The sequence below is a fragment of the Medicago sativa genome, chromosome 2 (genome assembly GCF_051527215.1).
Source record: "Medicago sativa cultivar Bolivia chromosome 2, Bolivia_mono, whole genome shotgun sequence".
NCBI lineage: Eukaryota > Viridiplantae > Streptophyta > Magnoliopsida > Fabales > Fabaceae > Medicago > Medicago sativa.
In genome coordinates this window covers 12,014,240-12,158,418 of record NC_140750.1, presented here as the reverse complement: position 1 = coordinate 12,158,418, position 144,179 = coordinate 12,014,240, and the positions used below count along the sequence as shown (strand labels likewise).

The 144,179-nt window shown below is 32.8% G+C and overlaps 9 protein-coding genes, 2 long non-coding RNA genes and 2 pseudogenes across 77 annotated transcripts; 1 reads left to right on the top strand and 12 right to left on the bottom strand.

Annotated features, from left to right (window-relative positions):
- Positions 1-4,235: 4,235 nt before the first annotated feature.
- LOC146944595 (nuclear transcription factor Y subunit C-3 pseudogene) lies at positions 4,236-6,142 on the top strand (annotated as a pseudogene). Its single transcript, XR_015028145.1, has 2 exons — positions 4,236-4,337; positions 5,192-6,142. The product of XR_015028145.1 is annotated as a nuclear transcription factor Y subunit C-3 pseudogene (transcript).
- A 3,495-nt stretch (positions 6,143-9,637) lies between these two features.
- On the bottom strand, positions 9,638-20,721 carry SS3 (starch synthase 3). The gene is made up of 15 exons (XM_085742966.1): positions 20,387-20,721; positions 19,018-20,244; positions 18,209-18,423; positions 16,945-17,215; positions 16,238-16,413; positions 14,501-14,608; positions 13,983-14,092; positions 13,209-13,314; positions 12,475-12,645; positions 12,231-12,359; positions 11,519-11,701; positions 10,758-10,892; positions 10,546-10,657; positions 10,293-10,416; positions 9,638-10,132 (listed from the first exon to the last, which is right to left on the bottom strand). The coding sequence occupies exons 1-15, from the start codon at positions 20,508-20,510 to the stop codon at positions 9,997-9,999; spliced, it is 3,327 nt and encodes a 1,108-aa protein (XP_085599092.1). The 5' UTR covers positions 20,511-20,721; the 3' UTR covers positions 9,638-9,996.
- A 20,733-nt stretch (positions 20,722-41,454) lies between these two features.
- On the bottom strand, positions 41,455-42,994 carry LOC146944593 (ATP synthase gamma chain, chloroplastic). The gene has a single exon (XM_085742965.1). It carries the CDS (start codon positions 42,913-42,915, stop codon positions 41,791-41,793), a length of 1,125 nt encoding a protein of 374 aa, XP_085599091.1. The 5' UTR covers positions 42,916-42,994; the 3' UTR covers positions 41,455-41,790.
- Positions 41,455-56,412, bottom strand: LOC146944592 (uncharacterized). Its single transcript, XM_085742964.1, has 11 exons — positions 56,292-56,412; positions 56,090-56,175; positions 54,289-55,713; positions 53,645-53,963; positions 52,629-52,713; positions 51,354-51,410; positions 49,981-50,040; positions 49,674-49,895; positions 47,707-49,185; positions 46,458-46,535; positions 41,455-44,739 (listed from the first exon to the last, which is right to left on the bottom strand). Exons 2-11 carry the CDS (start codon positions 56,103-56,105, stop codon positions 44,374-44,376), a joined length of 4,107 nt encoding a protein of 1,368 aa, XP_085599090.1. The 5' UTR covers positions 56,106-56,175; positions 56,292-56,412; the 3' UTR covers positions 41,455-44,373.
- Positions 56,413-59,905: 3,493 nt separating this feature from the next.
- LOC146944591 (uncharacterized) lies at positions 59,906-68,280 on the bottom strand. Of its 8 annotated transcripts, none has more exons than XM_085742960.1 (5): positions 68,148-68,259; positions 62,530-62,580; positions 62,084-62,227; positions 61,172-61,227; positions 59,906-60,356 (listed from the first exon to the last, which is right to left on the bottom strand). In XM_085742960.1, the coding sequence occupies exons 2-5, from the start codon at positions 62,573-62,575 to the stop codon at positions 60,108-60,110; spliced, it is 495 nt and encodes a 164-aa protein (XP_085599086.1). In that variant the 5' UTR covers positions 62,576-62,580; positions 68,148-68,259; the 3' UTR covers positions 59,906-60,107. The 8 variants fall into 8 exon arrangements, with proteins under 8 accessions (XP_085599086.1, XP_085599085.1, XP_085599082.1 ...); XM_085742959.1 differs by lacking the exon at positions 68,148-68,259 and adding an exon at positions 63,284-64,424 and having other exon boundaries at positions 62,530-62,583; XM_085742956.1 differs by lacking the exons at positions 59,906-60,356; positions 61,172-61,227; positions 62,084-62,227; positions 62,530-62,580 and adding exons at positions 64,816-65,247; positions 66,135-66,190; positions 66,815-66,955; positions 67,577-67,634 and having other exon boundaries at positions 68,148-68,280.
- Positions 68,281-78,713: 10,433 nt separating this feature from the next.
- LOC146944590 (uncharacterized) lies at positions 78,714-82,467 on the bottom strand. Its single transcript, XM_085742955.1, has 5 exons — positions 82,314-82,467; positions 81,197-81,243; positions 80,208-80,346; positions 79,668-79,744; positions 78,714-79,077 (listed from the first exon to the last, which is right to left on the bottom strand). The coding sequence occupies exons 2-5, from the start codon at positions 81,236-81,238 to the stop codon at positions 78,829-78,831; spliced, it is 507 nt and encodes a 168-aa protein (XP_085599081.1). The 5' UTR covers positions 81,239-81,243; positions 82,314-82,467; the 3' UTR covers positions 78,714-78,828.
- A 14,988-nt stretch (positions 82,468-97,455) lies between these two features.
- Positions 97,456-99,438, bottom strand: LOC146944589 (uncharacterized). 6 transcript variants are annotated; one of them, XM_085742949.1, is made up of 4 exons: positions 99,382-99,438; positions 98,787-98,925; positions 98,601-98,677; positions 97,456-97,863 (listed from the first exon to the last, which is right to left on the bottom strand). In XM_085742949.1, the coding sequence occupies exons 1-4, from the start codon at positions 99,421-99,423 to the stop codon at positions 97,612-97,614; spliced, it is 510 nt and encodes a 169-aa protein (XP_085599075.1). In that variant the 5' UTR covers positions 99,424-99,438; the 3' UTR covers positions 97,456-97,611. The 6 variants fall into 6 exon arrangements, with proteins under 6 accessions (XP_085599075.1, XP_085599076.1, XP_085599077.1 ...); XM_085742950.1 differs by having other exon boundaries at positions 97,456-97,860; positions 99,382-99,431; XM_085742951.1 differs by having other exon boundaries at positions 98,601-98,674; positions 99,382-99,431.
- Positions 99,439-101,006: 1,568 nt separating this feature from the next.
- On the bottom strand, positions 101,007-104,119 carry LOC146944588 (putative inactive receptor kinase At2g26730). The gene is made up of 2 exons (XM_085742947.1): positions 102,666-104,119; positions 101,007-101,996 (listed from the first exon to the last, which is right to left on the bottom strand). Exons 1-2 carry the CDS (start codon positions 103,975-103,977, stop codon positions 101,455-101,457), a joined length of 1,854 nt encoding a protein of 617 aa, XP_085599073.1. The 5' UTR covers positions 103,978-104,119; the 3' UTR covers positions 101,007-101,454.
- Positions 104,120-104,488: 369 nt separating this feature from the next.
- On the bottom strand, positions 104,489-113,832 carry LOC146944587 (Cyclophilin-like peptidyl-prolyl cis-trans isomerase family protein). Its single transcript, XM_085742948.1, has 10 exons — positions 113,531-113,832; positions 113,170-113,348; positions 112,302-112,400; positions 112,053-112,165; positions 111,808-111,949; positions 110,831-111,053; positions 109,222-109,267; positions 107,698-107,893; positions 105,372-105,512; positions 104,489-105,078 (listed from the first exon to the last, which is right to left on the bottom strand). The coding sequence occupies exons 1-10, from the start codon at positions 113,748-113,750 to the stop codon at positions 104,938-104,940; spliced, it is 1,500 nt and encodes a 499-aa protein (XP_085599074.1). The 5' UTR covers positions 113,751-113,832; the 3' UTR covers positions 104,489-104,937.
- Positions 113,833-116,456: 2,624 nt separating this feature from the next.
- LOC146944586 (uncharacterized) lies at positions 116,457-119,218 on the bottom strand. 4 transcript variants are annotated; one of them, XR_015026017.1, is made up of 5 exons: positions 118,928-119,218; positions 118,319-118,397; positions 117,504-117,981; positions 117,173-117,325; positions 116,457-116,756 (listed from the first exon to the last, which is right to left on the bottom strand). It is a non-coding gene; the product is annotated as an uncharacterized LOC146944586 (long non-coding RNA). The 4 variants fall into 4 exon arrangements; XR_015026016.1 differs by having other exon boundaries at positions 117,504-117,976; XR_015026019.1 differs by having other exon boundaries at positions 117,504-117,927.
- A 497-nt stretch (positions 119,219-119,715) lies between these two features.
- Positions 119,716-129,900, bottom strand: LOC146944585 (auxin efflux carrier component 4-like). Of its 50 annotated transcripts, none has more exons than XM_085742943.1 (18): positions 129,775-129,900; positions 129,283-129,308; positions 128,960-129,012; positions 127,330-127,571; positions 127,016-127,096; positions 126,837-126,943; positions 126,177-126,210; positions 125,442-126,008; positions 125,136-125,197; positions 124,832-124,946; positions 124,272-124,325; positions 124,128-124,179; positions 123,734-123,883; positions 123,402-123,639; positions 122,205-122,299; positions 121,903-122,060; positions 121,600-121,783; positions 119,716-120,116 (listed from the first exon to the last, which is right to left on the bottom strand). In XM_085742943.1, exons 4-7 carry the CDS (start codon positions 127,395-127,397, stop codon positions 126,203-126,205), a joined length of 264 nt encoding a protein of 87 aa, XP_085599069.1. In that variant the 5' UTR covers positions 127,398-127,571; positions 128,960-129,012; positions 129,283-129,308; positions 129,775-129,900; the 3' UTR covers positions 119,716-120,116; positions 121,600-121,783; positions 121,903-122,060; positions 122,205-122,299; positions 123,402-123,639; positions 123,734-123,883; positions 124,128-124,179; positions 124,272-124,325; positions 124,832-124,946; positions 125,136-125,197; positions 125,442-126,008; positions 126,177-126,202. The 50 variants fall into 50 exon arrangements, 6 of the variants coding, with proteins under 6 accessions (XP_085599069.1, XP_085599071.1, XP_085599067.1 ...); XM_085742945.1 differs by having other exon boundaries at positions 121,986-122,060; positions 123,402-123,580; XM_085742941.1 differs by having other exon boundaries at positions 125,970-126,008.
- Positions 129,901-131,819: 1,919 nt separating this feature from the next.
- LOC146944584 (uncharacterized) lies at positions 131,820-132,916 on the bottom strand. Its single transcript, XR_015025971.1, has 3 exons — positions 132,791-132,916; positions 132,614-132,706; positions 131,820-132,520 (listed from the first exon to the last, which is right to left on the bottom strand). It is a non-coding gene; the product is annotated as an uncharacterized LOC146944584 (long non-coding RNA).
- A 76-nt stretch (positions 132,917-132,992) lies between these two features.
- LOC146944583 (protein FAR1-RELATED SEQUENCE 5-like) lies at positions 132,993-135,471 on the bottom strand (annotated as a pseudogene). Its single transcript, XR_015028144.1, has 2 exons — positions 135,357-135,471; positions 132,993-135,132 (listed from the first exon to the last, which is right to left on the bottom strand). The product of XR_015028144.1 is annotated as a protein FAR1-RELATED SEQUENCE 5-like (transcript).
- Positions 135,472-144,179: the final 8,708 nt, after the last annotated feature.

Genomic DNA, 144,179 nt, shown 5'->3' with positions numbered 1-144,179 from the left:
TAACTTGATTATAAGTAACATATCAACAATTTTTTTGTACGAACCTTCCAGCTCTTAAGGAAAAGGGACCCTATTATAATCAATCGGGAGTAAAGTAAAGTCTAATAAAAAATTGTATGGAAGGGTATGATATTTACATTCTTTTGTGTGGTCTATCTGGAGGACTCATAGCGATTTTATCTTCTCGAGAATGGTGATCTCTAAGCATCAACTGGTGGATATGATTAAATTCACCTTGTGGAAGTGGTTTTTAGGTCAACATTTTAGTCATTCCTACTCCTAATATGGAAGTGAAATAGAACATGTTCTTTTGCAACGATAGAGACTTGCGGGGGTGATTGTATGGGGAGTTATGTCTTTGGGTGAACTTGCATTGCATTTCCCTTGCTCGGTTGGGTAGGGTTCTTCTTGGTTTTATGGTGTCAAGAGTTTTTATTGGGTAGGGTATCAAGAGCTTTTTATGTTTTTGCTTGGAGTTGGTTGGTTGGTTTTTGTTGTTTCTGTTTCCCACAATTTTTATCCGTCCTGAGTACAACTTGTGCATCTTTTTATTTAGACTAAAAAAAATTATTGCTTACCACTATTTGAAACCACTATGAAATCAAGGATAATTTTGTAAATATCAATCAAAGTTACTGTACATTAGAGTGTAAATTAAGGTGAATATTTATAAGTGTAAGTAAATTCTTCTTTTTCATGAGCCAACCTACTTCTAGTAATATTCATAATCAATCATAAAACATTTCCATCGTTAAAAAAAAAATCATAGCAATTTTGATTAAAAAATAGAAACGATTCATAGAAATTGAATCAAAAAATTCTTGAATATAACTTGCCTTAGAAATTAATTAGGGAATTAGGCTAATGTTGAATTCTTTTTTCCAGAATAAAAATAAAAATAAAGAAGTGGTTTGGGTATCGTTTCAGATTTATTTTTTGGCGGTTGGTGTTGTTTTATGATGTTCTTTACGGTTATTTTCAAGAAGAGTTTTTTTTTTTTTTTTTGTGAGGAAATTTTCAGAAAGAGGTCGTGATGGATTTTTTTTTTTTTTTTTATAGTTTTACAACACTGTCATTTATTTTTAACTAACTTAAAACTAGTGGCAAATGGGTTTTTTTTTATCCAAATAAAAAGTACACACTTGTTGATTTATACCTGCATGTTTTAAAAATTATAAATTGACTCCTAATTTAAATTTTTAAATTTGGATAAAAAAATTTAAAATTTTAAAATTGCCAAAAAAAAATTTGAAGCAAGAAATTTATTGCATGTCATTAGCTAAAATGTGTCAAATACATGAAGGTGCATCATCTATAATATGCGAGTTAGGATTTAATGGTGGCCGCCCTTCATGTGTCGACTTTTATTGTCCATGTGGGATAACCTACAACGGTCATCCATTCCATGAAGACGAGGATGAAGCGCTGCATGAAGACATACCTTTGAGTGAGTTTAGGCATTAGACATTTATTTATCTTTTTTAGTTTCTTTGAATTTAGCAGATAGTTGGTCGTGTGGCTATCGTTTTGTTACTACTGAGTCATTTGTATTTTATTTAAAGTGAGTTTTTTTGGATAATATTATGTGTTAATACTTAGTTATTACATTTTATATAATAATATGTGTTACATTATGTTCTACTTTGTCATATTACGTTTAGAAAAGGTCGACACAAGTTCAACAACCTCCAAAATCATGTGCATCCTTGGTTCGAATTATATAATCGGAAACAATATTTTATTTGAAACCTGTCAATCAGTGGCGGAGCTAGAAATTTTGAATAGTGGGGACAATATATATATATATATATATATATATATATATATATATATATAAATTTGTAGCAGGGTCATCTTAAATAATTTGGAAACCCTATTCTAATTTTGTAGCAGGGTCATCTTAAACAATTTAGATGCCAATGTACAATACTAATTTAGAGGTTGATACCGATTTGGAGTACTCATTTTGGGCTTTAAATGTGTGATGTGTTTTCACTAAAATATTTGAAATTTATATTTGAAATTTATCAAAACTATGAATATGTCTTCAAATGTTTCTTTTGGTATACATTGTATAGACCAAATTGAAGTGAAAAGTATATTTAAAGATTAAGTTAATTAACTAAAGACACATTTAAAAATCAAAATGATTAACAAAAAACAAAGTTTGTTTTTGTAATTTTAATAAAAAGATTGATAACCCATTTTGATTCAAAACCTCTTAAGTTTTTCCATATTATATAATTAAATTATTATCATATATTAATTATTAAGGAAAATGAAACCAACATAAAAGAAGATGTGCAGAGCACGTTTTTGTTTAATAGGTTTCATAAGGTTGATAAACTTTTTTTTAGTTAATAATATAATAAATAAATAAAAAGTCATGCTAACAAATGTCATCGAGGCGCTAGTTAAACAATTAAAAATGGAAAGGAAATACAAAGTTAGCATTAAAAGGAATACTTTTTCAAGTTTTAAAAAGTAAAGTACACCATTTCTAAAATATTATTTTCTTTTATAATTTTTAAACTAGTATCCGGGGCACTAGTTAACATTTTCTATAAATAAATAATATACATATTAGTGTATGTGTATATGTAATATGCATGAAACTATTAACCTAGTGGGGGCACAAGCCCACATAGAGGTATATGTGCCTCCGCTACTGCTGTCAATATCCTAATGTCCAAACTCTTTAAAAGCTTGTGTATTAGGGGTTTGACACGTTGTAGGTTGTGTAATCTGAATCAGTCAAATACTGTATTTTTTTGTTCGTCTACGGTGCAATGACAATTTATCTGGTGAAAAAAAAGATCATATGAAAAGGTTAATTCTTAAAAAATTCATAATGCACAGTTATTATTTATACGTAAAAATGCATAATTAATTATTTATGTTGGTTATTTTAAACTCGCTGCTCAATAAAGGGTATATGACTACCTCAGAAAAAAGGGTATATGATTCTTTCCAGTAAAAAAAGGTAAATGATGAATCGAGAAAAATAGGTATTTTGATCCCCTACAACATTTGTATGGTGCACCAGTGGTGGAGACCCTTAGATTTAGTGAGAAAATATATCTTTCTAGTTTCTAGATATAATGGTCCTCACTTCTACAACTGTTACACCATGCAGTTGTCGTAGAGAATACATGTCTAGAAAAAGAGAAATGAGACTGGCAAAAGTTAAGGCCAAAGAAATAAGACACGGTTTGAGAGGGATTATTAGAACACCGTTTAGTCTTTGATTTATGGTGAAGTACATGCATATGAATCCAAGTTTGAAACCATGTGAGTGGTTAAACAAAACTGAAGAAATCTTCAAACCAACGATCAACTTTAAGAAACTTCACCAAGAAAGGTTGTTGTAAAAATGGAAGTATGCTCGTTATTCGCTCCGCATAATACGGGGTGTCAACTTTTTTACCCACTTTCCCTCCGTACAATCCGGCGTATTGTTTAATTCTTTTGTTTTGTTAGTAATGTATCTTGTTACATATATTTTATAAATGTGAATAATAATAAATATAGTCCATAAAATATATGATAGACAAAATTACACAATTCGTTCTTTAACTTAATTTCTTGTAACACTTTCGTCTTTATCTTTTTTTTCTTCCCTATTTAGTCCTTTATGTTATAAAATGGAAATATCTTATCAATTTTTATGAGATTTTTTCAATGAAATCTGATTTTCTAGATTTGTATGATGAAGATTTGGGTTTGTTTATGATTTTGATGAATTTTTTTGGAAGTTTTTTTTTATTTTTTTATAAAAAAGGATAAATATGTTGACATTTTATAACATAAGGGACTAAATCGGGACAAAAAAAAGATAAAGAACAAAAATGTTACCTAAAATTATGTAAAGGGATGAATTTTGTAATTTTTCCTATATAAAAATAATAAGTAGACCCTAAAATATATGAAATTTATCAATTTAGTTCCTTTTTATATAATCTTATTCTTTTGCTACAACTTGATTATAAGCAACAATATCAACAATTTTTTTATACGAACCTTCCAGCTCTTAAGGAAAAGGGACCCTATTATAATCAATCTGGAGTAAAGTAAAGTCTAATAAAAAATTGTTTCACTCACTCAGATTCTCACAAACGATTCTACTATAGTTAGTTCATTAATACTTGAGTTAAATTACTTGGTTATAAACCTTTTATTGGGAATAAAATTGTCACATTAGTACTATAAATATATCTTCTCAAGGAACCAATCTCACCCATATTTCTTATGTGTCCATAGTTATCTCTCTCTTCTTCACTTAAGTATTTTTCTTAAGTTTCGAACTAAAATCTCAGTCTCTCCATTGCGAAGTTGAGGTATATATATCTTCTTCTCAAACGTGTGTCTTCTTCTTGGTTATAATTACATGTACATAAATTAACTTCATACCATATACATATTTACTTTTTTTTTTTTGTTGAGAGAATATACATATTTACTTATTAGTTAGATTTTTTTCATACTGACCTACATAGGATCTCATACATGTTGTATCATGGACAACCAAAAGCATTTGAGTGAGTGTTTTGATATGTTAATATAATTAACGCAACTTTATAATTGTTTTTAATCCTCAAATTTTGAATCGGGTTTCTTTTTAACAATTCCACTAATGGTGTTTACACATTTTGGCCGATTGAATTTTAATAGTGGCACATATGACTTCCTTTTTTTCTAAGATTAATTTTTTTATTATATATGGTCCAATATATTGAAGATCTACTGTAGTTTTAAAAATGGGTCTCAACCTACCGAATTAATCAAGTTGAATTACCAATATGTTCGTCAGTTGATTTCAATCTAGTAAAATTGAAGTTTGGTTGAATAGAATTTTTCGAATTGAATTGAAGTTGAAACAATTCGAATGCAGTTCAATCTGTTTTATTTTTTACATTTATTTCTTTTTTTAAAACCATTTTTATCTTGAATAAAAAATATTTTCTTTGTACAAAAAAATGTGTTACTTTGTTTATGCGTCATCTAGTTCAATTATCACACATCGATTTAGTTAAACAACGACTTAGAGATATGATTGGGTCGATTTCAACTCCTCTTTTCAAAACATTTCTATATACTAACAGTTTCCTTGCAATATTTTAATTTTCTTTTCAAGAATGCTTTGATTTTTCTTCTTTTGCATCTAAATGATCAAAGAATCTATATTTTGTAGTTCATAACAACAATATGGATCAAAAGACACAAGTGAACCCAGAGGAAAAAAGGAATGATACACCAACACAAAATCAATCAAACCAAATAGTATCAGTGCCTCGCCCTTTGTTTCACACTGCAAGTGCTTCTGCCTTTTCATCATACCTGAGTAGAGTTCAACTCCATGAAATCTCTCACCGACAACAAAAACAACAAGAATTGCAGAAAAAACTTGGCACCTTCTGGGCAAAACAAAATGAAGAAGTTCAGAAGACTGTTGATTTCAAAAGTAATGGCTTGCCATTAGCAAGGATTAAGAAGATCATGAAAACAGAAGAAGGAGTGAGTATGATATCAGCTGAGGCACCTATTCTGTTTGCTAAGGCATGTGAAATGTTTATTATGGAGCTAGCAACAAGGTCATGGGCTAATACAGAGGTGAACAAAAGAAAGACACTTCAAAAGAGTGACATTGCATCTGCTGTCTCAAGTAATGAAGTGTTTGATTTCCTAGTTGATATTGTCCCTAGGGAAAAAACAATGGAGCGTGACATATTTATGGGTATACCAAGAAGAGAAAGTGTCCCAATAGGGAATGTTCCTTATTATCTGCCTATGTCTGTTCATGTGCCACCTCAGTATGTTGCAGGTCCATCATATGGTCCTCCAAGAATGCTTATGGGAAGACATCTTCCCAATCAACCTCCTTACAACGGGCATCCATCACACCCTTTTGCAAATCAAATGTTTCCAACCCCAAAGAAAGAAAACGACCCTTCTACTGATTTGCCAAATTCAGAAGATTAAGCACTTAGTATTTACTGCATTAAAGCAGTATAGTAGTTACCTTGCATCCATGTTTATCTTTAAATAAAAGTACCCATGCATATTTATGTTTCTTTCATATTAAGTTGATGTAACCGTCTTATGTAAAATATAAATATAATAAAACTACTAAATTATTTTTCAACATCATCAATTTAGAAGAAAACTATTTAAGATAGATTTATAATTTGTTTTTATTTATTTTTTTAGCTTGTGAATATGAGTACATTAATCTGAAAAAAAAAATTGATAACAAGACTCGTAAATGCATGAAAGCAACTTTTATTCTTGTGGCTTCTTAGAAAGAAAAAAAACTGCACCCACTTGAAAGTACACTTCCAAGAAGAAAACATGATTGTTCCTTGTAGATTTATCCATCCTAAATACATGCTGGGAGTATGAAAATAAGCTCCTAAATACATTAGAACGAATTATAAATAGGATAATGCATAATTAATGATATATGTTGGTCATTAAAAATTAGCTAATCAACAAGGGTAGATGAAGAAAGGAAAAAAAAAAAGTGTTTTTATCTCCTACAATAGTTATAGAGTATTACTTTTCCCACCCTATAGGATTCTCGCGCGCCTTGCGTTTTTTTTTTCAAAAATGCCCTTGTGCAGTTCGGATTTTAAAATCCGGATTCATGTTTACTATTTCGGATTTTATAATCTGGACAATTCTTATGTATAATCAGTCATCAGACTCTCTCACATTTAAGCAGTTTTGAGTTTTGCTTTTAAAAACAACAAAAAAAACTAAGTAAAAAAATGTTAAAAACCTGTCAAATAAAATCTTAAAAATACCACCAAAAAATTCTAAAAATCAAATAAAACTAGTGCAGATTTTTTCGGATTTTTCTGAGAATATGAATAATTAAAAAAAATGAAAAATGGGTCTAAACGATGGAATTTTGGATTTTTAGGGGCGGAGTCCCGTAAGAAGTGTCTTCTACGGAAGTCATGGTCCTTGATTTTTTTTTTGATTTTTTGGAGAAGTTTCAGAGCAATCCGATCAAGTAGCCCGAAAACCCGATTTTTGACTAAGAACATGTAACAATGACCCAAAACAAAAGGATAAGAGTTAGGAAGATTAATATTGTCCCTAAAATGGCTATACATGTTACAAACATGTTTAACATTTGTGCTGATACAGTTCGGATTATATAATCCGAACTGTTTTACCTTGAAAAAGGGTGTTTAGGGGTTTCCGGATTATGTAATCCGGAAACATCTTGTAACGCGCCCTATTTTTGAAGTTTCCGGATTACAAAATCCGGAAAAATCCGTAACTCCATTTTTCTCCCTATAACAAAAGAAAACACCATTTCAGATTATGAAATCCGAAAACCTAAAGGGCATTTTTGGAAGAAAAAAAACGTAGGGCACGCGAGAATCCTATAGGGTGGAAAATGTAATACTCATAGTTATATGGTGCAGAAGTTGTGGACTTCCCTTACATTTATTGAAATAGACTTTCTCTTTTTAGATCTAATGGTCCTCATCGTTACAACTATTGCACCATCCAGCTGTTGTATAGAATACATGTCAAGAAAAAAGATAAATGACGTTGGCAAACGCTAACACCGAAGAAAGAAGACACAACTTGAGTGAGCAAAAATAAGTATGGTGAAGCACATGCAAATGAATCCAAGTTTGAGACCATGTGGGAGGTTAAAGAATATCAAAGAAAACTTAAAAATAATGATCAACTTTATAGAACTTTACTAAGAGAGGTCGTTGTAAAAATGGAAGTATGCTCATTATTCGCTCCGTACAATGCGGCATGTCATTCACCTTTTGCCCGCTTTCACTCCGTATAATCCGACGTATTGTGTAATTTTTCTTTGTTATTAATTATGTATTTCATGATATATATTTTATAAATGAGAATAATAATAAATATAGTCCTTTCGTCAAAAAAATAAATAAATATAGTCCATAAATTTTATAAAAATAATAAGTAGTCTTAAATTATATGTAATCTTCCAATTTAGTTCATAAAGAATACACATAATGTGTAAATTATTTCGTCTCTAACACCTTAATAGCATGGACTCAATTGACAAATTTTATAAACTTTAGTGACTATTTATTATATTTACACACTTAAGAGATTAAATTGAAGAGAGTGGTATCCTAAAGATTAAATTGACAATTTATTTAAAAAGAGTTATTGAAATTATTTGTTTCAAAATAAATGTCATTTATATTTTTCGATGTAGAATTCATTATTATTTTTTCCAATTTGGTCATCTAAAAAATACTATATACAACTCAAAGCATTATATTTCGGTTTGGATTTATGATGGTAGAAAACATAAAAAAATAATAAATAAGGTTAGTTTAGTAAAAAATCATGTCTTTAAACAATTGTATTTTTTTAAGGGATAAAACAATTGTATTGTATTTCTCAATTTATGCACAAAAAACCCTTAAACGACACTTATTTTAAAATAGAGAAGTACATCAATCTTTCACACTAGAAATTACATGAACAACACACAATAATTCAACACCTGCACCTTTTTTTAAAAAAAATATATATTTTTTCCCTCTACATGGAAACAGTTCAACTCCAAGAATTTTCTCACAATCACCAACAAGGAAAAACAGCAAGATCTGCAAACAAAAACAAAAAAAACTTGGCACCTTCTAGGCAAATCAAATTGAAAAAATTGAGGAGACTGTTGATTTCAAAACTCATTGTTTTCTCACAATCATCACACCCTTTTTGCAAATCAAACGTCTCCAATCCCAAAACAAGAAAATGACCATTCTACTGATTTGCCAAATTTAGAGGATTAAGCACATAGTATTTACTACATTCATCCATGTTCATCTTTAAATAAAAAGTACATGTATAATTGTATATGCTTATCTTTCTTTTATATCAAACTAATGTAATCGTTTTATATAAATAAATATAATAAAACTGTGACATTGTTTTCCAACATCAATTTGAAAGACAACTATTTAAGGTAGATTTGTAATTTGTTTTATTTATTATTGGCTGGTAAATATGAGTACACTGATCTGGAGAAAATCAATAGAAGGACTCATAAATGCAAGAGAACAACTTAAAAACGGTCCAACATTAGAAAGTACACCTACTCGAAGAAAACACAATTTTTGTTTGTTTAGGTGTACCTTTCCTTTTAGATTTATCAATCCAAAATACATGTGAGGAGTAAGAAATTACAAAATATAACATAGGATTATGGCAACCATACTCCCTCATTAGCCAATATATTGTGTATGAAATACAAACCTTTGTTTTATTAGATAAGATATATGGTAATGAAGTCAATTATTATGTTTGAATCACACTAAACTAGGGTCTAAATTATGAATGTATATCCTCTCAATTTTCTCTGTAAATACCTTCGTGGCTTTTACTCTCCATCACTATTTTAATGACATTAAATTTTATGAAAATGCTATTTTTGAGAGGAACCCTTTTTCAGCCGCCACCGCTGCGGTGTATCCCCGCTTGTTACCTCTCGCTGTGTTGCTTTTTCTGCCCACGACGCTGGTAGAGTCTCATGCAAACAAAAATATTCGCCAAAAATGGCCATACAAGTGCATATACTAGTTTATTTGCTGCACAACAATGTTGAAAAGCTAGAACCAAAACTTGATTTGGATAAAATGTCGCCAACATTCCTCTTATCACCAAATTTATTCAAACTGTTGATTATTACATTTTTATGAACATATTATTTTATTTGAAATTCTTTTATCATCTGTTTGCTTCTCTTCTCTTGTTCAACAATCTCATCAAAGCTCAATCTCTCAGCATATATACTAAAGCTATGAAATGCTTACCTACATTATTGCGTGCCGATAAAATAATGAACAAGAGGCTGGTCTCTACAAATGATGTCACCTTGCTGTGATCTTTTCACTAGGATTCACTATGTGCACTAACTATGCTTTAGGCTAAAGCTGTACAAAGGGGATGAATCTTAATTTGCATGGCTTCCCGCTCATTAAAATCTCATTCCAACTTGCGTGCTGCATGGTAAAGCTCCAAATAGTCGAGAGCAGGCCGGTTCCAAGACCAGTCTTGCTCCATTACCGTCTTGCATAATGTGTTGAACCACTCACGGCCATCATACCATGCAGATATTGCCCTGAAAAAGTCCATAATAAGAATCTTGCATTCAGACATATTAAAGATTCGGAAAGATTCATGATCTAATGTTGGTCCTATTGCATTTTCTTCTTAATTTTTGGATATTATTGGTACATTGGGGTATATAATGTTGTCTCGTCATGTGGTACATTACTAACCTATTAAGAGCATAATCAACACCTCCTGCATCAGCTCCATCAAAACTGAATCCATTTGGCTCAACACCTTGAGATTGCGCTCTATCCTTATCATGATCAACGTCAAACACCGTATCATAAAGTCCTGCAAAATTATATCAACATGAAAAAGTACATGGTTAATGATTAACGAGGTGTACTAGTCTGGTTAAAAAATTTAACAACACCAGTTAAATGAATTATATTTGTGGCTCAAAATAAAGTATGTACAAACCTCCAGTTTTTCGAACAATAGGTATTGAACCATATCTCATTGCTGTGAGTTGAGTGAGTCCACATGGCTCAAAGATTGAAGGAACAAGAATGAAATCGGCACCAGCATATATCTGGAATAAAACAAATCTAATGAGTTAGTAGCGCCGTATTGAGTAGTACTTACAGATAATAGATAAAATGTTATTGAAGGTGTTTTTGTTCCTAAATTACCAAGTGGGAAAGAGGTTCATCATATGAAAGGCAAAGTCTTGCCCTATCACAATAATGAGAGGAGTGCAATTGATTGGCCAAATGCACAAAATCATTTTGGATGCGGGGATCAGGAGCTGAACCAAGTAATACAACCTGCATTCAAAACATTTTGCAGTCAAGACACATCCTTCAACGCAACATTTGTAAACAATTTAAATTGAAAATTGAACAGGAGAAATTTAAAAAAATATTAAATGCCTTAATTTGACATTTATCGTTGGCTTATAATAAATATCAAATAGCAACAAATCAGGCATAAAATTTTCATTTGAAATGTATATAGGGAGGAGGTGGGTTCCAAGTCTAAGATATCACACATCTGATACAGCTACTTCTATTAAACCACTTGACTTAAAAACTGAAACTGACAAGTGCCCGCCAAAAACTTAATGCATATCTCCAACACAAGGGTGGTGATGGGATTCAGTTCAACACAACTTAGTCGAAGATTTAATACCGCACCAGTTGTCAAAGAACCACCTAGCCTAAAAGCCTACACTATGAAGTATCAAGTATAGCAACAAGAATGATTTTTATGATTATAATAAAAATAATAGTTGAAATATTTCAAATTTGTTCTACTAGTGTCCATATAATACGGAACGTTCTGTCATTATACAGAAGACAACTATGGCATTGTATGAGAATAAGCTTTGTTTTCTGTTGAACCCTGATAGGCATTGCTGGTGCAAACTGATGTAAAATAGAAAAAGGAATACCTGTCCACCACGTTCAAGAGTACGCCATATGGCATGTTTAATGAGATGGATCCCTTTTTGATGAGTCAATCGAGTAATAACTCCTACTAAAGGAAGATCGGCTGTTTTTAAACCAAGCTTTCGTTGCAAGGCTTCCTTGGAAGCTCTTTTTCCTTCAACAACATTTTCTGAAGTGTACGGTACCTGGGAAAATTTTATATGGGAGCTAGTTATAACCAAATCAATAGAAAAATATATATAACTTGTATATATGAAACTGCGTAGTGGTACTATTGATTCATTGCACTCAACTGCATACATAAATCCGTTCCATCTGTGCAATGAAGAGATCTAGTTTAAATTTTTCTATGTTAAACTGAGATGGGAAAAATGTGTGCAGTGGTGCCTTGTCACAAACATTCAAAAAGTTACAGAATAAAAGATGCAAGTATCTTCACCCTAATCAGTTACTTTATCTTAGGGGCATAGATAAAAGCTGATATAGGATGAAGCCAGTCATTATTCATTACTTAGTTTCAATTATTGGAGGTTAAAAGTGAAGATAAAACAGTTTGTCAGCATTGTTTTCCCACATGAGTTGTATAGCTTACGTAGGCATTGGATCTCAAGCAGTTACCATGTTGGGGCATGAATTTGATTACTATGTGCATGTCATTGACATCGTTGTTGTGTAAGAAAAGAAAAATAAAGATCTGGGCATATACCGACTTACAGGAATGAAGTTATCAGTATATGGGTCCCATATATCTGGGTCGATTCCGTTTATTATACCGTGAAACTTGTAAAGATAAGGAGCAATTGCGGAATTCCCAGCAACTTCCCTTGAATAAGTAGGGGAGACCTGCAAGCATGTATAACCAAAATGCATATATTCAATAATAGAAAATCATATGATAAAGATGCAAAAATCTCACTTGAATCTTTTCAAATTGCCGTTTAACATAAGCAGCACTTACAGTTGTAGCCTTGTCTGCAAATGCCATAGCTCTCGCAATTAAAGGGGCTCCGAATTCAAGGTTATGAACTGTGAAGACTGCTCGAGCCTTACTAAGACCATAATGTGTATACTGTTCTTTAAATAGCCATGCAACTGGAGCACTTGACCAGTCATGGCAGTGAATGATATCCTGTCCAAAGGTAAGAGAAAATTACAATAGATTCTTGGTGACAACTGATTAAATTCATACATTTTTTCTTCCAATAATGTGTGAACATATACATTGTCAAACCCATGGTCGCGTGCAAATTTATATGAATGTAATGTTAATTAAATCTGAATGAGAGATACACCAAGAGAGCTGATGACATGGAAAGGTGGTTTCTGATACGTCTATATTTAGAATGATATGCTTAAAGCAGTTTTTTCGCATGTAATGTTATGGATAGGATGTTTTGTCACAGTTAAACATATGTTTGCAGATATGCATAGATCAACATTGTAAAAATGAATAAAATATAAAATCAATCTAGTTAATGTGTACAAAATATGGACATTGTACCCCCAAAACAAATAGGGACAAAAATCCCTGTCTGTCTTTTCAACTTTCAGATAGAGAATATTGAGTTAGCACTTTAAGTTTCACCCATGTCAGAGAAAGGAAATGTATTGTGAAAGTTAATGAAACGCTTTTTTCAAAAATAACAAATAAAATAACAGCTGAATAACCACTAATCAAACTGTATTCCTTACAGGATTAAATCCATTTTGGAGTAGGAATTCGAGAGCGGCGTGACAAAAGAAACCAAATCTCTCTGCATCATTCGCACGACCATATACACAACCAACCCAAAAGAATCTGCACCAAAGAGTATTGATTTGTAAAGCATAGTTCAATTTATTAAGCATTTAAGTGTTTCAAGTAAAACACTTCTGGATTTGGTTTAAGTGTTTTAAGTAAAACACTTCTGGATTTGGTCTTAGAATTTGTGGTTGGGCCTAACACAACCCCACGAAACCGACTTGTGAGGTGAGGATTGCCCCCACTTATAAACACTTGTTCATGCCATCTCTCATCCAATGTGGGACTCTTGAGTAACATTTGGAAATAACAGATGAAAATAATCAATATGTAGATATAGTTTTAAAACATAATGCCAAACAAAAGTTCACAAAAATCAACTCAAACTACTGACTCGGTTGCACAATTAAACGTAATTTATACAACAAGAAAGACCAACTGATTGGTTTCAGACACAATTTGCTTCTATTTTGTTTCTTCAAATCTTGTTTCACATATAATTTATATACTATGGTTTGACATACAGAAAATATCTTTTTCACAACTTGTGCACTTATTAGTGGCGGACTAACCTAAAAGCTTACATGTTATCTCAACATGGTATTGCTCTAACCTAGAAAGTTGATGTGAATGAGGTTTTTTTTAAAAGGAAAATATGACACCATGACATAAAAGAAGCAATTATTTTTAGTTGTAAGGAAGAGATCAAGAACCAGAGCTTATACCCATTCTGAGGCTCCAAAAAGTAGACAGAGAGGCCTTCAACCTTTCCGTGCCATACTTTTATTTCAGTCCCACTCCAGAAATAGCTTTTGTGAAATTGAAAGTCCTTTACCTGCATCAGAAGTCATTTGGTCAACAGATAGGAATAACATTAACTAAAACAAAAACAAGAAATCTGCATTTTTCCCACAAAATGTTAAAGAAAATGCTCCACAACAGCCATTTATATCTTCTATGGGCCACTGAAGCAGGCACTCAACAGCCAAATATTAAAAAAAATCTCAACATGCCATGCATTTCCTGCAGACGCAAGTCAAACGATACTTGAATTTCCACCACTCTGATTATCCACAAGTTTCACATTGAAACTCAAACTATATTATTTTTTATAATTGCAACATCGTTGTATTCGATAGAGTTAGGAAAAGATTAGAAAATTCATGAATTAAGGAACATACATTAAATATCTAATGCAGGGTAGAGGATGAAATAGAGGTGTGAAAAAAAGAAAAAAGCTTACATTGCTAAGGTTCAAGCAGTCATACTTGGGAAGAATGATATCCACATTGTGATTTAAATCTTGAACTGCTCGGGATAGACTAGTAACAACATCACCAAGGCCTCCAACCTTTCAAAAATGAACACCATCAGAAACAGAAAAAAATGTTAAAATAACTCTCAAATGTTCTCTGCATTAATAATATAATAACAAGTATCAACCAGTTTGCGAACAAAAAAACGCCATAACAACTGGTGAAAGGAAACAACTGTCCTCTAGAAAAGCCCAGTTGTGACAATGCAATTTAATTATCTATATTTAAACAAACTTATATAGTAGGCCACCTATGATTTCGGTATTTAAAACACTTATTACGCAAGTTTTTTTGTGATAAAGAAACTTATTTCATTGTGAAACCTCCAAGTTTGTTTTCATATTCACAATGATGAAAATTGTTTTCATATTCCTATACAATCAAATGAGTTATGAAAATTGTTTTCATATTCCCAATGATGTTTGGGGTCCTAATGAAACGAGTACACTCTCCAACAAAAAATGGTTCATGACCTTTCCAGATGACCACAAAAAATGATGTTCTTGTTAAAGGAAAAATCTGATGCTAGTCAAGTTGTAAAGATGGAGCAGATGGTGAGGAAGCTGAATGACCTAACTATCACTATACATGATATTGTTTCTCCAGTAAATTAGTTTATGTCTTCAGCTACTGACACTCATTGAGAAACACTAATCCGCATTGTCAAGTATCTGAACAATGCTCTAGGAAAGGGAACTGTGTACCAAAATCATGGCCATGTGCAGGTGGATGCTCTTTTTATTCAGATTGTGCAGGATCTCCTGTGGACCAGAAGCCTACCACAAGATATTGTGCACTTTTGGGAGGTAATATGATACCCTAGAAAAGTAAGAAACAAGATATGGGGGCAGGATTTAGTATAAAAGCATAATACAGGGATATGGCTCAATCTACATGTGAAATTGTGATGGAATGCCATTTGGTGTTAAAACCAAGCTGTCGTACATATAACATCAGAATTCAGATCCAGTTTTTCATGAAAAAACAAACACATTGAAGTAGATTGTCACTTCATCCGCTAGTAGGTTCAACAAAAACTTATCTACTTTCAATGTTAGGACAAGTGACCAAATAGCGGATTTGTTTACAAATACATTAAAAGGAGTGCATAGTGATTTCATTTGTAGGAAGCTCGGTTTGATTAATCTATTCTCCGGCTTGAGGAGTGTTAAGAGTTGTTATATTAAGTTACTAGGGTTTTGGCTCACTCTCTTGGTGATCCCGTAACAGTATTCTCATATCTCCTCTCTTTCTACATGTATTATCTCTTACCTTTCTCTTTTGTTTTTCTTTCCTAAGTTGTAGCATACTGGTTAGTATTTTACTAATCAACTCTTCCTTTATATTCAATCATTGTATCTCTTCACAAAAATAAGAGAAGCAATTATTATCTTAACTAAGATTACACTCTTTTAATTTTGGCCTCCCTTTTTCTTCCTACTATCATTGAAAATAATTGGAGAGATTACAATAACAATGCAACAAACTTCTTAAAATAGAAATGTTAGCTTACATAACGAGTGTAACAAGAAATCACAGTGTAAGAAAAAAATGTGAATTGGAAATCTTAAAATAGGAGATCAACTATAGATAAGGTAACCTCTTTAAATTTTATGATTTCCTAGAGTAACCAATTTAATGCTCCATGCAATAGGTTAGCTTACCTTTGCAATTGGGGCCATTTCAACAGCAATATGAATGATATGCAAAGGAGGTTCCTTCACAATGCTTCCAAAAACAGGTATGTGGTAATCCATTCCAAATTTGTTATCAAAAACTCCACCATTTTCACTTTCAGAGAATACAAAGTCCATCATGTATGCATCCAGTGGAACTTTAACTGCACAAACATAAAATCATCAAGTTTCTTCAAGATTTCCTGGTTGGAACAACGTTATTGGACTTAGCATCAAGTTGAATAATGCCAAATTTACAAAAGAATAGTAAAATTGTCCGTCATGAAAAGCTATTTCTAATCTATTCTACACAAGCCATGGATATGAAATCTAAATTCAACCATAAGTGATATAGATAATAAACTCTGTGCAGTATTATTCATAATATTTGAGAATATGAACTATATCCAAGGTCGGCCTACAGCTTAGGACAGATGCTATTATTTTTTGTCTCCTTTAACACCAGTAATCTGCTAACCAGATTACCACATCATAAATGGTGATAACATCCGAAGTATTAACGTAATATGTTTGGAAGACAGATCATATTTTATAAATAATACCCTCTGATTAACATTTAAAAATAGAATAAAAAAATTTAACAACTAAAGGAACATCAATAACCTTGATATTGCTAATTGCCAGAATACTATGGTACAGTCATTTTTCAAGTGTAAACAAAAGAAGAGACTAACCTGATGTTTTGACGTGTGTGCCATTCTCTGCAGGCAACATTCTCTGAGGTGGCAATGGACCATTACGATGAGACCAACGATTAAATGAGCCTCTAAACCAAACTTCAGGTTTGCCATTCAGATTTGTATTTGAGGGGTTATAAAACACTGTCACTGTACTCCCTGCTTGAATATCAAGAGGCTCAGTGAAGACGATGTGCTTTTGAGATAGCAAAAATGCTTTCAACGTTTTTTCCTTTGTTTCGGCTTTCATTCGTGCTGTTTTTTCAGCCTACAGCATGAACAGAACCAAATAAACAAGATGAGTATTTAATAGCTTGAATATCTGTTAATCTTTTTTCTTCCTAATTAAGTGTGACAAATAAAATTTAGTCAAACAGTTAAAGGGATCATTCTAAAACACTGTCATGAAAAGAATTTCAACTATCAACCTAACCAAAGTAAAAAAGGTGAACTAATACGCGAACGATTATACATCATAAGAAGACCAAACCCCCAAGTTGGTCCAAAGTCACACTATAACATCCTTTAACTCACTTGACAAAGTTATATGTTGGTTGTCGACATGTGTCGTCACATTAGTCCTCCAGTAACTCTGGTCACCAAATTAATCTCCTCAAACATCTAAAACTTTACCGCTTTAGTCTTGCAAAGATACCAGTAAATAAGTCCCTCAAAGGTTTAATTCACAAAATTCATCATAAACGTGTCATTTTGTGTCACCACTTTATCCTCGACATGTGTTACCTAATTTGATGACAAAAATTTTTTATGACAAATTTTTTTTAAGGCTGATGCAGTGATGTTTCAAAGTTAAGAAACTAACTAGGCAACTAAAGTGTTTTGGACAACTTCTATAGTGAAATAACTTTGGAGGACCAACTTAAAGAGGGTTTTCTCTAAAAGACTACGCTACTACAATATTTCCGGTACATTAAGATGCACAAGAAAGAACACAAACAATTGAAAAATATTATTAGATTTTTATATGGAGCCAACTCATCCTTACAAAACCGACTTGTAAGGTGACTCTGTCACTCTTTATAAACTATTTTCAGGCCTTATCTGTTTTTCAATGTGGAACTTGGGTTTTTCCCAATACAATCTCTCACACTCAAAACAATTAGGCCTGGTGCATGGAAAGCACGGTAGGTAGCTTGAACATAAGCTTTGATACCATATTAGGTTCTTATATTTCAATGTTGAATTTGGGTTTCACCCAATAAATGCTACAACTTGGAAGTCATCAAAGGCAAGAACAAACCTTTGCATGTATAGCTTCCTCTCTCAACTTCCTCTCCTCCTGAAGTTTTTGGTATATAAGTTGCTCTTCCATAACCCAATATCGTGCGTCAGGTGTAGCCAAAGGGACAATGGCATGGAAATCTAGCTTATGGTTGTTATCATACACAACTGCATTTTGAGGTGGACCATCAGCAAAGACCCAATCCAGGACAAGAGCTTGGTCAGGTACAACAACTGCATAAAACATACAATAGATAAGAAAAAAAGTGTCGTATACGTCAAATTAGTCCAATAGAAAAGATCGAAGTTTTATCCGCCTTCTTGACTAGTATGCTTTTGCTGATAGTCAAACAGACATTGATCTGGAACTGCTTGAAGAGTTGATGAGGTCAGTTTAACCCTGGTCTACAAGAAAAACATTTATTGTTTCTTATAGGAAGTTCATCTCTTCCTCTCTCTATGAAATGCTAGCCAAACAAATGCACACACGGTACAAATCCACGGCAATGAGTAGCATGAAGTGAGAATTTAGAAATGGTTGTGTAACTCAATTTCAAAATTTCTCTTGTTATTTTAAATATAACGATGGATCCAAAACAGATATCACAGTCCCTAAAACCTGCAACCATTTAATGTTTAGACTAAATGATGGACATGGCAGATCTATCAAAACAGTTCTTCATTACAGGCTTTTCTGATGTATAATGTGCAAGTTATATCATGGTACATATTTTGTCTATTCATACACTTGTTAAATCAAGTAACAGATTAATTTTGAGGAAATGAATGAAAATCAAAGATAAAGAATAGCTGTGTAAAAGAGCATACCATCAGCATACCACCAAGCACCACCTTTCAAAACAGATTTGACAAGCCTTTCAACAATTGATAATCCATCCTTCCAATTGTTGTAGCCACCATGAATCCATATTTCCTTAGCATGCTCAAGAGGACCTGAGCTTCCATTATAATATAATCTGACCAAGTCCTTGCCTTTAAATTCACTAGGTTCAATATACCAAACACTATCATTAGATTTTACGGCATTTTTCATCAACTGCAGCACTGTTTCTTGCCTTCTTTCAACCTCCAACCTTGCCTGCAACCTATCCTCTTCCTTTGCAGCTTTGTCTGCTTCTATTCGCCTTTCTACTTCGGCCTGTCTTTCCCTTTCAGCTTGTTCCTTAGCAAGTTTTTCTAATTCTTTACGTTTCTCCTCAAGCAAAAATTCTTCAAATGCCAATGCGTCCATTCCACCATCAACTGGTATACAAAAATCTTTCTGGTCATTATTGTCATAAACACTTTGTCCATTGAAGAACACAAAGTCTAATTTATAGGCTTCTATAGGCACATACAGTTGGCAACTCCACCAATTATCCTTGAGATCTGTTTTATTCAATCTGATGGTAAAAGATTTCCACCTCCAATCATTAAATGCCCCTAATATCAAAATGTCTTCTTCATCTCTCAGTGTTGAAAGGTTCTTGTTAAGAAACACTTCTATATCTTGATCAGGTTTAACCACAGGAGGATATACAAACATCTGTTTCCCTCGCAAAAAGTTTTTGTCTGCAATCCTCTCTATTTCCTGCTTTCGCAAATTTTCTTCCAACTTCAACTTCAACATCCTAGAAGCTTCCTCATTTATTCTATCATCAGTAGCAGCACTTGCTTCCTCGGAATCTTTAACATACCCATCATCTCCAATGTAAGAAGGTCCCTCCTCATGTAGTTGATCATCGTCAACATCCTGCTCGCCCTGATTACTATCAACAACAACCAATGTCTCATCTGACAAAGACGTTTCGCTGAACTCTCGAGCAATTTCATTAGTTTTATCGACAATCGCATGTTTTTCATCGAGGGAAAACTCAACTTCTCCGTCTTTATCATCATCAACATTAACATCAAGTGTTTGTTCTCCCCCCTTTTTGATTCTAGCATTTTTCTTACTACTTGATCCAATAGATGATTTTGGAACAAAACCCTTTGGAGAAGACCCCTTTGACTTAGCAACTGAACCTTTCTTTTGTTGTCTTTTCCTAGAAAAATCTACAAAATTATAAATAAAAAAAACCCATTTCTAGAAAAATCAAATCATCTAAAACCCACAAATAAAAATCATAACTTTGATGGAAAAAAAAACAATGTAATTAAATTTATAAAACAAAAAATAAAAATAAGGGTAACTAACCTGAACTAGCATTAACACAAGAAAGTCTTGTACTTGGTTTGCACCATGAAGATGGGGTAAGGTTGAAACAACCGGTTCTGTTGGGGAACACAGTTTTGTAGCTAAACTGCAAAGAAATGTCCATGGTTTGATTGAATTTGAAACAAGGTTTGATTTTGTTAGCTGAACATTTGATAGAATGAATATGATAATGTTTTGTGTGAATCAGTGTAAGAAATCATAAAACAACGTTGTTGTGTTGTGTGGCGGTGGTGTTAGTGAAGAAAGGAGTGTGTTGATTAAAATGATGAGAATGTTGATTGGTTGGGGTGAATAGAATTGAAATGAAATCTGATGATGTTTGATATTTTGAGTGGCTACTAGTAAGAACCAGTGTCGTGTTTCTGTTTTCGATGTTTTGTCTCCGTCTATACTAACAAATAAAATACTGCCAACTTGAGACAGAAAATATAATTCTATATTGTTAACAGAGAAGAAGCACAATATTTCTCCCAGCTCAATCAGACATATCTTCTGTATATCATTAAGAAATGGAATATAATCACAAATAGTTATTTGAATGATATACTAGTAATTATGAATTATTAACGTTTAAAAATGAACAATTCTCTTATTGTATTGGATAAAATCAATGTATGTTTCACCGCTTTAAAGAAGACTTGCTTTTAAAGCATGAGACTCATGTTGAAAAGATAGTGTTTCTAGCACTACTCGTGTAAAAATTATTTACACTATTGGTGTATAACGAATAAATCAATAAACAGGTGATTGAACTCAATGTGTTACTAAGTTTCATTAAATGACAAATCGTTCGGAAAAATCTGAATTCAATTCTTAGGTGAAACAATTTTGTAGGCTATAATTACCTCACAAGTGAACTCATGATTACAAGGAGGAAAATCGGAGGGTTAACAAAAAAAATCAATAAACAAATATGATATTGTTTTGAGGTGGAACATTAGAAACAATGGTATGTCGAGATAAAAGTTTGAATCTTTATTTTTTGAATTCACTCAAAATATTAGATTACTACAAGAAATTATCTCATCCAAACCCACTTTTAATGAATTTCTCTCTAACTCTCTTTTTTGTGTCTTTTCTTTTTAGTGTTAGTCTTGAACCAAGTATCAATTGTAGAATGATCTATCAACTAAAGTGATCTTTCAAAAATTAGCTTTCTCTATCTCTCTTAATTATTTTTTCTCTTTCATCCAAATAATTTTATCGTAATATTGTCTCTTCAATACATTAAAATCGTCAAAATCTCAAAGTTAGAGAATCCAATTCTTTACAAGGGGAATGCCAAGTATTCTAAATTTACTTCTTCACCTATTACACATTCATATTGGCACCGAATCCCTCTAGTCTTCATATTAAGAGAAACTTATTAAGATTAAATTACTTCCTCACCATTACCCCTCTATTTGTTTAGTACTTGAGAGAAACTTATTAATAAAAAAGTCATAATATAAGGACTAAGACTTTTTTAAGTTTAGGATATAAATGCATTAATGCATGTTTTTACGTGAGTGAAATATATAATATACTTGAGTCTAAAGTTCTATAAAATAAAATGAAAAAGACATAATATATTACTAGAAGAATAGGTGAATTATTAGAAATTAGAATCCAAATAGCATAAACCAATGGATGATTGAACTGTACAATGGTTCGACTTTTGATCTGATAGAAGGGTGAGAAGCAATAATAAATTATTGACAAGAGTGAGAAAGGAAGGAAAAATTGTTGGAGAGTTTTGTGCTAAAATCTTCAATGAAATCATTAATATATGGACGTCTTAGTCACTACAAATTTTGAACTAAATTAATGAAAACACGAAGGTGAAATATTTAACACAACATTTTTCAATATCCTTCTTTTTATTGATTAAATTTCATTCGGACCCCGTGAGACAATGTATTGTTATATGCAGGGGCTGGGGTTCGAACCCCGGACACCCCACTTATTCACCGAATTCTAGCCACTAAACTACTTGACAAAAAAAAAATTGGCTAATTTGGTGGAATTTGTTCCAATCCACTATCAATTTATTTAAGAATTTAAAAATAAGAATGAAGGATGGATATCCCTATTTTGCCCTTTCAAAATTCTTTCATTGTGTTAAAATGATGTCCTTCTTTTGTAATCACAATGTCCTTCAGTTTTTCTTCTTTGATGTGATGAAAATCTTCTTTTTCAATTGTCATCAGAAATCAATTTTTTTATTAATCTTGTTTACTCCTTCCATTTTATGTTTCTATCTTTTTTGTCATTTCTTCCACTACATCTTTACTTTTTCATGTTTAATTCCATTATTGTATCAACAGAACATAAATGTCACGTTGTCACAAAAGTATCCGCTTAGTTTTTAATCTCATTTGACTATTTTGTGCTTGGGTCATTTAGAACGAACGGAATGCTCGGGTGTTTAGAAAAAATAGATCCTCGTTACAACAACTTCTAGATAAAACCAAGATTCAGTCTTTTTGGTTACTAAAAGCAAAGCGGCACAGTTAGGGATGGGAATAGGTCAGGCCGGCCTACAGGGGTCTACGGCCTAGCCTACGACAGGCTAGGTCAGGCCAGACTTTTTTCTTAAATAGAGAAGGCCTAGGCTTTTTTAAGCCTATTTAGCTTAAAAGGTCAGGCCACAGACCTCTCAAAAAGTCTCTTAAGCCTATTAGGCCCGCCTATTTATGTAATATGAATAATATTATTTATTATTATATTATATTTTGTACTTTGAATTAAAATATAAATATGTAAACTTTTTCAATAATTTAAGCTTTATTAGTATACATTAATTTTTTGCATATATAAATGTATTATTATAAATTAGAATACAACCTCGTGTTGATTATCAAAAGAGAGTTTAATCTAATTGAACTATTAGTTCGCTAGTCCATTTAAACTTAGATCACATTTCTTATTTAAAGATGTTCATAAGATATAGGCTTTTAAACAGACTAGCATGTCGTATCAGGCTTTCAGAAGGCTAGGCTCAGGCCTAAAAAGTAGGCCTATGACAGGCCGCAAGCCAGGCTTAGGCTTTAAAAAAATATGACAGACCAGGCTTAGGCCTTGCAAAGCCTAGCTCTGCCTAGCCTACTCCCATCCCTAGACACAGTCTTACTTTTAACTATCATTTGTGGTTTGTAACAGGGTTGTCTTTTTGGTTCTTTGTTACTACTATTCTCATACTAGACTCTTGATGTAACTTGTTTTTTTTTCTGGTTTTCAGGCACTCCTTCTGCTTGAAATTCCAGATCGGTGATTTATAATATTTCATTTTAGCTTCTTAAAAAAACATAAATGTCACGTAAATATTTTTCTCTTCTAATTTATCAACGATATCATCTTTTTATTTACTAACTAAAACAAATCATAAACAAGCAACAACAAAAAAAAACGAAGGAGAAATACACTGTTTTAGAAATACTATCAATTTTATCATAAAAAAAATGAAACAAATATTTATTTTTTATACAAAAAATATACATAAGAGAAATATTTATCACTGATAGATAAAATAAACACGAAATAAATATTTGACGTCGATGAATATGAAAAAAAATGCATATGTGTCGTTGATACATGAATGAAAACACAGACAAGTATTTGTCATCGATAATAAAAAAAAAATATGTAATAAATATTTGTCTTTGAAACATAAAATAAACTCGGAACACATATTTGTCACTGATGCGTAAAATAAATACAGGACAAATATTTGTCATTAATGAATATAAAAAAATACATATTTGTTGATTGATACATAAATGAAAACACGGGACAAATATTTGTCACTAATAATAAAAAAAAATACGAGACAAATATTTGTCATTGTTACATTGAATAAACATGAGAAAAATATTTATCACTCACACATAAAATAAACATGTGACAAATATTCGTCTTTGATGAATATAAAAAACACATATTTTTAAATGATACATGAATGAAAACATGAAGTATTTCTCATTGATAAAAAAGCACGAGAAAAATATTTATTCTTGATACGTAAAATGAACACGGGAAAAATATTTGTTACTGATAATAAAATAAACATGAAACAAATATTTATCATTGCAAAGTATAAAATAAAAACAAAGTAAATTTTAGTCGATGATAAATATAAAAAAAATAAGGGTTATTCAACTATTTCCTAGTTATATTGTCATTGTTTAATTTTTTCTAGATTTTTTAATTTAACATGAACTTTATTTTTAATGTCTATGGTATGGTCGGTAATATTCACAAACAATGTCTTAATATATTTTTATCTTTAATGTTAACTTTTTTTAATTTATTCCGAAACAAACGGAATACAATTTGATGCGTGGCTCGCTGCGTGATATATGTTGTATCACAGGTGTTTTGCTAGTTTAAACCAATAAAAAAAGAGTGTTGAAAAGTGTGTATTTTTTTTTAAAGAAGTGTTGAAAAGTGTGTATTGTTACCATGACTCTTAAGGGTTAGCTAAAATAATGTTGCTCTCTCTAGAGTTAATAATCGTTAACACTAATTATACTTTTTTCATGGAACACTACTTATACCTTTTTATAGAGTTGCCAAAAATATTTCAAGAAACAAATAAAAACTCACAATAAATGCCAATTAAACTAACAACTATAATTAAATTAAATGCTTAAATTTTGACAACCCACATTAGATTTTTTTTTAACCTAGTTGCAACGGTTACTTCTCTCACTCTGACTTTATATATTGCTCTACAATCAACAAACTACATACTCAAGGTCTTGCATCAACGAAATCAAGAATAAGAAAGATGTATCTATCTTGAGAGAAGCAAAGTCTTGAATCTGATTCGGTTGGAAGCTTCTCCCTCTTTCAAGATTTTTCTTTCACTCTCTCTTTTCATAAACCATACCATGCACATAGCAAACTTAAACCGCAAGCCATATTTCTCTCTCACTCTCGGTGTTCATAAACATAATGCACAACAAACTCAAACCGCATGCACCTCTCCCTCTTTTCAAAGTTAGAAACAACATTCCATATACAATCAAGAAATAAACTCATATTTTTCACTCTCTTCCTTTTCTCATTCTTTCTTTCCCACTCTCTCCCTCTCTCGTATAATCTTCTTTCTTATTTTTTATCTCATGGCCAATAAAAATGCTCTTGTGATGTCTTTGGATTATTGTCAAGAAGATAACAACATGGAGAAGTGGTTGAATGGTTGTGTTAGTGATGGAGAAGAAGTCATTAAAGTGTTAAAAACCAATTTCAACTAAAAATGCTCTTGTGATGTCTTTGGATTATTGTCAAGAAGATAACAACATGGAGAAGTGGTTGAATGGTTGTGTTAGTGATGGAGAAGAAGTCATTAAAGTGTTAAAAACCAATTTCAACTATAAAGAAGAAAATATTGAATTTATTCATGATAGGAAAGGACCGTTCAATGATGTTAGTGCAAAATACTTCCTTGAGAGACTTGATAAAATGGACGTAAATTCCAAATTGGGAGACAAGCTATTCGTCTACTTCAGTGGTCACGAAACCAACCCCATCGGTCTAGATCATTTCGGAGACAACGGTGGAGACAACGCCCTTCCAGAATCGCAATCATTAGTTTGCAGTTCAGCATACCTCGAAAATGGAGGAGTCATTAAAGGTAAATGTTTCTTCCACTTATCTTTGACATCTAATTTTCAAACATGTGTTGGGTGTATTATTGAAATGAAATTTGCATGACTGCTTTGAAAAGAACGTGGAGATGCAATTAATAGATGTTCTAATTTTGCAAAATTGAATATATATATATATATATATATATATATATATATATATATATATTCAGTTTTTTTTCTTTATCCTTTAAAATGTGCAACAAACTAGATGAGTATATCTATACTTACTTTTTTATTATTCCAAATATACATATAAACAACTTTTTCTTTAATAAAGGTTGTTGGTGTCATTGAAATAAATAATCATAGTTGGTTTGATTTGTTATAATTTGAAGCAAAAAACATTTATATTTTTACTTTTAATCTAAATCAAAATTTCATAAAAAAAACATCATTCAAAATTTTAAAACGTTAGCGTAATAAAAAGAGCAGAAAGACGGGACTGTGAGTGCCCGTCTTTTTCGCTCATGTATGATGATATTAGTATGACTATATGGACGACCTATCTAAACAAAGAAAAATGTCTCATTGTGTAAGAAACATTACAATAAACAACAACAACAACAATTATTTTTCCAAAAACTGATCAAGTTATAGTCTCAGTAAACAACTACATTATTTTTTTATATGGAATGAGCTAAAAAGTATATAAAAAAAACATAGATCCTTCTAGTAAACTAATCATTGCAACATTTAAAGTTGCTATGAATTGATTTAAAACATACTTGAATCAATTAACAAAAAAAATCATTTTAGAAACCTATTAAACATTGGCGAATGATTGTTTTATTAACTATATAAAAAACAAAAAATACAATTAATATATTATTGGTTTTAAATTTTTGAAGAAACTATGAATACTAGATAAATCATACACAATTTATTTTCTTTTGCAATCATGCATTTCAGTCACAAACAACAACACACACTACATGCACGAACCACCAATATATCTTGCAAATAATACATGTGTTTCTCATTCTTCATTTATTAAATATGATTATATATGTCATGTGTGTCTTGTGCGAGTATGTATTATAGGTGTTTCAAACTTACAATATTTAATTGTTATCATTTGTGTGTCAAAAAGAAAGTTGATACTATACTTTTAAAAAAATGTCATTTGATCTTATTTTATTACCATCTATATATCATTTGCATGCAACCTAATTAATTGTTCTCTCACACTCTCCTCTCTTATAATCTTTCTTCAACTAAACATCGTCAAGAAACAATACTTTTCTCGTATTGTTCAATCTTTCCCTCTCATGTTGTACTATTTCTTCAACCAAAATACCATAAACATGATCGAGAAACAATCTTCCACTATTGTTTCTCATTCTTTGTCTATCTTTCTCTCTTCTTATAATCTTTTATCAATCAAACAACACGAACATTATAGGGAAATAATATTTCACTCTTGTTTTTCACTATCTTCCTTTCTTCTTATAATATTTCATCAATTCAAACACTATCAAGAAATTTCAACTCTTATTTCCCTCTCTCTCACTCGTAATCTTTTAAATATTTTACCATTCTTAAAATATAGGGAGACACAGTATATTGGTCTAGCTAGCGCGTTCTTGGATGTCATACAAAAAACGGTGGAAAATCATTAAAACTTTTGAAAGAAATATAAAAAGTTCAGGTTAAACACAAAGAAATTGATGAATTCAAAATTTCATTCCCTTTACACTCCTATATAAATAAACCATATAGCCTTGAATATTCCAATCAGCTCAAACACAAACCAAACGAGAGATTATATAATATACCTAAAGTGAAAACTACTACACCAAAATCACCTTTTCGATCGATTTTCAGATTTTTTTTCTTCTCAATTCTGATTTTTTTCAAAAAAACTGTAACAAATGGATGAATAACTTTTAAAAGTGATTTCTTCATTTGTAAGAAATACCAGATAAAGATTAATTTTAATCGAAGCTCACACAAACTACATCAACACTTTAGATTAGACACACATCTTTTTATATACAATAACTTCTATTTTCTTAAAAAAGAGAATAACTTTGAGGATTAGTTGGAACGTAGCATTGATGATGTGAATGAAGTGATTAAAGTATTGAAGTAGTCTTACAACTAATGATAATAATCACATGCTACTTATTATTACGAGTAATAACTAAGAAGAATGAAAAAACTTTTACCTGTAAGGATCCCTCCACCGTCTCTACTGTATGCGGAACTACATGTTATTCCGTGTGGTTCTTAGTGGTCGTTGACGTGGTCGTTTCCTTGTGTGTTAGAGTAAACGAAAATCTCATCTCCTCGTATGGATGTACGGACCAGTTGTCTTAGTTTAGAAAAGATGTATAATGCACTAGTGTTATTTAGTGGACCTCGTTCATCATGAATACATTCAATGTCTTACTCCTTGTAATCGTAATTTATCTTCAACATCTTAATCACTTCCTTAGCATCATCAATGCCACATTCCAACCAATCCTGAAAAAGTCATCCTATTTTTATTGGTAAGTGAGAGGAATCAGAAAAGCCATTTTCCTGGGACCCCTTACAGTAGTTGGATGAGCATTTTCAACGGATAAACTTTCAGTTTCAATGGATACACTTACAGCAGCAGTAACACTTTCAACGGGTACACTTTCAGTTTCAGTTGCCATGAAAATCAAGAAAAATGATTGAAAAAGAGAGAGGGTGCAGAAGTAACTGTTGCAACTAGGTTAAAAAATAAAAGCTAATGTGAGCTGTCAAAATTTGAGCATTTAATTGCAACTGTTAGTTTAATTGGCATTTAATGTGAGCCTTTATCTGTTTCTTGAAATATTTTTTGCCAGTATCATATCTTATTATTATCGACTCTAAAGGTATAAGTAGTGTTCTCTGAAAAAAGTATAATTAGTGTTAACGAGTATGAATGAAGGTCATGTGTATGCACTATATGCTTGTGATATAAGATAACACAAAGTCATGAAAATCATTAACTCATTAAGTAACGAGTTTATTTTCTTAAGTTTAAAATTTATCCAAACAAAAACATAATTATAAAGATAATCCTAACATCATAATAAAGGCCAAAATTTGGAATGACATTAATTTTTTAATATATAGTTTGCATATATAACATTGTGACATAGTTGTATCAAATAAAGTTCCACATTCATATTTATCATTTTGCTAATAGCATTTACATGGATATGGACATAATCTATCGTACCAACACAAAAAGTGAATGCTAACAAAAACAAAATCAGAATATTTTTAAGTTTATATTTGTTGTCTAATTATCTAATTCTATAAAGATTACGAGTTGCAGCCTAACAAAACCATTCCTGATTGAATTAATCGCATATTTCTTGTTGCTTATATAATTTTTAAGGTAACACATATGGTTAATCGACGTTCAAATTGCAAATGTCTGAGTGTCATCTCATATTTTAAATGTCATCCCATTATTACATTCCATATCAATACTATCATTCTAATTATGTTCAAATATATTCATGATTTCTTTCTTTTTGTACACACAACTAGACAAATTAATTGTTGTTTAGATGGTTTACCAGTTGGAGTTTTATTTACATTGATCATTGATGGATGTTATGTTGGAGACATGGTTAATTGTTTGAAAAAACAGTTTGATGAAACTGTTAGTCGTGGTTTGACAGTTGTACTGTACACTTCAATTGTTCTACGACGACAATCAAGCGCTGAAGTTACCTTTTTTTATTTAAGGTATATTGGTCTTACCAAGTTGTTCTTGTATATCATACAAGAAAATAATGGGAAAATCACTAAAATTAATCTTTTGAAAGAACTATGTAAAGTTACGACCGAAAACAAAGAAATTAATGAAATGCGAAACATAATTCTCTTTGCTAACGATGAGTAATGCAAGTTGATGTTTGTTCGTGAAGAGAGATGGCCCTGACTATTCAATTTGTTGAGGTGTGCAAGATGGATTATATTGTACATGTTTGCTACACGTGTTTTTTATAGGTTGGTTTAGTTCTTCATCGTCAAGGGCACCATTACCGCAACATCAATGAGCTTAAAAATTCTTTTCAAAGCTCTCTTACATTTAGGCTTTAGAGTCCCAGTTTCTAGATCAAGTAAATGAGTCTTTTGATGAAGCACAACCAGTTGTGCTTCGTAGAAAACTTCAACAGCCTTCAAAAAGAAAATTATATAGAATCGTATGAAACTGTAATAAGATTTCAACAAAGTAGGAATCCGATTGAAATAGTATGAATGAAAGGTACATCTTGAGGCATAAATGGTGAAAAGTCATAGGAAGTTTGAATCTGGCTGAATTCATCTAGTATTGATCTCAACACCTCGCGTTGGTTCACCTTCTTGTCTTCAGTAGCAAATACAACTTACAACTAACTATTACGAAGGAGAATTCAGAAGTTCAAATACTTCTGTAAGCATTCATTCATTCTAAGATTAAGTTCTATTACTAACATCTGTATACAAACAATTTTCTATCTCTTTGATTTTATGTCTTCACTTAAGGGGGCGGGGGATTACAATTAAGTAATCTGTAAATCATAGAGGCGAGAGAGCTAAAATGTTCCTAGTCTTTCAAGTGTCTCAATCCCATCATGGCGAAAGCAAGGACAACTGTGTTAGCCTTCCGTAACTCTTCATCAATTCCATTACTATCCGCAAAATGGTTAACATTCATATTAACTTTTTTGTATTCTCTAATTACCAAGTAGAAAACATAAACATAAAAGAAAATAAAAAATATAAAAAATAAAACTAACATAATGATAAAAGCTCAACAACCAAACTGGTTTCAAACATCAACTCCAAATCATGAGAAAATAGATTACCTACCGATTTATTAATACAAAAACTAACATCAAATTCTAAAATCATAGCACAAACAAACTTTAATTCTCAGTTTCAAGGCTGTGAACAATTGAAAAAAAAAAATCTAAACAGTGCTTTAACCTAAACAAATTGTGCATCCATTATTAAAAATTCAAAACGTGTTAACTTTATACCCGGCAGAAGAGGTGTCGATGAGGGTGACTAGAACACCGTCAAGAAATTTATTGACAGGTAACTTGGCGGGAGGTAATATAGGAGCGACATTCTCGCAAAAGTCTTCGATGAAAGCGGTTCTGATGAGAGTGAATTTACCGGTTCTTTGTTCGTCGGCGACGACTATATAAACTCCTGTACGATCGGGCGAGATGAGTCTCACTCTCACCATTAACAATAAAGAGAAAACGAATGAGATGAGTCTCACTCTCGTCTTACACCATATTTGGTACTTTGATCACTCGCTTGAGTACCAACTCGTTTGATAGATGTATTGCACACTCCAACTGTTCCACGACGTCAAGCAAGAGTCGGAGTTATCTTTTTTGTTTTAAGTTCAAAATTTGAGTAATCTTTTAAGTAGTTTAGCACTCTAATCAAATGGGGAGACAAAGTATATTGGTCTAACTAACGTGTTCTTGTATGTCATACAAGAAAACAATGAGAAATTCACTCAAAGCAATCTTTTGAAAGAAGTATTCAGAGTTAAGACTAAACACAAAGAAATTGATGCAGTTTAAAACCTCATCCTCTCTGCAAATGTTGATCAATACAACATAATGTTTTTCCGTGAAGGGGTGGTGACCTTGACAATTCAATGTGTTGAGGTGTGTAAGATAGATTGTATTGACCATGTTTTCTACAAGTGTTTTTGTTTAGATAAAAATTATTTGATTTATATTTTTATTGATTGATTCAAGTTTTTGTTATGTTATGTTTAATATTAGGTTTTTATTGGTTTATGTTTTTATGATTTTGTGATCCAGAACATATTTAACCCTTCAAAATTTTCAATTTTTTTACTATAAACAACATTTGATATATACTACTTCTCAAAGTCATCGAAAAATAGTAATGGTAATCGAGCAACACTCTATATGCACAAACATCAAATAATATAACATTAATCGAGATACAATATTATAAACACGAATAAGTAAAATGTATAAAAAAATCATGGAAAATATATGTTACATAATTTATGTCAAATTCAATATGGTATGTCCTATACTTCAGTTTCATTATCTCAAGATATGTGTCGTTGTATGAAAAAACATTAGCGACTAATGAAGTTATAAAACAAAATTACAACAAATATATTAGCATAATAATATTAAAAAATATTGAAAATATATTGAGAAAAAAAAAGTTTGTTGGACCATGCAACGCGCACGTAAGTATGTGTTGCTTATAGTGTTAAGGAAAAAACAGTAATCTATCAAAACAAAAGAAAATATAATAATTATTTTTTCTATAAAATTGAAAAATACATGTTTAAAATTTGATATTAACACCAACTATTCTAAACACACAGGGTTAAAAATATGTGTAATCTTAGTTTATTATACATTGGTTGCTTCATTGTCTCGCCATATATGTGTTAAGGTATGAATTTATCAACACACATGCATAAACCCTCATATAGAGTTATAAATTAATAGATACATAAACATGAAGTGTATATATGGTCATATGGATCAATCACGCATCCATGGATGGGGGAGAGAGAGGATTTTCTATTCGGTATTTGCCTCATCTGCATCTATTATAACACAACATTTGTCGCACATGTCTGGTCACTCATTGCAATTCATATATTGATGTAGTATCAAAAGTAAGTATTTTTGTTATCGTCTCCACAGGGACTAGTGCGATATTCTAAGCCGTTCAACAATCGATGTCGTTATGAGCTAAGGGAGTGGTAATAAGTTTTGTTTCATAAACTAGAAAACTATGAAATTGTAAACAATATGAGAGTTAACAGGGAAATGATTATGCTGGGATTAAACTTCATCAACCTACTTATACGTATTCTCAGATTAGTGTTACGGATTCTAATTATCAATTGATATTATCACATATTGCTCGGCAACATCATTCGTGTCCAAATGATGTCGTGATTTCTATTGGGTCGTTCAATCGTCGATTTCCCAAACTATTAAACGATCCAATAGTCGATCGTATCATTGTATAGCTAATTTCCCAAGCTATTAAACGATACAAAAGCTTTGGGTTCCAATATTCAAAGTAATTATCAAAACCTAAATTCCATGTCTAGAACAAAAGCTTTGATAGAAGATTATTTTAACCTAGATTCAAAAGGTATCTTTCAATAACAATTCAAACCCATAAGATTGTAACGGAAAACAAGAATAACCTCAACATCATAAGATAATTAAAATCAAACAACATCATAATCAAAAGGAATACATACTAGTAGAGTTGATTACATTTAATCCCAACAAAAAGAGTCTAGCTACTCATTGTCATGGTAACCTTACAAGGAGAAAAGAAGAGATGGAATGGAAGCAAGCCATGATGTCTCAATGATCTTGTAAATCCCTTCAATCCTTGTGGTCCTTGCTCTTTAAGGGTCTCTCTGAGTTTCCCCTGTTTTTCCTCTCCTAAAAATGACCTAAGGTTTGATAATTATGTTTCTGAAATGAGAAGAAGAGCTTTTATACTTCTGCTGAAAAGTGCTTTCTCGCCAGGCAGGATTTTGTCGCTAGGGCGACATGAGCTTTCTTTGCCAGTGGGTTTCTGCCACGTCATCATCCACTTGCCCCAAACCGCCTTTTCTCGCCAGGCAGGACATTTGTCGCCATGGCGACATATGATCTTGGAAAACATGGGTTCTGGAATTTCATTCCTGCCATGGCCACAGTTTGTTGCTCGGGCGACATCTTGCCAGACAGGATTTTGTCGCCATAGCGACAGGTTTTGGTCAAACAGGTCAGAGGACCTGTAATTCTCACCATGCAGGAAATGTTGTGCCTGACGAGACATGATAGTTGCAGACTAAAATTTGTCGGTTGCTCATCTTTTTGTTTGTCTTTCATTAGTTCATGTCTCTATCACTCATTTCCTGCACAATTGGGTTAAGTAAGACACAAGGAGTATAAAAATGTATTTTCTCATTATTTCTTGGTTTTTCCTTGGATAACTTGTAAAACAAGTAACCAAAAGTGCTTAATATGAATCATGAAATTAACACTTTCTAGCACTTATCATATACGCGTCTATATTCGCACCAAAAATAATTCCAAAGTGAGTAGGGTCAATTTTGTTATCAATAAGGTTTTGTTTTGCTTAAAAGCTCTATTTTTTTGTCAAGTAATCTCTATCCATTTATGCCAAAAGTCTATTCCTTTAAATTATGTTACATTTATCCTTTACCAACATTTATTAAGAAATTAAATACAAGTAGGGGAGTAAAATGTACCGCAACTTATACAAACTTACAATGTTTAATTGTTGTTATCATTTGTGCGTCAAAAAGAAAATTTATGTTATCATTTCAAAAAATGTCCTTTGAACTTACTCCTTCACTCTCTCTGTAGCATATACATGCAACATTTTGAGTATTAATTGCTCTCTCAGACTCTCCTCTTTTATAATCTTTCCTTAACCGAACACCGTGAGAATTGTCAATAAGAAATCTTTCACTCTTATTTCTCAGTCTCTCCCTAACCTCCTATAATCTTTCGTCAACCCAAACACCATCAAGAAACAATCTTCTACTCATATTTCTCACTCTTTTTTCTCTCATCTTATAATATTTCCAAAACCCAGACACCCATAAACATTATCAAGAAACAATATCTTATTCTTATTTCTCACTCTCTCCCTCTCCTCCTATAATTTTTTGTCAACCCAATATGAGTAATGACTGTGGGTATTTTGTTGTGTGCTGGGACAGACCCAAGAATTTATAATAGTGGAGGCAATGCATATACATCATTAAATTTTACCTTTGAAAGTATAAATAAATATCATAATTTCTCTTTGCGATTTTCATATTCTAGAAATATTAAATTATTTTTTCATTTTCAATGCCAACAAAAATGACACTATCTATGTAACTAACTAAACAAACTTTTACCTATTTATCTTTCATGTGTTTTTGCATCAGATTGTTGATAATATATCATTAAAAAAATGTTTTGGTAGTTGCAATTTCTATGTGTAATATTAGAAATAACTTTAACAATAAATATTATTGTTGATTTTGGTGACTTTAATATACTTTAGATGAAAAAGAATGGTAGATCGATTAAAATAAATTATTTTGATGAGAGAGAATTATTGACTAGAAGTAAGATACAAAGTCATCAAAATTACTAAATTCAAAGTTACTTAAATAAAACCCATAAAATGTACGTAGTATTGAAACCTTAACATCGTGAGGGACAAGGCCTAGACACTCCATAGTTTAGGGTCGTCCCTGGTTGTGTGGGTGGTTTCAGTTGAGAATCATCATGTTAAAGGTTAGTGGGAAAAAATAGTAGTAGAAAAATGTGTTTTTTTCTCTGTCACTAAGGGGGATGTATTGGATTAGGATTCTAAGGGATTTTAAAAGACATTTTAATTATGAAAAAGTCTTGTGGTATTCAATCAAGACTCTTTGCAATTTAAAAAAAGTCTTGTGGTATTCAATCAAGATTCTTTGTCATTTTAAAAAAGTCTTGAGGTATTCAATCAAGATTTTTCATCACTTAAAAAAAGTCTCATGGTATTCAAAATCATTCAAATTTCAAAGGATTGTTTAATAAATTAGATTTTGATGGATTTTGTGAGATTGTCTAGTGAAATTTTAACAAAAAAAAGTCTTTCATGAAGACATAAGATTTCTTGGAATTGTTTTTCTTTAAAAGTTTTTACCATCTCTTTCTTATCCCTTCTTCCTTCTCTCTTCTCCCTTCCCTCTCTCCTCTGTTTTCTCCCTCCCTCTCTCTCTCTCTCTCTCTCTCTCTCTCTCTCTCTCTCTCTTGTCTCTCTCTCCCTTCTCTCTCTCTCTCTCTCTCCATTCTCTCTCTCTCTCCTCCCTCTATCTCCTCTATTTTCTCCCTTCTCTCCTTCCTCTCTTCCCCCTCTCTCTATCTCTTATAAAAAATAAAATAAAAAATAAGAGCATGTATTCAAAATATTATGATAGAGAGTGTGTTGTAATCATTTCTTTTTAACGAGTCTTTAAAATTCATAAAATCTTTTGAAATCTTATAAATCCATAAAATCCTTTAAAATCTTATGATGTAAATCCATTGAAATCCAAATTGAAAATCCTGATTGTCTTTTAAAATCATGAAAATCATTAAAATCCTACAAAATCTTTTAAAATCTTTGAGACTTTTTTAAGCAAAAATTGTCCTTCAAAATCCTAATCCAATACACCCCCCTAAGTGCAATGTATTTTATTAAATTAAATAGGAGATTGAGGTCTGACAATTAATTTTTGACAAAGGACACGACATGTTATATGTACATTGCAGTTTGGAGTAGGATGCAAGTATATAGGTTCGTCAAATTTTTACTTCCTCTTTTAGAAATGGATTTGTAATTAAAAGGTTGTATTAATTGAATCGTGTGACTAGTCTTTCAAATTCCTCTATACATGATGAGTATCACATGCGATGCATGCTTTAGGTTGTATATAAGAGCTATTAATATATACCTGTCTAAACATAATAAAGAGTAAGTTAGCAATTTAGACTCACTTGCTATTGACAAAAAATCATTTTATCCAGTTAACTATGTCCCATGCAAAGGATAAATTTGAAAATTTTATTTTATTTTTTAAACAAAATATAAGATACATATTTCCTTAAATTTTCTAAATTTGTGTCTATTTCATAAAAAAGAAAATGTTGGTTCTTTTGTTGAACTTTTGTCAATTTCATTTTTTTTTCCTCGGATAAAGTCATGAAGTTTAATAACTAAAAAAGTAATTACAAACCCGTGCATCCCCAGGGGTGTTTTTCTTTTTTTTTAGGCAAAATAGAAAATATATAATAAAAAGGAAAGAGTTACAAAGACTGGGGGGCATTTGACCTGACCCAGGAATAACCCAACTGGGAATACAACATGAAAGAACAGTCCAAAATGGATCGACTCTAATCTATTCTAACAAAAAAATCACTAATCACAAGCGCAACCCAGCGAACCCGCGTACGGGCGCGAAACCAGGTTACAAAAAAAGCATGAAAAGTGATAATCTGCTAAGAATAACTAGAGTATAAGAATGACAAATGAATTGACCGCCAACACGGTAACAAACCCAAGTGCCAACAGCTCCCTGATCAACAGCAAGCATAATGTGCCCTTTCGAGCAAAGCAACGCGTAAAGACTCAGATCGTGGGATGAGTCCAATACGTTAGTAACCAGACCCTTTCGGGTTAAACGAACCAGACCCTTTCGGGTTTATGAATCACAACTGACCCTTTCGGGTTTACGAATTAGCCACTGCAAAAAGGTCAAGCCAAACCCACCCAATCTAGGAACAACAAGCACAACACCAAACAAAAACAAACACGGTACAGAATCATACATAGCCACCACCGAATCTGAAGGACAACATCACGGCCACCGTCGCAAAACAACCGTCGGCAAGAGCAACCACAAACCACCCGATCCTTGCGACACGAACGATCCGGAAGCTCGTGAAGGAGGATTAATCGAAGAGAAAAGCGCTGCACACACCTCTAGTCTCCGGCATCGAAGCAGCCATGACCGCCACCACCATCAAACTCTGCTGAAGCAACCACCGATCTGACAAACAACACAGAAACAGAACCCGGCAACACAACACAACGACGAACAGAAACAACCACGAAAACAGCACAACACAACAGAGCCGGCAAAAGGAAACAAAAATCTCAGCACCACCGGCACCCATAACCGCTCAAGGGAAAGCAAAACGCGTCACCATTCCGTCAACGAGTGCGTCAGAAACAACAACCCACAGCGACCTAACCCACAGACCAGAGCGACGCTGGATCTGAACGGAGTCACCAAAACCTGTCGTAAAGCACAACAACCAGATGAAACGGACATCGCAGCAACCCAAGAAGCAGGCATGGACATAAGTGGCTGAGAAGATAGGCGGTGGGGATGGGAGAACCACCATCACACCGCCACCACCACCATCTACATCTTAAGGATCGGTGGTTTGGATTTAGAGGGAAGGCGGTTGGGTTTGTTTTGTTAGAGAGAGGTCAGAGAAAACTTTTTAGAGAGAGAGGCGGTTGGGTTTACTTTAGTGAAAACCACATCCCCAGGGGTCTAGGGTGTGATCAAACCTTATAATTGATTTACCAAAATAACAATCCTTATAATTGATTTACCAAAATAATGGTATCTTAAATGATTCAAACCTTTTTTTTTCCCCTTTTTGAATAGTAAATATAATAGTCTTTTTCTTTTTCTTGTATAACAATGGTAATTGGTCATACTTCTTTGTTGTTATTACCTACAAAATCAAAGTTGAATTAAAATACGGGAAATGCTAACCAATGTCTTCGGGCACTAGTTAAGGTATTATAAAAAGATATGTTTACTTTGTCAAAAAAATAAAAAAAGAAATATTTACCTTAGAAATGTTTACTTTTTAAAACTTGAAAAAGTGTTTTTTTTTTAATGCTAACTTTGTATTTTCTTTCTATTTTAAAGCAAAATTATCACTCACCATAATATATTAGGGTATAAACTTGCTAGTTGCTACCGCAAATACATGATCTAACATAGCCTTGAATGGGTTACTTGTATAATAAAATCTTTTTTTTTTTGGTACAGACTTGTATAATAAAATCTAACAATCGCAAATGTGATTTCATTGTGTCTGGTGTAATGATCCCCATGAAGATAGTTATCATATTCTGTTTCATTGCCCGACAGCGATTGAGGTCTGGCAAACAGCCAGTCTTTGGCATCTGATTTCCCCATCCGTATCACAGCACGACAATGCTCCTGATATTATTTTTAACTTGCTGCATCGATTGACTGCAGCACAAGTTGAAAAGCTAGTGTCTTTAATTTGGAGTATTTGGAAAGCAAGGAATCTTAAACTTTGGCAACAGGTGTCAGACTCGACAGTTACTATTCTGGAAAGAGCAAGACATTTGCTAGAAGGATGGAGGAGTGCTAATAGCAAGCAAATTCTTAATCCGAGTTCCTCTCACAATAATGTGAATGTTAATTTAAGATGGAGGAAACCGAGTAGCGGAAGATATAAATGCAATATTGATGCATCTTTCCCACACAATTCTAATAGAATTGGGCTTGGAATGTGCATTCGTGACTCTGATGGGAATCATATCCACTCTAAAACTATGTCTTTCACACCAGCTTGTTCTGTAGATGTTGGGGAAGCACTGGGTTTATATCATGCGATTCGGTGGATTCATGAACTTCAACTAACAAATGTTGATTTTGAGGTTGACTCTAAAAGGGTTGCGGATTATTTCAACAAGGGCCGGGGAGATGTCACCGAGTTTGGGTCTATTATGGATAGTAGTAGACATTTCTGTAACACTCACATAACAAACTCTCATGTCGAGTTTATTAGGAGGCAAGCAAATGAGGTTGCTCATACTTTAGCTAGGGTAGCCTCATCTAGTACTGGCTTCCAGATCTTTGATGATATTCCAACATGTATTGCTGATTTGATTCTTAATGAAATGATATAAGTTATTTTCTCTCAAAAAAAAAAATAATCTAAAAATATCGTTATAATGAGTACTTCATCTAATTATTGATGAACAATGAACAAGTTTCATATACGAGAAAGAGAAACCTCCTTTCACTTTTCTTCATATCAACTAAAAGTATAATAACATGATCTTCGATGTCTGTATTATATGATTTTCCATGCCCTCAATATACCTAGATAATTTATTAACATAAATTCATACTATAATAAGCCATAAGGTGAGATTGACAGGAACGAAAAGAACAAAAAAATCACACGTCTACAAAATGAAAGATGTAGATTTAAATGTTGCTTTGCATTGTTTAAACCATAGAGGTTGATGAAGAAGAAAAACAAAGGAAAAGGACATGACTCTCACCTATTATGTTGGGAAAGTAAAACTGAGAAGGAAAAATGCTATTTTTCACAAAGTGAACTGGTTGTGTTGCTCTCGGCACAGGGTGGTTGACCCGGAAATAGCAAGATGGAAAGAACAACACCGTGTGGGACTCTTGCTTGCAGGAAAGGTGAGGCGAAAATGGATTCGTCAACACTGGTGTTAAACACTCGCTGTAAATACGTCAACTCTCACGGGAAAGAACACGCGGTGTGGTGGGAGGGGCTTCGTTAGACACTCACGTCAAAGAATGGTCGACTACACGCTTGTGATAATATATACCGATTATAATGAGCGCTTCCTCTAGTTATTGACCATGGCAGATATACTGCAAATATTGCAAAGATGCATATGAACAGATTTCATATACATTTTGTACATAACAGCATCCTTGTGATACAATGCAATTTAGTGTTCCAATCTAAAGAAATTTTACCAAATGATAATTTGAAATGACACCCCCACCTTGAGTGAATAGTTATTAAATCCTAACTCTAATAATTCTCTTAAATTCTAACTCTAATAGTTCTCTTGGAACTATCTCAGCTGTATTTGCACCTCTCTGATCACAGAATTGAAGTCAAATAATTCTTTATCTCAACAGCTACTTTGAACCCTTCTTAATTTCAGTATAATAAACTTATGGCAAGTTAACTGTTTTACTATCATAGTCTATGAAGTTTCAAATACAAACTCTCAACCATCCTTTCTAATTTATTTTGGCCTTAGTGTTCTCTAGTATCCATTTTTCCTACAGCTCCATAGAATTTGTGAACGAAATACATTTCTGGTTTGGAATCAGGACAGAAAAGGACGTTGATTCAACCATGCATATCATCTTTGAAAATCATTAGAGCAATTTTAGCACTATTATGGTTTAGGTGCTAATTTCTGATGTCACACAGGAATATGGTAATGTACCAGCTTTTGGTAGTAAAGGGAAAGGAAATGAAGAGTAAATGAGAGAGATAGAGAGAGAGAGGAAATAACTATGTCAGGCTAACAAACTAACTTTCTTCCATATTTTTCCAGTGTATTAGCAATTCCCCAATTAGACAATCTAATCATAATAGAAATTGGCACATTCACTTCACCACACACTAACAAACTATGCCTCATCATCTAAGGGAGCTCATAGTCATTGGACTTGGTGTTTAAATATTTGGATCATAACAAATATGTAACGATTCTAAGGTGATTCCACATTACTACTACATAATTTGATCAATCAAAGGAACGTTCAACAACTTTTTCATCTGCTCATATAACTTCATTTCAAGGAAACACATGAACAGAATACCCTCAACTACTTACTTGCTAATCACTACCTACTATTATGTGTTACTGCATAAGACAGGAATTATGCATTATTATATCTAATTATTTAGATATATGAATATCTTTAAGAGTCATTATAGAGACAAAAATCAACATTTGTCTAAGTATCAAATCACAATTACCATATTGCAGACAACAATTTGTGACTCATTCATAGAAAATAGCAAGTGAAATTCCACATTTAGAATATCAGACCACAACCATTCCCATACAGAACAAATTAAAACAGAGAACTCTCTGAATATTATTTATACAGATATGTTATTACATTTATATATAACTCAGAAGGGAAAAAAACTGAACAAAAAGTGAGTCCACTTCATATTAAATTGCAGTTTTCCTAGTGCACAAAGTTTGCAGATTAGGAAAAGACAATAAAATTGTAACAATTGCATGCATAGCATAACAGTCTTATACATGCATAAGCATATTATATATAGAATGAAAAGGGCAATATCCATTATACCTACAAACGAATCCAACCATGGATGAGAGAATATACCATATAAATACACTCTATACCAAGGCATCAGCACCAGCAACAATTTCCAGGATTTCACCAGTGATCTTAGCTTGGCGTTGTCTATTATAAACCCTTGACAAATTCTTCTTCAACTCAATAGCATTATCACAAGCACTACTCATAGCACTCATTCTAGCAGCTAATTCACTAGCAAGTGATTCCTGCAAAGCCCTCAAGATTTGACTGTTCAAATAAAGTGGCAAAAGTGCATCAAGAATCTGAACAGGATCCTGCTCAAACTGCAAAATCGGCGAAAAATCAATCGTCTTAGACCTAACAGCATCTCTTTCAACAGTTAACTTTCCTTCTTTCGTTGTTAACCTGAAAAGCTCATCCTCAGCAGCATCAACACAGTTTCCATTAATATCACAGATTTCACCTTTTGGTGACAGTGGAAGCAAAGTATGGATTATAGGCTCTGATTTCACTAATGACACAAATTTAGTGTACAATAGTTCAACTTTATCAACTTCTTCACTAACAAAGAGGGAGAAAACATCATCAGCAATAGTTTGTGCTTCTTTAGCAGTAGGAAGGTTTCCACCTTCAAGAAACCTATCAACAGGTATATAAGGTCTACGAAGGAAATAAGAGTTACCCTTTTTACCAACACTGATAATAGTGTAATCAAGTCCAAGACCTTTCAACTCAGCAATCCTATTTTCAGCTTTTTTCAATATTGCATTGTTGAATCCACCACAGAGACCTCTATCACCAGTGCAAACAACAAGAGCAACTTTTTTCACTGGTCTAAGCTTAGTTAGAGGAGCTTCGATATCGTCGGTTTGAAGCTGTTCGTTGATGCTGTAAAGGACTTCAACTAGTGTCTGTGAGAAAGGTCTGCCATTAACAACAGCTTCTTGAGCTCTTCTGACTTTTGCAGCAGCCACAAGCTTCATTGCTTCAGTGATTTTCTGAGTGTTTTTGACAGAGTCAATACGGTTTCTAAGTTCTCTTAGACCACACTGAATTTGGGTTGGTCTTGAAGGAGTGCAAGAAGATGATGAGTTTTGTGAAGGAAGCTGAAAAGGGCTGAGAGCTGAACGGAAGGAGAGGTTAGATGCATCAGGTAATGAAGGTTTGGATGAGACCAACATGGTGATATTTGAGCAAGACATTGTTGCAATGATGAGGCTCTACAGAGTTTACAGCAGAGAAAGAGAGGGTGGTGTGTGTGGATTTGGTTGGTTAAATTATGAGTTGTTTTTTTAGTTTTGTGATGTCTTATCTTGTTCTAATGCTAATGTGTTGTGTGTGTTGTGTTTGGATTCTGTAATCTCTATTGGCATAGAAGGAATGAGTGGAGGGAATGAAAGGAAGTAGATGAGGTTTTGAGATAACGATTTTGGGTGTTGGAGAGAGTAAGAGTAGATTTCCATTTGTGGGTCCAATCTGATGTGGCTGTTGTGTTGTCTGAGGGTATATGCGGCTATATGAGTGGTGATTCCTTCTGAACTTGTTTGTTAGCTCAAACTTAACATCAAATTTGGACAATAAACTAGATACAGATACTAGTTAACATGGTTTAAATATGTTTTGTCAAAACAACATGGTTTAAATATGTAATTAACAACTTTCAGTTGATAATTAATGAATATAACAAGGAGTCATAATTAAATATTCATTCAGTAGAACACAATTAACTACAATTTTCAAGTGTTCAAATATAGATATATACATTACCTATCCAAATTGTGATTAAATATATGTGATATTCATTAAAATAACACAAGTTGTATTCAAATATACAAATTTAAGTTCTCTTGCAGGTTCCTTCAAAAAAAAAAAGTTCTCTTGCAGGTAATGATGCAAAGATATTTATAAGTTAAACACCTTATCGGTTAAAACGTTACAAGAGCTTAAAATAATATCATAGACATTCCCAACTTGATATTTCAGATACAATAAATGGTTAATGGGTGAATTAAATATTGGAGGTTCAGCCTGAACAAATATAATTACAGCAAAAGCTATGAGCAAAGATCCAATGGATAAGTTCTTGGCACTTCCTTGGACATTATTTGTTGGGAGGTCAAAATTAGTGGACGAAGTTCTGTACAATTGAATAATTCCACAAGGAACTAATTTTTTTTAAAAATGTTGTCCAGTGGACATGACCCAGTGAAGATCAATTTTGGCCATGACCTCTCAACATATTTACAAAGACAAAACACATCACTTGAACCCTTCCCAGTAACTATACAAATCTAAAGTTCAAATTATTCAGACTACCTTGAAAATATGAAGGAGCTCCATCAAAGGACAATGGGAAGGGGAAAAATTGTTGTCGATTTTCTTTATCCTGTAGCAACTGACCTCTGATTAACTGCCATCCAGCAATTGCAATAATATTAGATGATGGCGAATACGACGACGACGAACAACAACATCAGCAGCAACAAAAAGTCCAGTTAGTTCAGAATTTAGATGGTAGCATGGTGCATCAATCAAAAATCTTGATCACTACCATGTCATGAACTCAATAACATTGAATCCAATTTGCACACGACTTGCCAGAAAATTTCAATAAACTATCTTCACCATTACCATCATGGTTTGATTTTTTCAACGGTCAATCATTTATTTGTATTCAATTCGCTGCGACGCTTCCTGGGTTTTCGTGGTCTACACACACGAGGACCTATGCTTGGCGATTGTACAATGTCTTCGGAATGTCCCTCCCCCATGACTGCTTTACCAATTGAGAAGTTTTTGGACGCAGAATCTTCACCAGTTGTTACCTGCTGAAGCATAGCCTTTGATGGTACAAGATTTTTGAATCTACTTGAGTCTAAACTTAAGTCTAAACATAAGTCTAAACTGAGCCACGACGAATTACTTTTGTCATCCATTTCCTTACTAATCAAAGTCATATTTGGCATAGCATCAGTTGTAGGGAGACAAGAATCAAGTTGAATATCAGAATTGGCTCTTGGGACCTCCTAACAAAATAAAGTTAAAAGGAAGGTTATAATGGAAGGAAATATATTTTGCAAAACTGCTCAAGAGTATAAAATAGCATAAAAAGAAAAGGCTAAATTATACCAGAAGTCCTTTAAGTTAGTTAATTGTAATAAGTTGGTCCTTTAAGTTTTTTCCGTACCAATTAGGTCCTTTAAGTTATTTAACCGTAACAATTTAGGGGATTTCAGATCTTAAAAATGTAAGTTATTTGGGCCTAAAAGTTTCAATTAAATAACTTAAAGATCTAATGTTAAGAAAAATACTTAAAAGGACTAGCTTGTTACAATTAATTAACGACCTAAGTGGTACGAAATTTTTTTAAAGGACCAATTTGTTACAATCAAATAACTTAAAGGACCTCCAATGTGGGAGTTAAATGGTTCAAGACTATAAACATAGAGAAATAACCAACCACCACCTAGCATAAAGTTTAGTCAACAGAATAAGATATCTATTAAATCATGAGGCAAAAGTCGAAACTAGGAAGATTTTTCTAAGGAAGATGTAATTACATGTGTAAGTGCAAAAACTTGATTATCTGGGCATTTCTAGTCTAAGCATGGCTCAGAATTTAAAGCTGAGAACGGAGAGTTAAATGGTTCAAGACTATAAATCTATAAACGTAGAGAAATAACCAACAACCACCTAGCATAAAGTTTAGTCAACAGAATAAGATATCTATTAAAGCATGAGGCAAAAATCGAAACTAGAAAGATTTTTCTAAGGAAGATGTAATTACATGTATAAGTGTAAAAACTTAATTATCTGGGCATTTATAGTCTAAGCATGGATCAGAATTTAAAGCTGAGAACGTAACAAGGATAACATTATTTTCAAATGTCCTGCTCAAGTAAAGAATTATTATGTTGCCACTGACTGACTTATATACTAATTACCACCCAATTAAGGAATCACAACTCACAAGGGACAAACAAATAACACAGTCAAACGTGGAAAGATATGGAAAGGGCGGTCTCATAATAGATAATATCATATATGCCCTCTTATTGCAGGGCTAAAAAAAGTGTACTTTTTATGTTAAATAATTAAACTTGTTGAAGTTATGGGGTTTAGATGAAAAGTAATAACTGGATACTAACTTTATACAAAAGACTAAATATTATCCTTAATATATAGGGATACAAGTCTCCTCGTCCTAATTAATAAATAAATCATGATAAAACTAAGATATGGAAACCAGTCCTAAGAGATAATCTAAGAAACTTTGAGATAAGAAACTAATCCTAAGAGACAAACTAAGATATTTTAACATAATATCAATATATTAAAAGATATTTTATTTTCTTATAGACCAATAAAAACTATAAAGAGAAACTATTAAGAAAGATCTAAAGATTAATGAGTTGGATAGAAATATGATAGAATATTATGGCGTCGTTTGATCCATAAAGAAACGCAACATATCATTAAACATCTGATGAAAACCCACAATGAAAATTAATAATCGGTGGCTCAACATAAAATTTGGTTTACAAAAATATTCAGTTTTGCATTTGGAAGATTTATGTTGAAGAAAACATAAAAAAATCTATATCTATATAAGAGAAAAAATATACTATCTCTTACGATTATTGAAATTTGTAAAATGTATCTTCCCTCAATATTAAGTTTGTAATACACACACACAGACACAAACGATTAAAACAAAACTTAGTGAAAAAGATAAGGCAACTACCTCATTTGGAACCTCGGGAGCTTGTTCGCAGCCTGAACCATCCTCTTCCTCGGAATCAGACATCTCCTCACACTCAAACTAAAACAAAATTAAAATCAAGGTTATAAAGGAAGAAAAAAAAAATTAAAACTAAGAATACGAACCAGCACCAAAGAAGAATGAGGTGCTGAATGGTACACGACTATAAAGCAAAGAAAAATGAACAACCATCACCCAGCATAAAGGTTATTCAACAGAATAAGGTTGGCAGCAGATGGTCATGAACCAGAAGCAACAGAAACAAATAGTAAATAGATTGATGAAAAACATATGAATTAAAGCAATGGAGCAAAAGTTGAAATTAGAAAATTTCCAACTTTGCATAAAGGAAGCTGGATTTACATGTGTAACAAATGAATTATATGTGGGCCTTTTGAGTTTAAACATGGCATGGAAGAGCTGAGAACATCACAAGAATAACATGAATTCAAATTTGTCTGCTAAAGTAAAGAATTATCACGCTGGCATTGACAAACTGATATATTAATTACCATCCAATGTAGCATGCGTACAGGACAAACAAATAACAGCGTCAAACTTGGAAAGACATGGACAGGGCAGTCTCAATATAAGATGTATGCCATCTCATTGCAAGGCTCAAACAAAAAGTGCACTTACGAATAATGTTAAATAATTACTACCTCTGTTCCTTTTTAATTGTCACATTTTGACATTTTACACATGCCAAGACAATAAATAAATGTTGCTACTTTTGCTACAATAATTTATACTTTTACCATAATGACCTTGTTCATTTAATATCTTCTTTCATATACTTCTCTCTCCACAATAAATAACTAAGGGTAATAATGGTAAAACAACATTTAATGTTGCATTAAACTTTGAAAGTGACAGTTAAATTGAAACAAATTTTTTCTCCAAAAGTGACACTTAAAAAGGAACGGAGGGAGTAAACTCAAGACAAGAAAGTAAAGTTTTTATGGTAAGCAGAGAGGACCACATAGTAAAGTATATGCTGAAAACCGAATGAAAATTAAAAGTTCATGGTTCAACATAAAAACTAAATAAGAGAAGATTGAAGTTAAAAAAAAAAAAACTGTATTGTATAAGAGAAGATTTGTTATTTCTCCACATTATTGAAATTTGAAAGAATGTATTTCTCCTCAATATTGAAATTTGTAACATATATAGCACAAAGACACGCACGATTAAAATCTAAAACTAAATGCAAAAAAAATAAAGAACCTACCTTATTTTGAACCTCAGAAGCTTGTTCACATCCTGAACCATCTTCTCCCTCAGAATCAGCCATCTCCTCACACTCAAACTCAACATGTTCTTCAATATCTTCCTCTGAATCGCTTAACTCTTCTTGCTCCATCACTATCTCAGGATGAGACTGGTCACCAACATCATCATATCTGGTAATGTTATCATCAGGAACGACTAAAGGGGCACTTGAAGCAAGTTTGCAGCCGCTCGGTGAAGGAATTCTACTACCTTGCTGACAATATGGAGCATTCATTTCTGTTGCACGACTAGCTATGATTTGCTGAGACTCTATAGGAACTTGTTCCTTTAGCTGTCTACTTTTCATAGATTTCTCACTTTCTGATACAGAACTTAGATGAATCTCCAAGTCAAGTTCATTGGATTTGTCATAAAGACCAGAAGATATATTAGTTGTATCAGGCACAGCACTATTAACAAGTGGCACGGCCTGAATAGCATCCGACCCAGTTGGTGCTTGTGTATCATTAGATTTCTGCAGAAGTGGGTGAAAATCAATGCCTCCTAACCTTAATGAGGAATTCTTTGACTGCAATGACTTGTTAGCACTATCAACGTGCCCTTGTTGCTGTGAACTACTGAACAGACTCAGATTTAATTGCGGCTGTCTTCCTGAGAAGAAGCTGAAGGAACTAGAAGGATCAGAATTAAATTTAAATGGATAATAAGGTGTGTTACCCACTTCAGTGACCTGGAACAGAAGAGGATGCATTTGGAGATCAGCGTAAGTGGATTTCTCTGCCACAGTAGATCTGCCTTCAGCAGTTTCAGAACTTTCTAATTGAGAATGTACCCCACTGTCTTTTGGCATAGGTCTTGCACGTTTAGCACGATAATCAATTCCAATTTTCTCACCATGAGGAATTTGAGACGCAGAATTATCTTTTCTAACATCAGTAACACCATCTAGACAAGGATCAATCTTTGATGTTCCAGTCTCGAAACCTTTAAAAGCAGTCTGAGAAACTACACGAACAGATGGAGGAAGATTTACAGGAGGCAAGCCCGGTGCTAATTTTACTAAGTGAGCGCTATTTGGCCTCCGAGACCGATATGGCCGAAAACAGTACTTGGAGCTAGAGGTCGCACCCAAAAATGGGTTTTTAGGAATAGTTGCACTGGGAGCACCTTTCATGCCACTCCTAAAATCAGATGTAGAGTGAAAAGGCAGGGGAAGCTTAGATACGGATGGAAATGCGGGCTGATTACCATTCTGATGTTGAACATTTCCACTTAAACCATAGTTGCTAATTCCTCTATAAAGCTGACTATCTTGTGAAATTGAATCACGGCCAAGATTTACTTCTACAGATGCCGAGGAAATGTGTTCTGAATGATTAAGAGTAGACGTGTCTGGTCTCCAATCTGCCAGAAATGCCTGGTGGACATAAGGAACATCTGAATGATCCATGCCATCTGCAATTTCGGCCTCACAATCCTGCATTAAGTTCCAAAGAAAGCTCACAACAGTAAATCCAAAATCTGATAATTTCAATCCTTAAAAGCAAATATAAAAGCCCAGATGACCTATGCACTCAGACTAAGCCATGGGTTCATTGTCCGCTGCAATGATCGATGAACTAGCCAGTGCAAATGTGAACATGTGTCATATATATATATATATATATATATATATATATATATATATATATATATATATATATATATATATATATATGTACATTTACAAGCACACTAACATAAAATCGTGATGATTACAATTTGTTATATACTTATGCTGTATGAGCCAAGATTGCATAAAGGTAGACTAAATTGTATATTGTGCATTTGTATGTTATTTGTCCTAAGCCATTCTGGCAGTTAACAAAAACTACATTTAAGATGACTATACTGACATTTCATATGCAGGTAGAACCTGAGAGGTAAATTCAAATGCAGGTTTCTTAGCTTCAGACAGTAACAAACCTCTTTATCAGACCTAGGTTGCCCACATTCTGTCTCAGTAGCTTTCGACTTTCTTCTTTCAGACTCGTACAATCTCCGCTTCTCCTTTTTTCCTTCAGTTACCTTGTAAGACTTTTGAGTCCCAAGAGCAACTCGCCATTGGCGTGGAAGCAAGAATGGATCTCTGTGTGGAACAATATATTGCCATACTGACATCCAATCAGATTTATAATGCTTAAGTCCCTGTTAATTTTTTGTCACGCATTAGCAAACTTATATGCGATTTACTAGAAAATTTTCAAATCCAAATTGCTCTAGAATAAATTACCTCATCAATGCATGCTATCTCCTCTTCAGTCAATGGGGAGGTTTTCATTCTTCGAACTGCCTGTATGGAGAAAAAATCAGGTAAATAGTGTAATCAATTAATTAAATCTTATATTCAGTTCTGCAGTTCGTTTTATCTAGGTTCTTTTTAAATAAAAAACATCGAAGGACAAGCCTGTGTGACTTGAATATCAAATTAGCTGAGTTCAGACTTCTCAGATGTATATACTTTGGGTACATGATGCTCTATTTTGGCTTTAACTGTTGGTAATTGTTACTTAAAATGATCAATCATATAATACTATGAAAAATGAGCAAAAATTCAATTTGCTATTCAGCCAACTGGAATTCCAATTTGTAATTTTCCATCCATGATGATAAATACATCATTTGAGTGATACAAATTTGAAGTATTTAACCATAGATTTCTTTTCTGAAGCAAGTTGGTTTTGGATCTTGGTCTAGGTGTTAACATAATTGACTTTGTCCATGCTTTTTTATCTGTTTTCAGTTAGCTAAAAATTTTGATGGCAGTTCAGATTTTCAAAGAAGTTCACGTTGATTGTAGCTTATACTTAGTAATTCTCTTCTACGAAATAAATTGAAATTTCCTTCTTCAAGTTTAATCTCCCACTATTTCAATTTTATTTTGAACAGTGGTACTAGAGTCGATGATAAATAAAGGTGATTGACTCCTTGTATCAAAAGTCTCCTTGGCAATGTGGAAGTCTGGTGGCAACGTCTTGTCAAAACCATTTGTATGGACACTTTTAGCCCAACACGAGGATCTACCAAATATTTTAGGCTCCCCTTGTGACCTAAAATTGGTGCAAAAAAGCCAAACTTCTATGGCTATGAAGCAATGTTCTTATTTCTTTTAGGGCTAAATACACTGAGGTTGAGCGATTTATTTTTTAGGAAGTTGTGGTGCAAATATGTCTACTTTGAGCATTTATCCAGTTGCAATTTCAATGTTTAATGGTGAAAACTTTGAAGGCACGGGGTTTTAGATAAAAGGAGAAGAATAAGAATATGATTTTGGTGAAATATAATTGATAATGATTTGTAATTTTTACATCCACAGACAGATCAGCTCAACCAAAAGTTAAGCTTGGAAATGGTGAATTTGAGCAAGCAAAATGGGACAATTGCTTTAAAAATACGAATGTTGTGAAAATTGCCACTGATGTTTTTTACATTGCAAAAATATATCTAAATCTTCTTAGTCTTGCACAATTGCTAAGAAATGGATATGCAGTCTCTTCCAAAGGAAATTATTGCTTTACCATTGATGATGAAACAGAGATAGAAAAGATTTAACTGGTCAGAAACAGCTTGTATTTGATTATATATGGATTAAGCATGTGTGTTTACCTTTATTGGGTTCTCTGATGACTTTGAAGAGCAACGATTTTTCTGTCTGACAAAAATCTGCAACCAGACCATTCAGTGCCATATTAGATAAGCAACAAAATTAACCACCACAATGAAATTGCTGAACTAATTATTCAACTAAACATTTTATTTCAATTCAAAAGCTAGTATATAGGACAATTATTTGCACGACTAAAAAAGTGTTGGCCAATCAATGAATAACATAGTATATTATACCCATATAAGACAATTATTAAAACCAACTTTCCAAATCTGTAAGCACGGTCTTACTGCGCTTACTATTTACTTTGGGGGGAGGGTGTTCAGGCAGTGTATACGTTGCTAAGTTTTAAAGGAATCTCACCACTAGGCAGCCAAATCATGTAAAAAATAGATTGACAGCAAATGAATTGAGCAACAAATGTAAGCCTACCCTGCCTTTTATTAGAGTATGGCCATCCAAGTACGACACAAAAAGTTTAATTCAAGTAACCAATAACTCATGCAACCCATTTAGCCATTTCAAACATATTTTAAAAAACGAGACCAGATAAGCTGATTTGATTGGAAATTAGTGAATACTATTTGTATGGGGTCTGGTTTGTACAACCCAAAATCCGGTTAATCACTAAATTGATAGGAACCAGTGGAAAACCTACGACGAAGAAGCAGTTGTTATATTTTATTTATTTTTTTAAAAGTTGTTGTATATTTTAACCTTTTTTGTAATTTTTTTCAGCCAAAAATAAAATCAGTACAAGCCTGATGCCAAGTTACAAAGGCTCACATATGAGGTTGATTTGCGAATTATCATTATTTAGTCTCTTATTGAGTTTGAATGTTACTTACAAGACATATAAGATGGGCATTTTATGTTAATTTGCATTTTTATCTAACTTGATTTCTTATAATATTTATGTTTCCTTATTACTTAAAACTAATATTTTATAGAACATAAAATATTCAAAATACATACATTAAAATTAAATATCACTAATTTAAATATGGTTGAATTAGGGTATCAAGGAACCAGCATATTCATTATTCCACTGACCTCTGGAAGTTTTGAAATACTTGTTATATTACAATTTTGTATAATAACGAATGCGATCGAGCCATACATTAGTCTCTAAACATGAGAATGCTCACAAATTAGAGAAAAAACCTCAAAGAAGCATATAACCAAAAAATAACATACATTTATATGCAAGAGTCCATCCATTGTATCACATTCAAAAGAAGTTGTCATAAAATTTAGTCAACAATAATAGTCACCTGATGCGTAGACTTGCTAGGAAGAAATCTTTGTTTAATTGCTTCCCAATCTGTATTATATTCCAATATCCCTAAGGCTAGTAATCTGCAATAAAATATATAGGTCTTTGTAAACACCGCGAGCTTGTCTTGAACAATGGTAATACAATTGTAATAGATAAAAATGCAGAAAATGCAGACACACAATGCTTTTATTAAGTGGTCATACGGTGTAATGGTAGAACAAAAGTGGATTTTGCACAACAGAAAATGTTGGCCGCGATATTAATAGCAGCATGGCTGGCATTTAGGAAATGGCTGTCCACAGGACATTTTTATTATTCTAAAAATGAAAATACCACAGTGCATGCTTTTTGTGGATGAAATAGCCAATTGCAGAGTCAAGAGTGGCAATAAATAGAAAGTTAGAAGTATGGAGATAAACCTTGGGAACACATGATGTCGGCCTAAGTATGTGTAAAACATAGTATATAAATTTCTAGCCTAGCAATAAACACACAGATCCTAAGAAATGAAAATTGGAAAACATATTTATTAGAGAAGTTTATTAACTGACAGAAGGAATGGTTGAAAAGGGGAACTTATAAGAGAATAAAAACCAATCTTGCATCTATTTCACCTAAGCCTTGATAGGTGAAAGCGAAAGCTCCAACATTAGTGTTAAGTATCTAAAAGAACTCGACCCACTTCATAGCAGTAAAAAAAACATTTTCATACCTTCCATTTTGAGGGTATGAAAACGTGTTTTGATAAGGTTTTAGGGGGAATGAAGTTGAGGGGAAGTGCTGAGAAATTGGTGTTGATTATTATAAGATTTGTTAGTTAGAATCATGACAGGATTACATTCCTATTTAGATTACATCTCTCATGTATACAAATATTTGTACAAACCTTTGCATTATTGAGTGAGAAAAGAATATTCAAGAAATACAAAGTAAACAGAATCAAGATCTAGCTTTTTCACAGTAAATCATTTAATATAGTTGACTAGCGCAAAGAGGAGGAATGCAACTTACTCGTCCTCTGAATCAGTGAAAAGTGTCCTATTTACAGATGCTGCCAGGGGTGGCTTGTGTGGGAATAATGCTGGATTAAAAAAGGCCAAAAATCTTTGAGTTGTGCTCGCAACTTCCTTTGGCACCAAAGCAATTGACTGCTTTTTGGAACTTTCAACAAGCATGCCAGCCAATGTTTTCTTAGGTTGTTTTTTATCAGGTGAAGATGAGACGGTACTATTGGCTCCAACAACAGATGAAGAAAAAGGAAATAGAGGTTCCTTTTCAATAACTTGATCAAAACCAGATTCAATGAATCGCTTTCGAAACTCTCGGGCAGCTGTAAAAGGAATTTCAAACCAATGCTTGAGTAATTAAACCGTAAAAGTCAATATTATGAACCCGTATAGAATGGAAAAAAAAGGGCAAAAGGGCAACCCGGTGCACTAAAGCTCCCGCATACGCAGGGTCCGGGAAGGGGTCCCACCATTTGGTGTATTGTACGCAGCCTTACCCTGTTTTTTACACAAGAGGCTGTTTCCAGGACTTGAACCCGTGACCTTTCAGTCACATGATCACAACTTTACCAGTTGCGCCAAGGTTACCCCTCTCCGTATAGAATGGAAAGGCATGAAAGAAAACTTTAAATAAATAATAGCACCTACCAGAATTAATGTCATTTACATATCCTCTTAGTAAATTAAGAGGAGCAACATCTAACATAGATAGCACAGGGCCTCTTACAATAGGAAACCAGAAAGAACCGTCAGCATCTTGAAAACAACTTCTTTGCCCATTCAAACCTTCAGAAGAGGTCAGATGGGATTGAGGAATCCGCATGCTCATTGCATCTTGGATAGAAGTAGATCCTGTGTGGGACTGGCCTGGGACAGATGGAGTAAAGCAAACAGCAGGATATGGTGTTCTTGTTGAAGCTAATACTGCATCCCGTTTGTGAAGCATCTCAAAAAGCATACTCTGAACTTGAGAAGCTACCTGTTTGTGTGAAGGCTCAAGAACCGACAGCGAAAATACCTGAATAAGCAGTTGTACATGCTCATGCATCAAACTGTACAGCTGACCAATCTGTTGGGGAGTAAAGCCATTAACAAGACCATTTCTTGAAGCAGAAGATTGAATGCTGCGAGTAGCTTCAGGCACCAAACCATTCCCTGAAACAAGTTGTCCACTAAGCCAACAAGGCAGAATGGGCCGCAGTGGCCTGTTAACCTGTCCGAATGTTTTTCTCTCACTTTGGGAAGAACTCTTCCGGCGATTATTTTGTCTAGTCTTTGGTCGTCGTCCAGCACTATCACACTCGTTTCGGGTTTCTACTGCTGCATTTTCATCAGCATCACTATCCAGCAACTCCTGAAGCTCTAACTCAAAGTCTGCATCATTATCCTCATCATCATCATCAAGGTTTTCATTTTCATGAGATGAATGACCATCACCTTCTCCACCCTGTAATACAGCTGCTAGAAATTTTTTATACTCTTCTTCATCATCAACATTTTGAACATCATCTTCATCATCGGTCTCTTGAAGAAAGGTCTCAAGCTCATCAAGACTGAAACCTTCAAGCGAATAACGAGCTCTAGTACGCATACAAATAGCATCCTCATTATCTATGTCTATCACTGGGCTTTGGGGTTTCGTTGTGTTGCTTATTTCTTCTATCCTAAAACCATCACTAGTACCACTAATCAAGTCATTCTTCTTCTCCTTATCAATCTCCAATTGAGATATCATACCTGCAGCTTCTAAAACAATTTCCTCCTCGCCATGTTCAGAATCTACTGCACTACAGATTTGCTCATTACTCGTTATCTTTTCCAAATCTATATCCATAGATGGCCCACTATCTACAACATTACGATCCAATCCATCGCCTTCAGAACTCAAACTTGATGAAGCATCCGAAAGTGTTTCCTTTAAAAACAAAGGATTAAAGTCTGCATCTTCTTCTTCCTCTTCCTCCTCTTCTTCTTTATCTTCCACAGGTTTCAAACTCCTTTCACAGCCGTCACTAGTAGAAACTGCATTCTGATTCGCAGCAACCCCAATTTCGGCCGACCCAGTATTTGAACCTGTAGACATATTAAATAACCAATAAATATCAATTTTTTATGCTTCTCAAAACAAAAGTCAAATCCACTGGAGAATCGGAACAAAGCATAATAACAGCTACAAGTCCTTTTTTAGATAAACAGCTTAATTTGCAACTTATAGTAGCTTAATCGAACCCCCTAAATAAGAAACATCACTAATTCATGATCTTCCAAATCCAATCACTTAAAAAATGAACAATACAAAATTTGGTTTAGTAAAATCAAATAGTGCTTTTATTGAAAACCCAGATGAAACAATAGAACTAAAAATAAAATAAAATGACCTAAATTGTAGAAATTTGCAGAAACCCAATATGAATAAGTAGTAAAGTTTTCAAATTTACTATATACTGACCAATGTTAACTTCCATGGTTGTTTTCTTCAGCACGTGGCAACTTGGGTAAATGCCAAAACGGTACCGTCGTGTCAGAAAACGTTTTCTGTTCAATACAATGTTAAAATCCACAAACTATGAACCCTGATCCCAAAGCAATGAATCGTAACCAGAAAATGGATGAATGTGATATACGAGTGCGAGGATGAGAATGAAATATACCGAGATTGCCCTCGCTCAGAATCGAGCTTGATTGATCGGAGATGGAAACGGCCAAGTTTTCGTATCAATCAATAATCAAAGTTTCTTTTGATTTTTTCGAAGATGGAAGATGGGTTTGGTTAAGATTCAAATCATTTTTAAGTAGTATAAAGTAAATTTGATTTTAGGCTTAAACGCACTTTTGACCCCCTAACTTTGCATAAGTTGCAATTTTGGTCCCCTATTAAAAAAAATGGCAAAAGTGACCCCCTAAGTTTACCCCCTTTTGCAAAACCTCAATTTTGACTTGGTCAAGGCCACATGGCGCGCCACATGTGTATTTCTTGATTTTTTTATTTTTTATTCCACGTGTATAATTAACTAATCTTTGAATATACATCTTCATTAATCATATTTAATTTTTTTTATTAATTAATATGATAATCAATTTTAAAAAACAACGTAAATTATTTTTTATACACGTGAGAATTTAATAAACTGCTTTTATAATTAACAGCTCATTTAAATGTATCACCTAGCAAAAGAAACATATTAAATATCAATATTTTTTTCAGTATTCTATCTTCCTATCTCCCATCCAACCAGGGTTAGATCTCTTCCATCTTCATTTCACCAACAATAACACAATGGCTCAATCTCAGTTGCCTTTGTCGCCAAACCGCTAAGTCAGAATGGGCTTTTGTTTCAACCATTATGGAAGAAAACAAATAAAAATCGCAAGTTGCATTGCACCTCATTCGCGAGGCTCTCGTGATACTAATTTTCGCTTGATTACCCATTTCCTTTTTTTTTTGTGGCCGACGTTTGAACCTCGGACCTTGTATATATTATGCATTGTCTCTTTTCCAACTACATCATATATCGTGACTCGTGAGGGTTTACACGGGAAATTTTCACAAATCCTGTTTAAGTATATTTTTCTTTCTATATAGCTGCTACTATTTGTTATCATAACTATTTTTGATATCTCTCTCTCTCTCTCTCTCTCTCTCTATATATATATATATATATATATATAGCTACTACTATTAAATAGAGACAAAAAAAAAACTTGCACAATTGAAATATTTATTATGGTAGGTGGCTTTACAAGTATTAAAATATTAAAATCACTTAAGTTTTGTTTGGAAGTTTGGAGGGGAGAGGAATGGAAGGATTTGGAGAGTTGGAAATATAGGGGAAAATGATAAAATCTTTCGCATTTTTTGAAAGAGTAATTTTTTAGAGAATGATAAATTAATTTTTTTGTTGAGGGAAGAGAATGATAAATTAATGTTTTTTATTAATATTATTCAAAAAAAATTAATGTTTTTTATTAATATATTTTTAATTTTAAAAATATTATAAATACACAGATTAAATCAGAAGAATTCATGTAAATCCTCCAAAACCCTTCTTTAATAGAGCTTTTGAGTTTCTCCAAATGAGGAGGATTTTGTATTATGAAGAAAAATGAACCCCCAAAGTCTTTCCCTCTCAATGTCATTTATGTCTTCCACTTACTCCTTTTTTTTTCCTTCTCCAAACTCGCGAACAAAACCTTAGAATTTGAAGAAAATAACATAAAGTTTAGGTGATGACACATAAGAGAATTTGAATTAACAAAACAATGGAAGTTGGCACTTGTAGATACAAGTTTACGATGCTCCCCCTCTCAAACAAGTTTTCAATGCTTGTGAAATGTTCGTGATATATTTTGGTCGTAATATTAAGCATTTTTCTTTTCTGCAACATGTACGTGTTTTTTAATTAGTCGAATAGTCTAGTGGTTAGAAATTCACATTTGTAAGTTGTCCGGAAACACCGACCCTTACATATATTATGCAATGTCCATATTAATTGAGTTAAAGTCACGATGACGGTAACATCTTTCTATTCGTAGGGAAAAAAAATCTTCTATTGTGTTCCCATGTATAATTACGTTGAAAATAGAACAAACAGCGACAACAAAGTTGTGTCAATCTAATAAGTTTGATTATTGATAGATCAATAAAATCCAATATTATGTATGCATATAAGTACAGTTAAAACTCTATAAATTAATAATGTCAGGATCGGAGAAATTTATTAATTTAGAGAGTTATTAATTTATCGATAAATTAATAATTATTAATTTAAAGAGTTTTTAAGTAATTATACTGTACATACCAAACAAAAAGGCAAATTAGTCTATGCCTCTTAGAATTACGTTGCAGCGAACCTTGGGACTCAACGTAAAATTAGTAACTACTGTGTTCATATGCATTGGAAATCAATAATGACTTTTGAAGTACAGTAAATGTAAACAAGAGGAACAAATGTGTTCAATGTATTCTTAATATATTTTTTTCAGTTTCTATGAATTATTAATTTATGATTTTCTTGGGACCGAAAATTATAAAGGGATCTCCCGAAAAATTATTATCTTATTATTTTATCGAGTTTTTCAATTTTTTACATTGGCCCAAGTCGGGACCGAACAAATTTATTATTTTAGAGAGTTTATTAATTTACCGAGTATTAAATTAAAGAGTTTCTACTGTATAGGAAATGATAATTGGTTGAAACAATGTTATTGGTAAAATCAACAACAAAACATACGATCCGACATTTATTAAAAAATCTTTACTTATTCTGTAAATGTTGGAGAATGAAATACAAGACCATTTTGATTTTAAGAATTATTAACATTGTATGAGATTAAGCAAAGGCAAAGTTCCTTCTTTGAACTTGATGTGACGTGCATCCAAGTGAAACCATCTAAAAATCGCCTCGACCTTGTGTCCTCCATGGCCACAAGTTCAACTAGTTTTGTTCTTCACCATGCACATAGGGACACAAAGAGCAAATACTGGCCACATGTTGTACATATATGATACTAATCATACAATTTAAAAGCCCTAAGTTTGTTTTATGCCTAAGTTAAAACATCACCATTCAAATAATTTAAAAGCCCTAAGTTTGTTTTATGCCTAAGTTAAAACATCACCATTCAAATGATGGTATATTGACACTTTTTGTAGCAACTACTAAACAGACATTCAAGGACTAAATGTTGAAATTATTACCTAACTCTTGACACAGTATGGTTCTCTGGACTGGATCTGGACCTTCCTGCATATGAAAATGATAACAATACAATACTACAATAACTTTGAGCAAGGAAAATATAAAAAAAAGGAATGAGATATATTATTATATGCACAGATTAATGTTTCCACACATAGTTTCACTTTATAGTTTATGTGGGACAATAGACTTGGCAATCCTAGCACTACTGTACCTTTTGATGTACTAAAGTGAAAGCATTACAATATCTCAATTTCCAGTATGAAAGAAGTGATGTGCTTTTACATATTCTTAGAAAGTCCTATCCCACTAACTCCCTATTCTACTCAAAACCACTTAGAATGAATTTTCTATGATCAATAGGGATTGGTCTTATAGTGTCCCTGTTAGGACTTGGAATAAGTGGGAGTTAAATCTCACTACACAAATAAGAAATTCATCAGCTGTATGCAATCTTTATCTTTCTTTATTCATTTACAATAGCTGCCACAAGTATTATACATTAAAAGTGTGAAAATTTCAACAAAGAAAATTATACAGAGTTAAAATTTGAGAGGGGTATACTCTTTAACAAAATGATATAGGAGTATAATTACCAATTGTCGTATATTTTTCAACTTACGCGCAAAAGGTCCAAAAGATTAACTGAACAAAACAAAGACCAAATATGGGGCAAAATTTGATTTTACGGGGAAAAATTTGACACGATTAATCCACATATCCAAGAGGGTGTACAATATTGTGGATCCAAGGCATGATGTTCAAGAGCTATACATCATTTTTAACCTTCAAGATACGCTCGATGGTGGTTGCTCCGCCAAAGTTCTCAACACGAAAATGTTGCTTTCCAAATTCAATCTCACGTATTTCAATATTTTTATAAGTTTTGAGTTTCGCTTGCTTCTCTAAAAATTTGAGCATAGACTGAAGGCCTCGGCGATAGTTCATAAGAAGAAACTCTAGCTTTCCAATTGCATGATAGTACACTTTAGTCTTTTCATCGGTTTCGGGTTTCACCTGCTGGTTTAAAAATTTAATCAGCGACTCAAGGCATCTAAATATGGCACTAAACAACAATCGGCAAGGAAATCAAGAGGGTAAAGTGATATCCGAACAGTTCAAATCCTCATCTCTCATTCATACACAACATTATGGATACAACTCAAGCATTTTATCAACGTATGTTATAAACAATTGAGCTGAAGTTTTGAAGAAAAAAATAGATGATTACAACAAACAGACACGCACACACACCAAAAATATGAACAAGATGCAAGAAAAATACTGCAAGGTATTTCAACTCACGAAATAGAAAGATACATGTTACAAAAAAAATGGAGCAGATATTCGACACTAATCCCATATGATGCAAACAAGCATACAAAGCAAATTGTAATATTGAACTTATTCAAGACAAAATCATTATGAGCATTAAATGTCTGATTTATATGTAATGCCCTAGTCAGATAGGTGGAATGTTGAAGAAAGGAGTACTTATGTGAAAACAAAATCAAATACAAGTTGCTCATTATTAGGGGGCTGTTTGGAATGGCTTATGTTTGAATTATTTTGGCTTATCTACTGTTGCAAGTGCTTATGGGACTATTTGGGAGAGAATATGACCAGATATTATGATCAGAGCTTATGAGCTCCAAGAAGCTGTTTTACCAAGAGGTGTTTGGATCCCTGTTGATGGGACATTCATTGTTTCATGTGTGCAACCGTAATGGATGGTAAAAATAGAAATTAAGAATGAATTCAAATATGTAGAAAGAAACTAAAATAGTGAAATTTGAATAAAAAGCAAAAAGGTCCCATCCAGAAAAACATGCCTGGGTTGGTTGGTCATTGAAAAGGGCATCTGGTTTGCTGGTAGAAGGGTCTACAGCTGCACAAAATAAGATACCAAAATGTCAGTTAAAACAAATGAATATATGAAATAGCTTACATGCGTTATTTAACACTCAATATCCTCTTGCATTTACGTAACCCATGAAAGTAAAAAAAATATTGCATCTTAATATGGTTGACTGTCTAATAATCATACCATACAGTTGTCTTATAATCATTACAGCATTGAGCAAACTAACTTTGACATTTAGTTGCCTAACAATCATAAAGAAAGAGGTTATTTGCATACATCAAACAGTTTACGTGCTTTGTTAACAGTTAGCACCAAGGTAGTCAGAATCGGGATCCTATGTAAGATCGGGGAAGGGTCACAAGATTGCAAATCATAGGATCGTAACACGGATTGTAAGATCCTAACAAATCTAGAAATATATAACAACTTAAATCGTAGCAAATCAGAAGTAAATCACGCCTAATAACAACTAAAAACCCCCAAAAACATGATAAACCCCCCCAGAATTTTACAAAAACAACATAAAGCCTCCAAACAGGGATATTTAAGGGTCGTTTTAATTGAAACCAGGTTGCCTGACCCGACCAGGAAAACTCAGAAATAGAAGAACACTTAGAATAATAGCGGAATCCACCATCTAGCATGGAGATTCCGTCTCCAGGCAATTTAGGATTCCAATCAACACGGAACGTGGTAATAGGGATCAACATCATTATATCGTATGATTTTAAGTGCTAGCAATAAATTTTGACCAGTCAAGATTTTCTTGGGTTTACATGAAACATAAAAGCAAGAAAGAAAAAAAAAATCCATCTTCAGAGGGTTGGTTGTGAAGTCAATACATAAAGTCATAAACCATTATAGCATTGGGAAAACTAACCTTCACTTTCATTATTTGCCTTCAAGCCCCTCCTGAAGATACGTTGAATGGAACTTGTTCCGTAACGGCCCCTCTTAACAAGGAACAGTTTCTTTCCAATTTGAATCTCACGTGTGCTTACCACAGCCCCCCTGCTTCTGGAAACTGCCTGCTAGTGTAAACAACAATCAGCAAGGAAGTCACGAGGGGACAGAATTATCAAACAGTTGAAATCCTCATCTCTCATTCATACACATCGCATATGTTTACGAGTCACATTTTTATGAACAAATGAGCTGAAACTATTTGCAGAAATACTAAATGTCACACACACGTGAACAATGTTACAACTTAAGATATCAAATAAAGAATTGAAATATGTAGAAAAAAACTAAAATTGTGAAACTTGAATAAAAAACAAATAGCTTCATCATCAGCATAAACTTTGTTGGGATTTCCAGAAAGACTTGCCTTGACTGGTTTAGAAGGGTCTTGACCAGCAAATAGCATCATAGCAGCTTCTGTGAAAATAGAAAGAAAAGAAAAAGTACAAGGCACATAAGGCAAGTGGATACAATAAACAGTTTATGTGCATTGCATTAACATAGAACGTGAAAGTAAAAAAGAATTGTATATTCATACAGTTGGTTGGTTCTAAAGTCGATATATAAAACAGTAAAACTGTATGAAAACTAACTTTGAATTTCAATTGCCTAAAAATCTTAAACAAGGAGGTGATTTTAAATAAAACATAAGGCAAAATAATTGCATCTTCGAATGGTGGGTTCAAAATCTAAATCATCATAACAATTGAATGAATTGCAATTTCAAAAACAAAAACAATATTGAAACAGGATACAATAATAATTTCTTTCAAATAATCTCATCCAAATGTGAGAACTAAAACCATAAATCCACAAAATTACCACTATACTTTAGAGTAATTATGAAGAAATGATAATTGGTTGAAACAATGTTCAGATTCAAGTCAGTAAAACACGACAATTTATGTCATTGACACAATAACGTCTTAAACATGGGAAATGCCATGGAACATTGATTTGGAATATCAACATAAGTTCAACTGGCTCAGTAATTTCTCTTTTTGATCACATTTCTTGATAGTCAAGAACATTCTACCATTTTAGATGGTAGAAAGAATACAATGGGAATAAGGAAACGTATAACAAAAAGTATAAATGAATAAAAATCATAACATACTTCATCTTCACACCCTTGAAGTCTGCGTCTGCTTCTGCAAATGTCTTCCTCTCAGCTTCATTAAAAAACTGCATGGATCTTCATTAGCCATTCGTTCAGCTCTTGCTTCGGATCCTATTCCCTTTTTCTTCATGGACAATTTTTCCACTCTTGGTTGATCCTTATCAGCACTTATAGGACTGTTATATCTATATTCAATTGGCAGATAATGCTTCTCTAAATAGATAGTGTTAGACATTGGCAACTTTCAAGTGTCAGGCTAGAATAGGGACCAGGCTGAAGTGGATTTCTAAGGTAATGTACCAAGAATTAGAAGAAATCTTCAACAATTGTTATAGAGAAATATCAACTATCACTGATTTTATATGCAAAAAACATCCGATCCGACATTTATTAAAACTTCTTCACTTATTATTTTGAAGAATTATTAACATTGTCTGAGATTAAGCAAAGGCAAAATTCCTTGTTTGAACGTGATGTGACTTGCATCCAAGTAAAACCATCTAAAAAACGCCTCGACCTTGTGTCCTCCATGGCCACTAGTTCAACTAGTTTTGTTCTTCACCATGCCCATAGGGAAACAAAGAGCAAATACTGGCCACATGTTGTACATATATGAGACTAATCATACAATTTAAAAGCCCTAATTTTGTTTTATGCGATAAGTTAAAACCTCGCCATTCAAATGATGGTATATTGACACTTTTGTAGCAACTACTAAACAGACATTCAAGGACTAAATGTTGAAGTTATTACCTAACTCTTGACACAGTATTGTTCTCTGAACTGGATCTGGACTTTCCTGCATATGAAAATGATGATAACAATACAAATGAATCTTTTTGTGTACCATACCCAAGTACAATTTTAACCATTGATTCATAATTTAAATCTTCAACGATAATGATTTTAGAAGGATATCTTGTACTGAAAAATAGTAGATTGTTTTCCTGACAAAAGAACTTAGAGATAATAGCACGTGGTCGACAGTTCATTCCGGTGCTTTTTTGCTTGGAGGATATTTCATGGTTCCTGTTATTACCAAAGGATAATCATCAAGCTTTTTTTTTGGGTTTGAAATATTTATCAAGCTTTTTTATAGATTAAGTATGTTGTTGGATTAACATAATATACAAAAAAAAAATTCAATTTTATTGGCAAATGATTATAAAACAATGGCTTATAATGCAATTGAGGTACGGTACACAAAAAATTTCAATTATGTATTCTAAACGCCACCTGTTAAGAGCTGTTATTTTTGCTTAAGTCTTTAAATAGCCCTCAAGGGTAGAGGGAAAAGATATCTACGAATAATTAAAATGTGACCACAGAAAGCTACAGAAAGCTCTAGTGAAAGAAGAGTGCTCCTTTAGGGTAGCCTTGAGTGCAAGGTTATATCTTTATCGCATACCTTTTGTATCTTCTCTTTAAATATCACTACACAAGTAAGAAATACATCACCTGTTTGCAATCTTTAACAAAACAACATAGGAGTAATAATTTCCCTCAAAAAAAAAAAAACATAGGAGTAATAATTACCAATTGTCGTATGTTTTTCAACTTAAGTGCAAAAGGTCCAAAAGATTAACTGAACAATACAAAGACCAAACATGGGGCAAAATTTGATTTTATGGGGAAAAATTTGACAAGATTAATCCACATATCCAAGAGGGTGTACAATATTGTGGATCCAAGGCATGACGGTTCAAGAGCTATACATCATTTTTAACCTTCAAGATACGCTCGATGGTGGTTGCTCCGCCAAAGTTCTCAACACGCAACTGTAGCTTTCCATATTCAGTTTCATGTACTTCAATATTTTTATAAGTTTTGAGTTTCTCCTGCTTGTTTAAAAATTGGAGCATAGTCCGAAAGCCTCGGTGATAGTTCATAAGAAGAAACTCTAGCTTTCCAATTGCATGATAGTACATTTTAGTCTTTACATCGGTTTCGGGTTTCACCTGCTGGTTTCAAAATTTAATCAGAGACTCAAGGCATCTAAATATGTCACTAAACAACAATCGGCAAGGAAATCAAGAGGGTAAAGCAAATATCAAACTGTTCAAATACTCATTTCTCATTCATACACAACATTATGGATACAACTCGACAATTTTACCAACGTATGTTATAAACATCTGAGCTGAAGTTTTGAAGAAAAAAATAGATGATTACAAAAAACAGACACACGCACACACACTCGCACACCAAAGATATGAACAAGATGCAAGAAAAATACTGCAAGGTATTTCAACTCACGAAATAGAAAGATACATGTTACAAAAAAAAATGGAGCAGATATTCGACATTAATCTCATATTATGTAAACTAGCATACAAAACCTATTCAAGACAAAATCATTAAGAGCATTAAATGTCTGATTTATATGTGGAAAGTTTGAAGAATGGAGTACTTATGTGAAAACAAAATCAAGTACAAGTTGCTCATTATTAGGGGGCTGTTTGGAATGGCTTATGTTTGGATTATTATGTGGAAAGTTGAAGAATGGAGTACAAATGTGAAAACAAAATCAAGTGCAAGTTGCTCATTATTAGGGGGCTGTTTGGAATGGCTTATGTTTGGATTATTTTGGCTTATCTACTGTTGCAAGTGCTTATGGGACTATTTGGGAGAGAATATAACCAGATCTTATGATCGGAGTTTATGAGCTCCTAGAAGCCGTTTCACCAAGAAGTATTTGGATCCCAGTTGATGGGACATTCATTGTTTCATGAGTGGAACCGTAATGGATGGTAAAAATAAAAATTAAGAATGAATTCAAATATGTAGAAAGAACTAAAATTGTGAAATTTGAATCAAAAGAAAAAAGGACCCGTCTAGAAAAACTTGCCTGGGGTGGTTGGTCACTGAAAAGGGTGTCTGGCTTGCTGGTAGAAGGGTCTACAGATGGACAAAATAAGATGCCAAAATGTGAGTTAAATTTAATATGGCAAAATGAAAAGAAAAAAAATATACAAGACACGGTAAACAAATGAATATATGAAAAAGCTTACATGCATTGAATAAAAAAAGTATTGCATCTACTTGACCAAAAAAAAAAAGTATTGCATCTTAACATGGTTGGCTGTCTAATAATCATTACACCATTGAGAAAACTAACTTTGACATTTAGTTGCCTAATAATCATAAAGAAAGAGGTCATTTGCATACATCAAACAGTTTACGTGCATTAGTTGACAGTTAACACCAAGGTAATCAGAATCCGGATCCTATGTAAGAGCGGGGAAGGGTCACAAGATCGTAAATCATAGGATCGTAACACGGATTGTAAGATCCAACCAAATTTAGAAATATATAACAACATAAATCTTAGCAAATCAAAAGTAAATCACGCCTGATAGGAATCAACATCATTATATTGTATGATTTTAAGTGCTAGCAATAAATTCTAAATACACAGTCAAGATTTTCTTGGGTTTACATGAAACATAAAACCAAAAAAAAAATAAAGGGTCGGTTGTTAAGTCAATACATAAAGTCATAAACCATTATAGCATTGGGAAAACTAACCTTCACTTTCATTATTTGCCTTCATGCTCCTAAAGCTACGTCGAATGGTGGTTGATCCGTTACACTTCTTCTCAACAAGGAACAGTTTCTTTCCAATTTGAATCTCACGTGTGCTTACCACAGCCACCCTGCTTCTGGAAACTGCCTGCTAGTGTCAACAACAATCAGCAAGGAAGTTGATAGAAACTGAAATCAAAATATAAACTAACAGTAAGATTACAATATAATCCCAAGAAATTCGAGAGTCTTGGTTCTCTCTTCGAGAGCTTGGTCTCTCCCTACCAATCCTTTATCCCAATCCCTGAATACCTTTCTTTTCCACTGCATCTTACTTATAATACTAAGTCCTATAGCTGTTACATAGAAGTTTAGTGGACAGCAATTACTACACACAAGTAACAGTTACTTATTTATAATATTATTAAATAAACTACTATTATTCTATAACTGCTGCCCTTAGGAGTCCTATTACTAACAGAAGTCAAGAGGGGACAGAATTATCAAACAGTTGAAATCCTCATCCCTCATTCATACACATTGCTATGTTTACGATTCAAGCATTTTATCAACTTAAGTTATGAACAACTGAGCTAAAGCTATTTGCAGAAATACTAAATGTCACACACACATGAACAATGTTACAACTTAAGATATCAAATAAAAGAATTGAAATATGTAGAAAGAAACTAAAATTGTGAAACTTGAATAAAAAACAAATAGCTTCATAATCAGCATAAACTTTGTTGGGATTTCCAGAAATACTTGCCTTGACTGGTTTAGAAGGGTCTTGATTAGCAAATAGCGTCATAGCTAGCAGCTACTGTGAAATTAGAAAGAAAAAAATAAATAAATACAAGGCACATAAGGCAAATTGATACAGTAAACAGTTTATGTGCATTGCATTAACATAGAACATGAAAGTAAAAAAGAATTGTATATTCACACAGTTGGTTGATATATAAAACATTACATCATTGAGAAAACTAACTTTGAATTTTAGTTGCCTAATAATCTTAAACAAGGAAGTGATTTTAAATAAAACATGAATCATGAAGTATTGAAACATGATAAAATAATTGCATCTTCGCATGGTGGGTTCAAAATCTAACTTATCATAACAATTGAATGAATTGCAATTTCAAAAACAAAAACAATATTGAAACAGGATACAATAATAATTTCTTTCAAATAATCTCATCCAAATGTGAGAACTAAAACCATAAATCCACAAAATTACCACTATAATTATGAAGAAATTACATAATTATATACAAGAATTGACATAATCAATCATCGTTTTCAATCAATAGCATTACAACATGATTAGGGTTACCTTTTTGCGGTGTCGCTCGCGCGTGTTGAGAAAGAGAGAAAGTATTTGGGATCCAAATATATGATAAAAAGACCACTTTACCCTCACTTATTCTATTCTCTTACGCATAACGCATGTTTCAGTAGCATTATTTTTGTGTGCAGAATATATTTTTTTTCCCATTCATTAGTTATCTTATCTATACATTTATTAATAATAATTATAATAATAATAGTTTTATTTTTATAAAAAAAATAGTTTATTAATGGATGCGGACTAAAAAACAAGTAAACTGTTCTTCCATCCGGCTCCTCTAAATTTAGAGTGTAAAGAAAGTATTAACACCAACAAAAGTGACCCCTCCCCACAGAAGGTGTGCTAAGAAATGTCACCAAAAGTTATTACAAAGAGGGCGAAGCCAAAACAATGAAAATGATTTACCGGAGATCAAATTTATTTCTATCTAACATGAGTCTTCTAATTGAACTGCAATTCATTTCTATCAAATTTATGCAAGTTACATGCATTGACACATTCACGGACACTGTCATTGATCACGACAGTAACATTGATCACGACATTAAGAAAATAGAAGTGATTGAATATAAATAGATGCATGTCATATCTAAAATGTTGACGCTTACATAACTTGTGTGAGCTTTAATTAAAATTAATCTTTATCTTGTTTTTCTTACAAATGAGTTTGAGATGTATAATCCAAAACGTTCGCATTTACACCCCATGCAACGTAAACAAGTACATGTTCATGGGTTGTATCGTATTGTTTCAGATTGTATAATCTGAAATGTGCTAAAACATTTCGGATTATTTAATCCGAATGGTCACAGGACATAACAAAATGCATTTTTTTCACTAGTTTTTAAACAACATTCCGCCTGACAGTTTGTTAAACACATTGTAGACCCGGTTCAAGAACGTTGATTACAACATGAAGCTGCATAGCAAAGAACAATTTCGACAATTTGTTTTGCCTGCGACTACCTCTATGCCATCACTGCCAAAAAAGTTCACTACTAAAGGAGCTCCAAAGAAAATAACATTTCATTCGGTCGACAAAGCGAACGCCTTCGTTCTAGGAGATTGTTGATTCCTAGGAACAACACACACATGCTTCACAAACAAATTCAACAGGGGCAAGTAGAAAGAGTGCACGGAAAAACATGTCTCATAATCCTCCTAAGTCAATTTCGAAAAATTCTAAGCCAATTCCGGTTAAAGTCCACATACCACAAAGACCAAATCTCACATTGGTGCAAGTTATGGTGTAAGTTAACAAATATGTTTTAATGAAAATTACTAAAGTAACCCTCAAACTATTAGTTTTAAATAATAAAGATGAAGAATATTTTTGTCCAAATGAAAAGGTGCACTTTTGCTAACTTGGGCCTTCATGTTTTTCATTGGTCTAAGTTGACAAACCCATGTGTGTGTGTCTATATATATATATATATATATATACACACACACCAGGAAGTTGATCTTTGTTCTCTAATAATGCAGATATACAGGAAATTTCACAATAGTTTTATATAAACTGAGAAAAGATTACAATGCGGAAGCAAAGCGTGCTTCAAACAAACAACAAGAGTCCCTTATAAAGGGAAAAAGGGTTCACTATTTGAACCGGTAAAAGGCGACCTAGGCAAACGGTGGCCGGTTACAAAAGACAAAACAACATTATTGCAGAAGTCGGGTGCTCATTGGGCCCCATCGTCACTTTCACAATAAACACAAAAATACAAACAACTTTAACAAAGTTGTCAAAAGGAAAAGAAAAAGCTAAAGCTAAAGTTGATTACGACTAAAGCAAAAGCTGAAAAGGACCATTTGTCCGCCGAAAGATTCTTCTGAATTATTGCCAAATTGCAAAATATTTTTACGTCCCCTTTTTGGCTATGATTTCAATCATTGAATCCCAAATGTCTTCTACTGTTGGATCTGGTTGTGATTCACCTGCAAGAACATCTTCACTTTCTTCTTGTTCTTTAGAACCTTTGGACGATTCGGACATACAATCTTCCGGAAAAGAGCAGAAAAACTGATCTTTCATAAAATCAAGAACCCTGACTTTAATTTGATCATTAGTTTCTTGAGGATATTTCCTCTGAAAATAAGTCTTAACTTCATTCATAGAAAAGTTTTGAGTGTTTGTGGATTTAACACTTTTAGCTTTATCAGATACAATAGAAGCCGAAATTTTTTCAGATATAATTTTTATATCATCTGCACTCATATTAGTCCAGAATTTATAAAAGAAATTTCTTTGTAAAATAGGAACATTAAACCTATCTTTAGATATGGTAATATTCCATCTCCAAATCCAAGGAATTTGAAATTTACAAAAGAAAAGACAAGGACATTGCCCTGTGATAAGCTTACTAGAGGCAACCTTTTCAATTAAAGGGCTAGTATTGCACCAAGAAGTATACAAATTTTGTATTTCAGAAGGTAGAATTTCTAAAGATGGGCCAAATTTTTGCCACCACGAGAAAAACCAATTTGGAATATGTTTTTCAATAATCTCGGGATTAACTGAAAAGAACCAAGAATGCTTGTTCTTTGGATTTTGATAATAAAATGCTTGAGTAAAAGCATTAATATAATCCCAATAATTAAAATTGATAGAATTATTTTGGCTATCTATAATAGCTTTTTCATGGTTTGGGCTGATACCCCAATCTTTAGGTAACAAAATTTTGTTAATATGACATTTTGAAAAGCTTCTAAAGTCTTTAGTATTACCATTATGATGATTATGAGTAATGGTAACTGATCCAGATCCGATCAAAAGCATTTCAAGATGTGGTCTGGATTTTCCAGCCATACCAGGGTAACCTCTGGTGTCCAAGTATCTATCTTTAACAGACCAACCATCACTATTATTTAGTGAAAGATCTTCATCATCAATATACATGATGGTTTCCATAATGGGGTTTTCAAAATACTCATGGGAAGATTCTTCCTGAGTTGCTTGTTTGTAAGATATAATCTTACCTTTAGCAGAAGAAGAAGAAGATGCTTCTTCTTTCTCTTTTTTCACATTAGAAAAATTAGGTTTTCCTTTGTTGTATTGGACAACTGACCAGTCCCCAATTATAGGAACATTGCTTGTAGCTTGAACATGGGGCAACATATTATTGCTCCCTTGGTAACCACGACCATATTGGCCACGGCCTCCTCTCCCCCTATAAGGGGTTGTCATAGCCCTGCAAGAATTCACGAGTTAAGAAATCAGCAAGAGAGTTATTTTCTCCTTTTATATATTGAATATCAAAATCAAAGGCAGACAATTGAGCTTGCCAGTTAGCAAAAATTTGTTTTGCTACAAGATTTTTAACATCTTTTTCTATAATAGGTTTAGCAGAACTACAATCAATTCTAAGCAAAAACTTTTGATTAAGTAAATCACTTTGAAATTTAGAGATACATTTTATTATGGAAAGCATCTCTTGCTTAACCGTAGAATACTTGGATTGAATAGGATTCCATTTTCCTGAAGTAAATCTAACTAATACTTCTTTATTAGAAGTAGGGTTACCTTGTTTAAGAATTCCCCCATAACCCAAATTGGAAGCATCAGTTTCAACAATTTTAAAATAATTAGGATTAACTAGAGAAAGACAAGGCAAATTTTTGACTTTACTCTTAATCCTACGAACAACATGAGTATGTTCATCTGTCCAGGGCTTAGGTTTATATTTTAACCTATTATACAGAATAGCTGTATCTTTAGATAAATACTCATAGTAGTCTGACACATAATTAAGACTACCTAAAAACCTTTGTAATTGAGTTTTATCCAGAATAATATCTGGAAATTTAGAAGCAAATTCAATACTTCTATCAATAGGAATAATAGTTCCCTTATCAATGGTATGACCCAGAAATCTAATTTTAGTCTGGAATAATTTCATTTTGGGCGTAGAGACAACAAGTCCACATCTTTTAACCACTTCTTTGAAGATCTTTAAATGTTTAACATGTTGATCTATAGTTTTTGAAAAGACTAAAACATCATCAATGTAAACAATAATAAAATCTGAGTATTTCTAAAAAATGTCATTCATAATTTTTTGAAATTCTGATGGCGCATTTTTTAAACCAAAAGCCATCACAAGACATTCAAACTGTCCAAACGGAACAGTAAAAGCAGTTTTATATCTATCAGATTCCTTAATTTGGATCTGCCAATAACCAGATTTCATATCAAATTTAGAAAATATAGTCGCATTAGCTAATCTATCTAACAAATCCTTTTTGTTTGGAATAGGATACCTAATCCATTTTAAAACCTTGTTAAGAGGTTTATAATTAATAACCAATCTAGGAACACCACGTTCCTTTTCTGCTGCGTTATTAACATAGAAAGCAGTACAACTCTAAGGGGATTTAGATTTTCTAATTAATCCTTTGTCAAGAAGAGATTGAATTTCTTTTCTACACAAATCTTTATAGTCATCATTCATTTGTGCAGGTCTAGCCTTAGTAGGAATTTGACTTTCATTAAAGTCATCAATATAAGGTAAAGAAACAGTATGTTTCTTTCTATCCCAAAAAGCATTAGGAAGATCGTTACAAACTTCATTTTTGAATTGAAGTTCTAAAGACTTAATCTGTCTTTGTATCTCAACTTTCTTAAGTTGATCATCAATATTAAGAAGATTAATTTCTTCTTTCAGAAAACATATTTGTTTTTCTTTTTTGTTAAGAATATCCTTAACTTCATTAATCATCCTAGTATGAGGATCAGTAATAAATTCAAAAATAATTTCCTGATTATAGATATTGGTAGTAATACCCTTTTGATCAATATTAATAATAGGCATAATATTATGCAAAAAAGGAGTTCCTAATATTATCCTATGAGTAAGGTTTTTAACCCAAATAAAATTAGTAGGTAAACAAATATTTTGATTACAAATATAGGTATTTGAAAGTTTGTAATTAACCTGAAGTTTATCTCCTCCAGCTTGGGTAAGAGATTGAGTCGTTTTAGAAAAATACTTTGTAGGAATAATTCCTTCCTGAATGCAGTTAAGATCTGCTCCACTATCGACTAAAGCTATTTCATTTTTAAGAATATATTCTTTGTTGATAACAAGAGTTATTTTAACAAACCATTTTTGTGAAGTAACTCTTTGTATAGTAGTAAGAAAAGAATTGTCAGAAGTAGAAGGTTTAGATTCTTCTGTCTTAAGACTATCATCAATAATTTCTTCAATTTTAGTCATTTCTAATTTAGAAACTCTTTGAGATAATATATTAGTATCCCTTTTTATCTGAGCTATCTCACCTTTTAAGAGATTAATTTCTCTTCTAAGATCGTTAGTGGAAACAGGGGTTTCTTTAACATTGGTTTCACTAAACCTGGCTAAAACCTCACTTATTCTGTAAGGTGTTTCAATAATTTGAGGACCTTTATCCTTATTAGAGCCATCCTTAATAAGGAATTCTAACATTTTCCTCTTCAGATTAATGTCTGAAATATTATCAATAGCCTTTAAGGCTTCGTCATGTTCTGCAGTAAGAACATTAAGGCCATTCATTTCGACTATTTGTTTCCAATAGTCTATTTCATCACTACATTGACAATCTTTATTGTCATCTGAAGAATTGGGATCGTCATTAGACGTAGAGTCTTCAATTAAATCTATATCCTCATTATTATTTTCTGATTCATTATCAGAATATTTAAACAAGACTTTCTCAAGTTGAGCGCGAAGATTATCATCTTCTATATCATTAAGCTGCTTCTTAGTCCAGCATTGATTGGCATAATGACCAGTTTTACCACATTTATGGCAATTGATATCTTTGGAAAACTTATCAGCTTTCCTTTTATTTTTTGAACTAGGAAAATTTTCCCTAGATTTTCTTTTAGAGAAATTTTCTCTGTTTTTCTTCTTATTAGAAGACTTATGATGTTTTCTTTTTTTAATATAAGTAGTGTCATTAGAAGAACTAATTTTCTTCTTTTTCTGTTTATCAATAGAAGGTTTCCCTAAATCGAAAGCAAATTGCTCACAAAATTCACCTAATTGGTGTTTTTCAGTTAATTTTTGCTTTTTCAATTGGTTTTTTAGTTTTATGTCATTACATAAAGCTAAACCTTCTTGAATACAAGTATTAGTAATTTGACCATACGTCAGATCTGGGTAATTAATGTTTATACCATCATTTTTATTTCTCAAAGTTTGCCTAATTCTTTCGGCAAAAAGATGGGGTAAACCATCAACAAATTTTGCTTTCCAATGACTACTACTAGGATTTTCGATCATAAAAAGTCTGGATAAAAAGGTATCTTTATACCATCTAAAATGTGTCAGCGAAGGACACCTCAAATTTTGTAAAAGAGTACAAATACGCTCTCCTACAGGCATTCTAGTACCAACAAAATTGTTTATTATAGCTAGACACAAAGTATAAACAGCGTCTTCTTCATTAGTAGCAGTATTAGTACCAGTGATTTCATTTTTAACGATCTTTTTATGAGAAAGAATTTCTTCCTTTTGGGCTTCAGTGAGGTAAAATTCCCACCAACCTCTAAGTTGGCCCACAAAACCAACAGTTATAAAAATAGCAATATTTTTATCAGGGTTACCCTGTTGTTTACAAATGGTTGCATACATAAGCATTTTTTGAGTCATAGTGACAATTTGTCTATCATTTAGACCATCGATATTCCATTCATAAATGGATCTGCCAGAGTAAGAATTTTGAACAAAATCTTCATTTTCTTCAAAAAGTAAATCCTGCGGAGAGGGTCTATCGTAGTAGATTTTGTCTACTCCTCTCTTGGTATAAACAATATTAATATTAGCGTCAGCTTTATCATCAAGACTGTAATTGGCAAACATGGTAGTGAGTTGGTCAATATTATCAATTTCTTCAAAATTGCTATTAGGTTCATCATCATCAGAATTATTCTCTTTGGAAATAACATTAAGATTTAGTTTCTTAAGTTTTTCATGCAGAGTGTTCATAAATTCATTAGAATTGTCATCAATTTTAAATCCTTCAATTTTTGTAGGAGGTTGAATAATAGGAGTTTCACTAATTTGTTCGCAAAATCCTTTAGAAGATGTCGGAATATCCCTTTTCTCAAAATTATCAATAATAATCTTTTGATTGTCAATGGTTTTCTCAACCAAAAACTTTAAAAACGCAATATCTTTATCTAAAGATAACAGTTGATCTCCTATACGAGTCAAATAAGCATTAGAAAATTTTTGAGCTTTAACTATCGAGTTTAACTCCTGGAGAGTGACTTGGGTATTACCCAACCTTTGTCCCACAACAGTGTGTGAATAGGCAATAGCTTCAACATCTTGACCTAAAATGATATTTTTCTCAGGAGGAAAAGGAGTATGAATAGGGTCCTTCTCTCCAGTGATATACCAAGGTCTGGATTTTAGCGTTAAGATCTCATTATCAGAACGCTCAACAAAATAGGTTATAAACCATTCAACGAATCTGATGTAATTCTGAGTTTGCATTAGATGATTATAATAGTCATCTTTAATTTTCTCACGTTCCCAACTAGGGAATTTTTTGAAAAACCAATTACGGAAATCAGAATATCTATCAAGCATAAATTCATCATTGATGAATTTTCTCCAAATACTATTAGGTGTGAGATCCATAAAACAAGTTAAAAATCTGATTCTGTAGGAGACGTCTTACGTTCATTTTGACTATTATTAGTCTGATAAACTCCATAAGGGATTTTATTATCACTAAGGTTTATGTGGTCAACAGTTTCTGAATCATCTTTTATTTTAGAAGATGAAGCTTCTGAAAAAGATGCCCTAGACATATTACTAGGAACAGAATAAAACCTATTGGAAGAATACCTTGAAGATACACTTCTAGGTATAGTACAAATACGTTGAGGAGTAAATCTTATTTCAACGTCCCCATCTGTGGTTTGAACCATTTGTTCAACTTGATTATTCAAAATAGGTTCAGGTTCAACAACCTGAGGCAGGTTCCAGTTTTCAGGAAAATCTATTTCTTCCCATTTTATCAACCTATTAGTGGCGATTTTAGAAGTTAATAAATTAGTTTGAACCAACGCGGTGGTTCCAGAAAAACTTATACGTTTAGCCTTCGGATTTAAAGTGTTTAAAACTTTGAAATAAATTCTGTAACAGACAGCCATAATTTGACTACCAGCTTGAAAATCATAACCATTCGTATGAATATTCATTTGTAAAGCTTTAAATAAATTTGCATCAGAAAGCGATAAGCTTAAATTTGGTGCTATGTCAAAATGAACAGGACCATGGCATAAGCTGGTTTCAATGACAGCAGCTAAAGATTGTTTAAAATTATTGCACCTACCATCTTTGACATAAGCCATGAGACTGGTATTTAATCCGAGCAGAGTTAGAGGTTTAATAGCAATTTGTATTAACCCAATATGCATATATTTATAATCTTTAAAGGATTCTAAATCTTTTTTGCATAACAAGAATATATTTTGTGAATCTTTTGAGATTCTAACATTTTGTTCTATGGTCTTAACAGCCATTCTAGATTTGAATTCGAACATCCCAAAATTATAAATTTTGTTTGTAGGAACAGATGGTATAACCCATTTGTTTAATTTTTCCAAATTATTTGGGAATTCGGCCAATTCTTGATTGGTTGTTAGATCATTTTGATCTGGTTCTTCCATGATAAACAAAGGGCGAACAGTGTTATGACATAGCTGAATAACAGAGTAAAACAAAGTAACAAAACTTTCTCATGATCATAATACCAGATAGTTTAGACTTAAAAAACTTTTATAAAAGTCTCTAAACCTATCAACCCGCAGGGATAGAAGAGCAAAGCTCTCAACGAGACATCGAACGTAGTAATCTGACAAAAATTCGAGTTAAAAACATATCTCTAACTCCCTCCCCAGGAAAAACGAGATTTTTGTCTGAAACAAGAATCACCAGATCCGTCCCAAAATTCTTTTATGTTTAAAATAAAAGTTATTATGATCATGACAATGTTTTTAATACTTAGAAATACTAAGTTAAAAACTAAGTCATAACAACAGTTTAGCCTCTAATTGTCATTCAATTAGAGTGGTGTGTATATATATATATATATATATATATATATATATATATATATATATATATATATATATATATATATATATATATATATTCAGGATCCGTTGACACCAGGTGTCAACGGATTCGTTGACACCAAATCTCAACCATTCATATTTTTAATCCAAAGGTCCATAATTGTTTGTTAAATTTAATTGCCTGATCCTTTCTCACTCAATTTCCACTCGCTTTCTGCCAAGAATAAAAGTACATGCATTCTCCTCCGATCTTAATATCGTCCATCACACCATAATTCTTGATTTTTGTTTTTCCCTCTATGATGAGAATTGGCAGCAATCCAATTTAAAGGGGTTTTTCTATTCCACGGAAACCATAAAATTAATTTATATGTCCAATCCATTTTTCACGATACTGCTATGGGAATATGTTGATTAATTATTCAATCATGGATTCATGGTAAAACACCCAGAATTCCACCGATAGAAGCAAATTCATCCAATCCAAAATACGCCTATGTTAACTACCGTCATCTACAATTGGGACCTTTATCACAAATTTTGCATAAATTGTTTTAATGTATACAAGAAATTAACATAGATAGGAGATACATACAAGAATAATTTTGCATGAATTGTTTTAATGTATACGAGAAATTAACATAGATAGGAGATACATACAAGAATAATATTAAAGGTGTGTGGGGATAATTAATCTACAAAATTTCGAGAAGAAAACGAGGAGTATCATGAAGCGGCCGTGGCTTTCAATTTGAGTTTTTCCAATGATTAATTGAAAACAATAATAGTGTGTGACTCATAAAAAGGATCCTCAAGAAATAAAAATGTAGATTAATTATGGACCCTTGGATTAAAAAAATAGATGGATGAGATTTGGTGTCAACAAATTCGTTGATCCTGACTATATATGAAGGTGTCTTTTAGCAAGTTATTCTATAAACATTTGTTAAAAGACACCAACTAATTTTTATGAAGGTGTCTTTTAGCAAAGTTATATCTAAAAAGTGGAAATCACTCTTTTTTTTTTTGAAATGGAGTGGAAATCACTCTTGAGGTGTTGATTGCTAAAATACACTTTCACGGGTGGCTTCTAGCAAAGCCCATGGATAAAGTTAGGCAGAATGACTCCAAAAAATTAATTTAGGGTCCAAAAGTGTTACTTCACCAGCTAAGTGCCACCAACTTTGATATCCCCTTTGGAACAAAGAACTGTAATTTTTCCTTCTTCAAAATGAAGTTTTATCCCTTTCAACTCACATTTTCAAAATATGATATATTCTCTTTACGATTTTCTCAATTTTTCTTATTGTGCAAATTTTGCGTTGTTTCTTACAAGGAATAAACAACTTGAGTTGCAAGCTTGGAAATCCATATGAAAATGGATCAAAAGGACAAAATTGAAATGAAAAAAACATAAAAGAACCAAACTATTACCTACAATTAAAAGGGACCAAAAGCGTAATTTTGCCTTACTAAAATTGTAACAAATATTACTCTTTTTTAAGAGTAGAAATATATTTTTGATGACAAGATTAATCCACATATCCATGAGGGTGTACAACATAATAGATCCAAGGCAAGATGGTTCAAGAGCTAAACATCATTTTTAACCTTCAAGATACGCTCGATGGTGGTTGCTCCGCCGAAGTTCTCAACACGAAACTGTAGCTTTCCAAATTCAGTCTCATGTATTTCAATATTTTTCCAAGTTTTGAGATTTGCCTGCAGGTCTAAAAATTTGATCAGAGACTCGAGTCCTTGGCCACCACAGTTACCAAGAAACCGTTGCTTTCCAAATTCAGTGTAGTACTCTTTATTGTCTTCATAAGTTTCCGGATTCACCTGCTGGTTTAAAAATTTGAACAGAGACTCTAAGGCATCTAAATGTCACTAAACAACAATTGGCAAGGAAATAAGGAGGGTAAAGCAATATCAAACAGTTCAAATCCTCATCTCTCGTTCATAAACAACAATCGGCAAGGAAATAAGGATGGTAAAGCAATATCAAACAGTTCAAATCCTCATCTGTCATTCATTCACATCATTATGGATACAACTCAAGCATTTTATCAACCTATGAACAATATACAAGACGTTGAACTTATACAAGTACAAGTTGCTCATTGTTAGGGGGCTGTTTGGAATGGCTTTATGCATGGATTATTCTGGCTTATCTACTGTTGCAAGTGCTTATGGGACTATTTGGGAGAGAATATGATCAGAGCTTATGAGCTCCTAGAATCTGTTCTACCAAGAGGCATTTGAAACCTTGTTGGCGGGACATTCATTGTTTGATATGTGGAACCAAAATGGTTGGTAAAAATAAAAATTAATAAAGAATTCAAAGATGTAGAAAGAAACTAAAATTTTGAAACTTGAATCATAAGCAAAAAGGACCCCTAAACTTTGTTGGGATTTCCAGAATAACTTGCCTTGGGTGGTTGGTAACTGAAATGGGCAGGCGGCTTGAAGGTAGAAGGGTCTCCAGCTATTAGCTTCACAGCAGCTTCTATTTATTAATTTATTTTGGACAGATAAGAAAACAAAATGTGAGTTAAATTTAATATGGCAAAATATTAAAAAAAATAAAAAAATACAAGGCACAGAAGAGAAATGAAAATATTAAACAGCTTACGTGCATTAATTAACACTCAAGATCTTGCATTTACATAAAACATGAAAGTATAAAAGAACTACATCTCAATTCTTAACATGGTTGGTTGTCAAGTCAAAATCTAAATCATTATTGCATTGAGAAAACTAACTTTGACTTTCAGCGGCCTAATAATCATTAAGAAAGAGGTGAATTGCATACATCAAACAGTTTACGTGCATTAGTTAAAACTGAAGATAGTCTTGGATTTACATGTAACATGAAAGCAAAAAACAAATTTTTTTTTTTTTGCATCTTCACATGGATGGTTGTGATGTCGATACATTAACCATTATAGCATTGAGAAAAGAAAACTAACCTTCACCTTCATTTTTTACCTTCCTGCCTTTGACTCTACGCTCGGTGGAGGTTACTCCGGAGGCATGCTTCGTAACACGGTACAATATATTTCCAACTAGATACACATGTACGTCAGTCCCCCTGTTTCTGGAAATAGCCTGCTAGTGTAAATATTTGTTTAGAGACTCGAGGCATAATACATGTAACTAAACAACAATCAGCAAGGAAGTCACTAGGGGACAGCAATATCAAACAGTTGAAATCCTCATACCTCATTCATACACATCGCTATGTTTACAATTCAAGCATTTTATCAACTAAGTTATGAACAACTGAGCTAAAGCTATTTGCAGAAAAATTAAATGTTACAACTAACTGACACATACACACCCATCAAATATATAAACAAGATGCAAGATAAAATACTGTCAGCTATTTCAAGTCACGGAAAATAGAGACATGTTTCGAAAAAAATCGAGCAGATATTCAACACTAATCCCATATTAATGCAAACAAGCATTGAATACAGAACAGTATGTAACATTGAACTTATTCAATTTCAAGACAGTGTCATAATCATTTAAAGGAATTAATGTCTCATTTATATGTCCTGGCCTACTCAGATAGGTGGAAATTGAAGAATGGTGTACTTATGTGAAAACAAAATCAAGTACACCTACAAGTTGCTCATTATTAGGGGGCTGTGTGGAATGGCTTATGTATGGATTATTTTGCCTTGCCTACCGTTGCAAGTGCTTATGGGACTATTAGGGAGAGAATATGATCAGAGATCTTATGACCTCCTATAAGCTGTCTTACCAATAGGCATTTGGAATGTTGTTGACGAGACATTCATTTTTTGATGCGTGGAACACCATAGCTGATGTTAAAAATAAAAATAAACAGAATAATTGAAATATGTAGAAAGAAACTAAAATTATGAAACTTGAATCAAAATCAAATAGGCCCCCAACCATAAACTTTGTTGGGATTTCCAGAAATACTTGCCTTGGGTCGTCTAGGACGGTCTTCATCAGCAAATAGCATCATAGCAGCTTCAGTGAAAATGTAAAGAAAAAAATAAATAAATACAAGGCACATAAGGCAAATGGATACAGTAAACAGTTTATGTGCATTGCATTAACATAGAACATGAAAGTAAAAAATAATTGTATATTCACACAGTTGGTTGATATATAAAACATTACATCATTGAGAAAACTAACTTTGAATTTTAGTTGCCTAATAATCTTAAACAAGGAAGTGATTTTAAATAAAACATGAAAGCAAAAATAATTGCATCTTCACATGGTTGGCTCAAAATATAAATCATCATCATAACAGTTGAATGACTTGCAATTTCAAAAACAATATTGAAACAGGATTGAAAATAATGCATTTTTTTTTCTTCAAATAATCCCATGCCTGATCAATAAAAATGCAGGAGGCAAACTTAAATCCACAAAATTACGACTATTATTATACTAATTATGTAGAAACTACAATAATTATTTACAACAATTCATATAATCAATTAATCAAACGTTACAACATTAAGTAAAGAATTAAAAAAAAAAGATGATTAGGGTTACCTTTTGCGATGTGAGCGTGACAAAAATCGGAAACCTATAAAACATTACATCATTGAGAAAACTAACTTTGAATTTCAGTTGCCTAATAATCTTAAACAAGGAGGTGATTTTAAATAAAACATGAAAGCAAAAATAATTGCATCTTCACATGGTTGGTTCTAAATCTAAATCATCATAACAATTGAATGAATTGCAATTTCAAAAACAAAAACAATAATATTGAAACAGGATACAATAATAATTTCTTTCAAATAATCTCATCCAAATGTGAGAACTAAAACCATAAATCCACAAAATTACCACTATAATTACGAAGAAATTACATAATTATATACTCACTCCGGTCTCAAATGTAAGAAACTTTTCACTTTTTAGATTCATTCAATGAATGATGTATGTGGACCACATACATCATTCATTGAATGAATCTAAAAAGTGAAAAGTTTCTTACATTTGAGACCGGAGGGAGTACAAGAATTGACATAATCAATCATCGTTTTCAATCAATAGTATTACAACATGATTAGGGTTACCTTTTTGCGGTGTCGCTCGCGCGTGTTGAGAAAGAGAGAAAGTATTTGGGATCCAAATATATGATAAAAAGACCACTTTACCCTCACTTATTCTATTCTCTACGCATAACGCATGTTTCAATACGATGGTAGCATTATTTTTGTGTGCAGAATATTTTTTTTTTCCCATTCATTAGTTATTATCTATACATTTATCTATACCTATTAATAAAGGCAAAACATTGGTTTGGTGTAGCCTTTTTTTCATACCATAATTACCCTTACAAATCGTCTCACATGTCCAAAATAACTTATGGGCAAAAAAGGGTTTTCAAACAGTTTTCTTTTTTCAATTTTTTCCCTTACCAAACTGTTGCAAGGGAGGTTACCAAATTTTATCCTTACCCATAACTGTTTGCACAGACAAAAGAGAGAAAATGATAGAAGGGGAGATGAAGACTACTTCATGGTATAGAAAGAACGTAGAGGGAGGGGATGGTTCTTCTATGCAACAAGTAGAACATGAGGGAAAAAAGGATCAGTGCACCCAATGATCAGTTAGAGATAAAAACTTTGAACGGTTTCATTTTTTCCATTTTAAAAATTTTTGTATGAGTTTTTTGGTTTAAACTATAGATGTATGTATCTTTGTTGTGTTGTTGTATTCAACAGTTCCAAATCCTTCTCACACTTTCAATTTGTTATGGTAACAATTCTAAAATAATCTCTATCGATATTCACATTGTCAAATAATAGGTTTAAATTGTTATTGTAATTTTGCTATTGCTTATTTTCATTACTTCCCTCTTTCTTTTTAGTCTGGATATCAATAATTTAATTTTCATCACTTTTGATGGTTCACATTGAATATGGTTGATAAAATATGCTCTTCACAAATATTTATATTTTCTTAGCCCGTATAAGATATATACAAGTATAAAATTAATTTAATACCAAATTATCCAAATACTTTTTGCAGCCAATCTTTTGGGAAATTTTCATTTTTTGAATACATTTCATATTTAACATAGACCACTAAAATCAATTGATCTACATCAACCCCTTACAATATCCATGCAAAATATTCTTCTCATAATTTTCTCTACTGTTTTTGCATTGCTGCATTGTCTTTTTATGTTGATGTGGGTGTGCGTTATGCACCAGATGTGTGGAAGGCCAATAATTGGCATGTTTTAGAGGCCACTTCATGAACATGAGTGTGTGTGAGAGAGAAATTTTAGAGGGAGAGGAAATAGATGTGAAGGCATGGAGGAATCAAGAAATTTAAGGGAAGGATTAGAAAAAGGAAACGCGACGAGATGGTGGGATCAGTTCCTCCTAAATTAAAATGGTATCATGAACACTATGGTCCAATTCTTCCTTTTTTTTTCATTTATTGTCTCAACTTATGTTTCTTCCTATTATTTGTTAATTTATATTATATTGGTTTAAATATCTTTCTTGAACTCTCTTCTTCATACCAATGTAAGTTGTAAGATTCACACGTAGGATTGTATCCACATCAACTTTTGACTTATTCCCTTTCTCTTGCTTTCTAATTTTGTAATATATTTTTGGTTCTAATTATTTTTTTTCTTCAACTATCTTCTGCAGAGAAATACAACTTATGACAGACACATTGAAAAGTAGACACACACAAGAAGTATTGCAACTATTTTTATTTATGCTTTTATTATGTGGTATGTTAATGGTGTGTTGCGGGTTCATGACATGCAAAAGCACATTTTTTATTATAGAAGCAAAAACACTTTCATACCTTGCACCTATTCTATACATTATCTACGTTAACATTCCTATGGTGGTGGACTAGATTCATCAACAAGTTATAAAATAATCAGTTGAGATTGAAAGTATTAAAATGTAAAAAAATGATTTTATGTTTTCTGGCAGCTTTTACTTTTCTTCAAGCCGTATTGTTGTCATTAATGTTAGTAGGTTACAGTTCACTGTCTTTCTGTGTGTTATGCTTCTACGATTTTGAATATTCATCCATGTCTTCTTCTACTATGATCACACACTTTATTCTTTTACCATTATTTTTTCTTCATTTTCTATTTTATTTTTCAAAAAAATTGGCGGTTTTATAATTTTGATTATGAGAGTTTGGTATCAATTGGAGTTCAAAGGATGTAATTTGGAAATTTAAATGCAGAAACGAAGGCGCTAATAGATTTTTTAAATGCAGAAACGAAGGCGCTAATAGATTTTGGAAGCGAAAGAGAAATTGTAACAGCACAAGAAGAGGATGAAATTTGATCTTTTTCCTAAGTGATGAAGGAAGAAAAAATGGCTCTTTGATCATTGGAACATTAATCACCAAGTTTTCCCAGAGTCTCTAACTGGTAAATCACTTCCGTTAACTTCCCTCATTTCAAATCCTTTTTTAACTTTTCTTTCTTTTCTTTCTTTACATTTTCACATATGAGAATGCCAAGCACTCAAAATTGTTCAATCCCACCACATGTAACCCTCCCTATTTTCTACATTGACATTGACATATTGGAAGTCCAATTGCGGTTTATACTTTGCTAAAAGATATGATAATATGAATTCCTTAAACATTAGAAATGATAAGGTTAACACTATCAATTGTTTACTTTGCCTAGACATTGTATCCATTTTTTCTTATTTGAATAAGCATTTGGTTTAATCTTATGAAGCACCGACATTGACATGTTGACATTGATAATAATTAAAACATGGAAAAATTGAATGTAATCATGTGCCTTGGTATTAGACATTGATATACCTTCGATTACTAATGTAGGTGCTTTGGGGGTTTGATGAATATTCCATCTATTTGTTGCTGAACAAAGAGAAAAAAAATAGAATGTACCATGTAGAAAGAATGGGACCGAAACTGGTCAGATCATTGTTGCTATTGTTTTCCTTTCTTTTATATATTTTCTATGTCAAAAAATATATATATCAATTTTCTATGCTATAATATAATTAGTTGTGATTGAAAGTATGAAATCAACATTTTTTGCCATGGGAGGCAAAATCAGTGCTACAAAACCACTTGAATTGCGAAACAATATGGAAGAGTTTATGTGCAGCCTAAAGGTGAAGAAAGAAAATAACCATGAATAAATAATATCGCAAGTGGATTGATAAAATCTACAAAGAAGTATGTACATAGAACAATATTACTGTATTTGAAAGTTTTTTTTTTTTTTTGTGTGTTTACTGGTGTTGTTTATACGTTTCAGAAAATTCATTTCAAACTTCCACTATTCCATTTGCGTCATAAATTCTTCACCGGGTTAACACATGTGTGTCTGCTTCAAGTTTATAATATGACTTTGGTCAACATTTTTTGGACGCGGTTCGACAATAGTCTTCACATTGATAGATTGTGTAACCAAGTTTATGAAGAGTTCTACTTCTCTATGTCAAATCATGTTTAACTGAGTTTGAACTTTGAAGATAAGGTTGGAGCATTTCTGATTATCGAAGGGGAGGAAAAAATAATACAGTTCATGTTTTCCTACGAAGCCGAGGCATGTTGGTTCTTCTCAAAATTTGGGCATCTTATGGAACCAAAAAAATACCCCTTTATGGATTGCCTTCAATCAGTTACCGCCTCTCCTTGATTCACTTACCATCTTTTTGGTAATGTTACAGGTTTGAGTTTCTTATATAGTATTTTTTTGTACCTGAACTTATAATTGTCACTACCAAACCTGGATATATATTACATAAAATAGCGCAATAATAAAACAAAAAAAATGGAAAGACGGGCACAAGAGTGATATAAGGGGAAAAGTTGCACTAGAGACATAGATAGGGTTTACTTATTGTTTCCAATGCAACTTCCTCAAATTTTAAAAATATTTGTTGGTTAATCTTAATTCTATTTCTAACTAATTTTCTTCTTTCCCTTTATTTTGGGAAATACTGAGAGTGAGATGTCCATTAAAATGCCCATCTCTTACAAGTATTGTCATATTGATATTGTTTATTCTCTGTTTCCAATGCATATATTAAAGGTTTTTAATTTCATTAACTTAAGCATTATAGTTTTATTGAATCAAGCAAACTTGATAAAGGAGGCATTAGACAGCTGAAATTTTCAAGAGAAGATGAAGATAACAAAAAACGAACACATGGTGATGGGTGAGGTATAAAGGCATATAAGTGACGGGATGAAGATGTGAATGATCAAGTATCATGACACAATCTGGTACGGTACCAAAAGTATGACTAACATTTCTACAATATATTAAAATTGTTGATTAATCACAATACAGGCTTTCCATGGATAACTTTTTTTTTGGCAAGCACAAATATTTTCAGTGTTGATTAATCAAAACTCATTGCCAGATTATTACAAATGTATTGAATGTGGACATGTATCATTTTACCTTTTGTATTAAGTTTGATTTTTATATCAAGTTCATGTATGATATTTTTTTTTTAATTCTAATAATTTTGACCAAGATATATCAAAAAAAAATGTAAACCAACAAGAAGAAAAAAAAATATGTTTATCAGTTACCCACGTTAGCGCAGTAGAAAAAGCGGACAGACGGGCACGGGAGTGCCCGTCTGGACGCTAGTTAATAATAATAATAATAGTTTTATTTTTATAAAAAAATAGTTTATTAATGGATGCGGACCAAAAAACAAGTAAATTGTTCTTCCATCCGGCTCCTCTAAATTTAGAGTGTAAAGAAAGTATTAACACCAACAAAAGTGACCCCCTCCCCGCAGAAGGTGTGGTAAGAAATGTCACCAAAAGTTATTACAAAGACGGCAAAGCCAAAACAATGAAAATGATTTACCGGAGATCAAATTTATGCAAGTTACATGCATTGACACATTCATGAAAGCAAAAATAATTGCATCTTCACATGGTTGGTTCAAAATCTAAATCATCATCATAACAGTTGAATGAATTGCAATTTCAAAAACAATATTGAAACAGGATTGAAAATAATGCATTTTTTTTCTTCAAATAATCCCATATGCATGATCGATAAAAATGCAGGAGGCAAACTTAAATCCACAAAATTACGACTATTATTATACTAACTAGCGTCCAGACGGGCACTCCCGTGCCCGTCTGTCCGCTTTTTCTACTGCGCTAACGTGGGTAACTGATAAACATATTTTTTTTTCTTCTTGTTGGTTTACATTTTTTTTTGATATATCTTGGTCAAAATTATTAGAATTAAAAAAAAAATATCATACATGAACTTGATATAAAAATCAAACTTAATACAAAAGGTAAAATGATACATGTCCACATTCAATACATTTGTAATAATCTGGCAATGAGTTTTGATTAATCAACACTGAAAATATTTGTGCTTGCCAAAAAAAAAGTTATCCATGGAAAGCCTGTATTGTGATTAATCAACAATTTTAATATATTGTAGAAATGTTAGTCATACTTTTGGTACCGTACCAGATTGTGTCATGATACTTGATCATTCACATCTTCATCCCGTCACTTATATGCCTTTATACCTCACCCATCACCATGTGTTCGTTTTTTGTTATCTTCATCTTCTCTTGAAAATTTCAGCTGTCTAATGCCTCCTTTATCAAGTTTGCTTGATTCAATAAAACTATAATGCTTAAGTTAATGAAATTAAAAACCTTTAATATATGCATTGGAAACAGAGAATAAACAATATCAATATGACAATACTTGTAAGAGATGGGCATTTTAATGGACATCTCACTCTCAGTATTTCCCAAAATAAAGGGAAAGAAGAAAATTAGTTAGAAATAGAATTAAGATTAACCAACAAATATTTTTAAAATTTGAGGAAGTTGCATTGGAAACAATAAGTAAACCCTATCTATGTCTCTAGTGCAACTTTTCCCCTTATATCACTCTTGTGCCCGTCTTTCCATTTTTTTTGTTTTATTATTGCGCTATTTTATGTAATATATATCCAGGTTTGGTAGTGACAATTATAAGTTCAGGTACAAAAAAATACTATATAAGAAACTCAAACCTGTAACATTACCAAAAAGATGGTAAGTGAATCAAGGAGAGGCGGTAACTGATTGAAGGCAATCCATAAAGGGGTATTTTTTTGGTTCCATAAGATGCCCAAATTTTGAGAAGAACCAACATGCCTCGGCTTCGTAGGAAAACATGAACTGTATTATTTTTTCCTCCCCTTCGATAATCAGAAATGCTCCAACCTTATCTTCAAAGTTCAAACTCAGTTAAACATGATTTGACATAGAGAAGTAGAACTCTTCATAAACTTGGTTACACAATCTATCAATGTGAAGACTATTGTCGAACCGCGTCCAAAAAATGTTGACCAAAGTCATATTATAAACTTGAAGCAGACACACATGTGTTAACCCGGTGAAGAATTTATGACGCAAATGGAATAGTGGAAGTTTGAAATGAATTTTCTGAAACGTATAAACAACACCAGTAAACACACAAAAAAAAAAAAAAACTTTCAAATACAGTAATATTGTTCTATGTACATACTTCTTTGTAGATTTTATCAATCCACTTGCGATATTATTTATTCATGGTTATTTTCTTTCTTCACCTTTAGGCTGCACATAAACTCTTCCATATTGTTTCGCAATTCAAGTGGTTTTGTAGCACTGATTTTGCCTCCCATGGCAAAAAATGTTGATTTCATACTTTCAATCACAACTAATTATATTATAGCATAGAAAATTGATATATATATTTTTTGACATAGAAAATATATAAAAGAAAGGAAAACAATAGCAACAATGATCTGACCAGTTTCGGTCCCATTCTTTCTACATGGTACATTCTATTTTTTTTCTCTTTGTTCAGCAACAAATAGATGGAATATTCATCAAACCCCCAAAGCACCTACATTAGTAATCGAAGGTATATCAATGTCTAATACCAAGGCACATGATTACATTCAATTTTTCCATGTTTTAATTATTATCAATGTCAACATGTCAATGTCGGTGCTTCATAAGATTAAACCAAATGCTTATTCAAATAAGAAAAAATGGATACAATGTCTAGGCAAAGTAAACAATTGATAGTGTTAACCTTATCATTTCTAATGTTTAAGGAATTCATATTATCATATCTTTTAGCAAAGTATAAACCGCAATTGGACTTCCAATATGTCAATGTCAATGTAGAAAATAGGGAGGGTTACATGTGGTGGGATTGAACAATTTTGAGTGCTTGGCATTCTCATATGTGAAAATGTAAAGAAAGAAAAGAAAGAAAAGTTAAAAAAGGATTTGAAATGAGGGAAGTTAACGGAAGTGATTTACCAGTTAGAGACTCTGGGAAAACTTGGTGATTAATGTTCCAATGATCAAAGAGCCATTTTTTCTTCCTTCATCACTTAGGAAAAAGATCAAATTTCATCCTCTTCTTGTGCTGTTACAATTTCTCTTTCGCTTCCAAAATCTATTAGCGCCTTCGTTTCTGCATTTAAAAAATCTATTAGCGCCTTCGTTTCTGCATTTAAATTTCCAAATTACATCCTTTGAACTCCAATTGATACCAAACTCTCATAATCAAAATTATAAAACCGCCAATTTTTTTGAAAAATAAAATAGAAAATGAAGAAAAAATAATGGTAAAAGAATAAAGTGTGTGATCATAGTAGAAGAAGACATGGATGAATATTCAAAATCGTAGAAGCATAACACACAGAAAGACAGTGAACTGTAACCTACTAACATTAATGACAACAATACGGCTTGAAGAAAAGTAAAAGCTGCCAGAAAACATAAAATCATTTTTTTACATTTTAATACTTTCAATCTCAACTGATTATTTTATAACTTGTTGATGAATCTAGTCCACCACCATAGGAATGTTAACGTAGATAATGTATAGAATAGGTGCAAGGTATGAAAGTGTTTTTGCTTCTATAATAAAAAATGTGCTTTTGCATGTCATGAACCCGCAACACACCATTAACATACCACATAATAAAAGCATAAATAAAAATAGTTGCAATACTTCTTGTGTGTGTCTACTTTTCAATGTGTCTGTCATAAGTTGTATTTCTCTGCAGAAGATAGTTGAAGAAAAAAAATAATTAGAACCAAAAATATATTACAAAATTAGAAAGCAAGAGAAAGGGAATAAGTCAAAAGTTGATGTGGATACAATCCTACGTGTGAATCTTACAACTTACATTGGTATGAAGAAGAGAGTTCAAGAAAGATATTTAAACCAATATAATATAAATTAACAAATAATAGGAAGAAACATAAGTTGAGACAATAAATGAAAAAAAAAGGAAGAATTGGACCATAGTGTTCATGATACCATTTTAATTTAGGAGGAACTGATCCCACCATCTCGTCGCGTTTCCTTTTTCTAATCCTTCCCTTAAATTTCTTGATTCCTCCATGCCTTCACATCTATTTCCTCTCCCTCTAAAATTTCTCTCTCACACACACTCATGTTCATGAAGTGGCCTCTAAAACATGCCAATTATTGGCCTTCCACACATCTGGTGCATAACGCACACCCACATCAACATAAAAAGACAATGCAGCAATGCAAAAACAGTAGAGAAAATTATGAGAAGAATATTTTGCATGGATATTGTAAGGGGTTGATGTAGATCAATTGATTTTAGTGGTCTATGTTAAATATGAAATGTATTCAAAAAATGAAAATTTCCCAAAAGATTGGCTGCAAAAAGTATTTGGATAATTTGGTATTAAATTAATTTTATACTTGTATATATCTTATACGGGCTAAGAAAATATAAATATTTGTGAAGAGCATATTTTATCAACCATATTCAATGTGAACCATCAAAAGTGATGAAAATTAAATTATTGATATCCAGACTAAAAAGAAAGAGGGAAGTAATGAAAATAAGCAATAGCAAAATTACAATAACAATTTAAACCTATTATTTGACAATGTGAATATCGATAGAGATTATTTTAGAATTGTTACCATAACAAATTGAAAGTGTGAGAAGGATTTGGAACTGTTGAATACAACAACACAACAAAGATACATACATCTATAGTTTAAACCAAAAAACTCATACAAAAATTTTTAAAATGGAAAAAATGAAACCGTTCAAAGTTTTTATCTCTAACTGATCATTGGGTGCACTGATCCTTTTTTCCCTCATGTTCTACTTGTTGCATAGAAGAACCATCCCCTCCCTCTACGTTCTTTCTATACCATGAAGTAGTCTTCATCTCCCCTTCTATCATTTTCTCTCTTTTGTCTGTGCAAACAGTTATGGGTAAGGATAAAATTTGGTAACCTCCCTTGCAACAGTTTGGTAAGGGAAAAAATTGAAAAAAGAAAACTGTTTGAAAACCCTTTTTTGCCCATAAGTTATTTTGGACATGTGAGACGATTTGTAAGGGTAATTATGGTATGAAAAAAAGGCTACACCAAACCAATGTTTTGCCTTTATTAATAGGTATAGATTATGTAGAAACTACAATAATTATTTACAACAATTCATATAATCAATTAATCAAACGTTACAACATTAAGTAAAGAATTAAAAAAAAATGATTAGGGTTACCTTTTGCGATGTGAGCGTGACAAAAATCGGAAACCGTAATTTCCAAACTGTTGGACAAGTTATGTATCAACTATCAAGACAAGATTATGAGTATCAAACGACTTCGTATAGTAAGTTGATATTCTTGACAAATTCTAATGAATATCTTAATTAAAGGTATAATTTAATAAGTTTAAAAAATATATTTTTTTAAATGCTAATTCTAATGAATATCTTAATTAAAGGTATAATTTAATAAGTTTAATTTTTTTTTAAATGCTAATAAATGTCTTAAGGGGTGTATTGAATTAGGACTTTAAAAGATATTTTTTGTTTAAGTTTTTTTTGCGAATTTTAAATGACTTTGCAAGATTTTAATGACTATAGAGATTTTATAAGACTATAGATTTATGATAAAAAAAAACTAAATAGTCTTTTAAAAATGAGCACGACTGTGCGCTTGAAGCATGATCGTTCGCCCCTCCCAGCTAGCAGAATTTTAAAGGTTTTTGAAAGCAAGCATGATAATGTGCCTCACAAGCACAACCGTGCGCCCAATGCAGAGAAAAATACTTGTTACAAACTCTTAGAATTCTTTGGTTTATGGCTTGTAACTCATTTTTAATGTATATTGTCTGAAGCTCTAGGCTATAAATAGACCTCACTTATGAGGAAAAAGGGATCTCAGATACTTGTAAACTTACTCTAAAGTTGAAAGGATAGTTTTGCATTGTTATAAGTTCTTTGTTCTTTACATTCTTGTTTTACTTTTCAGTTATTTATCTTTATATCTTTTACTTTCATGTTTTTATATTTTAATCCCTTGTCTGCTATGATCATGTGCGACTAGATTTTTCTAGTCTTGGGATTGTTGGAATAATTTAATGATTGAATCATAATCAACCCACGTCTAAACTCTAGTTTATAAGAATCCATTTTCTAATATAATCTTATCTTTATTAAATTTTATAACAAATATCAAACGAAGAACATAGATGTGAAGTTTGATGTTGTTATTTAATCATATCTTAAATATCGAACGAAGAACCGAGATGTGAAGTTTGATATTAAATCAAATGAGATTAGACAATAGTCTTGGGACAATAAAGTTGCATTCAAAGGATCTCAATAATAATCAACCATGAGAATAAGTTTGATTATTGTTGAGATACATTCACGTATTCGGAGAGGAAACATGAAATATAAAAGAACACATTGTCCTTAGAAATGAATTTCTATAGAATGGAGAAATAGATAGGGAATGTCAAGGATTTAACATTACGATGAAAACCTCAAACCCATGAGGCTTTTTAATATTAAAATTTAATCTAAAAAATCATTGTTCTTAACCAAATTATTCTTTTTCAGCTAATCAAAACTAAAAATTAGATTGGTAATTACTTTAACTCCATGTGGATCGATATTTTTACTACTTGATAGGACCGTGCACTTATGGAAACCTATCACAAAATCCAATATATTAAGCAATCCTTCGAAATCAAAATGTTTTTGAATACCACATGACTTTTTTGAAATGACAAAGAGTCTTGATTAAATACCAGAAGACTTTTCTTAAGTGATAAAGAGTCTTGATTAAATACCACAAGACTTTTTTTAAAATACAAAGAGTCTTGATTGAATGTCACAAGATTTTTTCATAATAAAAAAGTCTTTTAAAATCTTAATTGAATGCAACACATTTTAGTATATCAATAATAGAAATTGTGCATCAAAATTTGTGTCAATTTATGTCTAAAAATTTTAAAAATTATTTTTTAATAAATATTATATCTGTCCCAAAATGTAAGCAAAAATTGATCAACAAAAGTTAAGGTATCTTGTTCAAAATTTGTGTCAGATACATCAACTTATGTTGATCCATTTTTGCTTACATTTTGGGACGGAGGGAGTATTTGTTATTTATGTAATCATTAATCTATACAAAATTGATATTTTGAAAATATTTATTGAGACAAATTGAACAACATCTTGTATACAAACATTTATATTTATATATGAATTAAAAAATACGGTCAAAGTAAATTATTTGTGAATAATGTACATAAGAGTATTAACACATCTTTGATAGTGTAAAATTATTTGAAAGAATTTAGGATAATAACTTATAATATAATTTTAAGTTGTTTTCACCTTATCTATATAAACTCTTTAAAATAGATTGTTACATCTTGTATGAAAATAGTTTGACATTTTTAAAATTACCCAATATTTATCCTTAAAAGTAGGAAAATGCTAACAAGTGTTCTTAGGGCATTGTTTAAGTATCCAAAAATAGTAATTTTCATATTGAAAATTGTGTAGTTATAACTTTTATGCATGTTTGACTTGTATTTTTAAGACAAAGTTTCATTTTATGGGTTCCTTAAACAATGTCCTTAGAGCATCCACATTGGTAGGGTCTTTACCATTTAAGACCCGACACCTAATAAGTACCCTTAATGTGAAAAAAAAAATTTGGGGGTCTCTTAAGACCCAAGGTCTAACTTAAGAACCCCAATCTTAAGTGGACCCCACACCCCTTTTCAATAAAATAATCATTATTTGAATTGCTTTGGTTGCTTTTCATTAATAAATAGTTATTGATGAGACCCATTTAGACCTTTTGATAGAGGATCTACATTGAAGTGGTTGAGTACATATTACTCCCTCCGTTTCAAAATATAAGCAAAATTCACTTTTTAGGTTCATTCATTTAATGATGTATGTGGTCCATATTATGAACCACATATATCATTAAATGAATGAACCTAAAAAGTTAATTTTGCTTATATTTTAAAACGGAGGGAGTATGTACTATTATTAAAAAATAATAAAAAAGTGATTTGTTCATGTGGGACCCGTTTAAGACCTCAAATGTGAGGGTCTCCATTGTGGATGCTCTTAGACACTTGTTAGCGAGACCCTTAAAAATATTGAGTATCAAAATCACTTACTATAATCCATAACAAATAATATCTCATATGGGTAGAAAGGGGAGCACATTTTTTTTTTTGAGAGGATTTGGAAATACATGGCAAGGAATAAAAAAAAACTTAAAAAATAAAATATCATATAAATCATAAGTGTTGAAAAGACATAGTTTAGTTCAAAAAATAAAGTAAAAGAAAGACAACTCGTTTTTGAAGTGGAATGGAGCTACGGAGTTACTTACTACTACTCACTAGCTAAACTAACCAGCCCATAGGAAAAATATTTTAATCTATAGTTAATTCATAAGTCTCAATTGCAGAAGGCGGGGTTGGCATCAGATGAAAACTTGACAATCAGAGATTGTTATCTCCCTTCAGTCTGTACCTTGTGTCACAAGGAAGTAGAAACTGCAGATCATTTATTCCTTCAATGCTCTTTTGCTGTTGCAATATGGAATTGGATATGCTCTATCATTAATCAAAGAATCAATCTTTCATCTTGCTTATCTCCATTTGATGTCTGTAATAGAGGATGGAGTCCTCAATGTAAGCCATTTAATCAACACAATTTGGTTTTGTAGAAATAACTTAAGATTTAACAACATCAAGCCATATCCTTGAGTTCCTCTCTTGCCATGATCACTGCTAATATATCCATGACTGGTAATCTTTCAAAGCTAGCAACAAATCAATCAATTTCTAATTTTGTGATATTAAAAGCATTCAATGTTAACTGTCATCATCCAAAAGCTCCTTAATAGAAGTCATCTCGCAAATTCCCTCTCTCAATTGGATAAAATGCAATACAGATGGCACTGCAATGGGGGCTCCAGGGCTATCAGCTTATGCTGGAATCTTCAGAGACAAGAATGGTCATTGCTTAGGTTGTTTTGCTGCAAACACTGGAATCTCAAGCACGCTGAAATTATGGGAGTAATTTTAGCAATTGAATGTGCCTCTCAAAGAAATTGGACCAATATATGGATAGAAAGTGACTCAGTCCTAGCTACCTTGGCATTCAAGTCACCTAGTATCATACCTTGGCAGCTCAAGAATAGATGGCTTAAATGTCTCTCAAAACTCGCAACAATGAACTTCATTATCACCCACATTTTCAGAAAAGGAAACCACTGCACTGACAAGTTAGCTTCCTTAGGATTTGCTTTTTCTGAGTTTACTTGGTGGAACTCTCCTCCTGTATCTATTTGGGATGATCTTGCCAAGAATAGGCTTGGTCTACCATACTATAGGTTTTGTTAGCGTTTGAGGGTTTGGTTTGGCCCCCCTCCTTTTTGTGCATCACTTTTTCTTTAATATATTTTGGATGTAGCCTACTAGGCACATCAGTTTAAAAAAAAAAAAAAAAAACTCACAGCTCTTTCATGGTTATTCATAGAGACTTAATAAATGTTTAGAATGACGATGATTTTGATAAAATCACAGGGGCATCGTGGTTTTGTTGAAGCTGTAGTTGTAGTTTGTCAAAATCATAGTGACACACTGTAATTCCGGTAAATCCATCGTCAATCCAAACATGCACTTATAAATATTCTTATCCAAACATACACTTATAAATATTCTATCGAAATTTATTTGAAATAATTTTGTTGTTTCATGTATAATCCTAAACAATCATACTTGATAAATCAAGGATTTTTCCTCATCTTTGATAGTGTTAATCATAAGAGCCACTTGGTTCATAGTTGGCCTAGCCTCTGGCTCTAAGGGACTATTGGACACATCTTATAGCCACTGGAAGCATATTAACCATCCTCTCTTCACTTGTATACTCTTTCAATGAACCCATTCGGTAACACCATTACTCTTCACAAATTGATGTTTGCTAATTTCATTGACTCACCTTTTCCAAGTCTTTTGTAGACACAGAGTAAGGCAAAATACTTTCGCTAAGAAATCAAAATGCGATCTAACATAGAACATGAAAGTAAAAAAGAGTAGCTTCTTCAAAAAAAATTAAAGTAAAAAAGAGTTGGATCTTCTCATGGTTGGTTCTAAAGTCAATAAATAAAGCATTATAGCATTGAGAAAACTAACTTTGAATTTCAATTACTTAACAATCTTAAACTAAGTGGTGATTTGCATACATCCAACAGTTTACATGCGTTAATTAATGAGTGCTAAAAACATTCTCTTTTAAACATTCTCTTTAACACTCACTCGTTTATCGGATAAAATCTATATGGGTGCCACCACTTTATGTGTGACATATTTTTGAAGTGTAGAACCTACGTTGATTTCATCCAATAAAATAGTGAGTGTTAGATAGTGTTGAAAATAATATCTTGATTGTTAATTAATTGTATGTAAGTGGCTGGTTTTATAGGTTTCCATATTCATTAGTGACTTCACTATCATGGTCCAAAAGTGTTACTTCACCATGCTAAGTGCCCCTACTTTTATATCCTTTCACTCCTCCCCTTTGGAACCAAAAAACTGTAATTTTTCCTTCTTCAAATTGAAGTTAATCTTGAACCAAAATGTTCAATCTTCATCAACTTTGTTCAGTCAAAGATGTAGTATTTTCCCATTTATGAGCTCAATTTGTTTATCCCTTTCAACTCCCATTTTCATAATATGATTTATTCTCTTTAGGATTTTCTCAATTTTTTTTATTGTGCAAATTTTGCGTTGTTTCTTACCTAAAATGGATCAAAAGGACAAAATTGAAATAAAAAAAAACGTAAAGGACCAAACTGTTACCTAAAATTAAGTGAAGAGACCAAAAGTGTAATTTTGTCTTACTAAAATTGTAACAAATGTTACTCTTTTTTAAGAGTAGAAATTTATTTTTGATGACAAGATTAATCCACATATCCAAGAGGATGTACAATATTATGGATCCAAGGCATGATGGTTCAAGAGCTATACATCATTTTTAACCTTCAAGATACGCTCGATGGTGGTTGCTCCGCCAAAGTTCTCAACACGAAACCGTCGCTTTCCAAATTCAGTCTCATGTATTTCAATATTTTTCCAAGTTTTGAGATCCGCCTGCTGGTCTAAAAATTTGATCAGAGACTCGAATCCTTGGCCACCATAGTTACCAAGAAACCGTACCTTTCCAAATTCGGTGTAGTACTTTTTATTCTCTCCGTAAGTTACCGGATCCAACTGCTGGTTTAAAAATTTGAACAGAGACATTTAAATGTCACTAAACAACAATTGGCAAGGAAATAAGGAGAATAAAGCAATATCAAACAGTACAAACCCTAATCTCTCATTCATAAACAACAATCGGCAAGGAAATAAGGATGGTAAAGCAATATCAAACAGTTCAAATCCTCATCTGTCATTCATTCACATCATTATGGATGCAACTCAAGCATTTTATCAACCTATGTACGTTATAACAAAATGAGCTGCAGTTTTTTGCACAAAAATTAAATGATTTCAACGAACCGACATACACCCACACCAAAGATATGCACAAGATACAAGACAAAATACGTCGAATTTTTGTTTTGAAACATGTATTTTTCTATTGTGACTTGAAATATCTGGCATACAGAACAATATGTCACATTGAACTTATTCAAGTACAAGTTGCTCATTGTTAGGGGGCTGTTTGGAATGGCTTATGTACGGATTATTCTGGCTTATCTACTGTTGCAAGGTGCTTATGGGAGTATTTAGAAGAGATTATGATCAGAGCTTATGAGCTCCTATAATCTGTTTTACCACGAGGCATTTGGAGACGGGACATTCTTTGTTTGATGTGTGGAACCATAATGGTTGGTAAAAATAAAAATTAATAAAGAATTCAAATATATTGAAAGAAACTAAAATTTTGAAACTTGAATCATAAGCAAAAAGGACCCATAAACTTTGTTGGGATTTCCAGAAAAACTTGCCTGGAGTGGTAGGTCACTGAAAGGGGCACCCAGCTTGAGGGTAGATGGGTCTCCAGCTATTAGCTTCACAACAGCTTCTATTTATTTATTTATTTTGGACAGATAAGAAACCAAAATGTGAGTTAAATTTCACATGGTTGGTTGTGATGTCAATACATTAACCATTATAGCATTGAGAAAACCAACCTTCACTTTCATTTTTTACCTTGCTGCCGCTGGCTGTACGCTCGGTGGAGGTTACTCCAGAGGCATGCTTCGTAACACGGTACAGTATATTTCCAACTTCATAGACATGTACGTCAGTCCCCCTGTTTCTGGAAATCGCCTGCTTGTGTAAATATTTGTTTAGAGACTCGAGGCATAATATATGCAACTATACAACAATCAGCAAGGAAGTCAAGAGGGGACAGCAATATCAAACAGTTGAAATCCTCATCCCTCATTCATACACATCGCTATGTTTACGACTCAAGCATTTTATCAACTAAGTTATGAACAACTGAGCTAAAAGCTATTTGCAGAAAATAAAGATGCAAGATAAAATACTGCCAGCTATTTCAAGTATCGGAAAATAAAGACATGTTACAAAAATAATTCGAGCAGATACTTAACACTAATCCCATATCAATGCAAACAAACATTGCATGCAGAACAATGTGTAACATTGAACTTATTCAAGACATTGTCATAATCATTTAAAGAAACTAAAATTGTGAAACTTGAATCAAAATCAAATAGCTTCATCCACATAAACTTAGTTGGGATTTCCAGAAAGACTTGCCTTGGGTCGTGTAGGACGGTCTTCATCAGCAAATAGCTTCATAGCAGCTTCTATTTATTTATTTGGAAATAAGAAACCAAAATGTGAGATAAATTTAATATGGCTGAATGTTAAAATAGAAAAAACGATACAAGGCATAGAAGGCAAATGAATATATGAAACAGTTTGCGTGCATTAACATAGAACATGAAAGTAAAAAAAAATAAATTGTATCTTCACATGGCTATGAAGCGTGGAGTACCACTCTCCGGATTAATCATGTACCAGTGTCGGACACACCGACATATATGATTATATTGAATTACGTCCTTTTATTAAATTATTACCAGTGTCGACGTGTCATGTCATTATCCAGATCCAGTGTCTGTGTCAGTATCCGTGTTTAATAGTGACATGGTTGGTTCAAAAGTCGATATATAAAAGATTACAACATTGAGAAAACTAACTGTGCCTAATAATATTTAAACAAGGAGGTGATTTGCATACATCAAACAGTTAACATTAATTAATTCACAATCAAGATATTCTGGCATTAACAAAATTGAAAAAATATAAATGTCTAATGATAATAATGATACATATAACATATGAATGATGCAAGAAACAAAATTGTTAAAAGTGGCAAACCTTGAGAGAGAGCGAGAGAGACCTGAAATAGAGAAGGAGAAACCAAAGAAGAAAACGAACGTGCGACGAGAAATTAGCTAAATTAGGGGACTACTACCTACACCCCCATTGTTTTTATATACATCTCACATTATTCTTTTCTCAAAATTGTTTTTTCACTAGTGATTAATTTTTTTAGGGGATCCATTAGTGATTCATTTTTCTTAGAAAAAATGCTGGATACATAAAGTGGATTCTTCCCTTCCAACAAAATTTATTTCGTACGCAATAGTCAGATATCTAGTTATTGACCTTTAGGTAATGGCTCGAACTTGTAACTTGTATTAAACATAAGAATTTATTATTAAGTTGGGGGCAAGCTTGCGACCTAAATTGGGGGCATTAAGATGTTGGAAAGTCCTTTGTTGTGTGAAAAAAAAAAATTAAAACAACATGCTCAAAAATGTTTTATCACAACTGTTAATTCAAACCTACAAAGATATGAATTTATTATTTTGAAAGTTTATTGTAATATTTACTCATATTTAAAAATTATACTATTTGGTGTATTTTTTTTTCTAATCATTGCTCTTTTACTTATTGATTTTTCGTACTTAATTAAGAAACTAGTTATAGGTGATTTGGTACTAAATGGGTAAGACCAAATATATTGATTATGTCTCCTCATGTAAGTATTTGCAAAATTATTTGAAAGAACTTATGACTTATGATAACAACTTATAATATTATTTTAAGTTGTTTTCAGCGTATCTCTATAAACTCTTTAAAATAGATTATTAGTCCTCGTGAGCTTAGCTCAGTTGTAGTAAATTATTAGTCTTGGTAAGCTTAACCCAGTCGGTATGGACAATGCATAAAATATGCAATGTCCGGGGTTCGAACCCCGGCCACTAAAAAAAAGTAGATTATTAAAACAATTTATATCTTTTATGGAAATAGTTTGACATTTTTAAAATTACCTAGGGGACCAGGCACACAAGCAGAAAAAGAATATTTCATATGGGTAGAGAGGGGGGCACGTTTTATTGAGATGATTTGGAAATACATGCTTCGGAATAAAAAGTAAACAAAAAGAAACCATATAAATGTTGTAAAGACAAGAACATAATTCAAAAAATAAAATAAGAGAGGAACGATATTTTAATCTATAGTTAATTCTCAAGTCTCAAACTAGTTTTGTTTCGATCCCTGAGTTCATGGTTATTCATGAAGACTTGATAAATGTTTAGAATGACAATGATTTTGATAAAATCACATAGGCACTGTGATCTTGATTTCGTTGAAGTTCTAAGAGTAACTTTTGACAAAAGTTACACTTTTGTCAAAATCACGGTGACACATCGTGATTTTGACAAACTCATTGTCAATTCAAACATGCACTTATAAATAAATATTTCAAAGAAATTGATTTGCATAATTTTTTTTTTCATGTATAATCCTAAACAATCAAACTTGGTAGATCAAGGATTTTTCCTCTTCATCTTTGATAGTGTTAATCATAAGAGCCACTTGATTCATAGTTGGCCTAGCCTCTAATGAACTATTGACACATCTTATAGCCACTTGAAGCATATTAACCATCCTCTCTTCACTTGCATACTCTTTCAATAATGACCTATCAAACACTTCACCTGTCCATTCTTCCCTCACAACTGATTGAACCCATTCAGTCAAGTCAATACCATTACTCTTCACCAATTTTCCAGTTAGTAATTCAAGAAGAATAACACCAAATCCATAAACATCTTGCTTGAATGCATTAGCATCATTAGGAGTTGCAAAAGTTGAACTTTGTTGATCATCCTTTGGCATAGTGCCATATTCACTAATACAAGGCTCCATGTTAATGTTTAGCAAAATGTTTGAGGATTTCATGTTACCATGAATAATACCGTGTTGACCAAGCTCTTGATGCATGAAAGCTAATGCTTCAGCAATTGTAGATGCAAGTCCAAGTCTGCTGCTCCAATCAAAGGTCTTTGATGTGCCTGAAAGCATATCTAGTACTTCAACTATCCATGTTGCTTCATAGGCAATTTTGTACAATGTTCCAAGCAAGTTTCTTATAAACATGTTCAGTTTGAGAAAATGTTTTCTGTTTTCATTTTTAATTGCAAAACTGCCATGGTTTCACCTAATTTTCTATTTTCAAAGTTGCGTACATGAATAGTTACTAAAAAAATCTTGAATTATTTGGGAATTTTCAAAGTTGAACTAAAAATATTTGTAAATGGAACCCTAAATTTATCAATAATTGTAATAAGGTCTCTGAACTAAAATGCTGTTAATCAGATTCCTAAACTTGTAATGTAACCAAAAAAAAAAAAGATTCCTAAACTTGTAAATAATATGTCATTAAGTCCTTGAACTTTTTTTTGTCAAAAAAAAAAAAAAGTCCTTGAACTTTTTATATAACTTGTAATTGAATCCCTTAATTCAAGGATCTATTTATAAATTATCTAAAAGTCCAAGAAACTGTTTAAAAATATTTAACTCAAGGGCCTAATTGCAATTTGTTAATAAATTTAGGGACTCAAATGTAAAAAAAATCATTTCAAGGACTTATTTCACTTTCAGGGACCTAGAAAGTAATTAAACCAATAAATAAAGTGTAGGATATATAAAAACAAAATGAAGATTTGGTATTTAAAATTTACCATGTAGAAGCTTGAACAAACTTCCATTCTGCTGATATTCATAGACCAAAAGCTTCTCTTGTTTGGAACAATAGAAAGCAAGAGGTGGCAGAACATGAGGGTGTTTTGCTTGATTCAATAGTTGCATTCTTTGCTTGAATTCAACACTAGAAATACTCCAATCTTTAATCCTTTTTACAACCACTTGAATCCCATTGGTTAGCATCACCTTATATAGACTTCCATTCTTTCCTCTTCCTATCATTTCAGCAGGTGCTCTCAACAACTCCTCTAATTTCAATTCATTCACTACTGGCCTTGAAAGAACAATAAGTGATTGTTGTGAGACCATTCCACTTTCAGAGGTAACTGAAAATCCAGATTTGCTTAGTTCTTCTGCTTTGGATTCGCTTGAAACATAGTTCGGTTTTTCGATATCATCATTCAATTCTGTTTGAACTTTTTTCCCACTCTTCTTTCTTATACACAGCTTCCAGACTACAAAAAATATTATGATAAAACCTAATGCAGCATAGCCTGAGTACATAAGAATTTGTTCTTTAGAAGCACCCTTTGATTCTTCTTCTGATATCTTACTAACAGTGCTTAAAGGTTGACTAGTACAATTTTTTTGTAGTGGATATCCACATAGTCTTGGATTACCAAGAAAACTGTCTGCAAAGAAATAACCTTGCAAATCTGGAATTGGACCACTAAAATTGTTAAAGGAAACATTGAAACGGTCAAAATTAGAGAAATAAAATGTTGGTATATTTCCACTAAGTTCATTGTTTTGTGCTAGGAACATATTGAGGCCTGAGATTCTAGCCAGGTTTGGCAACGGTCCCGAAAACTTGTTGTTTGAAATGTCTAGTCTTTTCAAATTGTTCAACATGGCAAGTGAAGTAGGAAGGTTTCCAGCAAGTTGGTTTCCGCTTAGGTGAAGGCGAGTGAGTTGTTTGCAGTTTCCGATCTCAGATGTTATTCCGCCACTGATGTTGTTGTCATCGAGACTAAGAAAGGTGAGAGATTCAGCTAGAGGCTGCAGGTTGCAAAGCAAGGCAACGTCGAGAGTTCCAGACAAATTGAACCTGTAAAGATCCAACTTCTTTATTGACATTTGTGCATCACAGTATACACCATTCCAATGATCCTTGCAGGGATCAGTGTCTGGTTTCCAGACCAAAGTTGAATTATTATTCTGCTGGCCTTTGAGTTGTGTCAAGAACTGTATTAGTGTTCTCTTCATCTCATCATTCTCACAACTAATCATGTTTAGGAGGAAAAAGGGTGTTACTAAGAAGACCAACAAGATATTGGAAATGATTTCCATTTGAGCTGAATATGCTATAGGGTTTTTGATGAAAAGTTTATGTGGACTAATAAGCTGTGTTTTCTTTTGCCAGAAATGGAAATGGTCCAATTGGCTGATATTACAATGATAATTTGATTTATAATCCTAATGCCGTCCTGCTAGATATAATAGTTGACAAATATAGGCCGGCAGATGGAACTAGTAATGTCATGACCTTCTCAATTTTATTCATTTGGCAAGATGTTGACATCATGATTTGCTACTGCTAAGCCAAAATATTAAAATCTCACATGATTTAGACAATAGTTGGAGGACTTTTAAAGGCGCAATTTTTTTATTGAAAATTATTCTGATTTTGTTTGTTTGATAAAAATACCAGAATGGTTGGATGAGTTTATTCTCTTTTCAAAGCAAGGGCTACAACTACAAATAGAGCCTCTCGATGTTTCCACCCACAAACCAAAAATTCTGATTTATTTAGCCAAACAAAAAAATCGTATGTCTAAAATGAAGTTTTCAACTCAACACGTTGGTTCCAACTTCCACAATTATATATAATACAACATTTGCGTCGTAATAGTAAAACATAATAACAAGTATATCTGTGAAAAGCTAAACAATACATCTATGAACATTGCACCAAAACTACAATTATGTCGAACTATGTCATTTCACAGGGCGCAATGAATGTGGGTATCCTTTCATGACATCTTCGCCATTTGGCTTCAACTAAAAGATGAAGAGTTAGCGATAATGCAGCATAGATTAAGACAGGAACAGTTACCCTAAATTTTACATTAGTTTCCTTGTCTACCAAGCCCACCATCCTCTGTTTAACAAGTTTTTCCTCCATTTCACTGAGAAGTTTCCCTACTTGGTAGTGGTACGTAAGGTACTCCCATAGCTGAAAGGATATACCAGCCTTCAGAAATGAAAACAGATTAGCTTTGTAACTTCACATAGTTGACACCAGCAGAATCAAGTAAGGGATCTCCCAGCCCATTCCCGTTCTCGTCTCTTTTGTTTGGCTTGCATCTTATTAAACTTCTCTTTCCCCTTTTCCAAAAGTGGGTCATGTACAACATAATCATTTGGATCCTCTTTGCGAGACATGTGGTCCTGCATATTAACAGAAATTTTTTAAGACAGCAGAAAAGGGACAACTGCGTGTTTGATCCATACGAACAACTCCGTCTAAAAGAGACTTGTGTTGTTGCTATTGTAGAAAAGAATTAACTTGGTGGTTAGAATTCAAAAGGAATTATTTCAAATTATAAAACTAACGTGTCTCCACATTTGGTTATAAAACTAATGAGCACACAATTTTCGACAATATTCTGTATTTAAAAAAACTTCAATGTAAATGGAAAGTGAAATGATTTCATATGATGGAATGAAAGGAGAAAACTGACCTTGCCAACTCCGGGGGAAAATTTCAAGGTAACACTACTCCAGTCAGTTAATTCCTCGTCACTAGCATGTTTAGTTTCAACAGTTGTGGGTGTCTCCTTTGCTGATACCTTGGTTTTAAACTTCTCAAGTTTTGCCAAAACCTGAAGATACAGATATAAAAAGAACGTTACACATGAATAGTGATTGAAAGTGGCCACATATATATATATATATATATATATATATATATATATATATATATATATATATATGGGCTTTGTTACAAGCCACCCTTTGGTGGTGTCTTTTAACAAGTCACACCTTAAGGTGTGATTTTCACTTTTTAGTTATAACTTTGCTAAAAGACACCTTCATAAAAGTAAGTTGGTGTCTTTTCGCAAATGCTCATAGAGTAACTTGATAAAAGACACCTTCATAAAAGGTGTCTTCTATCATAACCCTATATATATATATCCAAAAACGCCCAGAAATGATTTATAAACTTAAAACAAAACATAAACATCATAACATATGTGGTTTCAGGTTCATTGCTACTACTCCCACCCTGCCGGTTTCTTTTGACAACAATAACACCATTTCCAAATAGTTAGTTGACTGTATAATAATTAGTAATTATTCTCTACTGTTATTCTTCTTATATTTTTATTGACTTTCATGGTTACTAAAGATAGCCTAGGCTGATTGGTTAGAGCCTAAATTTATGGGATCTTGCTGGAGTTCTCTTGTACATCTTTGTACAATTCTTTGTAAATAATGCAAGAAATATTCAGATTCAATTCAAGTTGATATTTCTTACGGGTACCAACGTAACGAAGCTTCAAACATCGCTCCTACTATTGATTCTCATGTTTCAGGTCATACTTCATTTCCTTCTTACACTACAGTCCACCAGAAACTTCTGCTAACCCACCTATTTCTCTCTATAATGGTGAACACTGTAAATTCCTAATTCTGATGCCATTTACAGTTTTTTCTAGAGTTACCTTTGATTATCTCCTTCCCATTGTGTCTATGTTTTACCATATGCTACCATTTGTAAAAATGTTTATAAAGCAGTACCCCATCCAGGATGATGAAGGCATTGACATGAGATGATCACCTCGGAATCCAATAATGCATGGACCATTGTTCCAACTTCTCTTGGGATTGAAGCAGCTCAATCAAAGGCTGGTTTCAATAATTTAAAAAAAAAAAATGTCCTTGATAATTTGGAAGAGAAGCCAATCAATATTGTTGATATTCCCGTGGGCCCAAATATGGAGCCCTATCCTAATCCAAGCTGACATAGCTTCTACCTTATCATATGGAGCCCTATTCTAATAAAAGAATTACTCCCTGTCTTAAATTATAAGTCATTCTAGCAATTTCACACATACTAAGAAATGCAATTAATGTTGTATAGAAAAGAGTAATTTTGAGTTATTTTACAAAAATATCCTACATTAATGGTATGGAAAACATAAATTAAAAGAATTCAAAGAAAAAAAGTAATAAATAGTAAAGGGCATAATGGGAAAACAAGCATTAACGATTCATTGATTTTTTAAAATGACATAAATTGGAACAAACAAATTTTGCTAGAATGACATATAATTTGGAACGGAGGGAGTAAAATAGAAGATTAGTTGGGAAGTTAAATTATCTCAACATAACTAGACTAGACTAGTTGGCATGGCAGCAGGTATAGAAGATTAGCCTAAGAGGGTAGTATTCATTCTTTTTTCCTGTTATTACTTCCGTTCCTCTTATTTCTTGATAAACTTTTGTATTTACTATAAATAGTCTAGGCTGATTGATTATATCCCAAAATTTAGGAAGTGGATAAAGAGATGGAGGTCATGGGTTCAAACCCGGACAAATGAGTAAATATTAATTTAACTAACTGCTAAAATTTGCAATTAAAAAAAAGGAAGTGGATATCTTTTCTCTTCTATATATATTTGTACCATTCTTTGTAGAAACTACAAGAAATGTTCAGATTCAATTCAAGTCAGTAAAATACAACAATTATGTCATTGACACAATAATTTGCACTCTCAAAATTGAGAAATGTCATGGAGCATTGATTTGGTATAAGTTCAACTAGGTCGGTAATTTCTTTTTTAATCTACAAAATTATAGCCAGCGGCTCTTCCATATCATTTTAGATTATCAGTCTAGTTACGAACTTACGATGCGGTTTTTTAATGAGTCTAGTTACCATGCGTTGTTGATCACATTTCTTGATAGTCAAGAACATTCTAGCATTTTATATGGTAGAAAAAATACAATGTGAATAAGAAAACAGAGAGCAAAAAGTATAAATAACTAAAAATCATAACATACTTCCTCTTCACGCCCTTGACGACTGCGTTTCTTCTGCTTCTGCAATTGTCTTCCTCTCTCAGCTTCATTCAGAAGCTGCATATCTGTATCTGCATTAGCCATTCGTTCAGCTCTTGCTTCGGATCCTATTCCCTTTTTCTTCATGGACAATTTTTCCACTCTTGGTTGATCCTCATCACCACTTACGGAATTGGACCTGGCAAGAAGTTATTCAACCATTTACCGAACTGATCAAAAACCAGTAAGATAATAGTACGACCCCAAAACAAACTCACATATGTAGGACATCAAATAGATTATATAAACTCCATATATTGAAAATTATTATAGAACTGTAATATCTATATTCTAATAAGCAAACTTCACAGGTGCATGGCAAAGCCAAACAGAAGCCATTTTAAAATAGTTCAATTGGCAGATAATGCTTCTCTAAATAGATAGTGTTCGTTGTTGGCAACTTTCAAGTATCAGACTAGAATAAGGACCAGGCTGAAATGGATTTCTAAGGTAATGCACCAAGAATTAGAAGAAATCTCCAACAATTATTAAAGAGAAATATCAACTATCACTGATTTTATATGCAAAAAATATCTGATCCGACATTTATTAAGAAATCTTATCTTATTCTGTAAATTTTGGAGAATGAACTACAAAACCATTTTAATCTTTAGGAATTATTAACCTTGTATGAGATTAAGCAAAGGCAAAGTTCCTTGTTTGAACTCGATGTGACATGCATCCAAGTAAAACCATCTAAAAATTGCCTCAACCTTGTGTCCTCCATGGGCACAAGTTCTTAGTTTTGTTCCACACCATACTCATAGGGAAACAGAGCAAATATTAGCCACATGCTACACATATATGAGACTCTGATCATACAATTTAAAAGCCCTAAGTTTGTTTTATGCCATAAGTTAAACCATCACCATTCAAATGTTGGTACATTGAGTGTACTAGGTTTTCTTCCTCTCTCTCTCTTCTCTCCTTCTCAAACCCTAGCCGTCACCCCCTTTTTCTTCTTCTTGTCAGAGGGGTGATTTAGGGTCAATTTTGACCCAAAAATCACCCCTTCCTTCTATCCTAATTGAATAAGTGATTTCACATATTTTCTGTTTTCTTTCGTTTGTTTTTGTGATTTCGTCGTCTCTGAACGACTCTGTTTGTTTTGATTTCCCGTCTTTGTGCGATGTGTTTTTGATTTCCCGTCTTAGTGCGGTGTTTATTTGATTCAGGTTGAAAGATTAGCTTTGAGCAAGTGCAGATCCGATCAATGACAATGACTTTGATGTTTTATGCTATTTGATACTTTGCTGTTTTATGCTATTAACATGGATGTTGTGAGTTTGTTCGCAGATTCATCCTTTTCGTTTTTAGCGAATTTGGATTTGTATTGTATCGAAGTACTCTATCAATTTGAATGAATGAATATCGTTTACTTTTGTTAAAAAAATAAAAATGTTGGTACATTGACACTTGTGGCAACTGCTAAACAGACATTAAAGTACTAAGTGTTGAAATTAATACCTAGCTCTTGACACAGTATGGTTCTCTGGACTGGGCCTGGACCTTCCTGCAGATGAAAATGATAAGATGCTGAGCCTTAACAATACAATACTACAATAATTTTGAATAAGGAAAATGTATAAAAAAAAATTAAGGAATGATGAGATATTATTATAATGTACAGATTTTACATGTTAACATATATAAATTACAATGTTTCCACACATAGTTCCACTTTATTGTTTATGTGGGACAATAGACTTGGCAGTACCAACACTACTGTACCTTTTGATGTACTGAAGACTGAAGTGAAGCATTGCAATATCTCAATTTCCAATATGAGAAAAGTGGATTCTATGTATAGTGTTGTATGGGAAAGCCCCATCCCATTGATTCCCTCTTCTACTGTTAACTCAAAACCACTTGGAATTAATTTTCTATGATCTATGGGGATTAGTCTTATAGTGTCCCAAAGGGCCTAAGCCGTGGCCTGTAGAGATACCCTCGGGCGCCAACTGTAGGCCAAGGGCCCTAATGATGGTGGATTACCAAATAAATAAATGGTTAGTGTTTAATCTAATCATATCAAATCATAATCATCATCAATCATATCAAACTATATTCATAAGAGAAATGGGGATATATATACCGTCAATGTAAACTACTACACTGGGTCACTGACAACCGACGAGAGTCAAGTATTCAACGGTTATTTTTAAAATGGCCTTATGTGGCAATACAATGAATTGTCAGTGGATTTTGGTGTAAAATGATTTTACACGATTTTACACCGATAGTGCACCTTCATTAAACTCTATTAATAATTCAAAGTGTTTTTGGATTAACGAATAGATATAAGATGAATACTACTGAAATTATATATTGATGAAAATTGGTAATAGGAAAACAAAGAAAATCGAGAAGAATATGTCACCCAGCCCTATCCAAAATGGCTCCCTCACCAGAGAGTATTATCAGTGGTCCAACTCCATCTCTCTCCTATAACAGAACTCAGTCATCATACCTGTCTCATACCACCCTTTATTCTCTCCCTCTCCTTCTCTCCTATAACAGAACTCAGTCACCATACCTGTTTCATACCACCCCTTATTCTCTCCCTCTCCTATAACAGAACTCATCATACTTCCCCTTATTTCAAAGATAACTAACTCTCCCACTAATGTTATTTCCCTCCTTTCCCTGCCAGCTCAGCCTCCACATTCTTCTTAAGATGCTTCCTATAGTAAACATGTCATATACAGGGCTGGGCCACATTATTTGGTGGCAGCTAGCCCAACTCCCCTTCGTGGTTCCTTTCACAAAGCACCTTAATTTATTTAAATTTACACCTATCAAGTAGGAAGTGACCCAAACAATTGGCAATATATATATATATATATATATATATATATATATATATATATATATATATATATATATATATATATATATATCAATCTTCTATGTCAAGTAAATAAACATGACAGTCTGAAAGTTACTCTAAGCTTCTAACAACTCGATGTAAAAGTTCTAAGCTCATGAAAACTCCATGGCAGAACCAAACACTTCCTAAATTAGTGGTAGAGATTCTATAAGCTTCAATATATATCATGGAAGGAAAATCAGGTACCATTTTTCAACTTTGGTTTGGGAGGCAGAACATCCAGTTCCTTCCGCTTTTTGAGTATTTGCATGCGCATTCTTGTATCAAAATCTGCTTCATCATCATCACTGGAATCGAGATGAGCCAATTTATCAGCTCCGGAATCTTTCTGAGGCTCTTCTTTTTTTGAGTTAAGCGCATCCCTTACAGATAACTGCCGATCTTTTTTTATTTTACTGTCGGATGAACTCTGCAAAATAAATTAAAGCAAGCTTATATGTGAGGCCATTTAATGTAAATTTACGCTGTTAAGTTTTTATTCAAATATAAACTTACATAGTGAAATTATTAAAAGGATTAAATATGTTTTTAGTCCCTATAAATATAACGAAATTCGTTTTTAGTCCTCATAAAAAAAGCGACAGATTTTGGTCCCTATACAAAATTTCAGCACGTAGTTAAGAACATTATAAGAAACTCTTCTATTCTATAAAAATTAGATTTTTTTTAACATGTAATGAATTAAGTATGAATATTTTTAAACTCCAAAGTTTCAAGATAAAACTAATGAAAATTTCGACCTAAAAATCAAATTTTGAGCTAATTTTTTGCGGAGGAAATTTTTATAATGTTTTAAACAAGTCGTTAAAAAATCATTCAGAAATTTTAAAAGTTTACGCATAATTCAACATATTTTTAATTTTACAGGGACTAAAACTACATGCTGAAATTTTTTATAGGGACCAAAACATGTCAATTTTTTTAATGAGGACTAAAAACGAAATTGACTATATTTATAGGGACCAAAAACTTATTTAACCCTTATTAAATAACTGCATAACAATCCAACTCTGGGAGCTGTAAGCCAAAAACAGCTTGCATAAAATAGATAGAATGATAAATAGATAGAACAAAAAAAATTGAAATTATTAGCGGCAGGGTGGGTGTCAGGCAAGAATGCTATATTAGAATCGGAAGGAAAACTACAAGAAAGGCCTTATTACCAATTCATTATTAGCATTTTCGTCCTTTAGAAGGCGGGGATCATTCAAGACATCATGACTGCTCACAATCTTTTTCTTCACCACTGCCAATTCCTTTTCCTCTTCTTCAGCTTCTTCCCCAAATGAAAGCAAACTCAAATTTCTGCAATTTAAATTTGCAACAAAAAATAATAATAATAATAAGCAAACTATTGCATTGAGGTCTAAGAAGAAATTTAATATCATAGGTAGAAATGAGGTCTCACTTTACACCTTTCTTCTTTTCATTTTTACCCTCAATGTCACCATCACGTGTAGCTTTGGTCTGAGGTTTCTGAAGTGTTCTTGGAACAATGTCCTCAAAGGGGTTCCACAACACCTAAAACAACCAAGTAGTTTAACAAAGACACCAAGAAGGTTAGAATCTCTCTTTAAAAGAGTTCCTCAACACCTAGAACAATCTCTTCAATTAATTTTCATACAATGTTAATCAAAATCACAAATCCACGACCTACCTCAACTGATAATATCTTTGGGGGATCTAAAGGCCGATCATTCTTATCAGTCTCAGCGTCACCAAGTCTCAACAGATTATACAATGTATCTCCTGTCACCTAAAAATAAATAACAGCTATAACAATCAATCCATCGCATAAATCCAAAAATCACAAACACAAAACATACTACCAGGGTTTTTAATAAAGGTCCACAACTGCCACCTAAGCCACAACATAATGGTTTCTTATGTTGCCAAAACAATAACACAACTGCAATTGAGGCCCCATCGGCCACATTCGACCGCAACCACAACCTCTATTTAAAACCCTGCATACTACCATTACTACCTCTCCTATCCTCAATGACAATTACAATTAATGAGAATAATTTAGCAATCAATCCGTCGCATGCATCCCTAAAAATCAGAAACAAAAAACATACTACTAGGGTTTTAAATAAAGGTCCGCAAATGCAGCCGAAGCCACAACATAACGGATCAATGTTGCCAAAACCACAACACAATTGTGATTGCAACCGCATCAGCCACATTTGGCTGCAATTCTGCGCAATATCAAGGATCGCCTCTGTAGCACTGACACTTATGATTGATGGCGTGTCTGGTGTCTGAAACGTGTCAGTGTCTGACACTGGCGCATGTGATTATATTCAATTTGTCATTTTCTCAAAGTATTACCAATGTCAGAGTCAATGTTGTGTCTGGTGTATGTGTCAGTGCTTCGTAGAGGACCCAAGCCGATGTTACAACCTCTATTTACAATCCTGCACACTACCACTACTACGGTACTACCTCTACTTCTCCTCCTAATAATAACGATGATTATGAGAATAATTTAGCTACATAAACATTGAAATTTGGCAATTTACCTTTCCGAAAATGGTATGCTTCCTATCAAGCCAATCACAGCGATCAAGAGTAATGAAAAACTGACTTCCATTAGAATTAGGTGTTCCAGAATTCGCCATAGCAACCAAACCTCTATGCTTAAACTTAATCCTTGAATGAAACTCATCACCAAACACATCTCCATAAATACTCTCACCTCCTACACAATCACAAACAATTCATTCATAAAACAGCTTGTAAGAAGTGTCTGACACATGCGGTTACATTCAATCATCTCAATTTTCTTAAATTACTATCGTGTCGGCGTCAGTGTCGTGTCGTGTAGGTGTTTCAAAAACCTAAATAATCAAATTGAGGAATAAAAGGAGGGTTAATGAGTACCGGTGCCGGTGCCGGTGGGATCACCGCACTGAACGAGGAAGCCTTTGATGATGCGGTGGAAGATGGTGTTATCGTAATAACCTTCGAGGCAAAGTTGAACGAAGTTTCTAACGGCTTTGGGAGCTTCTTTAGGCCATAGTTCAATGTCGATAGGGCCGCGCGTGGTGGTCACGATCACTTTTCCCTTTGTCGGCGGTTCAAGAACATACACCGTCGACATCTTCTTCTTCTTCTATTCCGATCGCTGAGCCGGAGGAGTTAGCGGTGGTTTGATTCTGTATGTGTTTATCGATCGATTATTCGATTTTAATTTGTAAAGCTTTTTTTTTTTTTTATAAGGGTTTAATTTGTAAAGCTTTATCAAATATTTAGACATTGAGCACTGATAGGTATACCACCATAGGTGGCAATACCACTCCTACACCCACATAAAAAAATGACATGTGGTATAGTGGGCCCCACACTCCACTAATTGTCTCTCTTTTCCTCAAAACCACAATTACTCTTTAATCCACTGCTTCTCTCTCATAACCACAATCTGTATACTCTTCTCTCTCGCAACCCCTTCTTCTCAGACCACCTTCACTCTCTAATCGCCGCCGTTCTCAGACCACGTCGCCGCCGCCGTGCAGTTGTAACTCATCACCTAATCACAGCCCCTTCTTCTCCATCTCCACCTTCCGTCCATCTCTATTGGCGACTGACCTTTTTTCTTTAAGATCTATGTCTCCGGCGGCCCATGAGGTCGTCGGTGGTCGGAGAAGAGAAAGAAGGAGATAGTGTGTGTAGAAGGGAGATAAATGAGAGTGAGAAGAGATTTTTTTTTCAATGACATGGATTATTCTTGCCTTACTCTCCCTAATTGGTTAAAATCATTGATTGACTCAGTTTAACAATCAAAATTTCATCTTTAATTTCAAATGAAATTAGTTTTTGTGTTGGAATTGGATGGGAATACTACAAGATACAACAAGAAGAAATTCTGCAATACTTCAAAGTAGTATTCAAATTCATTGAAAAACATAAGAGGAGCTTTTGGGTCCAATTAGCAAGACCAATGGAGGTGTGATTCATAAATTCTGCTTCCAAAAATATTGTCAAGGGGAAAAGGCATGATCTGCTTCTCAGACATTTATTCATGTTATTTTGTTTGAAGACCAAGATTATTTGTGGTTATGGTGCCTATGGAACCTGTTGAAGAAAGAAGATAGAGGATTGAGAAGATCATCAAATGTATCAACAAAAATAGAAATATAAACTGGCCAAATATATGGTATGTGTGACCACATTTTTTAATATGTGTGACCACTATTTTTTCAGAAATTAGAATTTGTCCGTCTTTAGGCGTGATAAACTCGTAAATTGTAAAATAAGTTATTTATTGTTGGAATTGCTTTTAGTGTAGTGATCAAATTAGATTATGTGTTTGATTTGCATAAAACAAGATTATTTATACATGGGAAATATAAACTAGCCAAATATATGGTCTGTATGACCACATTTTCACAAATACGTGACCACTATTTTTTTCATAAATTAGAACTTGTCCGTCTTTAGGCGTGACAAACTGGCCGATTGTAAAACATGTTATTTATGGTTGGAAAGGCTGTTAGTGCAGTGATCAAATGAGATCATGCGTTCGATTCGCCTAAAACGATATTATTTACACCTGGGAAAGAAAAACTAGCCAAATATATGGTCTGTATGACCACATTTTTACAAATACGTGACCACTATTTTTTTCATAAATTAGAACTTGTCTGTCTTTAGACGTGATAAACTGGCCGATTGTAAAACAGGTTATTTATGGTTGGAAATGTTGTTAGTGCAGTGATCAAATGAGATCATGCGTTCGATTCGCCTAAAACGATATTATTTACACATGGGAAAGAAAAACCAGCCAAATATATGATCTGTATGACCACATTTTTACAAATACGTGACCACTATTTTTTTCATAAATTAGAACTTGTCCGTCTTTAGGCGTGATAAACTGGCCGATTGTAAAACAGGTTATTTATGGTTGGAAAGGCTGTTAGTGCAGTGATCAAATGAGATCATGCGTTCGATTCGCCTAAAAACGATATTATTTACACATGGGAAAGAAAAACTAGCCAAATATATGGTTTGTATGACCGCATTTTTACAAATACGTGACCACTATTTTTTTCATAAATTAGAACTTCTTCGTCTTTAGACGTGATAAACTGGCCGATTGTAAAACAGGTTATTTATGGTTGGAAAGACTGTTAGTGCAGTGATCAAATGAGATCATGCGTTCGATTCGCCTAAAACGTTATTATTTACACCTGGGAAAGAAAAACTAGCCAAATATATGGTCTGTATGACCACATTTTTACATATACGTGACCACTATTTTTTTCATAAATTAGAACTTGTCCGTCTTTAGGCGTGATAAACTTGCCGATTGTAAAACAGGTTATTTATGGTTGAAAATGCTTTTAGTGCAGTGATCAAATGAAGCCAAATATCTTTGGCTTATTGCTTTCCTTTAGTTGTGGGATCAACTTTCCTTTCACTACCACAAAACTCCAGGACTTTGGCTTATTGGCAATACCTAACTGTGATGGTGATCCGCGGAATGTTTTGCGGGATTTTTCAAAACCCCCGCATATACTAATCCCACAAATTATTTGCGGGGGTTTTTAGTGACCGCTGGTATTCAGATCCAAAACCTCCGCAATATGAGTATTTAATTTGCAGGAGTTTTTAACCTCCTTAGATACATGGATATTTTTTAAAAAAAAAAAATTTTTTGTTTGTTTTGTGGGAGTTTTTAACCTCCTTTAATATAAAAATAATATAATTGATTTTTGTTACATAATTTTTTTCTTTATTTAATCTATGCTTGTTTTTAATAGCAATTTATTGGTACTGTAAGATTTAAATTTATCCGTACACTCAATTCCAAAATATCCATATATAAACCAATATCAAATGTGACAATACATAACACAAATTCATAATAATAACATAAAATATGTCTTCCCTCTAAAAGACATGTCATAACAATACATGGAGTCAATATCTCTTTTAAACCTTCCATTCCAAATAAAAACTCGAATTTTCTATAATCAACCAAGTGTTGTTTGATATTTGATTTAAACCTTTATATATAATCTAAAAAAAAAAATCAGATGTTGCTTCCAACACATGATCCTCTTCCGTTCAAAGGAGAATTAGGCTCACTTGCAACATATGTCTGCTGAAATTAAAAAAGAATACACTTCGTTAGCTAAAATATTTGACGAAACTTCCACAAAATTACAGAAAAAGTAAAACAAATACCACACAAGATTGATCGTGCTCTGAACCGAACTAAGAAAAGCACCAAACTAACATAAGGGTCATTATTGGCCTACAATTGTATCAGAAGTTCACAACAAGTAAAACATGACTGGATCATTTAAACTTGAAATACTAGTTTCATCTATCATATTGGACAGGTACTTAACTCTCTTCACTAAAATCATCCTAAATTAAATGTAAAATAACAAACTTCATCAGGCTTGACGAAAAAAAACTAAAATCTAAAGCTACGAACATATACAATCCAACAAGTGACCTGATGCATTATTTCGTCAAAGAAAGGAACAAAGATAGGGTCATAAAAGAACTTACATTTGATGAACCAAAGAAGTTAGTCACTTCATCAGGAATTCTATATATGTCTTGACATTTTTTTGTATGCTCGGTAATATTAGATATAGGCAGAAGCTGAGACTCAATTTCCATCCTAGAAGAGTCCAAGACAAAAACCTTTGCAGCGGAAACCTGTGGCAAGTATGTTCTGAAGTCAGTTATATAAAAGTGTAAATCAATGTCTAATAAAGCAATAAAGCATGTTACTGGGTTTATCACATGTGAAATTGATATTTGGTTTACCAATAAAGCAATTGATATTTGGTTTAGCAATTTCAACATATACTACAATCAAAGATGAACCACATACCTCTTAAACAGTCTTCGACGATCTGAGAGTTCTCTAAAAATATAACTCCTCCGTTCTCTGGTGTTTCCAGTTGCTTAGCCGGTTGTTGATGTACATTGCATTCCAAACAACACAGTCTGCACTCACCCAACAAAGGTAACACACAAGGCGCCATGTGACAGCAACACATCCTCCCCTCTCTAAACCTAATGAAACAGCTTCAACCGGTCCTAATTAGACCAACAAAAATGTTGCAGGGCAGGCCAAGCATAGCAGAAAACAAGTGCAGAAACGAAACTGCAGCCACCAAGAAAAACTGCAGCCACATCACCTAAAACCAACACCCAAGAAAAACTCCCACTTCCAGTCACGCGACCTACCGGTTAACTGAACGCTTCAACAGAGGAAACTTGCTGCAGAAAACCATAAAATGCGCTAGCAATCACTGACAAAAATATTGCAGGAAAGTCACGAGTCGATAGGCTACATTGTACCTAAACTACAATAAAAACTAAAATCAAAGGCCATAAAAAGAGACATTAATTCACCTAAAACACATTTTAATAGGAAGACATTATTTCACAACCCATATCTGCAACTTCCATCTCAACCTATCGGGAATTAGGCGCCCAATAGAGACTAAAATACCATGCAGCTGATTAATAAGGCAACCTAATAATTCTTCAAAAAAAAAATAAGGCAACCTAATATATTTATAATTCTTCAATATATAGACCACTAATAGTACCACCAAGTGAGCTACATATAACATCCCATACATTTATGACAATTTTAGAACAAAATACCAATGTTGGAGATTTATGTACCAATCTTACCAAAGATATTACTTCTTCTCACATTTCAACCCTCACATATAGGGTCCCTCAATCCTGCATCGGCAATCTCTTCCACAGCCTGAGTTTAAGTAGCCGAGAATAAGTCAGTTCATTGAAGCTTAGACGACTGATTTATGATAGCATTTATCTGTTAATGGAATAAATATCTAATACTCTATCTGCTTCATCCAAAACCAAAATCTACAGACAGAGTTAAAATCACAATCTTACTCATACTAATAATACACAAATACCATAAAGATAGGGAGGATTATTAAAGCATGAAGCTACAACATGAATTTAATATTACTTTGTAAACATGACCAAATAAATCCTAAATCGAAAAAATTGGCAGAAAATTAATCAAATTTAAGGCAACCCAAATTAGAATCACAAATTTGAAGATGGGTACATAAATTGGTCGCATGACCAAAATCCCCAATTTTAAGACAACTCAAATCAGAATCTAAACAAATCACAAAATCGGTCGCAAATCAAATTCGAAGGAGTACATAAATCAAAATCCCCAAATCAGAAACCCTAAAATTTAAATCGCAACTTAGAAACATACAAATCAATATATAAACATGGGTATTGTGATTCACTAACCTTTCTAGATGGATTTCTAGTGAGAATCTAGAGTGTGGTTTGAGCAAACAAGATTCTGAGAAACAAAAGTGGCGGCGAGGGAGATTGAGGTTGACGAAGGTGAGAGGGAGATGAGGTTTCGAGAGACAGGGAGAGGGATAAGGGAGATTGAGGGTGATGAAGGCGAGATTGAGGTTTTCAGAGAGAGAGAGAGAGGGTGTGATGGCGGGTTTTTTGTAGTGGGTGTGATGGCGGAGGCGCGGCGGTGGCGTTGGTGTTGATGGCGGAGGCTTGGTCTGCCTCTGGGATGACAGAAGAGAGAAGAAGAAAGTGAATAAGGGAATGGTGTGATGAAATTACTCAAATGTCTTTTGCGAAATTACAAAAATACCCATGCCACATAAGGGGTGTATGGAAGAGTGGTATGGAGAAGGGTGTTCACCAATCTTTTTCCTTAGACATTTTCACTACCAAAAAAAAAAATGTTTAGACATTTTTATGGAGAATTATTTTAATCATCAAATCAAATCAAATATTTATATCTAATCAATATATGAAAATCAATGTCTAGCACAATTATTCAATTGCCCCTGTTGTAAACTTTTTTTTTAAACTTTGGCAAATCAATATATGAAAATCAATGTCTAGCACAATTATTCAACTGCCCCTGTCGTATTTTTTTTTTAAAACTTTGGCAAACTTTTTTTAAGGATACTAGTTACAAACCCGTGCTTCGCACGGGGTGTATTGCTTTTTTTCGGATAATTTTGTTGGCAAACACATATTTGTTAATATGCTTAAAAGTAAACTGATTCGAAATATAGATATTACATGCATATAAATATAAAAAACCATGATCCGTAACATATCAAATCCTAGATAGGTCTACCATAAACGAAACCAAAACAGAAGTTATACACATAGATTCTAAAGTAGTTGTGTTTGATGGACTACAAAGTTAAATTTCCAAAATGGCCTCATCATCTTCAATTCCAAAAGTAACCACTACCTTTCGTTGTTTACTGGTCGCGAATGTGTCTGACGTACATTTTGATTGGTGGATCTTCCAAATCAAAGATCAACTTGTCACCCTCTTGTAAGTCGCGATCTATGACGAAGTCAGACCATTCACCACCTAAAGATTTCTCAACATTCCTCCTGTCAGCAGTTGTTACCTTGCAATTATGTGTCTTGTGTGTCTCCACATCCTCTAAATTCAAAAACCAAGAATAAAAGAAAATTGTCAAAGAATGGATGATAATTACTATAGTTTGAACATCTAAATTTATTTGAATCCTAAAATAAAGGGGAATGGAGAGAAGTTTCTTTGTAACACTCTTATGGTTCTTATGCAATTTTTTATTTTTTTTATGGTTGAAGCAAACGTTATAGTTCGAGTATCCGCTAATAAATACTGTTACAAACTAAGTATCTGATCTCATATAATCCATTAGATATTAAGGTATTTTGTATTCTTTATTTCCAAATTAAAGGAAAAACAAACTTTTGAGTGGGTTAAAACAGGTCTCAAGAAGAGTGTAAATATAACATGACTTTAATAATGTTTAGTTTTGGTCTGCAATTATCAAGAAAGAAAGACAATTCAACAAAGAAAACAATTCAGTTTAAAGAGGGAAGCTACAAAAATCAGTAGCTGAGCCTCACAAAGAGCTGCCAATACTATAAATTCAATTAACGTACTTTCAATTATATAGCCTTTGCTTGGAAATTGAGAGGGAAAATGTAGGGAAAGAGGGAGAAGAGAAGAATGCTTATGATTGATATTTTTGTTTTTATTTGTATCATTATAAGTGAACAATATTTGAAAAACTAAGTCCACCAAAACTTTCGAAGAAAAGATTAGTATATTAATCTTCTTTATTAGTTCACATGATATGTTAGTTTCTATGACTTGATTTTCTAGAGAGTTGGTGATGTCTTTTAAAACAAAAGTTAATTATATATCTTTGATTGTGAAATGTTTGCAGCAAAAGATAGTGATCAAGGTGTCAATGAACAAACAAAAAATCAAGGTTCAAAGCCATGAAGATTGCAGTTGGAGTTTCAGGTAATAAAATTCACTGATTTTGTCACCATTAATTATTTTCAATTCAAAATCAGTTCAAAACCATAGCTTAATTATCCAAAGTCCAAACTAATCATGTGCATAAATATTCAGGAGTGGAAAGTGCAGCTATAAAAGCAGATAGCAAGGATCAAATAGAGATAACAGGAGAACAAATAGACTCAGTTAGACACATCTCTGCTAAGAAAGAAATTATGTCATGCAGAATTGGTGAGTGTTGGTGAAGTGGAAAAGAAAGAGGAAAAGAATTAAATTAACACATTCCAAACAGCACATATAAACACATAGCTTCAACCCAATTTTTTTGATAGTAACAAAACTTCCGAAACTGGATTGCCTCACTCATAAGAAACCAAAAATAATTAACACAAACTCACATAAATCTTACACATTACTTTTCAAGGACTCAATTGGGAGCCATACTCACGGTATAGACACTAAAAGACTACCACTTCACATTACATTTCCATTACAACTAACCTTTTCTGGTTCAGGACATGCTTGTGTGACATTTACTAATTGGTTTAGACACACATATATGATATATAATGAATGAGAAGAAAACAGAAAGGGAAATCTTTTGGATTTGCAAATTAGAACTACCCACCAAGAAGGCTTAGATGAGCTCGTGGCATGACTATGTTTAGAGCCATTGTCTGCTGTCTTCTTACCACCTACAGTTTTGGAGGCAGCCGGTGGCTTGGATGCGCGTACCAACCTCTTAGGGGCATCTACTTTCTTCATAAAAGAGATAGACCGAGAAAATAATGAACTACCCATGATAGGAGAACCTGTAGAAGATAATTTAAAAGAAAACAACAATGTTTCATCAGAGTGATAGAAATTATCAAATTTGACTTGCAAATTAGAACCGCACATTATAGATTCTTGGATCATAGAATAGAACTACCTAACCGGAATCTAATAATGGAGAAGGCATAAAGGAGGTCATCGCATGGCTATTTTTAGAGCTACTACCCGCTGCCTTCTTACCAACAGTTTTGGTGGTAGCTGCTTTCTTCTTAAAAGAGACGGATTGAGGAAATAACAAACTGCCCAGAAGAGCACCTAGAGAAGAAAATTTAAAAGAAGACAATAGTGTTTCAGAAGAGAAATTCAAATTATAAACATTAATTTGAAAATTAGAACTACTCATTAATAGCCCTTGAATGCTAGCAATGTAACACACTAATTATAGTTGAGAATACTCACCGCCGATCGGTCCATATATTCTGCATGTCTACTAATATCTTGAAGAGGTAATGTTTGATGATCAAGATAATCATCTTCCAGCACAGCCTTATCCCCTATGAAAATGAAAATACTTTCAGAATAAGTATGTAAAATATAATAATCATGGACAACAGTTAAAAAATTGCCTGATAAGTTTACCACATCTTTTTCTTAGCCGAGATCAATGCGGAACTTTTATAATGTGTTCTCCTATTTACACACATACTCTCTAACTAATCCGAATAACGGACTGACTATAACAACTCTTAACTACATTAACTACTCTAATTAGCCATTAAACAAATGAATTTTTATAAGCACATTCCCAAAAATAAAGTGAAAGTGGATATCAATTGTCTGCAAAACTAAGTGTCATTCTAATTTCAATTGTCTGCTATCACCGATGAAGGGCATTATAGAAACAATAGCAACAAATACAGTGCATGTGATTGAAGATTGCTTATATTTGAGAGTAAAAAAAGTCAAGTAAAACAACAAAAACAAAGCAATTTGCATCGGTCAACAAAATGGTAAAGTAAATAAATTTATTTATCTTGGTTGTTGGCTGGAGTAGAGAACATGCTATTATGAATTCTGATGCAGCTGAGCCACATATTACAGTAAGGACACTGAACTGTATGTAATATTATAAACAACCTGCAGAAGAGGTAGCTACAGAAAAAGGTTGATATATATTCTGAGACAGCAGTGAAGTCAACCACTTTTGAGACACCGGAAAGCAAAGCTGCTGCTTTCAAAAAGTTATATGTACTTATTATATAGGTGCATGGTCTCAAATATTGCTCATGTTTTTCATAAGAGATATACTATACTATCTGCCAAGATACGATTACTTTATGAATACTAATCATGGTAGTTAGAGATGCTATACTTTATGTATGTGCTTCCGAATGTTACACATATAAGGAGAGGTCTGATGCATAAAATAGAATACTTATTCTGATAGTTACAGAATCTAACAACTATTATTTCTTCAATTTATCTTAGAACCTCAATTCGTAAACACATAAACCATACTCAGCGATAGACACTAATTATCAAAGGTATCCATCAAACTGATATAAAATTTCAAGCCGTTTAAAGAAAAATACTGTTATGATTGGAAAATATTTAAACTGTGATTATATATAAGTTTTTTAATGAAATATAAGTTACCTTGAGGTGTAACTTATATTTGTAGTAGGTTACTTTGTAGGCTCTCTTTTATATATGTTGTTACAGGATGATCCATATCTGATATATACCAAGTTTTTGACATTCTTCCAATGATGTCCACACACCCTTCATATCAAACTCCACAATCTCTGATACTTCAAGAGGGTATTTAACTTCACCTGGTTTAGTAATTGGGCAATGGATCAAAATAAGGTCTAAGTATTCTAGTTGAAGAGTCCTGCAAAAACAAACTCGTATACATTCAAATCAATATTCATAATTCATGAACAAAACTACAAATATAGGTAATTATTGAAGTTTTTTTTAATTGCCTTAGAGATTTCTGCAGAGCAGGAACAATGAGCTCGGGATGATTATCAGTAACTCATAATTTAGAAGTAACAAAGAGATTGATTCAGCTGATGGTGAGGGAATAAAAGACTATCACGCCATAGAGAGATTGCAAGCAGCTGCAGCAGGTTCTGAAAACATTGAAACCATGGAAAAAGAGACACCAAATTTCAATCATTGAACAAAAGAAGAGCAAGAAGAACAAATTCTTTAGCAACTTTTAGAAGCTTCAACTTCATATATTTTTTCATCTCTTTCACACTTAATTTGTTATCAAATTCAATCACAATTGGTAGTATTGTATTTGACATAATCGAAAAACAACACAAAGAAACCAAATGCAACAAAATAAACCAAAAAATAATAGAAGCTGACCTGGATGCGTAAGTAGCCCTCATAACACAACCCACTCATATAATCCTGCAACCTGAAAAAATGATGTAAAGAAATCAGGAAAATGAAGGATGAGATAGCCAAAGCCAGACATTTTAACACCACATCTAAACTCATAAATATCACCTTTGCTGCATATTTATGTCCATTGACTTGCAATATCCTAATGCAACCTTCAAACTGCAACATCATAATCATTAGGAAAGTGAAACCAGAGTATCAATATCAAATATGACACTAACAACTACGCAACCTAATAGTTATAATCTCAAAGCAATAACTCAAACAAATAATCAAGGGCTTTGTGGTATGGCAACTTAAACTTGTCATTTCAAATTGCATAAATTAATTTCAAATAGGCATCTGCAGCTATAAAACTGCCTACACATCAACGAAGTGTAAAACAATTACTTGTAAAATGAAAAATACCATTAAAATCAATATAGAGGCACATATAAGATCATCTACAACAACAAACAAACAAAAAAGGAAACCAAAAGAAATCCTGAGAACACAACCCACTCAATAATTTCACCGCCTTCAAAAAATAAGAAAATAAATCAGGAAAATGAAGGATGCAATTTTACAATCACATATAAAATCATTTATATCACTGTAAAGTGATATCAACCAAGCATAAAACAATTGATTGTAAAATGAAAAACACCATAAAAAGAGGTACAAACCTATGATATGATCATCTACAATAATTTGGCACTCCATTCCAAATTGTCTAAAGAAAGTAGCTCATTCCTTCTCTCATCTCATCTTGTGGTGTATGAGGAGTCCTTCAAATCTCATCTTGTAGGTTTATTATAAATAATTTGTAAGTAATTTCAATTAGAAAAAAAAAGTCATTCTTTCCTACAAATTGCAGTATTAACATCCTGACCTATGGTACCTAATACCTATAATATAAAAAAAAATATATAAGTAATTACTTGATGGCTAAATATAATCAAAATCAAGAACCAAAACACCAAAGCCAACCTGCACAATGCTCCTAGGACGGCCACCAAGATCATCTTCCCTTCTGTCAGATCTCAACCAATCTGCAGCAACCATTTGCATAAAAGCAAGTGGTCAAATTTCTGGAAAATATTAGACATTTAAGAAACTCAATTCTACTATCAATTGCTAATTCTTCAAAAACCGTTTTAAAAAAATGAGACATCATGATAACTTCGAATCCTGCTTATTTCAAACCACTGCATCCAACAATTTCTGAACCATAAACATCAAAACCTTCCATATCATGAAATCACTAACATTTTACTGAAAAGAAAAAACACTAACATTATCACATAACCAACAACTTCATAGTTTCTTTCTCATCTCCTTTGTCACATTATCCATCAACCAAACCTCAATACATTGTGTTTCTACTGACCTCGGTCAAATGAACCAAATTCAAAGAAAAATTGTTCTATCTGCGCCAAGGCCACAAAAATATCTTGTACGAAATGATCATAAATTTGATGCAGCCATGATCAATTTGCAATAACTTGTAAAAAATATTCTTATAACACATATTCATAGTCAAACCAATCAATTTTGAAGAGGCGCAAACCAAACAACATTGAGCATTGGAAAGTGCTTGCCTTTCAAGTTGAAACTTTATGCAATTAATAAGAAAATCACTCTAAAATAATTCAAATAGATCACTCTAAAATAATTTTTAAGTATCATAGCGAAGTATAACAAATATAGCCTCCATATTTGAATATTAGATCTTAATCCTGCACCCAAAGAATAGAAGCTAAAAACAATGATTATTATTCAAATTCAGATAACATATAAAGTTAGATTGTTTCTTTTCATTACTTTGTTCAGCACCTTCTTCAACTTTCTCTACTCCATCTCCTGTCACCAAAAAAAAAAAAAATAGGAAATAAAATAACTACCAACAATCTTTTTCAGCCCTAACCTTCAGAAATACATACAATCAAGCAACATATAAGCAAAACTGAGTTTTGAATTCTCTTAGTACTATACATAGACAACATTTTGTAGACTGATCAAAAGACTTACCTCATTCCTAACCTTCATCAACAACTCTATGAGCCTGCCAAGTAATATTAGAGAAAAACATAATTTAGAATCTCAATTAATGAAATGCAAATAGGAATATAATTAAAGCAAGACAAATGGGGAAGAATCATACAATTTAATCTATATATCCTCAAGTCCTAAACTTATAGAAGCAAAATCCACTATGCTTTTAGTCAATATTACAATGCTATAGAAATAGCTTTTATATATTATTTACAATACAGTTTATGTAGCAACTTGGTAATTAAAAAGTAAAAGTCATTTTAAGACTCTTTTTAATATTCATTTGCCTAAAAGAGTACACAACAATATATTTGCTACATTGATATTAATGTTAACAAAAATTTGATCTCTCTCTCTCAAGAGTCTCATAGGTTGCAATCTCTAGCTTTCCTACCTATAATCAAAAGATTTTTCCATTGACATATTATTAACAAATAAAGGGGAATGGATAGCTGGAAATGTGGGAAAAATCAAACCCAACTTTCATTTGAATCAAAATTAATATATATATATATATATATATATATATATATATATATATATATATATATATATATATATATTTAGCATTCTGCTATACTGTATATCATTAATTTCTCTGTCCTCTAATAGAATTCAATATCTTCTAATTAATACATTTCCTTCCATTGATGTTTGAATGAGCCCTTGAAGCCACAACATCATAATTGATTTGCATCCAACATTTTCTTATGAGCAATGCAATCAACATACCAAATATAACCCTGCAACACACATAATCACTTGCATTTTCTCTTAACAAAGATGTAAATTTAAAAAAAGAAAAAGAGACTCACCCATTGCTGAGTATATTTGGATGGAGATTGTATTCTTTGGCAAACACAAAGGGAACAATACCTTCCTTGGGGAAGTGCAGCCTGCAAGTAATTACTTATATCGCCAATTATACCGTAAAACAAAGTATACATTTATATGAGTAAAAAAATGCAATTCCATAAGTTACTTAACAAAAATACAAAGCAGAACAAATACAATTTGAGCATAAAAAAAGGTCTAAAAGTGTGTCTCCAAATTGAATCTGTGCCACATTTCTTTTCTTCTATATGATGAGTAAAATTTTAGATATGGGGAGCTATATAAGTTGCCATACCTTGTTATAGTATTTCCTAGGAGTTGCAGCACCAATTCACATCGCCCTGCTAGAACAGAAAACACCATTCATTTCATTCAAAGCTTTAGACCGTTCACTATCATCTCCAAACCTGACGAAACCATAACCCTTTGAGCGTCCGGTATTGGCATCAAAGACAACTTTAGCAGCTTTAACTGAAGGGTAATTATCAGAAAAAGTTTCAAGTAACATGGTATCTGTAACATCTGCAGCTAAATCTCCTACAAAAATAGAAAGATCAGGGACATTATCTGAACGTTTGTGATCTCAGGATGAAAATATCTCAGGATACGAAAAATGGTTTGCAAACCCAATTTCAAATACATGCTTAAAAAACTCTTTTAAAATGCTTTATAATCTCATTCGAATACACCCCACTAAGCGTTCAAAATTCATATAATTTTTTCACCAAACAAAAGTGGCTAAAAACATTGCAATAATGTCACTTATTGGGTTAAGTCAAGCCACCTGCACCTTAAACCCATGTCAATCTTCTTTTTAATCCAAAAAACTATTAATACAATGGCTTTAATTTCTTTTAAATTACTAATCTTTAAACTTGATTGAACAATTGTACTATAACTACATACACAATTAGCAGTGACTACCAGAACCACATATCAAATAAAAACTTGTTCAACCAATCAACCTGATGAAACATGAGAAAATAAACCCAAAACTGCAAAGAAACAAAACAAAACCAGAAAATTAAACCCTTAAAGATTAAAACATCAGCTTTCTGCATACAACAAACCATACAACACATAGAAATTGAAGCTAAAACAAAAAATATAAATATTGAGTAGAAAAAGGAGTGAGTTCTACAAAGACACTTAAAACTCAAACCAGAAAAAACTAACTTTCAATACGAAATCAAAGATATCACACCAGAATGTATTCTCAACTTTGGAAAGAAAACTAAAAGGCAATTTTGAAACTTGTAGAAGACAAAAGCTATAAAATAAAAAGAAAAAAGTTTTATAGCTTTTGTTCCATATCTCACAAAGGATCACAAAGTCCAACAAATTTCAATAAGACCAAGGTTGATTCATCAACAGGAAGAAACATGAATATTTAATGAAAACCATTCTAGTTGAATTAATGCCAATATCTTATGAAATATCTTCCTGCATTATTTCATTGATAAGCTCTAATGTCATAAGCTAAATGCATATGCCTCAGTTACTATCTTCCCAAGGTTTCTGCTATCATACATAAGCTCTAATGTCATAAGTTAAATGCAGAATCTAAAATAAGCAAACAGAGAAATAGCAGGGAATTCCTCCAATTGAATAACAAAGATTGTTAAAGCTTTTTCTCTCCTTCATCACAACTGAAAGATACAATCCAGAGTAACAAATTTGATACATATAATTAATAGAGGTTACAAAAATATATTCTCAGTGTTAAATAACATAAAAAAGGCCACATCTCATATTAGAAATTCTATAATTAATAGAGGTTACAAAAATATATTCTCAGTGTTAAATAACATAAAAAAGGCCACATCTCATATTAGAAATTCTATAAAACAGAATTCAGAACCCCACATAGTTCTTTTGAAAATGTGTTTCTAATATAAACAATTTTGAGTAGTAGTTATTCTCACCAAAACAAAGATCGTGTAGCCATGAGCTCCATGAATTTCAACACCATCAAAACCTGCAATTTGGATCACATTGAGCATGTTACTTGATTTTCAACCAACACTATTCCAACACTCCATTTTTAATTTTTAACAACCCAGATTCCAAAAACTCAAAAATGTAACACATTTAAAAACAAATTTTCAAACAAAATCAAATAAAAAACCAATTCAATAACAAAAACATCATGTCTGCTTCTATACCAATTTTAATAATAAAACAATTTTTTTAGCCATTTTAACTACCACATATGTAACTGATCTTATATCAAAATATTAATACTTACCCAAATACACTTGTTTTCCACAATCCCTGCATCACAAACAGAACCAAAACAACATTCAAATTCATATTTGATGATAACCCAGAAAAGCAATCAACATGCATCAAGAACATAAAACCCCAAGATTTCTATTTCAAACCTAATATCTGTTGTGATGAACACAATCTATCAGAAACAAAATTTCAACCCCAAACATAAATCACATGCAAGTTTAAATTTTGATAATAACCCAAAAAATAATTCAACATCAAGAACATAAATTCAATAAAAAAAAATCTGAAGAGGATCACTTTAGATTGCAAACAGCTCTTAATCTTATTCCAATTACCAATAGAGGACATGCATGACTTTAGATTCATGAAAAACAAAACAAAACGGAACAACAGATCGGCGCCGGTCGGAAAATTGGTAGACGGCGGTGGTGAGTTGAAGGAGGAAAGGGAGAAACGCGTACAGAACAGAGGGAGAGGGGGAAAATAACAATGAAGAGGATACCTCTGATGCAAATCGGTGCAGATCGGAGTGTTGGACGGAGATGTCGACGGCGGCTACCCTTTCTCTCTTCCGTCCCTCTCCTCTCCCTCGACACCCTCTCTTTCAGCTCTTTCTCCGTTCCCGTTTCTCTCTCTCTCTTTTCTCTTTTCCAATATTATTACCAAGATACCCGTTGATTTTACCAAAATGCCCTTCTCTCAAATTACAGGATTACCAAAATGCCCCTCAGAAGGGCAAAATGGTAATTTCCACGGACATTAATTTTCTTATTTAGTTTAGTAGATTATTGTCCACAATTTTCACTTTGATGCCTTAGAAATGCTCCAATTTTTCGGTTTAAAATAGGACAATACTACCCTTATTATTTTAACTAAGTTATCATTTATTAATAATGGTAAATCTGGAATTTCAATCTTAATTGCAATTTTTAAACAACTTTTCAGACATGAACAAAAAACTGCACTATATTAACCATTTATATGCTACCATGCAAACTATCGTCCATTGTGTGAAGGTTGTCATTATCAATTCACACACCCAAACCACCACCATTACCCCCTCACACCCACTTTTCCTCTCTCAAAAAAAGCCGAATGACACTCAAGGTCCAAAAAACAATCTTTCAAGAATATTTTGAGGAAAACAACTCATATCTACAAACTCGCTTCGTCGATCAGGTTCTTCCTCATTTTTCTACTCGAATCTTATTTATTTCCATATATTTTGGATCTTAGCTTGCATGAAGTTTTTAGGTTTTCGATTTTTAATCCTTTCTGCTTCTAATGAATAAATCAAGGTTTAATCGGTAGTTTAATGTTTTTTTGTTGATTTATAATGTTTTTCGTGCTTGCAATATGGATCTGGTAGTTTAACGTTATTTGTTCTTCAACCATTATTAGTAAAAAACAAAATTTTCAACTGTTTTGTAGATAATCATTTGTTTATGCTTCTCAAAACCTTGAACACCCAAATTTGATTGTTTTTGTACATAAATAAGTTGTTTAATCGTTTCTAAAACCCAATATTGTTATTTATTATACCTATAAATTTACTAAATTTAACGTCTATGTTTGACATGAATGGGTGTAATGTACTCAAATGTTATTTGGCCAGATATCTTGGTTTTGGTAGTTTTTATAGTTTTTCTGGTTATTTCTTAAGTCCTCAATATGGTTGTTATAGTTTTTCTGCTCATTTCTCAAGGATTTCATCAATACACAACTTGAATTATTTTTTGTTGTTTTTTCTCTTTTAGTAGATTTTATCGGATACCATAACAATTAGACTTTCATTCCTATATTTTGTGTAAACTATTCATTTTGTCCTCATATATATTAAAATACCTTACGTTTTCTTATGTTTTTTTACGAGAGTAAATTTTCGAATACAAACCGAAAAAATTTAATACAAAGTTTTCTAGTATACATCTGTTAGCAAACTATGGGAACACTTATTAACTACTGGCAAAAAATATTTTAGTTCAAGAAAAAAATACAAGTCGAAAATCTCTTTTTCTCTCTTTTAGCATGAAAGAAACCATATATAGCAACAAAGATCAGTGATGAAGCAACCATCATAAAAAAAAAGCTATACAGTCTTGAATTTTTCAGGTATCTATTTGGATTCAATAGATACCTGATTTAATACTCCCTCCGGTCCTTTTTACAAGAAACAAATCGGTCAACTAAAATTGATATATTTGGTTTATAATATACACCACATACATAACTTTTGTTGACCCATTTATTTCTTATAAAAAGGACCGGAGGTAGTATTTACTTAGGCTGTAGGTATATATTGTTTATTGAGGATCTGATTTGATTCAATGTGTTAGAGATAAGTCATGTATCATCATAGGTGTGGGGGATATGAAGATTGAATGGTGAAGATTTAATTTAATCCACTATCCTTTAGATGAACCACACGAGTTCTACAATATATATGTTACAGATTTGTAAATCTTAAAGGAATATGTTGATGAAATTGAGCTATAATTAACGCAACAATAATATACAGAGCCTCTACTTAAAAATATGTAAAAAAAATACATTAAAGTATCCTATAATGACATTCCATTCATAAGATTTAACTCCATTTTATGACTACTCTACTGGCAAGTGAATCAGAAAGTGCAATATAATCATGTGAGGCCTCACATAATTTTTTACAGAGGACATCAAGATTTGAATCAGAAATATATAGTCTAAGGTAGTAACAAAGTTTTTACAACGCTGCATCAGTGGTAAAAAAATATGAAACAAAAGAAAACAACACAAATAAAAGATTCCAGCACAAGGAACTAAGCGATCAGCCACAACACTAATGAAAACTGACTGATACTCGCTTAAACCATGAACGTGCATTTCAAACACACAAAAACGTTGTTGAAGCGCAACTGAACTTGAGTTATGAACGTAAAAACCGAAACCTCCCATTACAGACTGTCCAAAACCGAATCTGTAGTGAAAAAACTGCATCTTCAGCACGCCATCAAAAAACACAATAAGGCACAAAACCAAATCAAAAACCTAACGATTAGGCACAGTAGCAAAACAGAAAAGGACAAGCAGCAGCAGGGTACCACTGCAAACAGAGAACACGGACCAAAATAGCAAAAAACAGCAGGGAAGAACCACTTGATTGGACTCCCAAATAGTACCAACAAAAAGTATCATCTCAGATCACTTGATCATTGTCTACGTTGATAATTGCTACTTGGTGGTATCCGACCAAAATTACAAGATTCCTGCAACAATAAAATTCAATGATACCGATAAAATAACAATACTTCAGTCAAATATATCATTTAAAAAACAAGAATAAATTATAATCAAAATACCTGGCTGAAATAATTGAACGGGTTCATTCCATGTAGCAAGTTACTAAATGAAGTTGATGTAGCATTTAAACCCCAACTTGAAGGATGTTGTTGCTGTTAAGGATATCAAAAATATTGTCAGCTAAAATACAATTGTAAGAAATATTAAATTTATAATGATGGTAGAATGTGATAAACCTGTTGAGATGCATCAAATGAAGGATAAACATTAGTATAAGGTTCATTTGTGCAATTTTGAACATTTGCCACTCCACCCACTTGAGAATTACTTGCATAGTCTTCATTACGTTTCTCTGAAAATAAAGCAGATATTAAATAGTTCTTACATTAAATATATAACTATAATGTACTCTATAAAAAATATGTTTAATTTTTCACCTTTATTTTTTTTTCTTTTGTAGTTGATCATTTTCTTTTCTCAAAATGTCCTTTCTGGCGAACACTAGACCTTCCTTTCGTCTTTGCGAAACGAGGATTCAAAACTTTACAGCTTTCATTATCCTCATTTTGTGAGAAATTGTTCTCAATGTTTTCTTCAGTTGAATTTAAGTCAGGTTTGCTGACACATTCTCGAACCCTCTTAACTCCAATATCAAGCAATTCTCACATGATTTTTTGTGCTTTTTTGTCCTCCTGGGATTCCAAAACTAAATTGTATAAAGACTTCAGAATAGCGTTGCGGTAAAGAAGACCGGAATCATCACCATCAGTCATTGAATTGGAGGTAGAATCTTCTTCTGAACTCTTATTAACATGCTCATAAATCACAGACCTTGCATTTTTTGAACATCTTGTTAAGATGTATTGGTCAGGTATTTTTAAAATACCTTTAATATTGTAAATCCGCAAAGCATGACTGCAAAGAATGCCCATAGATTCGAACTTGTGACAACTGCAGCTAACCATAGAAGTGGATGAGTCCAAAGTCACGATATACTTTTTATTGGGGATGATGTTCAACACAACTTCATGATATGACACATTATCACATCGACCAATCTCCACGGAAGTGCTTCCACCTGCCCCATTAAGATACTCATTTAAAAAAAGTGTAAAGATTTTGTGAGTATATACCACAGATTCATGTCGTAGAGTTTCACTACTGTTTATAACACGAGGAGGCGCACTCTGACTATTTTTGAATTCGTTCTCAACCTCTAATTGTCGCCACCTTTTCACCATCTTCTCAAATGCCACTAAAAATTGTGAGAGACATGTTGTTTTTCCTGCAATATCTCCCAAAGCACTATTGTACTCTCACTCCTTTGAGAAGATTTGATACCAGCAGAAAATACATGATTACTATATGCCGTGCTCCATTTGCTGCGAATTGCATACATGCTTCTTAACCATTTGTGACCATGAAGTTGATATGTATTCATCATCTCATCCCAAGTGGTTTGAAATTCTTCTTCTGAGTCACAACCTGTCATGCATTTATTAAATAAGCTTTGAAACTTGTTATTAGAATTGAGAGATCCCAAATGTGAAGGAGCATTTTTTGATATATGCCACAAACACAGTCGATGACGTGTATTTGGCATTACTTCTCCAATTGCTTTGCCCATAGCTGGATCTTGATCTGTAAATATTGTTTTTGGTTGTTTGTTTCCCATACTCTCTAAAAATGCTTTAAACAACCAATTAAAAGAAATTGAAGTTTCATCCAACAACAAAGCACAACCAAACATGACATTTTGCCAATGATGATTTATCCCAACAAATGGGGCACAAATCATGTCATACTTATTGGTACGATAAGTAGTGTCAAATATCACAACATCCCCAAAGCAATCATAATCAACTTTAGATTTACCATCTCTCCAAAAGACATTAGTCAAACGAGATTCCTGATCTAGCTGCACACTGTAATAGAACATAGAATCTTTTGCTTGTCTATTTTGTAAGTTATTTACTAAAGATTGAGCATCCCCAGCTTCAATCAATTTCAACTTTTCAGTGTAGACATAATTATGCATATCTTTCAATGTTATACCAAGATTGTTATATCCACCGACCTCTTCCCCTAAATAATTCCAAATATTTGTAACTCGTATACCACAATTCACCATAGACTTTATGAGGTCCCGTTTGACATTTGACATATTTCTCATGGACCGCAACAAATGTCTTTGCTCAGGAGGTACAAGTTGATGATTATGATCTAATACAAACTTGGTAACTTTCCAAACTCCTTCCTTGCTAACATTAAACCTCGCCATAGCTTTGCAATTTGTCCTTGAATCAGCTCTTTCATAAGCCACTTCACCTCCATATTCATTATTCTTAAACCCTTCTTTGGAACAGTAAAACTCTTTAAAACGGGTGATTTTTCTCTCATTATCATAATATAACTCCCTCCCTTTTCTTACACTAAATCTTGTTTTGAAGGCATGTGCTTGATATAAATTATAAGCTTCATCTTTGTTATTCACAACTTGACCAAGAAAAATATCTTTGCATCCATCAATTTCAACTGATTGACATTCATTTATCTCCATTTTCTCCTACCAATAGTACTACCTTAAACAAAAAAGAATAGCCATATAATAAATATAATACTGATATCAAAGCCAAACAACATTAATTAATTACTATAATAATAAACAATATATGCCAAGACAAGTACATAACAAGTATGTTGTATCAAAAAGCTACATATCAAATAGAGAAATGATATTTTGACAACCACTTTTTGATATCAATAGAAAGTGTAACGTAATGTAGTTGATAATGAACTTACAGTGCTATAATTGTACAATTTGTTTTTATTTGGACGGTGGATCCTTTGTTGAAATGTTAATGGAAAGTGCTTGCTATGAGGGAGAAATCAACCATCAATATGAAAGTCATATCCTGAGCACAAGAACGATAGATACAATGAAGAGATAATAAAAAGAAACGGTTGAGTTTTAAGGAGCGGGAACAAGAAGGAAAGATCAGGCTGAAAGAAAAAGGTAGAAAAAAAACTGCTCCAAACATGCTAAGGAAAGAACGTGTCTATTATTTAATTTTAATTTTAATTTTATTAAACAAAAATTTCTGATTGGTTGTTTGTATAGGATGACGTGTTATGTTCGTTTGCACATAAGAATTTCTCCGTTTATATATACTTCCTAGTTTTCTAAACAACCACATGAATTGATTTAAAAGTATGAACACAAAATGGTGATGGAAAACTTTTAGAGACTAAAAGTCAAAAAAGTTTTTTAGAAAGACTAAAAAGAAATGTTGATATAATTATAACGACCAAAAACATGTTTAACCCTAAATTTCAAAAAGGGGTTACAATAACATCATACCTCAACCTATATATCAATATATGATCCAATATTGGCACAAAAAGTCAAATTGAGTAAAACAAATTACTTACATGTAATAAGATATAAGCAAAAATGATTCAAAAAATAAAATGTATCTAGTCAAAAAAAATTTAAAAAAAAAATACTTGACTTTTTAATCCTTTTTACTTGTATTTTGTTCTCTTTAAAATATCTTGGGACAAAGTTGTACCATATATTTATTTTGACCAAATACCACTTTTGGTCCTTTTAATTTGACAAAATTTCCAAGTTAGTCCTTTAAGTTTTGAAAGTTTCAATTAGGTCCTTTTAGTTTGACAGAATTTCCAAGTTAGTCCTTTAAGTTTCAAAAGTTTCAAATAGGTCCTTTTAGTTGATAAACTATTTCATCATTACCCCTGCAGTCAGTCTCCGTTTAACTGATGTTGATGTAGCCGTTAAGTTGTTGACTTGGATCAAAATGTTGCCTTTTAAAAGCTCGAGGGTGTCAAAACGCTACGTTAAATGGTCACAAATGATCATTTATAAAGCTAGAAAGACAACTATTTACAACAACAAATGCATTTCTAGCACTATTAAACAACATTTATAGTGCTAGAATGATCATTTGTGACGATTAAACGTAACGTTTTGACACCCTGGAGCTTTTAAAAGGCAGCTTTTTGATCCAAGTCAACAACTTAACGACTACATCAGCATCAGTTAATTATTGACTGACAGTAAGGGTAACGGTGAAATAGTTTTTCAACTAAAAGGACCTATTTGAAACTTTTGAAACTTAAAGGACTAACTTGGGAATTCTGTCAAACTAAAAGGACCTACTTGAAATTTTCGAAACTTAAAGGACTAACTTGTAAATTCTGTCAAACTAAAAGGACCAAACGTGGTATTTGGCCATTTATTTTTTTACAACTTTAAGGGTCTTGTTAACGAGTGCCCCGGGACACTCTTTAAATATCCTAAATTTCAAATGCTTAAAGAGTGCTCTGGGGGCACTCGTTAATATTTTCCAATAAATTAAATTTTTTTATTTATGTTTTATTTGTATTTCACTATATTTTCTATTGTCTTAAATATATAGGATAATTCAAGATGAATAGGAAGAAATGGTGCAAAAATGATGGAATTATTACAAATGTTGGATTTTTGTTGGCCAAGTAAAGCCTAATGGCAATGAAGACCAAGTCTCAACACTTCAAGCAAGGAAAATCAGTGGTCATCAATCACTTCAGATTTATGATCATAAGTTCCAAAGCCGTCATCAATCAAGCAAGGAAATCAAATGTTTAAGCCTTAACTACCAATGGTTGCTACAGATGCTTGTAACCAAGGGTTACATTCGTATCAACTCAATACTAAAATTTTGTTGTTTTTCATTTGAGATGCTTAGATGATCACTTGTAAATAACAATCATAAAGCCTTGTAATTTGATTGATGCACGAATCCAGAGTGCGTATGCTCTAAATAATTCAAGCCTTGCCTTGGGGTTTCATCACTTTTCACCATAAAATAACACAATCTTATAATTTGTTCTTGTTTTAATAAAGTTTTCTTTATTTTATTTTCTCGTCTTTAATCTATTTAGGAAGCTCATCACTACAATGAGTAGATCATGAAAAGTGGTCTTCAAATGAACCTTCCATAATACTTTTCTTTTCTTTTGTTGTGAAAACTAAAAACCCTAATCCATCTTCACTGTTTTTAAATCAAAGAAAATGGTTGTTGAAAATATGTAGCTAGAGAAAAGGTATTTAAACATGAGAATAGCCTAAAAGTTTTTGTGATGATATAGGTAATAGGGTTCAATGGATTTTATCAACATAGAATCCATGAGAATTGAGAACTATGTTGGTAAGGCACCCTTTGCTCTTACAAGAGGATAAGATATTTTTAAGAGTTAAGGCATCATTAGACAAAAAAATTCATGACATTTGAAAATATTTTGATTTGTTCATTATGGTGATGAACTCCAGGATTACAAGCACGGGCGGAGCTAGGTATAACCCAGGGGATTCAACTGAGCCCCCTCAACTTATAAATAAACATCCCAATATTCTTTGTATTTTTTACCTTGAATCCCCTCAAATATTACTATGCACCCTATTTTGAACCAATGAACCATAGTTTGTCTCTCTCACTTGATATTATAGACTTAGAGCAACCACATCCATACCACCCATATGAGTTGTATAAATGGGTCCCACATAATACATTATATTACTTCACACTTCCCAATTATTTAAACCATTCAACTACATTTTTTAAATATTCCTACCACTCATCTAAAACTCTAAATTGGGTCCCACTTAATCACACAATACACCTCAAATTTATAGTTTAAAATCACATTCTAATTTTATATTAATTTTTCCATAAAAAAGTTGAAAAGCAACCGTAACAATGCAATACCACGGTAGTTGTTGGAGAAAGCAAAATTCTGACACAATGCCAGAAATTTCTGCTAAGACACTCACAAAAGATGACCGATATTGATGCATAGTAGTCATGCAACACTACTGACTCACTCTCTTTTTAATGTCTTTTGTAGGTCAATTCTTTTATTTAACTGTTATACATTTTGCTTGGTTTTAAGCTTTCCTCAAAGGCAAACAAGTGTGCCCCAACTTCTAGAACTCATGTTTAGAAATTGTTTTGAAAATATATTTTTTGAGGGGAATTGTTTTGAAAATATTATTCCACTAAATTAAAATGGTCATATAATTGTTGGGGTAAAACAGTGTTGTATTGGGAGTTTGTGAGGGTTTCTTAGTGGAGAAGAAAACAGAAAATAGAAACTGTTATGAAGGATTAGGGTTTGTGAGAGTTGAAGTAGAAAAGATAATGAATTGTGTAAAAGCTGTGTTATTCAATGAGAGTTACAATATTTATATACAAGAGAGTAACTCTTTGTTACTTGAGTATCAAGTAACCACACAAAGCTGAAACTAAACTAGCTAAAAATTAGGGAAACAGTTTTTACTTAAGCAACAAGTAACTAACCCTAACATAATGCAAAGCATGCACTAGTTTGAATTACACACTAATACTCCTATTAATTCAAACCATCAAAGCAAAACACACCCAGCTCTCTTCTAAGCTTCAGAAATTGGGCCCTTTTCACAGGTTTAGTGAAGATGCCAGCAACTTGATTAAGTGTTGAGCAGTATTCAACCTTGATCTTGCATCTGTTCACTTGATCCCTCAAGTAGTGAAACCTAGTCTCTGTGTGTTTGCTTTTACCATGTGCAATAGGATTTTTAGCTAGATTTATTACAGACTTGTTGTCAATCAGAAGCTTGATAGGTTGCTGAATGTTGATCATAAGATCCTCCAGAACATTCCTCAACCGGTTTGCATGACAAGCTGCTGCTGAACCTGCAACATATTCTGCCTCACAGCTAAAGAGAGCCACAATTGACTTCTTTGAAGTCCATGACACAGGTGCTCCCTGCAGCATGAATACAAAGCCTGTGGTGCTCCTCCTGTCTATCTTATCTCCACACCAGTCTGCATCAGAGTAGCCTGTCATGCTGAGCTGTTTAGTTTCTTGTGCTTTAGGAAATAAGATTCCATACTGTAAAGTACCATTTATGTATCTTAAAATCTTCTTAGCTGCTAAGAAATGAGTTTTACTAGGGTTACTCATGAACCTACTGACAATTCCAACTAAATAGCTTATGTGCTTTGACATAAGTATCTCAGTGAACCAATAAGACTTCTGAACATAGTTGGATCAGCTAGCATCTTCATCCTCTTCTATGACTTCACTTCTAATGTTAGAATCTACAGGAGTGATTGATGAATTGCAGTCTAACATATTGAATTTCTTCAATATCTCAGTAGCATACTTTGCTTGATGAAGTAACAATCCCTTTGAGGTTCTCAGAAACTCCATTCTCAGAAAGTAAGCAAGCTTTCCCAAATCCCATGTCTGATTCTTCTCAATAGAACTCAGTTCATCCAGCATAGCTTCTTTCCAGTTTTCATCACTCAAAGCAGCCATATAATCTACAGGTTCAGTGTCTGCAAACATTGCAAAGTGTACTAGCTCACCATCTGGATTCACTTCATTATCACCAGTTACTTCACAGTCCTGCAGCCTTCTTGGAATCTGCCTGTTCATTTGTAGTCTAGCTGCAGTGGTTGGCTCCTCATCAGCTACTGCTTCAATTATAGCTTTTTCATCTGTAATGAGCTCATCAGGCTCTTTGTTACCTTCAATAATAACCTGCTTCTCAGATACACTACACTTGTCTGAATTCCAATCCCATAATTCATCTTCAAGCACTTTCACATCTCTACTTATTGCAATTTTCTTTGAGTGTGGATCAAGTAATCTGTATGCTCCAGTATTGTGATATCCAACCAGTATCATTGCTTCACTTTTGTCCTCCAACTTCTTTCTTCTGGAGTCAGGAACATGCTTATAACAGATTGAGCCAAAAACCTTCAAGTGATTGATTGATGGTTTCCTTCCAGACCAGATTTCTTCAGGCACCTTGTCCTTCATCTTCTTAGCAGGACATTTGTTAAGAATATAGGCTGCAGTGTTGACTGCTTCACCCCAGAATTCATGAGGCAGCTTCTTCTCCTTCAGCATACTTCTGGCCATATCAAGCAGACTTCTGTTTCTCCTTTCAGCAAGTCCATTATGTTGAGGAGTGTAAGGAGCTGTGACTTCATGAATAATGCCCTGATTTGAGCAATAGGATTCAAAATCTCTAGAGGTATATTCACCACCCCCATCTGTTCTTAGAATCTTCAGTTTCATGCCACTCTGATTTTCAACTAACACCTTGAACTTCTTAAAAACTTCCAGAGCTTCACTCTTGAGTTTTATCAGGTATAACCACAGCATCCTTGAATATTCATCCACAAATGTGATAAAATATCTATTTCCACTGTATGTATGGGTTTCTATAGGTCCACATATATCTGAATGCACCACATTCAACACATGCTTTGCTCTCATCTTCAAATCAGACTTGAAAGCTGACCTAGAATGCTTTCCTACATGATTTTTCAGGGATCTTCACATTTAACTCCCCAATAACCATATTCTTTGTTTTCAGTAGACATAGGCTCCTATAGTTCAAGTGTCCATACCTTTTATGCCAGAGTTCAGATTCTTCATCTTTCACTGAAGCTTTATAGCAGATTTGCTCCTTATTCACTATGCTGGTTTTGAAGGTTCTGTTCTTTGTAAGCCTTGACTGCAGTATGAGCTTCTTCAATGGATTGTACAACTTTAAGGTTTCATCCTCCATAGTTACTGAATAACCTTTCTCTATGAGCTGACCTACACTCATGAGATTGCACTTCATTCCAGGAACATAGAGTACCTCTTCTATCACTGCTCTTTTTCCATTACTTCCTTGTATGGTCACATTTCCCATACCTTCTGCTTTCATACTTCTGCAATCTGCCAATCTCACACTGGTTTTCTTGCTATCATCAAATTCACCCAGCCATTCCTTCTTACCAGTCATATGATTTGAGCATCCAGTATCAAGATACTAAGTATCTGATACTGCTTCTGACTCTTTATCACTTGCAGTAGCCATTAACATGACTGTATCAGCATCAGAATGTGAATCTTCTTGAGCCACATTAGCTTCTTGCTCTTTGTTCTTTCCCTTTCTATCTTTATTGAACCAGCATTCAGAAGCATAATGTCCATATTTTTCACAGCAATAACATTGTACCTTCCTTTTATCTTTCTTCCCTTGATTCTTTGAAGATTCAGCTCCATTCTTTGAAGATTCAGGTTTATCACCTTGTTTCTGATTATTCTTTCCCTTTCTTTTCTTCCACAATTCTTTCTTGGATTCTTCTTGCTTGAATCTTGCAAGCAGTGCCTGTTCCTCATCTTTCTCCACCTTTCTACCAGTTATCTTCATCTCATGAGCTTCTAATGCTCCTTGAAGTTCTTCAATCTTCACTTCATTCAGATCCTTAGTTTCCTCATATGTTATCACCAAGTGATCAAATTGAGATGGGAGAGTCCTCAGAATCTTCTCCATAACTGACTTATCGGAAAGGGTTTCACCACAAAGCTTCATCTGATTTGTGATTGTTAGAATAGATGAGAAATAATCCTCAATCTTTTCTTCATCCTTCATTTGAAGCAACTCATACTGTCTTCTCAAAGACTGTAACTTTATCTTCTTCACCTTATCATCTCCACTGAAATACTTCACAAGTGTATCTCATGCCTCCTTTGAACTTTCTGCATCAGCAATTTTCTCAAACACCTTGTTGTCAACGCATTGATGAATGTAGAACAGAGCCTTGCAATCTTTCTTCTTGGCTTCTCTGTGTGTGTTTCTCTGAACATCAGTGGGATTTTCTGGAAGTGGCTCGAATCCATTGCTAACAATGTCAAGAACATCTTGAAACCCAAAAATCACTCTCATCTGCTTAACCCATCTATCCCAGTTCTTCTTTCCATCAAGAACTGGTAAGTGCGCAGCAATATTCCCATTGGAATTCATGATTGATCTTCTTCTTGAATCGAACTATGCTCTAGATACCAATTGTTGGGGTAAAACAATGTTGTATTGGGAGTTTGTGAGGGTTTCTTAGTGGAGAAGAAAACATAAAATAGAAACTGTTATGAAGGATTAGGGTTTGTGAGAGTTGAAGTAGAAAAGATAATGAATTGTGTAAAAGCTGTATTATTCAATGAGAGTTACAATATTTATATACAAGAGAGTAACTTTTTGTTACTTGAGTATCAAGTAACCACACAAAGCTGAAACTAAACTAGCTAAAAATTAGGGAAACAGTTTTTACTTAAGCAACAAGTAACTAACCCTAACATAATGCAAAGCATGCACTAGTTTGAATTACACACTAATAATAATTAGGATTAAAGGCAAAAAATTATTCTCACACTTATCATTTCTCTTTCTTCTTTATTTTGTTTTATTTCTAAATGGGTAAATAATTATTTTGGTCACTTTTTTTTATTTTGGTCACTTAAATGTGTGAGATACTGTTATTATAATTTTTAATAATTTTATGCACGGAAAAAAATTGATCAATGAAAAAATACATTTGATAGTGAATTGACTATCTAAAATATATTTGAGATTCCTTCAAAAAAAATATATTTGAGATACATATTGATGGATCTACTATGACTAATTAATTTTTTTTTTTGAAGGAACTATGACTAATTACTTATATTGATAATATTCCATCTTCTAATATTTAAGTGATAAATACTAAAATTTACAATTTGTCAAAATCTAATTAATTTGAGTACAATATAAATTTTTGTATGTGTGTCTATATATATATATATATATATATATATATATATATATATATATATATATATATATATATATATATATATATATATATATATATATATGGGGTTTGCTACAATAGACCCACTCATTTTCATGAAGGTCTATTTTAGCAACCAACACCTTTTCACTTGGACACAAAGACCCTTGTTTTTATTTTTTGGGAAAACTAAAACTAAAGGCCACAAATATCATTTTGATTAAAAGGTTAAATTTTCTTTTATTTTCTATTTACTTTTACAAGAATTCTTTAGGCACATTCTCTTTCTTCCTTCTGTTTTTTTTTTTATACTTTCTTCCTTCTGTGTTTTTTTTACGGAACTTTCTTCAAACTCAAAATAAACAAACCACAATGTGTGATAATATTGACATTTTTGCATCATTCTACGCAAAGTTTTTCATCATAAGTGGAACTTGCAGCTTATGTATCATTATGAAAGAATAAACACCACAAACATAACAAAGTAAGAATTATGTGACTCATCCAGAATTGTTATGTGGAAGATACATTGAAGGGAGACTAAAGTAAATTGAAAATCGATTAGTTTTCTTGTCTCCGATGAAGAGAATTTATGGTAGAATTAAAATTCAAAAATTTGAACCCCTTGATTCAGGCCCTGGGCAATGCCATTGATTTTTTTTTGAATGGCAAATATAATATATATATATATATATATATATATATATATATATATATATATATATAAAGAGAGAGAACAGAGTACCGAATATACAAAAGACCGCCAAAAACGGGACACCTACACACCACCACCAAAGGGGGGGGCACCCGGGACCCCACATGCGAGGCCGAATGCGCCCAAACCCCTAAAGAAAAGAGGCACACCTAAAGCACCTAGAAAAAAGGAAAACACCAAAGGCCGGCAACAACAAAACCAGCAACACCTGTAGGCAAGGGGAGAAGCAAACAAAAGTCAGAGGGCCACCCC

Coding starts and splice junctions, on each gene's coding strand:
- LOC146944593 (XM_085742965.1), bottom strand. CDS start 42,915: ATGTCTTGCTCAAATATCACCATGTTGGTCTCATCCAAACCTTCATTA.
- LOC146944587 (XM_085742948.1), bottom strand. CDS start 113,750: ATGTCGACGGTGTATGTTCTTGAACCGCCGACAAAGGGAAAAGTGATC. Junction 112,401..113,169: donor AGCATACCATTTTCGGAAAG/GTAAATTGCCAA, acceptor ATTTATTTTTAG/GTGACAGGAGATACATTGTA. Junction 105,079..105,371: donor TTTCCCCCGGAGTTGGCAAG/GTCAGTTTTCTC, acceptor GTTAATATGCAG/GACCACATGTCTCGCAAAGA.
- LOC146944589 (XM_085742949.1), bottom strand. CDS start 99,423: ATGAAGCTATTTGCTGATGAAGACCGTCCTACACGACCCAAG. Junction 98,926..99,381: donor ACCGTCCTACACGACCCAAG/GCAAGTCTTTCT, acceptor TTACACAAGCAG/GCGATTTCCAGAAACAGGGG. Junction 98,678..98,786: donor GGTAAAAAATGAAAGTGAAG/GTTGGTTTTCTC, acceptor ATAAATAAATAG/AAGCTGTTGTGAAGCTAATA.
- LOC146944591 (XM_085742956.1), bottom strand. CDS start 67,622: ATGACGCTATTTGCTAATCAAGACCCTTCTAAACCAGTCAAGGCAA. Junction 66,191..66,814: donor GGCAAATAATGAAAGTGAAG/GTTAGTTTTCCC, acceptor TATTTTGTCCAT/CTGTAGACCCTTCTACCAGC. Junction 65,248..66,134: donor TCAGTGACCAACCACCCCAG/GCAAGTTTTTCT, acceptor TTTTGAAACCAG/CAGGTGAAACCCGAAACCGA.
- SS3 (XM_085742966.1), bottom strand. CDS start 20,510: ATGGACATTTCTTTGCAGTTTAGCTACAAAACTGTGTTCCCCAACAGA. Junction 14,609..16,237: donor AAATGGCCCCAATTGCAAAG/GTAAGCTAACCT, acceptor CATTTTTGAAAG/GTTGGAGGCCTTGGTGATGT. Junction 11,702..12,230: donor ATACTGATAACTTCATTCCT/GTAAGTCGGTAT, acceptor AAATTTTCCCAG/GTACCGTACACTTCAGAAAA.
- LOC146944590 (XM_085742955.1), bottom strand. CDS start 81,238: ATGATGCTATTTGCTGATGAAGACCGTCCTAGACGACCCAAG. Junction 79,745..80,207: donor GGTAAAAAATGAAGGTGAAG/GTTAGTTTTCTT, acceptor ATTAATAAATAG/AAGCTGCTGTGAAGCTAATA. Junction 79,078..79,667: donor TCAGTTACCAACCACCCAAG/GCAAGTTATTCT, acceptor TTAAACCAGCAG/GTGAATCCGGAAACTTATGA.
- LOC146944588 (XM_085742947.1), bottom strand. CDS start 103,977: ATGGAAATCATTTCCAATATCTTGTTGGTCTTCTTAGTAACACCCTTT. Junction 101,997..102,665: donor TTTGTTCAAGCTTCTACATG/GTAAATTTTAAA, acceptor ATATGCTTTCAG/GCACATCAAAGACCTTTGAT.
- LOC146944585 (XM_085742943.1), bottom strand. CDS start 127,397: ATGGTGTTTTCTGTTCTAGCAGGGCGATGTGAATTGGTGCTGCAACTC. Junction 127,097..127,329: donor CTAGGAAATACTATAACAAG/GTATGGCAACTT, acceptor AATTACTTGCAG/GCTGCACTTCCCCAAGGAAG. Junction 126,944..127,015: donor CCAAATATACTCAGCAATGG/GTGAGTCTCTTT, acceptor TGTGTGTTGCAG/GGTTATATTTGGTATGTTGA.
- LOC146944592 (XM_085742964.1), bottom strand. Junction 52,714..53,644: donor TTCACTGATTCAGAGGACGA/GTAAGTTGCATT, acceptor ATTTTATTGCAG/ATTACTAGCCTTAGGGATAT. Junction 44,740..46,457: donor CTCCCGAGGTTCCAAATGAG/GTAGTTGCCTTA, acceptor TTATTTTGTTAG/GAGGTCCCAAGAGCCAATTC.